The sequence below is a fragment of the Astatotilapia calliptera genome, chromosome 15 (genome assembly GCF_964374335.1).
Source record: "Astatotilapia calliptera chromosome 15, fAstCal68.1, whole genome shotgun sequence".
In the NCBI taxonomy this organism is placed as follows: Eukaryota; Metazoa; Chordata; class Actinopteri; order Cichliformes; family Cichlidae; genus Astatotilapia; species Astatotilapia calliptera.
The window spans coordinates 29,592,543-29,697,992 of NC_137436.1; the positions used below are offsets into that span (position 1 = coordinate 29,592,543).

The window sequence follows — 105,450 nt, forward strand, 5'->3', positions numbered from 1 at the left end:
ACATATCAGGTCCCCATAAGGAGAATCATGTGCTAATAGCTGTCTAAATGACTCGGATAAAGTTTGTAGCATTCGTGCTTGTTGTTTTTGTCTGCTTCCACTTGTCTTTGCACTAGGATAATGTCGGCGTAAATGTGCAGTCATATTCGTTGTGTTCCCACTGCTGCTGTCAGCGTTAATCTTGTTAAAATGACGTTAACACCATAACGTGGCAAATCTCCGTTAATGAGTTACCGTGGATCCCCCCGTGCGTGGGACTGGACAGCGTCAACACATTAACGAGCTAACTGCACTAATGCACTAGTTCCCACCAATGTAATTGAGCATTGCGTGGCACATCCGACATACTGTTTTACATTTGGCCATGACACGCTTACCATCAGGGTCATACTTCACATGAAAACCAAAATAGTTCCAAATGCCAGATCTGAATGAGGGTGGGGGAGGTTCAATTTCGGGTAGCGTTGAGGCAATTGCCATGTTGCAACGAGCTTAACTTCTGTCTCGCTAGCTTGCACTGCGCTCAGTGGATCTGCGCTTGACAGTGTAGCCTAGGCAGAGTAGTCGAACGCTGATCCACTGAGCTCTCAACACAGACAGCATCGTCAGAAGAAAAGTTGATGAAATAAATTTTGTATTGTTCGATACATATGCGTACCGAACCGAAAGCACTGTCTCGAACGGTTCAAAACCGATACATGTATTGTTGCACCCCTAATGCAACAATACATGTGTATATATATATATATATATATATATATATATATATATATATATATATAAACACCCAGGATCGCAAGTTCGATTCCTGCCTGGGGCGTCTGTATCCAGTAAGGGTCCTAAGGCCAGACCCCCTATGCTAAGCAAGCCTACCGCAGACATGAGCGAGATAGATAAATATGAAGGCATGCCGGCTCGGACGTCGCCCGGATCAACAAGGTCCGCGTCAGGTGTTGAGGAACCAGGGCACCCTGACGAAAAGTGGGCTACTGGAACAAGAAGGCATCGGTGGGCAAGAGACGAAAACAGGGCGTTGTTGGAATGCTACTACGCAAGTAACCCCGGCGGAAGGGGCTACATGAATAGGATATATATATATATATATATATATATATATATATACATATATATATATATATTTTAATTAAATAGAATAAACAATAAAATAAAATATACAGAGGTTGGCAATTGGACATGTGCAAAACAAGTGGCATTTATATACAGTATGGAGTGCATAATGTTGAAGTTCTGGTAAGTGAAGGTGAGGTGTCTATGAAGTGTTCAGCAGTCTGATGGTCTGATGGAAAAAGCTGTCTCTCAGGCTCTCAGTCTCAACGATCCTTGAGGGCCGCGTACTCAAAGACCGCTAAGGCCGGAAGTGCGAGGCTTGTGAAATGGGACGGTCTAGCCTCCGTTGCGCTGCCCAGGTTGCCTAGCAACCATGATACTAACAGCTAGAAACGTTTCATACAGCTTTGTTTGACAGAAATGAAGGAGAAAATCATTTGTTCATTTGTTTGTTTGTTTCTACATGAGCTTTGATCATTCTTTGTAAGATTAAGCTCAGCTATTGAACGGCGTATATTTTAAAGTAAAGGCTTTAAAACCAAGTTAGTACAAACGTCACTAATGTCACATAACTTTGCCGACAAGTGGCCAACAGTAATGTTTTAATGTTCTTCGTTATTAAACATTTGCACATAAATAAGTGACATAATTTTCAGTACTTACTTAAAGTTTACTCTTCGGGCGCCCCTCATCCGCTGTTATTTTTTGGCAAAATTATCCACACCCACCGCCACGTCCTTAAAATTCAGGGAAATGAAGGACGCATTTGAGGGCCGCATTTTGAGCAGCCTTTGAATTGGGACAGCCTTCGTCATGTCGATGTGACGTAATCGGCCTTAAGGCTGCAGACCCTGAATTGGGATACAGCCTCAGTCTGCTGGTTCGGGACCGGATACTGCAGAACCCCCTTCCTGATGGAAGTAGTCTGAACTAGCGGTGGGCGGATCGATCGGCCTGGTGATATCAATTCTTTACTTTGAGTTCTGCTCATTTACAACGCTGTGCTTTCGGCAAAAACGAAACAACCAGGTTGCTGGACTCACCGCTCCTGTGTCAGCTGAGAGCAGGCACACTTTGCTCCCTCTCACCCACTCTTATGTTTCGGTGTTGCACTGACACGTCACGTGACTTAGACACTTTGGGGGTCGTTAAGTTGTTTACATATTAATTATATTTTTTTGAGGTTTTTTTGTTGTTGAGAATTTTAATTGTAATTTTTGTATTAGTTCATCAACAGTATTTGTTTTAATTTGTTTACTGGTTTGCGTGCACTTAAGATTAAAAAAAAAAAGATCGCCACCACAGCAGACCCGATGGCATTTTCATGCTTCGCAGCATCATTTATTCTTACAATAATCACACGGTTGTTGTAACAGTACATTCAACGGCTTCAGCTCTCCTGCTGGCAGCCATACACATCACCACCACTGTTACGGCTGTGGCCATAAGAACACTGTGTGGGGTGTTTTGTTCTGTGTCTCTTTACTGTGCTTAGGACCTGTCACTACCCGATCCGTACCGGAAACCCGATCGGTACCCCGCATGCGCAAATCTTACGTCACTTCCTCTCTTTGCCAACATTGCGACATTCATTATATTTGAATGATACGGTTAGCGCCCAGTTAGCTCCTAGTATTTCTCAGCAGCTCTGCCTCCTTTTTGACTACCGGGACATTTAAACAATGAATAATCCGTATCCGCAACAAATTTTTGCTTTTCTCCTCAACAGAGAGCGTCCCCCGATTGAACAACAGTGCCGTAAAATAAGAAGAATGGTGCCTAATGACAGAGTTAATAATACAGACTTTATAATATGTCACGTGAAGATTCAGCAGCCAGATGAAGTGTTTACTGGCAATTGACAGTGATAGCGGACATCATCATCACTATTCCAACAATCCTCTCCACACAGACAAGCATAAACACACTCGATTATCACTAAATCAAATTTAACACACGTTTGTAATGACGCTAATTCAGTTTACAATAGGGTTCATTCGCTCAGTCAGCAGGTGGCGGTATCCTCGTACACTGTGGAGTACACTGCCATTAAATGAACAGAAGAAGATGAAAACCCCTGCACATGCGCGGTACGGATCGGGTAGACCCGATTTGTACAGTCCGACTTTGCACATGTGCAGTTAGGATCGGGAGTCCCGATCTTTCGCTATCTTTTTATTTTTTTTGTTTTTGTCTACATTATATTAAATGTTTCATTATCGGAAACATTTTAAGAGATACTTGTTATTCTTAACATCTTAACAGATACTCTGACCTGTAACTATCGTAAAATGCTTCGACCGGAAGTAGACACCTCTCGTGCATGCGGGGTACCGATCGGGTTTCCGGTACGGATCGGGTAGTGACAGGACTCTTTGCAGGTCCCTCCCCTAATGAAGAGTAGTGAGCAGCTGATTGGACCGTGGAACACGTGACCGTGTTCAAAAAGCCGCTCTGACAGCTCCCACCGGAGAGAGAGAGAGAGGAGCGAGTGAGCGAGCAGTTTGACAGCTGACTTAGTGCTTAGGCACCCTTAAGCTGAAGCGAAAGGGGCGAGCCGCCTTTTTCTTTGGAACAGTTTTCTCCTGTTTTCCGGGTTAGGGAGCGAGGGTTAGTACTGTCATTTGTTTGTTCTGTGTCTTTCTTAGGGTTTAGTTAGTTTTCTCTGGTGGGACTTAGTTGGTTTTGTTTATTATTTTCGCCTGGGTTCATCCTGGAGCTATGCCTCATTACCTTCAATAAAATCACCTTTTTTACTCAACAACTGGTTTTGGATGTTTGGCTTGGGAACCAGGGCGGGTATTTGTCTCTCTCTCCTCCAACCTTATGTGCGTCTCTACACGCCTAGACTCGAGGTGTAACATAAATGGGGGCTCGTCTCTTTTCGTTCGTGTGATTGGTTCGTTTCCTTTTTGCATTTGCGGTGGGGGGGAAACGTCGTGGAGGGTGTGGGAAGACAGAGAGTTTCATTCGTCTATGCGATAGGCGCGAGTTTTGCGGCTCTGGAGTGCGCGGATGCGGTTAGTTGTCTGCAGAGTTGTGTTTTTCTTTTTTGCTTTGCTCGTGATGTCGTTTGACATGGATGATTTTGCGCAACAGCCCCGGTTAGCTCCTTTTCGACTAATGTCCCGGTAGTCGAAAAGGAGGCAGAGCTGCACAAAAGCAGTGGTGCATAAAAGCAGATTTGTTAGTAGTGTCTAATTTATTCAATGTGGATGTTCCCTTGCATTCTAAGAAGGCGGAAATTAAGCAATGTTTGATAGAGAAACTAGTGGACAGGGGAGTGTTTGGCAGGCAGAAAACTTCGCCGAGTGGGTCTGGGAGTTTGGAGACGGCAGTGGGGGCGGAAGCTGCTGCGGCCGTCCCGAAACCATCCAAGGGGTGGATGACGTCGGGGGTGAAAGCTCCCGTTGCTGTTCAACCTCCTAAATTTGACCCGACTGGCCAGGTTGCGGCGGGTTTGGTGACGGAAGATCTCAAGCTTGCCCTTCACTTGAAGGAGGTGGAGCTGGAGGCTAAGGCTAAGGAAGTCGAGCTCATGCATCTCCGCATACGAGCTATGGAGCTGGATCCTTCTTGAGCGAAAGACGCTGTTCCCGTCCCTGTAAGTACACTCCCCGACACTTCCATCGTAGACCAGTTTAACGCTAGCAAGCAGATTGTTTTGGTACCTCCTTTTAGGGAGGGAGAGGTTGATTCTTATTTCACTGCTTTTGAGCGCATCGCAACCACTTTAAAACAGCCAAAGGATGTCTGGAGTCTGTTGTTGCACTGCAACTTAGTAAGAAGAGCGCAGGAGGTTTGTGCGAGTTTTTCCATTGCTGACAGTCTGGATTATGAGATTGTCAAATCCACTATTTTGCGGGCTTATGAATTAGACCCCGGGGCGTATCGGCAAAAGTTTCATGCCTGTAGCAAGTTTGACAGTCAACCTTATGTCCGTCTCTACACGCCTAGACTAGGGGCATAACAACCACCAAACCTGCAGCAGCATTGCAGAACATGCCTCCCTCGCCCGCTTCACCTCACCCCGAGAGCAGGCGAGGGAATCGGCCCGGACCATCGGCGCCCCATGCCCCCGCCAGAGTGGACGCCCGCACCTCCAGCGGAAGCCCCGGAGCTGGCCTGATGGCCACCCATATGGGAAACAGCGGGGCGCAGCAGGCGTGGAAGTGAGCTGGGGCTCACGGGCAACTGGGCAGACGGCCGGCACGCAGGACTATGCAGCCTGCGTGCGGAAGTGGACAGCACGCCGCCCTGTGGCAGAACCCCCGTGCACCTCGACCTCCGTCTCCAGCTTGGCAGGTCCTGCTGGCGCGCCAGCCTCCGGCTCACCCCGAGCTGCGCGCTGTCCACACGGTTGCTGTAACAGTAGCCTACATTCAATGGCTGCAGCCCTCCTGCTGCAACAACAACACCAAAAACAACAACAGCACAAGCAGCGCACAGTTTTAAGCCGGCGAGCCATCATTGTAGATGCAGTGAAGGTGAGTCCATCTCACCTGCAGCGGCATGGCAGACCACGAGATGCCACATTAATAAAACATTTTTTATTTAATTATAAATAAATTATTTCTCCTAATTATGTCCTGGGTTTTAACTAATTAATAATACCAAAGGAAACATCACAAAAAACACTTAAGGTTATGAAAATTAATTGCGATTTAGCAATTCAATTAGGCATCCGCCTTATTTATTGAAAAGTATCGGTATTGGTATCGGTGATACTGGCCCGAATTTACTTGGTATCAGATCGATACCAAAATATGCAATATCGCACACCACTAGTCTGAACAGTTTATGGCTGGGGTGACTGGATTCCTTGATCCTCCCCGCTTTCCTCAGGCACCACTTCCTGTAGATGTCCTGGAGGGAGGGAAGCTCATCTCCAATTATCCGTTCAGAACACTGCACTACTCTCTGGAGAGCTTTGCGTTTGTAAGCGGTGCTGTTGCCATACCAGGTGGTGATGCATCCCTTGAGGATGCTCTCAATGGCACAGCGATAGAAGGTCCTGAGGATGCGGGGGCTCATGCCGAATCTTTTCAGTCTCCTGAGAAAGAAGAGGTGCTGTTGCGACTTCTTCGCTGTCTTGTTTATGTGTCCTGACCACGTAAGATCCTCAGCCAGATGTACACTGAGTTTAATAAACTCAGCCGTCTGCTCTTTGCTATCTAAAATATAACAGGACACTGGCGTAAATTCTCAATCATCTCAGACTTCTGTTTAATCAGTTTTCCGTTTGATGTTTATTCAGCTGTACTCTCAGCCAAACCAATTTACTCAGGAACAAATAAAACACTGACAAAAGCCAAAAAAGAAAATTTTTAAGTTATCTAAGTGACTTATATATCATGTTTAACCTGAGTAGCGAAAAACCGCGGGGATCTGGAAACGATGTGCTGGGTGTCCAGTGTTCTCGCCGGCTCTAGTGAGCCTCGACCTCCTGGTCAGCTTCAAACTGGTGGGTAACAGACGTCTACGAAACACTTTTGCAAATATGTGATCTCTTGATAAACCGAGCAGATATTTGAAATTTACACATCTACAGTCTCGCCTGAAAATATCTGGTGACCCAGAAAGAGTAGTATGAGGAATATTAAACTAAGTAGCTGCCGCCATTGCTGGAAACTGGAATTGGCTGGGCTGCACTATGAATTCTGGGATAGGTTGGGCCACGAAGGATACACCCGACCCATCCTACAAATTGGGGGAGATGAAAGACACATTTGTCATGTGCCATGTTTCTTTATATTTTCTGGCTCCTCCCTTTAGAATGTTTGTGAGTGTGTGTAGCTCTTTCTCCTCACTTCAAAAACTCTTGTGTATGTGTTGGCTGTTGTGACCAGTGTTGCCAATTTAGCAACTTTGTTACTATATTTAGCAAGTTTTCAGACCCCCTTAGCGCCTTCTTTTCTAAAAAGCAACTAGTGACAAATCTGGCGACTTTTTCTGGTGTTGTTGGAGACTAATGATGACTTTTTGACATGAACACATGTATCGCTCTTACTCTATTTGTGACCCGTGGTAGGTACCTATTTAAAATAGGACAAAGCCGTAGGCGCACAGTCAGTTAAGAAGAGTTTAATCTTTAATACAAAATAAAAGTAACAGTGTAACAGCGGCACCTAAAAACAATTAAAAAGCTTTACCTTATTAAAAATGATAAAACTGTATGATTGCCCGTGAGACAGGACAAGCGCTGCGGGGAACCGTTTAAGAACAAATCGACATAGCACACAGGTTAAAAAGGGAGGGCAACTCACACATGACCCCAAATGGGCAAAACACTATAGAAAAAAAACCCCAAAATCTTCAGTGCCGTCTTCACTCAGGCCCACCGCTGTGCATGCAAAAGCGGCAAGACAAAAAAAGGATTTGTTTTCCCTGCAGCGCCTTCACCGTTCGCGACAATATATATATAAAAAAGGGGTTAAAATACTAAAAGAATCAATATCTGTGGTGCCTACTGATACAGAAAAAATTAAAACAAAAAAACAAAACAATCGACAGCTGCAGCAGTCAGTCTGTCGACTTACTTTTATTAATCCTTTATTTATCCAGGTAAAAATCTCATTGAGATTAAAAATCTCATTTACAAGAGAGACCTGGCATCATAGCAACAAAAGTCACATACCACATAGGTATATAACATTTAAAACAAATACAATATCCCATACAAACATGTGTAAAATATACAATAACAGGTCAATTTAAGAGTACATTAAAAACAATCACACTGAGTAAAAGAGCTGTTCTCTCGTTCCTTTAAGACAGACTAAAACTCTCCCAAGGTAACCAATTCTGATCATTTCAGTTCCTTCTGCAGATTATTCCAGGAAGCAGGGGCAGCGTATTTAAAAGCCCTTTTCCCCAATTCTGTTCTGATTTTTGGGACAATCAATTGAATGATTTTGTTCGAACGAAGGTTGTATTGGTTGTGGTTTTTACACATATAAATACCAGTTTAAAACAAATTAAAACACACTGATGTGTCGGGTCCTTTGCCCGCAGCCAGAAATCCACCTGGCAAAGCAGCAGCTCGGTACTCTGTGAATAAAAGGCAGGAGATCACTTAGCTGGACAGTAAAACACAGGAATATTCCTCAACTGAATTGGTTTTGTTACCTGTCCACAAGTTCGTGTCACACCCTAATAAATGTGGGTCAGTCGTGCCAAAGCGCTCACAGGCGGCAGGTAGTCCTCATGCAGCAGTCGCCCCCAGCTGATGTCTGAGCAGGAGATATTCACCCCTATGCATACAAACTGCAAATGAATCACGCATGAGCGAAGCCGCTGCTTTTACTGCTCTTTTACTATTACTTTTTATGGATCACAAGGTATAAAACTACGCACACACACACACACACACACACACACAAAACTCCACTAGAGTGCCTATTTCTGGTCACTTTTGCTGGTCGCAAGTCCGGATAAAGGAGGAGGGTTGGAATTGTGACATTACAAAAGCAATAATTGCTAAAAGAAATTTTATTTGTAGTTCTAAGTGTATTCTAAATGCTTTTAGGGTGTTTTTACTCACTTTATGTCTCTTCCATGATGTTATTTCTCTCTCCTACAGCATCTGTTACAATTACATAGGCATGACTAATTACGCAAATTAGGCGATGACGTCATTTAGCGACTTCTAGAGACTTTTAGGACAGCCAATAGTGATTTTCCTTACTGAGGAGTTGGCAACACTGATTGAGACAAGTGGGACTGCTGATTGGCTGGTTTGAAAAAGTTCCTGAATGTGGATTGATTGGTTGGATGGATAGCAGTCTTTTAGCCTCAAGACATCCACCTCGCCCTCTCCTTGCCTCGTCTTCAATTCAATTCAGTTTTATTTATATAGCACCAAATCACATCAACAGTCACCTTATATTTATTGTACGGTAAAGACCCTACAATAATAGAGAGAAAACCCCAACAATCAGATGACCCCCTATTAGAAAATACTTTGTGACAATGGGAAGGAAAAACTCAATTTTAACAGGAAGAACTCCTACCGCCATCTTTGGGGTAGGGAGAGGGAGACAGGCAACCCGTTCTCACTCCCAAAGCGTAACATTTTACGCTAGGTGACAAATCGTCACCATATTACGTTTTCGGCTACCCACCACGTTCCTAAATGAGAGCTTAGAAACACGCTATTTAACATCATTAAAGTCCTGGTTAAGGTCAGGAATAAGGTTATGGTCAGGGCTAGGGATAAGGTTAGGTTTAGGGCTGGAATACAGGGCTGGAACGCCTATTACCGCGGGAGCGTCATTGCACTGGATTCCAGCCATAACCCGCCACGTACCATAAGAACGCCGAAGGTCCTTTCACATTCCTCAGGAACGCCGCGGGACGTGACAAAACGTCGACATGTTACGCCTCGGGAGTGAGAACGCTCTGAGACAGGACAAAATACATGCAACACCCAACAAAGCAGCCAACACAGAGCCAGACATTTGTTAGTAGCATTCAGTGTTTGTGTGTAAAGCCTGAATAGAAGGGAATTTTGAAAGCTGAGTTGTACTCCAGATATATTTCTTATTACATGAAAGCATTTTGTAGATAGTCTTTGTAAATAGTGATCCGTAAATACCACTCTACATATGGAACACCTTGTAGCAGTTCGGTAGTAGTGAGAAGCCTTTTTTGTTTGTTGGTTAGAAGCCTAGTTTAAAGAACTGTCATTTCTTTGCCTTTTATTTTCTGTTAGGGAAAACAGGGATCATTAGAAATTGTTTTGTTCTTTTGGCATTGCTCCCCTTTGAAGCCAAAAAAAACTGCTGCTCAGTAGTTTTGTTCAGTGCTGCTGGGCTTTCCCTAGGAGTGGCTGGCGTGGAGGACTCGAACCTCATGTTATGTCTCAGTTACTGCTAGACAAGGTTATAAATGACTGTAGCTACTACTGCCTCTCATTTGTGCATTGGATGGCTGATGAAAAATATGGAACTTTTTTAACATGTACGTAAAGCGCTTTTGTATGATGTTTTTATGTAAAGGGAAAATCCCTGATTAATTTAATAAAGGTTTTTATCCACTTGACCTTTCTGCTTACTTTGATCATTGCTGCTTACTTTGTTTTTGAAATTTTTGGATGTTTGTTTGGAAAAGTTGGTTCAAGAACTTGGGAGAGCTTTACAAGGGCTTTAGTGACTAGTGTCAGTGCTTTAAGAGTGACTACCTACACACGAATGGTAAATGGCCTGTATTTATATAGCGCTTTACTAGTACCTAAGGACCCCAAAGCGCTTTACATATCCAGTCATCCACCCATTCACACACGCATTCACACACTGGTGATGGCAAGCTACATTGTAGCCACAGCCACCCTGGGGCGCACTGACAGAGGCGAGGCTGCCGGACACTGGCGCCACCGGGCCCTCTGACCACCACCAGTAGGCAACGGGTGAAGTGTCTTGCCCAAGGACACAACGACCGAGACTGTCCAAGCCGAAGCTCGAACCGGCAACCTTCCGATTACAAGGCGAACTCCCAACTCTTGAGCCACGATCGCCCGTAGATGATCTGATATCGTCGTGTTGGTGTTGTTACCAGATCATCATGAAAATGTTGTTCCAGGTTCAACATCGCAAGTGACCAATCACATTGTTGTGACGTTATTCTTTTGCGCGCCAAGCCATTCGTGCATTTATGAAATTCCAATGTTGCAAGGACAATATCAATTCTGCTTACCGTTTATTAAAGGGTTATGGTTAGGTTTAGGGTTAGGGTCCGTTGATCGGCAGACAGAAGCGGTTTCTCGCAGCTTAAACTTAGAGTCCCCCGAGAGCAGCCATTTGGCTTTTCTACCTTTAAAACCCGCCTTCCAACCAAATGGCTGGTAGGTGTTTAGCTAGGCTTTAGCTTCAGCCAAGTGGAAGCTAAATTGGCTAGTCATTCATATGTAAATTAGGTTGTTACCTGAGAATTCTGGAGGGGAGTGGGGGTGTGTGAATGAGGGGGTGGGGGAGCTGCTAAAAGCTGTGAACTTCCTTTTGTGTTTGTCTTGATGCATTCTCAATCATTCAGGGAAATAAATCTTCAAAAGTCACCAACTTGGAGTGTTTCAGTTTGCCATCTTAGGGAGAAATCAACACACATGGGTGTATTTCCTTTGTTGCTGAGATTTATTGCTAAAAACAGTACAAAAAACCAACCATTTGTACACATATTTACAAATAATAATAAAAAGTGAGTGAGTACATTTCAACATTTTCAGCAATCACTCACAATCCTGGCACTGCCATGGTATCTGTAGTCTGCATTTACCACATGTGTATCTGTAGCAGTGAACACATCGCACAGTGGCATGATTGTTCTTGCATTTGTGTTTGACCTGACACATGGCTCTTTTTCCAGGGCTAGGTGTGGAGGGTTGTGTCCGAAGCAACTGTTCTTTTCTTGCCTTCTTCCCAGCTTCCCAACACTACCAAAAGGAAGCCAAACACTGTCACCCTTTACAACAAAACAAAGTGTGGCGTGGATGTGATGGACCAGATGCTTCGGGAGTACACTGTCCGCAGAGGAACACGGCGCTGGCCAGTTGCCGTGTTTTACAACATGATTGACATGGCAGCACTGAATGCACATGTGCTGTATCAAGCATGCACCGGGACGAAGGAAAGACGGGTGGACTTCCTGGTGGAGCTTGCAAGAGAGTTGGCTCACTCTCATGTAGTTGAAATGTACTCACTCACTTTTTATTATTATTTGTAAATATGTGTACAAATGGTTGGTTTTTTGTACTGTTTTTATCAATAAATCTCAGCAACAAAGGAAATACACCCATGTGTGTTGATTTCTCCCTAAGATGGCAAACTGAAACACTCCAAGTTGGTGACTTTTGGAGATTTATTTCCCTGGATGATTGAGAATGCATCAAGACGAACACAAAAGGAAGTTCACAGCTTTTAGCAGCTCCCCCACCCGCTCATTCACACACCCCCACTCCCCTCCAGAATTCCCAGATAACAACCTAATTTACATATGAATGACTAGACAATTTAGCTTCCACTTGGCTGAATCTAAAGCCTAGCTAAAAGCCTACCAGCTATTTGGCTGGAAGGCGGGTTTTAAAGGTAGAAAGGTAGAAGGCAGGGCACTGCTGCTCTCGGGGGACTCTAAGTGTTAAGTACAGTCTTTGGTTTTACGGCGTTTTTTCCTGAAGTCGCAAAAGTATGACGTCACAACATTCTGATTGGTCACTTGCAATGTTGATCCTGGAACAACATTTAGTATGATGATCTGGGAACAACTCCAACACGACAATATCATATCATGCACCTACACACATCTTCAGGAAGTGGGGTAGAACTGTCACATTCCTGATATCAAACCACTCTGGAAGCATAGATAACGACAGAAGCATCTTACATAGGCTATGGAGAAAAAGGATTGGATTGTTGTACCGGGGTCCAAAGTCCTGGTTTCACATGAAAGTGAATTTTACATTTCTTTTGTAACTCGGCTCCTTTTGTCTGGAGGAAGAATGGAGAGGCTTTGAAGTTCAGTGTGAAGGTTCTGTAGTCTGTGATGACTATGATGATTATTTGTTGGCCCACAGTGTTTTATCAAGTCAGCATAGCATCAACCAGGACTTTTTTTAGAGGAAGATCAGAAACAACCTGGGCTTCAATAACAGCTCAGCAGTGCCAGAAGCTCATCATTTTAATACAATATAGATGCAGTTATTCACTGTAAAGGAGCCCTAACCAAATGCCGAATATGTAAATGAAGGTACTCTTCAGAAGAAAAGATTTTTTTTGCAATCTTGGAAATAGAAAAAAGAGAGATATAATCCCTGATGTGTCAATAGATTAATAAAACTCACTGTAACCCACTCTGCAACACATAACAAAGATTTACCAGTACCGATGCTCTCCCAAATAACCAGAGACTTTGTTTTTAAATGGTAATTGCTTGGCATCCAGTCACAGGCTAAATGGAATGTGGTCAATGTGTGGCCTTTAATTAAGCCCTTCCACAGGGGAGAATTTACTGCTTTGGAAGGAGAAAAGAATACGTACATGGTATTTTCCCCACCCACTTAGGCCAGTAAGTCATAAAGCATGTATGCTGTGGGTACACAAGGGAATTCCTGCTTTACTGATGCATACAACAGCATTAACATAATGCACTATATCTCCAATGGGATGACACAGAGTGGCTAAATTTGAAAAGACCTTGCCTCAAAGGGCAACACATATGATATGATACAAATATGTCTTGTGCCCCATTTCTTTCTGACTCAGCTATGAGCTCTTTTTGTGATTAGATGAAGGTCTTTTCTGAGGGCTACTATGGATGAGCTGATAGTGTGTCACAATAGGCTAGGTTGTTCTTCTCAAGTCCTCAACAATAGTTTCTACTATGAAAATATTTTTGAAATGCCCCAAAATTCTAAGGAGATATTTTTCTTCAAACGTTTGCAGAGATTCGTGCTGGTCTAACGGGCAGGGACCGCCGTGTATCATTTACAGTTTTTGCCCGTTGCTTGAACACCATGAACCCATGCCTAGACTAAAGTAACACAAGTTGAAGCTTTTGTTACCATACCTCAAACACATGTACCCCTACCTTAAACAAAAGCGCTGCTTTGCACCCCAGTTCCAATTATGCAACACACCTACTCCTTTATGCAACACACATGGTCCTGCATGCTACACTCCATTTCATACATAAGACACTTCGCTCACAAAATGAAATTTCAGGGTGCCATTCGGAAAACACATGTATCCAAAATACAAAACACATCGGGTAATTGCAACCACTCAAATACACACCTGAAGGCACTTACTTGCAAAACCGAACACCAATTAGCCAACTACAAAAAGCCCTCAGCATAGCCATTTCAAGAACTTTGCAAGCATGGATGGAGGGAGAGCAAGAGGAAGAGGAAGAGGAAGAGGTAGAGGAGGAGGAGGAAGAGGAGGAGGAGGCCGAAGAGGCCATGCACGGACCCATATTTCTGATGAAATAAGAGCAACTTTGGTGGACCATGTCATCAACCATGGCCTGACTATGAGGGAAGCTGGGCAGAGAGTCCACCCACATCTAAGCCGCTTCACAGTGGCATCTGTAATACGAACATTCCGACTAGAAAACAGGTATGTCTTCACCTCCATACCTTCTGCTCTACTCAGATGGTTTTATAGCACTGTTCTACAGTATATCACATTACCATATCAAGTGTACGGGGTGCTAATGCTCCTTTTGCAGCCAAAGTGGCTGATTCCTTATATTGAAGTACAGTGTTGTACAGTGGATGACACAGTACATACAGTAAAGTACTGTAAGAAAAATAAGCAAACCGATGACAATATGTCGTTGTATTTCTCCAGAATGACTCGAAGACCTTCTGGGGGAGGACGGCAACGCCTGTTCACACAACAGCAGGAACTTGCCGTTGTGGACCTAGTGAGGGCAGACAATGCCATCCGTCTCCACCAGCTACGACGGAAAATACTTGCAGACAGGCGAGTGTTCAGCAACATAGACCATGTGAGCATCACCACCATCAGACGCATCTTGGGTAAACACAGCATCACCATGAAGCAGCTCTACAGAGTCCCATTCGAGAGGAACAGTGACAGGGTCAAAGGACTTCGAGCTGAATATGTACGGGTACGTGTAACTGTCCCTTACATTTACAATAGAGTATTGGTGAAGTCCAGTAGCAGCTGAATATGTACCATATCAGTACCACTTGGATCTATTCTGAGAGCTACACAGGTACCTGTGTGATGGGGTGAGGGTGCTGTATGTGTAGCACTGTAGTACAGTGATATGTTCCCCTTTTTTTCAGAGAATCTTGGCCATGGATGGAGCTGCACAGCCTCATGAATACATTTTCATTGATGAAGCTGGATTCGACCTGAGCAAAACAAGACGACGGGGTCGTAATGTAATTGGCCAAAGGGCAATTGTGCACGTCCCAGGGCAGCGCGGGGGAAACATCACATTATATGCCGCCATATGCCTTCGAGGGCTTCTGCACCATCATGCAATACTAGGTCCATACAATAGCCAGCACATACTCACATTTCTAGATGCTCTCCATGATATAGTTGTACAGAACAGACCAGATCAGCCCAGGTTTGTGGTGATATGGGATAATGTCAGTTTCCATCGGGCTGCTCTGGTCCAGGCCTGGTTCTCCAACCACAATCAATTTGAAGTGGTATACTTGCCCCCTTACTCACCATTTTTAAACCCTATAGAGGAATTTTTTTCGGCTTGGAGATGGCGTGTATATGACCGCCAACTACATTTCTCCCACAAAACGCTACGTCCAGATGAACAGAATCAACTTTTGGAGATGTGTCTTGTCATGTTTTCCTGTTTATTTTGAAAGTCCAGTTTTCATGTCGTTGTGTTTTAGTTTACATTTCCTGTGCATCGTTATGTTCATCCTAGTCAGCTGTTTCCTCATGTGTCTCCACTTCCCCTGATCACCTCATGTGTGTATTTAAGTCCTTTGTCTCTTACTGTTCATTGTCAGGATGTCTGCGAATTTCCCTCATGTCATCTAGTCACAGTTATAGTTTTACCTTTTGTTATCATGGTCAGTCATAGGTTCGTCATAGTTTATCATAGTTATGCTTGGTGTTTCATAGTTTCATGTTTTCAGCCGAAATAAAGGCTCACCTTCAGTTTGCAAACCAGCTCCTTGCCTCCAGTGTCTGCTTTTGGGTCCGCTCCAACAAACACACCGATGCACCCCGCCGTGACAAAGATAATTATAGTTATTAATATTTTAGTAGAAGTAGTGGTATTTTTTTCCTAATTAGAGGAAGTGGTGTGAATTCCAGTCCATTTATAGATCTTTTGGGATGTTTTAGCATTATTTATACTCTTTGCTAGTGTTATTACATTCTGGAATTTATTATTTAAATTATGCTACTAGCAACCATTACTAGCCCCAATTTTGTATATCTGAGCTGAGTGTGTCAAAATAGGATAGGTTGTTTATCTCATATTGCTAAGATGTTATTGAAGCCCAGGTCACTTTTGATTTTTGGCTCAGATGTCCTTCCTCTGGACAATGCCCCACAGATTCTCTATGGGCTTCAGGTCATAGAGGCGGATTGGCTGGCCAGTCAAGCACTTGGTAGTAATTTTGACACATTTTTGTCTGTTTTATATTTGTCTATGTTTTACAGTTTTTGCCCGTTGCCTGAACACATTTTGCAAGACTTTGCTCATTGTGCCAAAACCCTAAACACAAGTAAACATGACACAACACTGGGAAATATACCATTCACATCTGCACCAAATTGAAACTCTACTCTCAAAACCTAAACTCTGCTATCAAAACCTAACATTCCTTTGTCAAAATGTAACTCTGTTGACAAAATGACACATACTTGCATCATATGCAAACACTTACAGAGCAGGAGGAACACACTAGTCTACTTTATATAAAGCACTGCAGTCTTTGATTTCCATTGTTCATTCAGAAGGCATATTTTCAGGAGACACATTTGCAAACAACCAAAAAAGCAAATAGACCTACTCAATATTGTACATTGCAGTACTATGAATTCAGATAAAGCAAAAAAAAACAAAAACAAAAAAAACCCCATAATACAGTAATAGAAAAAACACTATACTGTAAACAAAAAATCATGACAATTGTGCATACGTGGGCTCATGGATCCCGCCGTCTGTTGGGGTCTGGCCACAGGACCTCATCAACATCGCAAGCAATGTCTTCTCCCGCTAGGCACCGGGGAAAATATCCTCTTCCATGTCAAAACCATCCATGGATTGCTGTCACCTGAATGTCGCCGCAGGCCTGTTCCATTGCCTGCAGAAGAGGCATGCAGGCATGTAGTTGGCGGTCATATACACGCCATCTCCAAGCCGAAAAAAATTCCTCTATAGGGTTTAAAAATGGTGAGTAAGGGGGCAAGCATACCACTTCAAGTTGACTGTGGTTGGAGAACCAGGCCTGGACCAGAGCAGCCCGATGGAAACTGACATTATCCCATATCACCACAAACCTGGGCTGATCTGGTCTGTTCTGTACAACTATATCATGGAGAGCATCTAGAAATGTGAGTATGTGCTGGCTATTGTATGGACCTAGTATTGCATGATGGTGCAGAAGCCCTCGAAGGCATATGGCGGCACATAATGTGATGTTTCCCCCGCGCTGCCCTGGGACGTGCACAATTGCCCTTTGGCCAATTACATTACGACCCCGTCGTCTTGTTTTGCTCAGGTCGAATCCAGCTTCATCAATGAAAATGTATTCATGAGGCTGTGCAGCTCCATCCATGGCCAAGATTCTCTGAAAAAAAGGGGAACATATCACTGTACTACAGTGCTACACATACAGCACCCTCACCCCATCACACAGGTACCTGTGTAGCTCTCAGAATAGATCCAAGTGGTACTGATATGGTACATATTCAGCTGCTACTGGACTTCACCAATACTCTATTGTAAATGTAAGGGACAGTTACACGTACCCGTACATATTCAGCTCGAAGTCCTTTGACCCTGTCACTGTTCCTCTCGAATGGGACTCTGTAGAGCTGCTTCATGGTGATGCTGTGTTTACCCAAGATGCGTCTGATGGTGGTGATGCTCACATGGTCTATGTTGCTGAACACTCGCCTGTCTGCAAGTATTTTCCGTCGTAGCTGGTGGAGACGGATGGCATTGTCTGCCCTCACTAGGTCCACAACGGCAAGTTCCTGCCGTTGCGTGAACAGGCGTTGCCGTCCTCCCCCAGAAGGTCTTCGAGTCATTCTAGAGAAATACAACCACATATTGTCATCGGTTTGCTTATTTTTCTTACAGTACTTCACTGTATATACTGTATCATCCACTGTACAACACTGTACTTCAATATAAGTAATCATGGTATGTTTCACAGAAACTACCACTTTGGCTGCAAAAGGAGCATTAGCACCCTGCAATACCCTGTACACTTGATATGGTAACTGTAGAACAGTACTATGAAAACCATCTGAGTTGAGTAGAAGGCAGTGAGATGAAGACAGACCTGTTTTCTAGTCGGAATTTTCTTATTACAGATGCCACTGTGAAGCGGCTTAGATGTGGGTGGACTCTCTGCCCAGCTTCCCTCATAGTCAGGCCGTGGTTGATGACATGGTCCACCAAAGTTGCTCTTATATCATCAGAAATATGGGTCCGTGCATGGCCTCTTTGACCCCCTCCTCCTCTTCCTCTTGCTCTCCCTCCATCCATGCTTGCAAAGTTCTTGAAATGGCTAAACTGAGGGCTTTTTGTGGTTGGCTAATTGGTGTTCAGTTTTGCAAGTAAGTGCCTTCAGGTGTATATTTGAGTGGTTGCAATTACCCGATGTGTTTTGTATTTTGGATACATGTGTTTTCCAAATGGCACCCTGAAATTTCATTTTTGAACGAAGTGTCTTATGTATGAAATAGAGTGTAGTATGCAGGACCATGTGTGTTGCATAATTGCAACCAGAGTGCAAAGCAGCACTTTTGTTTAAGGTATGGGTACATGTGTTTGGGGTATGGTAACAAAAGCTTCAAGTTGTGTTACTTTAGTCTAAGCATGGGTTTATAGTGTTCAAGCAACGAGCAAAAACTGTAAAATCTATCAGTTGAGCCCTTGGATCCAGGATTTGCTGAATTACATTATTTTCTGCTTCCACGATTACAACCATATTCTTCAAATTTGTCCCCTTGTTTCATGATGGTCCATCAGCCATCAGTGAATAACGGAAACATTTAATTATCCCAAACTGATGATCAGCATGCCAGTAGCAGAGTAGCAATTACAGTTTTTTCTGAATGCTTAAACCCTAACTGTGATTCCTGTAGCACAATCTCGAAAACTATTCAGACTTATAGCAAAACCACTCACTGAGTTTGCAAAACTAAAAGCACAAAAACTGCTTTGCACTCAGTTTGCAATTTTGTAACACACACTTTGCAAAACTGTAGGCACAATTCACTGCACAACACTCAATTACCAAATTTCCAACACACTCCTAGCAAAAGTATACACATGTATGGCTATCATTAACACTAACTTGCCAACTGTCTGGCACACTTTCACATGTGAAAACTTTTCTAGATAATTAGTTCACTTTGCAATCAGCCTAAGCACTATAATACAGGTAAGCTGTGTGTGCGGAGTACAATGGAGGGAGCAGAAAGAGTGAGAAGTAGAGGAGGCCGAGGAAGAGGACGTGGAGGTGAAGAAGTAGGATGAAGAGGACGACAAGGACAAGGAGGAGCAAGAGGAAGACGAGGAGGGGGGAGAGGAAGATGAGGAGGGGGGAGAGGAAGGGTAGGAAGAGTAAGAAATAGAATTGCTGATGACATCAGAGCTACAATAGTGGACCATGTAATCAACCGTGGAATGACCCTGAGGGTAGCTGGCCAACGGGTCCAGCCTAACTCGAGCCGCTACACTGTAGCAAGTACCATAAGGACATCTTGAAATGAGAATCGGTTAGTACAGTCACTTCGCACAAAGATTTGTAGCACTGCCATATGCCAATGAGAAACACACCAATACCATTGATGTAAAAATACTGAAATTGTTACTTTACAGAATTGCTAGATGACCAGATGCTGGGGCAGAGGAAGCATGTTCACTGCAGACCAAGTAACCCATATAGTCATTATGGCGATTGCAAATAATCCTATTCTTGGAAATGAACACTTGTGTTTGTTTTGATGTGTTTGAATAAACACCAGTACTTGAAGTTTGGATCCCTCTATGCTTATGGATCTATGACAGAAGTATGAGCTCAAACTGACATAGCCTACCTTGTGCACAGAGAAAGCAAAAGCCAGATGTGTTTTGTATTCATACCATCAGTGTGCAGTTGGCGCATTGTGTGCTTAGTAGATGTTGGCTTGTGTGTACTGTTTGATACGGAAACACCATTTTTACGAAGGTGTGAAGAGTTAATCTAGCTGTGTTTGCTTTTGCAAGAGAACTACAATGTTTTGATTATTGGGTGACAGGTTTTCTTATTTGTGTGAAGAGTTTTGCAAAATTAGCAATAGTTACAATAAATGTGCTTAAGCAATCAGAAAAAACTGTAAGTGGAGAAATACTAGATAGACTCTATAGAAATGTATTTCTATACCTTTGTTTCAGGGGTTGTCTAGTGTGCTCAAAGTGCCTTAGTTCCATCGTTTCTCATTGAGATGAATCCAGGTGTGGCATAACTTCAATGAAAAAACATTTTAAGCATGGCACTAACAGCAGACACTAAAGTAGACTTTGGCTAGGATTTACTCAAATTGCAAAACAAAAGGAAAAAAAAATTGTCCAGTGTAATCCAGTGGGGTAAACTCTTCTGCAAAAACCTTAACACTTTTGATTCTACAGTTTTTGATTGATAATATAATTAAAAAATCACCTGAATTAAAAAGCTTGGCCAGTCTATGACATGGGAAATTGTCCATATCTACAGTGGGGATTAAAATATGAATGAAAAATAAAGGCGGAGTGTTGGAAAAATTGTTGGTTAAACGTATTACATTAGGACAATTTTTTAATAGATCCTAATCTGAAAAAAGCTTTGACCTGATCAACTTGCCTACTTAGATAGAATGGTCAGAGCTGCAATCATCTTTCTATTATTGTCACAGATTTTATTGCTAATGTATTATCTTATTTAATAACAACTTTTTCAGACTCCATTCTCTACATCACACATGTTGTACAAGCTGTTCACGAAGATGAAGCTCCTGTGTTACAGTGATAAATCGCTAAAGCTCTTTCACTTGCTAATGCTAGCTGTGTTTCCACACAAAGGGCATAACGTAACTGACCTCAGAGCAATGAAAGCTGAGCCAGCAGCAGCTTGTCTTGCAGACTGATCTCCCATCAATTAACCGTGAAAGATCAGAGGTTTATCCACAATGTACAAGTGCAATCACCAGAAAATGCTCCTGGACTCAGATTGTCCAGAATTGAGACAGCTGCAGTTTCCTATGAACACAAAACAAGTGCAGCTTTCAGCGCAATAGCCAACTGTGGCTACAAGATGGCAGTAATGTAAAGGATAGATGCAAACAGGCGAGACGTTTTATGACAACACTGTCCAAGATGAGGGAGCGATTGATTTGCTTTGGTACCTTTTATTAATATCTATTTTTAGATTTGTCAAGCCTTTCTTGTCCTGACAGAACACCACTAGCTAGTGCTGTTCCCACAAATGGACAGAAATTATCCAGCCTTCTCTGAAACAAACGTCCTGATTAGAACTGGATTACAAAGTACTCTCACAAACAGGTCTACACCTATTGTAGCATGTTACATATGCTGATCAGAAGTTCCTCTTTCTGCTATATTAATGGGTGTCTTAAAGCTTACTACTGTACATCTACATTAAGAGACTCCTTTACCAGCAAGTCAGACTCCACACAAAGTCACACTTGTCATTGAGTGGGGGGTATAGAACCCAATTTGGAATTGTTCCAGTGTGTCTATGGACATAAGCTTAAGTAAAAGGTGTTCTAAATTACCACAGATGTCATCTGCTCCACAGACATAGTGTTACTATTCTTCACACTGTCCATCAATCAGTTAATTAATCTTCTCCAATTCAGGAATACTAGGTGGGGGAGGGGGAAGTGGAGCCTACGCTACTACGCTATATGTGGAGATGTGGAGAACATGTGAATATCACACAGAAAAGCCCCAGTCAGATGCGGATTCAAACCCAGGACCTTCTTGAAATAAGGCAACTGCACTAACCACCACACCACCATGCACATGAACTCTATGCTATGGGTTTGCTGTTACAGAAGTAGACATCATATGCTAAGAGTCATAATCAACAGCCTCCTATTAGTATATATATTCTTTTGTTAATAAACAGCCTTTTGTGTGACTGTGTTTTATATGGAGAGAATAGCAACGATCACATCCACGATCACAACTCTACTCAGGTTCCTGTTACTAGATCTCAAAGATTCATGTTTGTTTGAATAAAAAAAAAACCACTTCATATTAATTTTCCCATTTTTGTAGTCTAAGTGCCAGTTGGTGCTGGTAAACTATATAATCCTTTTCTGGTTTGTGTACATTTTGTGGGGGGCAGGATATATTGAAAAATAACTAATGTCACTAAGATCTCTGGACAAGTACTAAGGGAAGGTTTGCAGTATATGCTGACTCATGAGTGCCCATATGCACTTGAAGACTTGAGAGTAGGACAGGCCCCATACATTTGGCAGGAATGAACCTCAGATTCTGTGAGTTTGCAGATTGGGATTGCGCCACTGAAGAGCAGGTGCATTCATTGAAATTTGCTGTGACGAGTTCTAATACTGCGCCAAAAAAAAATAATGCCATGGCACCTGCGTCTCATGATTATACACATGGTTTCCTTTGGCACAGATGTCTTGATGCACCAGCATCTACAATATTAAGTCCTTGAGAGATAACTGTCGCCCTAAGATCTGAGATGGCAGGAACTAGCGCAGGTTATTGGCTGGTTGGAAGGTTGGTGGTTTAATTCCTGGCTGTTGCTCCAGGATGCATGCCAAAGCATCCTTTGGCAAGATACTAAACCATCGATTGTAACTGTGTGTGAATGTTAAATATAAAGCACTTAGGCATAGAAAAAAGTGCTTTTGTGAATGAGGCATGTTGTTTAAAGAGTGCTTCAGTGGAGTAGAAAAGCCCTACACAGGAACCAATTAATTTACCAAGACAACCTGCCATTTGGTCTTGTTGGACCTTTGCTCCCTTTAGCATGTCTATACCAATTCTAAGAAAAGGATGAATCAAGGTCATTTCTGAGAACTGCAGTCCATGTTAGTGTCCATCCAAATATAAAGATATATCAAGAAATATCTTTATGCACTTCTCAAATGTCCATTTAAATTGTCGAGGATTTTGGCAATATGAATGTGAATAACTGGACAACTTACAAAGACATACTTTAAAAAAAAAAACATCAGGGAGGTCTGTGCTGAATGATCCATTTACACCACCATGCCTGGCCTGCACAAACCACTCAGCGTGAAGCACTGCACAAGTTGGGTTTTCCCCATTCATGAAGCTAACACTGACTCATTTCTCCAAGTGCTGCTGGTCATTCAGCCACCTGCGGGAGCATTTTACAACTATCATGTTGCCTCCCCGGTTCCCAAAAATAACCACGGGTCACCCCTCTCCTCCCTCCCTCCACATCCATCCTTCCTCTTCAACCCCGCCACATGGTTACAGTTAAGTACATAAATCAGGCGCCACCGCTGGTGTGAGAGCTGTAGAGGCAGACAGAAGGCATACACACACATACTCACACACACATGCACATCCCACTGCCGCGGCTCGTCGCTGCTACTGCAGCCGGTGCAGAGCAGGAGACTCGCAGCATTCTCTCCATCACACGCAGGCGGAATGGCTTGAGATCAGACATCGTGGACTCGTCTCGTTCGGCTCACGCACTATGATTTTGTGACTGTCTGAGTATGCGTGCGTGTATGTGCGTGCGTGTATGTGCGTGCGCGCGCGCGCGCGCGTTAGCCCGCCTTGCCGCGAATTGCTGCAGTGCTGTTTTCCAGGTGTGCGAGTGCGTGTGTGTGAGAGTGTGTAAGCGTGTGTGCATGTAAGAGTGTGTGCATGGTGTTGTAGCCTGGTGTAATTCTCTTACGAATTGTACTAAGCCGGGGAACGGAGTCTGATGTCACATGTGCTTCATCGGAGGAGACGGGGCATCTGCAAGCTGGATTTTGTGGAGGATGCTGCGGCAAGTGATACACAGAGGGCTCAAGGCTTCGTTCTACTGGCTGGGCTTATTCGTTAGCAGACATCCCGTTTTCTTCCTCACCGTCCCTGCGGTGCTCACCATCATTTTCGGATCTACAGTGCTGAGCCGATTCAAGCCGGAGACGGACCTGGAGGTACTGGTCGCCCCGACTCACAGCCTCGCCAAGATCGAGCGGAGTCTCGCTAACAGCTTGTTTCAAATCGACCAGTCAAAGCACAAGCTGTACTCGGATTTGCACACCCCGGGCAGATATGGCAGGCTGATCCTGCTCGCCAAGTCCGGGGGGAACATCCTGGAGCTGGCCGATCAGGTCCTGCAGGTCCACAAGCAGGTGTTGGATCTGCGCGTCAATTACAAGGGATTCAATTTCACGTTCGCGCACCTCTGCGTCTTGAGCCACAGGGACAAGCGCTGCCTACTGGATGATATCATCACCATCTTCGAAGACATCAGGCAGGCTGTGCTTTCCAACAGCACTTTCCACAAGGTGCCCATTAGTTATCCGAACACAACATTAAAGGTGAGGGTTTTTTTTTCTCTCTTTCTCCCTCTCAGCCAGGCCCTTCACGTGCGCATACACGCTCCCCAAACCCATCTCCATCAGAGCAGCAGCCCCAGCAGTCAGCATGTGAAGCTCTGAGGCTGGCCCTCGGAGCTTGCTATAATTTCTGAATGAACAGAAAACACTTGTATACCAGACTGTAATTTGGGGCTGCACAGTGCCTCATATATCAGCCAGCGAAGGGGAAGCCTCTCCATAACACACACACAGCCGGCTTTCCAGTTTTCACCCTCCCTTTTTGGTGCAGGTGAATTGATTGGCTGCATGCCGCTTGCCCTGATCTGCTCCTCCACCTTCACTCACTCACATCACACACACACACACACACACACACACACACACACACACACACACACACACACACACACACACACACACACACACACAGGGATATCCTGACTATATGACTTTTTTTTTTGATGCAGTGTCTCCCTCCTGGCTGCACAATCATTGGCCACAGTAGCTATGGCCTTACAGGTATCCCATCTTGGTTGCCTGTAGCTTCACCTGTACTGGATCTGCAGCTGTATTTATTACAGGCCACCCACCACAACATAAAAAAAGAATTCTAGATGCAACATGTAGACATTAAGGTATATTGGAGCTCAGAAGGCTCACATATATATGAGCTGTAAATCTGCTGCACTCTTGCATGATTTTCAATAAGGAATATTCATTTCCATTTGTTGTTGATAGAGATTAGCACACTTTGCAGTATTGTCACTCCACAAGGCAGGCAGTGGAGTGCATTGTGGGTTCAAAGTATAGACTGGATATAAAAAATGGACAGATCACTCTGACATCATCTATTAGTTAGCAAATGACTTGTTGTAAACATTCAAGCTGAGCGTTTTGGTTGTCAACATTAGTGACATCTTAGTGTTTTGAAACTGGTAATGTCAAGTCAGCATTAGTATTATGGCCACAACCATGCTAATCAGCTAATGCTAGCTTTGTTAGCAAGCCATATCAATAAACATAACTACCGCGATGCACAGACATAGAAAATGCTAATTAACACTAAATAATAGACTAATTCTGAAATTTCACTCATTAAAACTGCAGACTTTGGCTTTGAGTATTTGTCAGGTATTTCCAATAAAAATCTCTATAACAGCACAAACATGGTGGAGAGGTCTATCTCCCTAAATATTGGACTTCGAATAGATGTGCATATTGGATCTGTTGGTCCATGATCAATTCTGGACATCTATATGGCGTCCAAACTAGGTTCACAATTTGGACGTCCAACCATGGCCTATCTTGGACGTGAATAAGACGTTCAGCATTTGAACTTTACAACTGGGCAATTCTTTTGGAGGTCATGGGGATGTCTATGGCAGGTGCAAGAAATTTACATTGTTAGTAAATGTTATATTTTTTTATTTACAAATATCAGTATTGTGTTATCAACATGATATGCATGAATACAAATTATTTATAAACAAACACAATCTATTAATCTATTATGTGTTAGTCTATTGATTTATTCAGTACCTTTTTTTGTTATTTTACATATTCCTGTTTTTTTAACTGGTTTATCTGCTTCAATTAAACAATTTAATTGTTTGTAACCAGGTTAAATCTGTCATATCTGTGATTCCTGAGATTAGGGACAAAACAGGTTTTAATTTTCTAAAATATAATTTTTGATTTTTCAAAAACATATTTACATATAATTGTTACACAAAGTTTTGGCTGTCTCACCATGTTTTGGTACAATCTCCCAGGTGTAACATTTTTTAATAATTTATGTTTTTGCTGGAGAAGTGCAAGGTTTTTGTCAACACCGTCAGACACAAAGAAATGCAAAAATATATATTTTAAATTAAGTTGTTTCAGCTATTTTGACTATTAGCAGCTTCTCTGTTCTATTGTTTATGCACATATGTTTTCAAAGTAATTATACCACATTTAAAAGTAAGATTGTTTTGGCTTTTTATTATTAGAGTTACAGTCATACATATTTTCAGAAGCTTGTATTTAATCTGTATAAGAAACAATCATATTAAGCAACATGCAAATTACACATTTATTGAGAAAATTACGTATTTTTATTGGAAGATCATGAGGGAGGAAACTATATGGTTCTCCAAAAGAGAAAAATAAACAAAAACTCCATATTATGGAGTTGACAAGGTGCTGACGGTGGTGACACAAATCTGACGGTGGTGACACACTAGTAGAAAACAAGATATTATTTCTTTCAAAATGACAATTAAACCTTAACAACCTTTGTAATATCACAAGACACATCATAACAATTCTGTTTTTGCACATGTCAAGTTCTACATCTTAATAGTTCACCAGCTACCTACTACTCCTTGATTCCTAAAGTTCTCTGTGGTTGTGTGTTTAGACCTTGCTGGACTTTCTCTCCTTTAGACTCTCTGTGCTTGTTTCCAAAACCTTCTCTTCTGACTTTTTTCTCTTCCTTTCAGATCACTGGTGTTCTTTATTTTTCCCTCTTTCACTCTATTTCTCCATCTTTCCCTTTCCTTTATGAGAAACTCTTTCTTCAACTCAGGCTGGCTGTTATTTTTTTCTCTCTTTCTTTTTTGATCATCCCTGTTCCTTCTCTTTCGTTCCTCTGCTGACAGGTTCCCCTTTGCTATTCTAGCCTGAAATGTACCATTTTTTTAATTACTATAATTCTTCTGAACCTTGTGCTTTTTCACAGATTAAGGATGAATATTCACAACACAATTATGCATTAAGCAATAGAAATGCTATCCAGCCATTAAGTTTGATGTCATTAGCCATTTCCAGGTCCAAACTCTGCTGCAGATCCCAAAGCAAAGGAACTCTGCGGCATCACTGAGAGTCACAAACTGTCTAAATTCTTTCATCTTTAATAAAATGATCAGTGTGGCTGCACTAGCAGGTGTAACATCCAGGCATCCATGAAAACAGAATATATGAAATTTAAAGTTAAAGTTAGATTGCTTGTTTCCACCTGAACATGATATACCAGCTCTGCTACCACTTCCAACATAAATGGAGACAGAAAACTAAACAGCAGTGACTATTGTCAGGTTACTGAAGTTGGGCTAGCTGGTATATAGTGATGTGCTACGTGATCGCTAGCGACACAGCTGTGTTAGCATAACATAAACACAGTGAAGCTGGAGGATGAATGCTAACTTTTTTCCACTTGATAAAAGTTAATGTGAGGGTTTCCGATGGTTAGGCTGACAGTGATCACTGGCTGTTTTTAGGGGCTTGTTCAGATGTAATAGAACAAGATAAAAAGCCTTAAAACATTTTAACAGCACAACAGGCTTAACAAACACAGAGTAGTTTGGGCCTGGAAGCAGGATTCATACATCATCACTTAAAGAATAGCTCTCGGGGGACAGCTAGCTCAGTAGATGCCACATGATCGAAAGGTTGGGCGTTCAAATCCAACAAACAGAGGCTATCCTGGATTGGTAGCTGCCCACTGCATCACTGAGTGAATGAGTTAAATGCAGAGGACTAAGTATTTTCCTACAGGATTAATAATGTATACATACACAATGAGATTCAAGATAAGGCAAATTTGATAATATTTGACACATCCGTGAAGCAGAAATATCAGTAAAATACACAAGAAGTAATATGACTGAAATATTAGTAAAAAATAACTTAATATAAATGGTGAATAGCACACTTTTGTGACATTTGTCAACATCATTAGAAAAAGGGTCAACACCGTCAGACAAAAATCCTGATGGTGTTGACATCTGATGGTGTTGACAAAATACCCTACTTTCTCTAAAGATTAGATCAGCAGACATCTCCAAGATGTCTGCTGATCTCTGTACAGAAAACATGCCCTCCACCCTCTGGAAACATTAGACTGCAGATACTATAGAAGCAGTATAAAAATGATGTCTAAGTTGTTTGATATTAATAAGACATCCACAATGGCCACGTTTGGATTATAGGTAGCCTGTAACACAGAGGTCAGACAGACGGCAACATAACATTCATAAACAATTCCTTCAGTGGACCAAAATTGTACATCCAAAAACAATTTATAAAAGATGTCACTCCAAGTCACTTTGCGCAGTGGGCATAGACTGCTTTGACTACCTAACTTGAAGTGCTACGAGTATATACCAGAGTCTATGAGGATTGACTTCCTGTTGGAGCCAGCCAAGTAGCTAGTAGAAGAACTAGAGTTTCGTGTTTCGTGTCAGCTCCAAAGTTTGTTGCTTACAGTAGGTAAAGCATATGCTGCTTTACTGTCCTGCTGGACACTAATGTTATCCATAATTTACAAAATGTACTTACTATTGTGTTCAGCGTGGCTTGAAAAAGTGACTAGGCCTGAAATCTAACCAGAAGAGTATTTACAGAGGTAGGACAGCAAAGAAGTTGAGGATCAGTTTCCCATAGAACCACAGGTCTTTGTCAACTACCGTTAACCAGTGATGGGAATAACGGCGTTACAAGTAACGGCTTTACTAACGGCAAGTAATCTAACTAATTACTCTTTCTATCATTACAACGCCGTTACCATTACTAACAAGAAAATGTAGTGCGGTTGCGTTAATATTTTTCAACAAACAGACGGTTGAAGCTGTGTTCAGCTTACCACATCTTATATCAGTTGCACGGAAGTAGCTGTCTACATAAGTAATCTGGGCACTACAGCTTTAAGCAGCTGCGCACGCTCCAGCGGACGGGAATCACTTTCTGGCAGATGATCACTTTTTGGCACACAGAAATAGTCACTCTAATATCCATTTTATACACCACTAGTTAATTTCATTGTGATGTACAGGCCACTTTACACTTTCTCTATCTGCAGCAAATGTACAGTGGGCTCAGACTGACATGAACACAAATTCAGAGTATCACATGCTTGGATTCCAGGATGGTGGGTTGTAACTTCCTCCAAGAGCTGCCACAGCAGAGCCATCCGAGCAGCATCAGTGTCTGAGCACAGTGATGAGGCCATCCATCGCGCTGTTACAGACTGTTTGGCTCCTAATATTCAGTTAGATAGACAGACAGTGTATTCTTCTTTTGGATGTCAAGTTGTAGCCCAGCGTGGTTTTAGAATTTGTGTTTTCTCTTCATTGAGCCGTTTTATTCAGTGTCATGTCATTTCCCAAAAAGAATGATAAAGCACTCTTTTAGAAGGTGGAAAACCATGTACCTGCCGATGTGGTACTTTAAAAAAGACATCATTTTGGCATTGAAGATCATCATAATTTGATCTCATTGCTTTGCTGTATTAGAATTTGTGTTGTAGATTGACATAGGCAAGTGCTAAATATCACATAAAGCAACACGTCATATTAGCAATATGTCACCATAAACCTCATGCAGACACTGATTCCTGCTAACTATTGTTTTGTCATATACAAATAAAATAGTTGGAATTTCATTCACCAAAAACTGAAACACAGACTTCGTTGACAGGCTGTTACAACAAATAATAATACATGAAGCAATTCTTCAGATAACTGCATCCAAAATGATTCAAAAGGCACCAACAAGAGGCACACAGTCAAAAAGTCAAGGTTCACTTCAATTAGCAGGGGTGACACATAAGCAAACAGCTGCAGCCAGATGTTTCAGAACCCACCACAGATTCAAAGTAACCATGTTTCTAATAATCCATAATTCTTCAAGTCTTAATACGATTAATACAAGTTGTTTTAAGTCTAAAAAAATGGAAGAGAAAAACAAGCTATAACAAATTTTAGTATCAGGCTGTTTGTTTTCTGCTTTAAAGTTTTCCAATCCCCATGAACTTAAAATTTGGCAGTCTATGGGGGTTGACTGTCTTTTTCAGTTAGACTCAAGAGGACACTTTAGGAACTGCACTGGCTTCAGTTTTTAGCCCTGGAGGCTGATTTTTGGATGTTCAATCCCTCTACCCCATGTTTTTCCCTTTGCTGGCCTTCATCTTTTTCCTATTATAGTTCCTACAGCCACAAGAATCTGCTGTTGCACAAAAGTAAATAGAAAAAAAAGATCTTTTGAGGCTGTTTTCTGAATGACAGCTACTGCTCTACATAAATGATCAATGTAATGCTAAAAGAAAATAAATGGTAGTACTGAAGAGCCACTAAATTAGAATGAGTCATTTCACTGTCATTTGCCACTTCAGAGTGAGGTAGTTTATTACATTCTTTATTACATACATTTTTTTTCAGTGCCATTTCCTACCTTGCCATCGTGCTGTGCCACTTAATATAAACATGTGAACGTGTTAACGTGGGGTACAGCTTCAGTAAAACAGTAATTTAATGTTTTTGTACATTCCTATAGCTGCAAGTTTATACCTTATATGGACAAAAGTACTGGGGCACCTACACATTACACCTCAAGGAGATCCTCAGCCATTAAAGTCCCATGCTGTGAAGCTTCTGGCACACAGTTTTTGTGCTGCTGTTAATGACAGAAGAGGTTTGGAACTGTTAATAACTGAACTGAGCTCTGGCAACTTTTATACACTACCAATCTCAGCACTCTGCCACCCTACTGTTTGGTGTGTTGGAGTGTTGTGCTGTGATGGAGATACCACACTTCCTGGGGAGCTGAACAAGTTCTACACACGGTTTGATGCACTGAACAACACGCAAGTGAAGAAAGCCATGCCCCCCACCACTGACCAGACCATCTCTCTGCCTGCAGCCGACGTGAGGAGAATTTTCACCAAGGTCAACCCACGGAAAGCTGCTGGACCAGACAACATCCCAGGTCGTGTGCTGCGAGACTACGCTGATCAGCTGGTTGATGTCTTCACAGACATCTTCAAGTCTTCACTGAGCCAGATGATCGTCCCAGCGTGCTTCAAGTTCACCACCATCATCATGGTGCCAAAGAAATCCTCAGTACCCCAAAAACTGTTTGACAAACTCAGCAAGTTGGGACTCAGCACCTCTGTTTGAAACTGGATACTAGATTTCCTGTCAGAGAGGCCTCGGTCCGTCCGAATCTGCGACAACATCACCAGCACCATCAGGCTTAGCACAGGAGCTCCTCAGGGCTGTGTTCTCAGCCCACTTTTATTCACCCTCCTGACACACGACTGCACCACACTACACAGCTCTAACCACATCATCAAGTTCGCTGAAAACACAACTGTGGTTGGACTCATCAGCAGCAACGACAAGTCACCATACAGAGATGAGATTCAACAGCTGGCGTCCAGGTGCTGCAAGAACAACGTGTCACTGAATGTGGAGAAAAACCAAGGAGATGATCGTTGACTCGGTCCACCCACACACCACCACTCAGCATGCGCGGTTCCATGGTAGAGACCATTAACAGCATCAAGTTCCTGAGAGTTCACATCTCAGACGACCTCACCTGGACCACCAACACCTCCACCATCATCAAAAAGGCCCAGCAGCGCCTCCACTTCCTGAGACGCCTGAAACGGGCCAACCTCTCTCCTCCCATTCTCACCACATTCTACAGGGGCACCATAGAGAGCGTTCTGACCAGCTGCATCTCCGTGTGGTTCGGCAACTGCAATTTTGGCGATCTCAGCAAACTACAACGAATTGTTAAAGTAGCTGCCAAGATCATCGGAAATCTCTCCGTTTGCTAAAGGACATCTACCACAACCGCTGATATAATAATAAGGCCTCTGGCATCATGCTTGACCCCTCACACCCCTCACATGGACTCTTTTCTCTCCTTCCATCCAGCAGACGCTATTGCAGCATTGGGGCCCGATCCTCCAGACTGTGGAATATGTTTTTCCCACAAGCCATCAGACTCCTGAACTCACTACCAGACCTCCCCCCCACCACACACACCCACACAAACTGTTAACCAACTCTTTTGCACTTTACATACCACTGCCTCTGTAAGACATGCTGCTCTATGGACAATTTTGTTTTACTCCATTTTATAAGCTGCTACACTGGTCACTTTAAACCACCCCAAACTGTAAATTGTAAATTCTAATTGTAACTTCTCTTGATCCCCTAAGACTTAAGTGTATATTTATTTTCCTCTCTTTTTATATCTATTTATTAGCTTTTTTTTAAACTGATGTAACCGGAGACTTGTCGCCTCATCTCTCTGTATGCTGCAATGGATATAGCAGAGATGACATTAAAGTTTAGTTTGACTTTGACTTTGGTGGAATTACCGTGGCTCCTAAACATTTCTACTTTGCCTTAACATCACTTACAACCACTGAGTGTGGAATATCTTGGAGGGAAGAAATTTTACGAACTGAGATGGGTTGCAAAGCAGTTTGCAGAACAACAACTACACAACAACTTTGAGCAAGTTAAAACAGCTCAAATAGATAGTGTGCTCTATATGGCCAATTGGATCTGCAGAATGTTGGCTTACTCTACTATGTGGGCTGGGCACTGAGATAAGATAATCTGCTGGGATTGTGGTTGAACTTGACTTCATGCCCTCCTGAACTGTGCTGAATTTTTTCACTTTGTGCTAACACTAGAAAGTACACAGCATTTGAAAGATTTCAGCTTTCTTCAGTATCATAAAATACTTTCTTTAGAGAGCGTCTTCAACTATTTGACTTTTGATAGGAACAACAAAAAAAAACCAAATTCAGTGTCAATTATCAAATTTTCTCATCTTGAAAATTCACCATACCATCGTCCAGCCTTGTCTTCAGTCTTGTTTTTAGGTGAAAAGAATATGTAAATTACATACAAGTTTCCAAGTTTTCTTATAATTTCTTATAATATAATGAATTTAATGTAATATATTTTCAGTCTTACTCCCATCACTCTCTCGAACTAAAATATCGAACTACAATATTACCGTCTTGAAGGTTTATGTGACCTACAGCTCTCCTTGCACTGTGTCAGTCACTCTGCACTCTCCGTGTTCCTGAATCCTCCCCCTTGCTGTTTGCCAGTGTGACGAGCTGTCTGGGCTAATTAATTTTTCGGACTTCTAATGCCTTATCCTACTCTTTGATGTTACAACCAGGGTTATTTCTGTACATACTTGTATACAGAAATAACCTATGAAAAAACTTTTTGCCAAGTTTTATTCCCAGGAGAAAAAGCTTAAAATAGATGTTGCTATTTTAATCTGTCTGCTATATTTGAATTTTCTAAATAAAAACACAAAATATTATGAAAAAAATGTAGAAATGTAGCCACTGAAACAACAGGAGAAATGTTCATGATACTTAAGTTGTCTATAATAATGTCAGTAGAATTACACTCTCAGTACTTATTCTAATATTTAAAAAAATGATTTTCCCATGTAGTTAAACATAAACTGCTTGATTAGAAACTTGTACATAACATTCTACTAATTTAAAATGTTAAAATTCTATTTTGTTGACAGGACAGATTAAGATGTTGGGAAGGCTAGAAGGAACTAGGGATGGGAATTGAGAACGGGTTTTTGGAGAGAACCGAATCCTGGTAGTTCAGTTTGAATTGTTAATCTGCTTCAGAACAGCCGCACTAGATGCCATCTTTCATGTTTGCTGTGCTTGTGGGCATCATTCTTCTTTTTTAGCCTAAACTAGAACACCTGTCAGCATATTGTAGCCTTGGCATATATGCTTCCTATGTGCCTGTGGTAAAGAAAAAAAAAAGTTTGACAAGTATTGTAAGTATTAGTTCCAGTGACATCCCTTGAAATACATACTTTTCTATTTAACCCCTAACCTTAAGCAATACACCATTACCCAAATACTTGGGTGTACCTAAAACTAAATTTTGTCCAAGGTCATACAGATATTAACTGCTGCTCTCCAGCTCATTAGTAATTATAGGTTAACACTTGTTTATTGGATAAGAAGCATGGAGCAGTAATGACAGTAACAGATTTCACAACTCTTAGAGAAATTATCTTTTGCTCAAGGGTTTACATGGTTAATGTTTTTGAATTATGCACACAATAAAATCACTGCCTCAATAAATCAGTATTTTGTACTTGAAAAATGACCTTGGTATTTAATTATAAAACTGTCAATTCCCATACAATATTTCCCCAAATTCATTATCAAAATAAATAAATAATAGATAAGAAATAATAATAATGGCCTTTTCAATAATGGGCCATTATTGAAAAGGCCCATTATCTTTAATGGGCCTTTTCAATAATGCAATCTGTTGTTATAACAGCTTATGTATAAAATGAAGAATACATTTTATAAAATGAATATTAGCTTGTAATGTTTGAGCAAATACTGACTTCTTCCTAGCAGCACGGCGGTTAGCACTGTTGCCGCACAGCAAGAAGGTCCTGAGTTCAATTCCACCATCAGGCCGGGGTCTTTCTGTGTGGAGTTTGCATGTTCTCCGGCTTCCTTCCACTGTCCAAAGACATGCAACTTGTGGGGATAGGTTAATTGGATAACTAGGTGTGAATGGTTGTCTGTCCCTGTGTGTTGGCCCTGCGACAGACTGGCGACCTGTCCAGGGTGTACCCCGCCTCTCGCCCTATGACAGCTGGGATAGGCTCCAGCGCCCCCCGCGACCCTGAAAAGGATAAGCGGAAGTGAATGAATGAATGGATGGACCTTTTTAAAATTATGTGAAAAATAACTAACTTATGAAATCCTTATGATTTTTCATTATATCATAGGAACATGTAAAAAATAGTATAAATAAAGGTTCAAGGTTCAAGGTTCTTTATTTGTCACATGCATAGTTATACAAGTATAACACACAGTGAAATGTAGCCTGACACGCTCCTCGACATGTGCAAAAATTGGGGGGGGGGGGGGGGGGGTGTAGAGGAAGAACACTATATATATATATACATACATATAGTATATACACTGGGTGAATGTGCAGTAGTAGCAGCAAGCAGGTGAATTCTGTACATTAATATGAATAGACATCTGACTGTTTTACAGGATAGACAATATAAACATATTTAAAATTAAAGGAATTGAAATGTACATTGTGCCTTGGTTTAGAGTGTCTGGAAGAGAGTCCTGTCTCAGTCAATTATAGATGATGTGAGAGGGCGGGTGTGTGTGTTTAGGGCACGGATGGCTTGGGGATAGAAGCTCCTCTTGAGTCTCTCTGTCCTTGCCCGGAAGATGCGGAACCTTCTACCAGATTGCAGAAGTTGGAACAGTTTGTTGCCTGGATGGGACGGGTCCTTCAGTATCTGCGCTGCTCTAGTCCGGCATCTCCTGGTGTAGGTGTCCTGAAGCGGGGGGAGAGCAATCCTGAACCTTGAACCTTGAACCTTGAATGTATAAACCACTGCATTACATATACATATATCAGTATAGGGTTGCCTAGAAAACTGATACTAAGCTATTAATTAAGATTAAAATAATAATAATGGATTGCATTTATATAGCACTTTTCGGGGCCCTCAAAGCGCTTTACAATTCTACTATTCATTCACTCTCACATTCACACACTGGTGGAGGCAAGCTACAGTAGTAGCCACAGCTGCCCTGGGACAGACTGACAGAAGCGAGGCTGCCATATTGCGCCATCGGCCCCTCTGGCCATCACCAGTAGGCGGTAGGTCAAGTGTCTTGCCCAAGGACACAACGACTGAGACTGTCCGAGCCAGGGCTCGAACTGGCAACCTTCCGGTTACGAGACGAACACCCAACTCTTGAGCCATGAATAAATAATATTGATTTAGGCACTCATTTCAAAGAATATAATTACAGACAGGTCTGTTTTTGCCTCCTTGAGCTTATACACAACTTAACACAGCACTACTGTGGACAGACGGAAACACAGCTCCTCCTCTCACTGAAGTAGTTAATGTTCATAATGATTATTATGATGACGGTATCATATGAAGGTCAGCAGAGCTCCCATTTAAACCACAGTTATTATAATTTTTTATTTTCTAATTAGCTTTTAATTTGTCTTGACATTCTGTTTTTATGTCACTTTAGTTTCCACAGTAGATTTTTTTTATTTCAGATTATTATTTTTTATCATTTGAAAATGTTTAGTTTTAATTTAGTTTAAGTTTTTTTCAGTGTACATTTCTTTTTTAGTGACAGGCAAGATTTATGAAAATTAGTGCATGTGTTACAATAAAAACACAACTTTTTGGAAACAGTGGACTCGCAGTCTTATAAGCATTCAGACTCAAAAAAGTCTATCAGTGACTCACTAATAGAGAAGTTGTAATGTTTATTTATTTTTACATAGCTAACAGATACCAAAACTAGGGATACTTCCTCTACATTTGTATTTCATTTTGGTTAGTTTTAGAAGTGGACAAAATTGTTTCAGTTAGTTTCAAAAATATTGTAGAAGTATAGTTTTTATTTTAATTTGACTTAACCTCTAGTTCTAGTTTTGTTTTAGAAACTATACTAACCTAAGTTTGAGCAACATTTAAGTAATAAAAATATAATTAATGTTAACCTTTCAGCTTAGACATTTACCATTTAACTGTTAGTTTTCGTGATAGCCACATTACATTGGGTGACATTAACGTAGGAGCTAGCACATTACAGGCTGGGGATATAATATTAAGCTCAGTATTGTATAGTGATGAAATCTGAAAAGTCTTGTACATAATTATAAGCAGTCTGCTTTCCCTGATAGCCTTTTACCATATCTGCAAACATTCCTGTTTTGCTGTTTTCTACCAGAAAACTCTTGTAATTTATATGACTGTTAAATTTTATTATGAATAACTGTAGCATCCCTGAGTTTTAAGTGTTCATTTGCACCAATGGGAACCCCATTGGTGGTTGTGGGGGTTGAGCTGAATGGGGTTAAAAGTGTTTCAGCAGTCAACTTCTGTACAGAAATGAAGACTTTTGCCATCTTAGCTGTTCTTAGCTAAGAACAGCCATCTTAGCTGTTCTTAGCTAAAATGGCAAAAGTTTCTTTAACTCTTATTGCAAAGACACAGTAAAGAGCAAGAGTTAAAGAAACCCCAAACTAGCAAGATGAGCTTTTCAACAGACAAAAGCAAACCATGACAAGAAATATACCGTAGGACCTCCAAAACACAGGTTTAGGATCCAGGAATATGGTTTGGTTTGTTTATGGAACTACACGTCAGGTTGATGCAGTCTGCAACAACTTGAATGGCGTGGAAGGTTGTGGTGTAGGGTTAAGAAGGTTTTCTGGTTACATCGTAAGTTAGAATTCAGAGTTCCCACAGAAGTCTAAATCCAGTCGTATGTTTCACCTCAGAAGGTCACTATGAGTGAAAACATGTTTGGGTCAGGTTTTACTTTCTACTCCTCAGTAATTTTGACTTGGACATCTTTTTGCACGTCCAATCACTTTAATTTCAATAATGACTACTGTTAGGTTTATATTGTTGGATTGTGATGTATGTTTAGAAATATATACTCATATATGCTTATATGAGTATATATAATCGATTGCATATTGATAGGCTGTCTGATCCTTAGTAGTGTGCCTTCCAGAGGGTTCTGGCATGCACACACACCCTAAGGTCATGAGAGAGGTCGTACCTTCTCTTACTGATTTATGGTATAGGAGGACACCTACTCTGTATCTGTTTAATTATAAGAGCCCTTTGTTTAGGTGGACCGCTAGACTCCTGGCACCAGCTCTGGGGAGTCGTTCACAGGGTCACATCTTGACACACACACAAAAACACACACGCATACCTACACATACACACAGATGGTACTCTTTGTTCACGTGTATGCCTATGTAAGATGTCATATGTTAATGAACCTATGCATATTCATGTAACCACAACAAAGAGCAGTGCTACGGGGGAGCTAACTGAGAGTGACTGGGGTTCGAGCGTCAGGAGCAGCGCTCGTCACAGTTCTCTCCCTCGTGCACGAGATCACACAAAGAGCTCTGCCTGGTGTCCAGTGCTTTTTGCCATTGTAGTAGAATTGTCTCTAATAGCTAGGTTTCATTTGACGTAGACGTGACGTCGACGTAAAGCGCGAAATTTGACTGGCGGTCGGAAGTGAAAAAGATAAGCGCAAAATCACAGACAGACAGTACGCAAAATGCCTATGTCCTGTTGTGTTTACGGATGCTCCAGTAGGTCGACCAGAGAAACTGATAAACGGTATTTTAGGGTACCAAAAATAGCCCAACGAAGAGGAGAAAAATGGAAAATTCTAACCGAAAAACGTAGGAAAAATGGATTTTAAATTTACGTTTACAGTCGGGAGGAGCAGAGTCTGCCAATGCCCGTGTCTGCAGCGACCACTTCGTCAGAGGTAATGTTATGTTCGCAAACGAACTTATTAGCATTAGGTTGTCGTTAAATTCTCGTTTACTTAGTGCTTTTAAGTTAGTAGTCTAATATTGACTTGATTGGGACTATAGGCTGCCCAAGTGCTTTGGATGACGAAGAGTCGGAGGACTGGGCTCCGACGGTCAATCTCGGCTACGAACGAAAACCCAGATCGGAATCAGTTCTCAAACGAGAGAAAAGAATGAAGCTTAAGGCAGAACAGCATCGATGTGCAGAGGCGATTTTGGATATGCAACAGACGGCTGAGAATGGTTTACCTTGAAACAAACAACTGTCACTCTAATGAAGACCTAAGGATGTGGCATGTTTGTTGACGTTAAAGCCGCTACCGCTAACTGTTAGCGTGTTTAAGATAAAGCAATATAAGAACAAACACTCACCCTTGCAAACACCAAACTGTATCCATCACGGAGACGTTTTGTTCCAAGGTTGTGGACCCACCTGCTGACAAAAAAATTGTACGCCTCCAGACTCTTGAAAGCTTTCATTTGCTGCCTAGTGTAGTAAGAAGTCTGGAGGACCAAGTAGTTGGTGATATCCACAGCCTCGATAGTAGGCAAATCCTTTACTTCTGTGGTGTATTCGGACATTTTCAAAGAATACGGATCACGTCCGATATATTTTTTAACTATCTGTTTATATCTCTCCCGAGAAACGGGGTCTAAAGTTGCACAGTAGCTGCTCTCCTGACTCTCCACAGTGTCCTCCATGTTTACTTCCGCCCTCCACTCAAAAATCGCGCTGCCTCCGCACGTCATCAGAACCACGTGACCGCAACCCAAATATTGTTCCAGCGAGGGGTTTGTGCTAAACAAACCTATCAACTACCTGTCTTAGGTGTAGGATTTGGTTTAGGTTACTATCTTAAAATCCACCCGGTCAGTGCCAAACCAGCTACAATTAGGTTTGCCAACAAATATTCTGCATTTTATTCTGCAATCAAATATTTAAAACATTCGCTCGATCACAAAATTTGTGAGTGGGGTGTGGGGGTTATACCCTTGGCAGAACATAATGCAAAGCTGGATTTTCACAACAAACGTTGTTAGAGACTGTGCTGCTGGGGAGCTAACAGAGTACTAGCCACCTTTACTTTTAATACCAGAATAGGTGTGTGGTGTAGGACAAGGTGTAGCTCTCACTGCACCAGTAAGAGGGAAAAGCGAGAGAGTGGTGAGTGATTACTATATCACCTAACACATAAGCTGTGAGAGACATAAGCTATAAGCTGATGTAAGCAGAACAACTGAAGGTAGATGGTTTTCAGAAATCTCATCTGTCTGAGTCTTTTAGAATACAAGTCTTTAGTTCTATTAACTCCTTTAGGCTGTATTTATCATTTATGTAAAACTATCCCAACGTAACAGGTGGCTAATAACAAACCTGGGCTAGCATAATGGTTGTAGCATATGTTTGAAAATTCAAACCTTCCTGATTCTTACTGTAGGTCTTCTTACCCATTTTTTTTTTACCTTTTGCTTATTTAATAATGTGTTGGTTTGAACCTAATGTGGACTTATTGAACATAGTGAAAAATTAGGTATTTTAAAGAAAACTCAAATACTAGTAGGGGTTGGACCAGGAAAGCTCTTTCTCCACCTCTTCCACCATCACCACCTCCATCTCACCTCAGACAGCAGTGAGGTGTCACCTCCCTCTTTCACACATCACTCAGCACATTTATCACACACAGTTCCTTTTTTGTCTCTCTGTGCTCACCTGGCCTCACTCTCATACGCAAGTATATTTTGTCTTATAAGGACTGCCACAAAAAAGAATAGAGAACAAAGCTGACAATTCTGCAGGCACAGAAATTGTTGCCCCGATTATGTCTCATTACTCACTTTCTTTAAAGCTTCAAAGGCACGCATGTTTAAGACTGCACACACTCTGAGCATGTATTGGCTCAGTGCAGATATTTATACATAAGTGTGCTGTGACTGTTGAGATTCATTTGAAATGCTTTAGTGAAACCAAGAAGTGAGTGTGATAGAGTAATTTGAGCTTTGCGAAATTACACAAGTGAAATTGGAGCAAAAGCTTTTTGAGCTCCCTCAGCAATGTAATGTGATTACATTACATAAACATGTTCGTACACTGTCACGAAATGACAAATCTGAAGCACCGAGTTGGGATTGTTTTCGAAGAATGATAAAGCTCAAAAATAACATGCAGATCTCGCTCTTATAAATGGATCGATTTGAAGCAGACAGTAATAAAAGTCTCAGACTCTGACAGAAAACCTGATTTTTGAGTTATGGATGAGCTCAATCATGTGACTTCAAAATGCAGTGTCCACCACCAGTTTATTCTGCTGTTCACATAATCCCAGAGTGGAATAACTCCTTTCTCCTCACACTGAAGTAAATTGTTTACTGAAAATGAAGCAAACAATTGCAGGGATTTATTTATCTAGAAGCCTCAGATTTTTATCAAGCTCCCTGCTGTGAAACAGTACATTGCGACTATTTGATTGTGCTGGATTATTGTGTTTGTGACAAGATAAAGCACATCTACAATAAACTGCAAATTAAAACTGAAACTGTTCTGGTTGCGGAAACCAGGCAGGAGTTTCACAGTTTCACTAGTGCGTGTCTTGATTTAGTGATTAAATAGACCAATACAATATTTGCGCTGCAGCTTTAAATAATTGTATAATTACTTTTGAGGCATAAGCTTATAGCTATAATGTGTGCATTATTAGTTTAATGACTTTACCATACAGTCACAATAAATACACATATTTGGACACATTACCTAAAAATCTAAACCAGGCAAGGGAAATAAATGATGAACAACAAAAACTATACTATTTTTTTTATGTCTTTCATATATACTTTCAATGCAGGATCCTCATATAAAAAAGAAAGCCCACCCTCTTTTATGTATCAGGGTAAAATGAGAAATTATCTGGTTCTAAAACAATTTAAAGAGAACATCAGCTGAAGAATAACATGAAATATTTTACTATGTAATTGTTGTGTTGTTTTTCAAAAACTAAACCAAAATCCAGAAACAGGGTGGGCAGTATAGTCTCAAAATTGGAGGAAGATATTTCAAGAAAATCTGCAATAACAATATTTCTGATGATATAGAGAAAAAAATTGTGAACATTTCATGGACTCGAGTTTATAGCCTTTATAAGTGCAAGTAAATGAAGACTATTTTCGATCCATCTTTCCCAAACATCTACTGTCACTGAGGACAGATTTCCTCATTTGAATTTGAATTTCCATTGAAATAAGGTCCCATTGTAGTGCAATATTAGTCGCAATATTAGTTTTAAATAAAAAATGTAGATGGATAACATGAGTGTGTGTAAAACTTTGGTTTAATTATAACTAAAGTAAATACTGTATCTAGTAACTCTGAGCTGACAATATTATGACAGAATACAACTGAAAAATATTTTCTATTTTCTGCTTTTCCACCATTTAACTGCATTATTATTGTCCATCCAGCATTTTTTCTTCGTGTCATCTAGAGTGTCAGTAGCACGTGTAACCAGTGAGGCTGCTAGTTTTTTGTCTTTCACAGCCTGGTTCTATGCAGCAGTATGTTTTTGCCTCAAGTAATGAAACATGTTAGCTAAGTTGTGCTGCCGTGCTCTGTTTAAAGAAAGGACCTTTCAGACCCTTCCAAACAGACTCTACTTGTTCAGTCTTTTTCTAACTGTTCTTTAATCTCCTAGGACCTGGCGTCCACATATGTGGATATCACATTTTGGGTTGTCTAGACCAAAATAGTCAATTTTGCTCTACAAGCCCATATGGAAAAGAAATAGTAAAAACTTATAAAAGACTTGCATAAGATGTGGCCTACTTCATATAGTGAATCATACAAGGCTTATATGATTTACTCATGAAAGTGGCCACTTTCTCATTACTTTCATATATTGTTTTAGTAAGTATCCAAAACATACAAGTTTCATTTATATAATTTTTCAAGGGATCTTATATCTGTTTTCACTTTTGTATGCTTTTCATACAGGTTTCACACAAGACAGATACAAACTTTATAAGTTTTATATATATCTTTTCCATATGGGAGGGCCTGATATCCATTTACGAGGATGTTATACTGCCACTGTTCTGTCAAAATTTACAGTGAATGTCCTCTTATGTGGATCTCGTTTTTTCTCAAAAATAAAATCAGGTAAAAAAAATAAAATCACGCAATTCTTTGTTTTTACATTCATCAGGTCCCAATCAGCCCAAATAGCAAAGAGAAATTAAAAATGCATGCCATGAAAGAGTTTGGGTCTTAGGAGGTTAACAGTGAAGTTTAACATCTGAAAAGTAACTTTTGATTCATTTCCTTTATTCTATTTATTTTTGTGCTTTTTCTTTGATCATTGCACAATCTTACCTTGGGGTGAAAATGCCAGAACACCCTCTTCTGGGAAGATTAATAGCTGTGTTAAATGTTTTCCACTTATGAATAATTAAATAATTAAAATAATTAATCTTAATGTTCTATTAATGAATTTTGTTGTCATTGCCTTTTTTTTCAGAATTGCTTTTAATTTCGTTTTTAGTTTGCTTGACATCATCACTGGTGTGATAACTTTGACCTACCTCAGGATGCCTTCAGCAGCCATTCCTGAAAAGAAAAAAAGTTATAATGTACCAGTGGCATTATAACTTTTTTTTGATGTAGTCTGTGGCGCAGTAATGGCTAATATAACAGGAACAGGTTTAAGGTAATTGTGGAAACCCCATTACCCAGTGACACATCTTTTTATTTCTCATTTGGAACAGTTAAATTTTTCTCAACGAGTCACCTTTTACCTGGGTGAAGCCAAGAGATTGATGCATATTTTTCATGCTTCTGTTTGCATCAGACCCTTATAGCATGTAGCATTATTTGGTCATCCCTTGCCTTTGCTGGGCTGCACTGCTGTATCATTTGGCACCTTATACATCAGTAGTTCTGCCAATACTTTCAACTTAATAATGAATGGTTGTGTAACAACAACCAACAGGCTTCTATTATAATCTGACTTCTGTGTGATAGACTAATGCTTACTTACTTCTTGGACTTATCTCCATGCTCTTGTCACTGTGACGTCTTGTTTGTGCTGTACAATCTGATTAATGAAAAAATTAGTACAGAGCAGCATCAGTCCTGTCCGCAGCGGTGAGGTGGGTTCATATTAAAAAGTAAAGCAAATAGAACAAAAATGAAAGCTGGTATCAAAGAACGTATAGTGAGAAGCAGGACATTTGCTTTGAAGTTACTGGACTCCTGTGCCTTCCATGGTATGCTACTTTAATTGCAGCTAATATCTAATACCTCTGAATTCTGTGCAGGATGGCCGTGTGGCCTTCATCGGGCACCAGCTGGGCGGTGTGTCCTTCTCACCCAACAGCCGTGACCAGCAGGTCAAGTTTGCTCGTGCTGTCCAAATCACATACTACCTCCGAAATCATGGACCCGTGGTGCAGGATGCTATTGCAGAGCGCTGGGAGAATGAGTTCTGTGCCCTGGCCAGTCGACTGTCCACAGCCGAGGTCCCCCATGCAGCAGACCAGCTCCACATCCAGTCACTCACATCCTTCAGTCTGTGGCGGGACTTCCACCAGACGGGCCTGCTGGCCAAGGGTGAGGTGTTGGTCAGTCTGGTGCTGGTGCTCCTGGCCGCCACCATCTCCAGCTCTATGCGGGACTGCCTAAGGGGGAAACCTTTCCTGGGACTCCTGGGTGTGCTGACCATCTGCATTGCCAATGTGACGGCTGCAGGGATCTTCTTCATATCAGATGGGAAGTTCAACTCTACACTACTGGGGATACCATTCTTTGCAATGGGTGAGTGGCAATATGGGTCATAACAGAAAATGTGTGTTCATGTGTGTGTGTGTATACAGTTGTTTGGGTAAAAATGCTTATCTTAGGTTCACACTGATAGTGAGTTGATTGTGGTTTGCAAATTGTGATGGGCAACACTGCTGCAAAGTAATAAGCATGATATGTGTTTGTTTGGCTGATCTTTATCACCACAACCTTTCTCAAGGCAATCCTATCCTTACTGAACAGAATTTCAGGTTGAACTCCATCAAAATCCAAACCAGAATTTACCATGAAGTCACGTCCAATATAATTAAAATCTAAATTTGAATTCAAAGTTATGTTTAACTCATGGCACATTTCAGTCATTTGATAGTCTTGATTCACTGCAGGAACTCCTTTTTGTGTTTTTTAAAAAATTTTTGTCTGAATCATGAATGCCCAAGTCATCAAAATTCACGAGTTTCTACTGCAGTGATGTTGTGGGTTTTTATTTTTAAGTGAATGAGTTATTGTTTGCAAATGTATACATACCACCGTGTACAGTAAAAAAAAAAAAAAAAAAAGACATTTACTCTTTTCTCTGTAGAGATCACACTGAAGTCCCATCCAAACTAGAGGGCAAAGCAAGTTCACTGAAATACTGTGAAGGTGCATCCTTATCTGGTAGCACAAGACTAATTAACGCCTTAAAGCTTTTGTGTGATGAGACTCACTACCAATAAGTTATGCCCATGAGGTCCAAGTCATCCTTGGTGATGACTCTATCCTATGGGATTATGTCTTTATTTTAAAAATTGTGTTCCAGAGTCTTAGCAATGAGACAAAAAACATTCTAACATTCTAACTGAAAATCAAAAATGTATTTCCTTTTATTTTTATTTTTTTTTACAAAAAAACCCTACAAAAATCAAACAGTTTGCTAACATACTAGCTTGCTGTTCCTGTTAGCTAAGGCCATATACATCTTTCAAATAACAAACTATAGTATAGGATGCCAATGCAGTAAAATGTTAATGCAATGTAAATCTAAGATCTAATCTAAGAAAAACATTTACTCAGTATTTCATGGTATCGTAAGTTACATGTTGTAGAGGAGAATTTTCCCCTCCAGCAGGCTTGTTTTTGTTTTGTATTTTTTATTTGTTTGTTATTTTTTGTTTTTTAGAAAATTACAGAATATGCCTCGATTGCATAAAGTGTCATAAGATTTTTTTTCCCCCTGTTCAATCCTTTCAATTTTATTAGAAAAATAGAAAGCAGTACAATACAATATCAGTATTTTAATCCTTGACATTGACAACTAAAAATGCAGGTACTGAACATTGCAAATTAACATAAATATTACTTCAAAAAATGACCTGAATCACATTGTTTCTTAATAACCAGTTATCAGTATAAACCTTAAGCTACAGTCCCACACACCAACACAAATCCCTATCCTTATGAAGACACACATATGATCTTTGTTTTCAAACTTACCTATGAACACAAAGTCGACAACACCAAGCAAAGATGAAAACCAGCACAAAGAGACTTCAAAGCGATTGCCACACTGACTCTACTTTAGAAATATGAACAGGTAGAATTGGAGGCTGTGGCCTGACTTCTAATCAGTCTGTTACCTGTTGAAGTTCACTCTGGCTGCTGGCTGTTGGGTATACACTTAGCTTTATCATCACTCATTTTTGGCTAGCTTTGCGTTGGTGTGCAGATAACTAAAGAAACTTTGTAACATGATTAATGATAGAAATGTAAGTGTAATTTTAGTAATGAATTTAGTTCAGTAATGGGTTGCTGTGTTATTGAAAAATGTAGTGTGATTACAATAACTCAACAGTGTTTGCCAGTAGAAAACCTGCTGAATCAGCAACATGCTAGCAGTGAGATGTGCATTTTCAGGTATTCTTGATGCCAAATTGGTTATCAGTTTTGGATGATGTGGCAAAGAAGAAAGATTCTTTTTGGTTTGTAAAGGTAGGAGTAGGGCTGGGCAATATGGCCTAAAATCCATATCACTGTATAATTTGAAGCATGTATCAGGGTCATCAGCATACTTATGTATGAATTCTGACCTCGAACCGATTTTATGTAGTACAAGGCGCGCAGAAATCTGTCAAAAAATGTTTTAGTACAACTTTAGTAAGCTATGAAGGATCAGTGTTGCCAACTCCTCAGTAAGGAAAATCGCTATTGGTTGTCCTAAAAGTCGCTAGAATTCGCTAAATGACGTCATTGCCTAATTTGCATAATTGGTCATGCTAATGTAATTGCAACCTATGTTGTTGGAGAGAGAAATAAAATAGTGGAAGAGACAAGAAGTGAGTAAAAAACATTGTAAATGCATTTAGAATTTATTTAGAACTATAAATTTAATTTCTTTTCGCAATTATTGTTTTTTAATGTCACAATTCCAACCCTGCTCCTTTACCCGGGCTTGGACCGGCATAAGTGACCCAAAATAGACGCTCTGGTGGAGTTACTTTGTGTGTGTGTGTTTATAAGTAAATGGTAAATGGCCTGTATTTGTATAGCACTTTTCTAGTCCCTAAGGACCCCAAAGCGCTTTACACAACCTGTCATCCACCCATTCACACACACATTCACACACTGGTGATGGCAAGCTACAATGTAGCCACAGCCACCCTGGGGCGCACTGACAGAGGCGAGGCTGCCGGACACTGGCGCCACCGGGCCCTCTGACCACCACCAGTAGGCAACGGGTGAAGTGTCTTGCCCAAGGACACAACGACCGAGACTGTCCAAGCTGGGGCTCGAACCGGCAACCTTCCGATTACAAGGCGAACTCCCAACTCTTGAGCCACGATCACCCCAGTAGTTTTAAACATTGTGATCCACAAAACAGAATCACAGTAAAACAAAAACTGACTGCGTTACAGTCAGTGCGGAAGCAGCGGCTTCGCTTATACGCGATTCATTTGCAGTTTGGACGCATGGGTGTGAACGTCTCCTGCCCTCAAAAAGTTGTCATAAATAAGTCTCCAATAATACCAGAAAAAGTCGCCAGATTTGTCACTAGTCACTTTTTAGAAAAAAAGTCGCTAAGGGGTCTGAAAACTCGCTAAATATAGCGACAAAGTCGCTAAGTTGGCAACACTGTGAAGGATGGATTGCCAGAGCATTACGGCTGCCGTAGTCAGAAGCCTTGCAGAGTAATCTGGGTCCAAAACTCCGTCTGCTTCAGGCCCCAAAATCAAACGAACACTGCGGCATCACTGAGAGTTATAAACTGTCTAAATTCTTTCATCTCTATTAAAATAATAAGCATTGCTGCTTTACCAGGTGTAACAATTAAGTTTAACATCCAGGCATCCATGAAAACAGAATTTATTACAGGGAGTGCAGAATTATTAGGCAAATGAGTATTTTGTCCACATCATCCTCTTCATGCATGTTGTCTTACTCCAAGCTGCATAGGCTCGAAAGCCTACTACCAATTAAGCATATTAGGTGATGTGCATCTCTGTAATGAGAAGGGGTCTAATGACATCAACACCCTATATCAGGTGTGCATAATTATTAGGCAACGTCCTTTCCTTTGGCAAAATGGGTCAAAAGAAGGACTTGACAGGCTCAGAAAAGTCAAAAATAGTGAGATACCTTGCAGAGGGATGCAGCAGTCTCAAAATTGCAAAGCTTCTGAAGCGTGATCATCGAACAATCAAGCATTTCATTCAAAATACTCAACAGGGTCGCAAGAAGCGTGTGGAAAAACCAAGGCACAAAATAACTGCCCATGAACTGAGAAAAGTCAAGCGTGCAGCTGCCAAGATGCCACTTGCCACCAGTTTGGCCATATTTCAGAGCTGCAACATCACTGGAGTGCCCAAAAGCACAAGGTGTGCAATACTCAGAGACATGGCCAAGGCAAGAAAGGCTGAAAGACGACCACCACTGAACAAGACACACAAGCTGAAACGTCAAGACTGGGCCAAGAAATATCTCAAGACTGATTTTTCTAAGGTTTTATGGACTGATGAAATGAGAGTGAGTCTTGATGGGCCAGATGGATGGGCCCGTGGCTGGATTGGTAAAGGGCAGAGAGCTCCAGTCCGACTCAGACGCCAGCAAGGTGGAGGTGGAGTACTGGTTTGGGCTGGTATCATCAAAGATGAGCTTGTGGGGCCTTTTCGGGTTGAGGATGGAGTCAAGCTCAACTCCCAGTCCTACTGCCAGTTTCTGGAAGACACCTTCTTCAAGCAGTGGTACAGGAAGAAGTCTGCATCTGATAGGTTTGTAGCTTGAACCTATTCGCTGGAACGTTGAAGGCAATATAATTACACAGCAAGCAAGACACGAAGTAGGCAAAGTTCTTCTTGTTACTCATGCATGAGGGAGACCTGCCTGGAGCCAAGTGTTGTTCCACCACTTGACCTCCATCAGACTCTCAGCCAGGTTCCCCATAGCACTCCTTTTATTGTGGTTACATGAATATGCATAGGGTCATTAACATATAGCATCTTACATAGGTATACATGTGAACAAAGAATACTGTGTTTGTGTGTGTGTGTGTGTGTGTGTGTGTGTGGGGTACTGCTGATCAAAGGGTCATATAACATGAAAGCACAAAAGCAAACATCCTTGGTCAGGAAGAGGGTAGTCTCCCCCTCACCCTAGATTGTTCACCCTAGATAACATGGTGAGGAAGTCCAGCAGTTCATCTAAACAAAAAGTACTTAGACTAGAACAGACGTAGCTACGTTAATCCTACTGTAAAACAATAAGACAAGGTACGACCTCTCTCGTGCTCCCAGAGTGCTCTCTAATGCACACAAAGTTTGCAGACTATTAAGGATCAAACCTCTACCAATCTACAACTAATTATAAAACTCTAAGCATATATAAGTAGATATTTCTAAGCATAAATGACAATCAACAATACAAAACCTAACAGCATCCTTCAAGAAAAACACGATTTTCATGCAGAAACAATGCTCCATCACACGCGTCCAAGTACTCCACAGCGTGGCTGGCAAGAAAGGGTATAAAAGAAGAAAAACTAATGACATGCCCACCTTGTTCACCTGATCTGAACCCCATTGAGAACCTGTGGTCCATCAACAAATGTGAGATTTACAAGGAGGGAAAACAGTACACATTTAACACAGCCTCCCAGAACAGTGTCTGGGAGGCTGTGGTTGCTGCTGCATGCAATGTTGATGGTGAACAGATCCAAACACTGACAGAATCCATGGATGGCAGGCTTTTGAGTGTCCTTGCAAAGAAAGGTGGCTATATTGGTTGCTGATTTGTTTTTGTTTTGTTTGTGAATGTCAGAAATGTATATTTGTGAATGTGGAGATTAGGGGTGGGTTTTTATAATCGATTTATCGATTAAAATAGATTCTGGCTTGGATAACGTAAAATCGATTCATTAAAATCCTGAATCGATTTTTTAATATTAATTTATTTTGCCCGAAATGCCAGAATCTCAGGTGAAAGATCACAAAATTTCAACAACCACCAAACAGCTAACACAGTAAATGAGAGCAGGTACACGGCTTCTGCACAAAGACGTAAACACACAGCGCGGACCCGCGGATCAGAATCAGTGAGATGTCGCCTTTCTCAGCTGACGGTCGGGGCTGAAAGCCGACAGCTCGCTGATTCTGATCCGCGGGTCCGCGCTTTTTGTTTATGCCCTTTTTGCACTAATCATATGGCTGTTAGTTTTATCTCTCTCCAAACAATATTGACCGAACCAGCAGCAAAAGAAGATCCAAACTACGCTTCACATAAACATCGTCATGAATTCCCTCTGACTTTTGCTGACTTTTCAGGATAAAAAACAAAAAACAAATCACACTTCATGGACAGCTCTCTCTCTCTCTCTTTTCTGCATTATTCGCTTGCTTGTTACGCACAAGTCTACCGTTGTTTACAGCGCTGTCGGCCGACGTTTTTTTTTCCCTTTTACTTACTTCCGAAAAGTAAACCTAATTTCTGCCGTTCAATATTGAACAAATTTTAATTTTTTAAAATTAAGCAAAATGCAAAACGCTTAGCCGTGTCTCTAATAAAACCGCTGTAACTTCAGAGGTAATGTTCATGTGTTGATTAATGGTTTTCTTTCGTTTTTGATGTACTGCAGATTATTTTTATAAAATCCCAGGCCAGGAAAATCACCTTCATGTTTTTCTGTGTTTTATCTTCAGCTACTTTGACACAAAGGCCTCTGCTGCTCACACCTCTGATAAAGTCTTGCGTGTGTCAGCTTCCTTTTAATAGATACAAAAATATGTAAATGTACTGATCTGAATCATAATATTTCTGACTGTCAAAATTTCCCAGATTCAAATCGAATCGAATCGAATTAAATTGAATCGTGGATCGAATCGATTCGGGACCTTGTGAATCGGAATTGAATCCCAGCCCTAGTGGAGATGTTATATTGGTTTCACTGGTAAAAATAAATAATTGAAATGGGTATATATTTGTTTTTTGTTAAGTTGCCTAATAATTATGCACAGTAATAGTCACCTGCACACACAGATATCCCCCTAAAATAGCTAAAAGTAAAAACAAACTAAAAACTACTTCCAAAAACATTCAGCTTTGATATTAATGAGTTTTTTGGGTTCATTGAGAACATGGTTGTTGTTCAATAATAAGATTATTCCTCAAAAATACAACTTGCCTAATAATTCTGCACTCCCTGTAAATTCAACTTTGTTAGAAGTTAGCAGGAAGTTAGCTTGCTAGTTTCCACCTAAACATGATATGCCATGTTCTGACTGAGAGATTTCTGAAAAAATTAAACCATACAGCTCTGCTATCACTTCAAACATAAATGACGACAGAAAACTAAACAGCAGTGACTTTTGTAGGGTTACTGAAGTTGGACTAGCTGGTATGTAATGATGTCCTACGTGATCGCTAGAAAAACAGCTATGTTAGCATAACATTAGCGCATTGAAGCTGAAGGATGGACGCTAACTTTTTTCTACTCAATAAAAGTTAACGTGAGGGTTTCTGGTGGTTAGGGACAAATGCACTTGCATGGCAGGATGCTATAAATGGACCAAACTTCAGTTAGGAGAACAACTGAGATAATCCATCCACAATATGAGGTTAGTCGTTAATATGCTGCAACAACATGGGAATAAAGCAGCTGCAAGAGAATTCAGCATTAAAGAATCAATGGTACAGAAGTGGAGGAAGTGCAGTTTTTGGATTTCCCCATATTCCAAAAATGCTTTGTCTCTTTGCTATTACTGTCGCCCGGCATAATTTGCAGATGATGTTGTTTACATACGCTGCAATGCTTTCGACCAAAACAGGCGCAGCCTGATGATATGCGCTATCAACATGCACTATTGCGGTAGAACAATATAGTCAAAATCTCTACCGTTGGCCAAATTTATATAGTTTCTACCGTATACCGTTTATACCGCCCACCCCTAGGTGGGAGGTTAAAATGAAGGCTGGCAAAATAAGAACTGACTGAGAACTTATTTAAGGTAGTTTTCAGGATTACAAGCTTAATAACATGTGTCACATTCAAACATACATTAAATGTACATTTTCCACATTTTCCTCCATCATATCCTCTCTTTCCTTATCTGTCTCCCTTTCGTTCTTTAAATATACCTTGTCTATTTACTCTACAGTATATCTTTCTTCTCTATGTATTACTAAGGTCACCAGATCCCCAGAGCTTTGGTAGAGCTTGGCTGCATGCCAGCTGACATAACTTAAGTTTAAGTAAGACTCAGGAACAAGAGACTGGCTCAGCTCCCTCCTTATGACCTAGAGGCAGAGGAGAAGGAGAGGAGAGGAGATGAAGGGCTAGAGGTGTGAAAGAAGCTAAAAAAAATCAAAGAGAAAAAAAAAGACTGATTTATTGGAAAGAAAAAGCTCCCTTTTTTCTTTCCAATAAATCACATTCTATTTTTGTCTCTTTCCTTTTCCTCTTTTACTCTGCAGAAAGGTAGGACAGAGACTGAATTTTAGGAGGGAGGAGAGAGGGGAAGAGGAGAATGGAAGATGAAGAGGAAGAGGCAGGAGGTGGAGACAGAAGAAGGAGATGGAGAGGAGTTGATGAAGTCTGTAATTTCATGTGACAGGACCTCAGAGGTAGCAGATGTCCACCCTCCTTTTGGGAGGTTCTGACTGAGGCACACCCCTATCACTATATCAGTGCCACATCAGGACAGACACTGAGAACTGTAATAGAAACTGATACCAAATGTGTCATGCCAGTGTAGCACCCCCTGTGGACATATTTTAGTTAATTCAATTTTATTTATACAGCGTCAAATCAAAACAAGAGTATCTTATATTGTAAGGTAGACCCTACAATAATACATACAGAGAAAAACCCAACAATCAAGTGAGCCCTGTGTGTAAGCACTCTGGCGACAGTGGGAAGGAAAAACTCTGTTTTCACAGGAAAAAACCTCCAGTAGAACCAGGCTCATGGAGGGACAGCCATCTACACACTGCTCCCGTGGCGTCCAATGGCTGCCCACTGCTTCACAGAGTGAATAGGTTAAATGCAGAGAGGAATCAGTGTTGCCAACTCCTCAGTAAGGAAAATCGCTAGGCACATTAGGGGCTTAATATGAGGGCCCAACTGAAATCAAAATGAGATATCCCCTTTTGCAGTCAAAAACTTTTGAAGAACCAGAAAGCATATATGATTTACATACAGGATTTACACATGTGGTTACACATGCATCTACAGAGAAACAGTGTGTGGTCCATGTGGTAATAGAGCTCCCAGAAAACTCTCTAATTGTCTGCGAATGACCAAAACTTCTCTCTCTTTGTGCTGGTAGAGTGGCCAGATGAAAGCCATTCCTGCATAAAAGCCAAAAATCTCTTCGTCTGTCTGATGGGATGGAAATTGATCTCTGACCTACTATAAAGGCAGAATGCTATGCATGATGAGGCACCAATCTTCATTGTGAAACGTAGCAGTTACACATAGTAATGCAATTTGGAAACTTATCAGGGCTAGAAAACGCTAAGGTTTGAGAGAATGATGGTTAAGGTCAACTAAAAACTACATAAAGGAATTTAAGGTGACATAATTTGTAGTACAAGACGCGTGTAACAAGGGCAGCACTTTCTTTGGAAATGTAGTACTGTAACACTGGTAAAATAACATGGTATAAAATTAGCACAAAAGGCCCAATGATTATAACACAAGACTATGAAGACAACAGCTGAATTTCACATAAATGTAGCAGAGAACAAAGTAAATGATTTTTGAAATAGTTTCAAAAAAGTCCCATCCTATCCAAATAATACAAAAGAGATGTCGCTCCTCTCTAAAGTTGTATTGGCTTGTTAAGTGTAAAGCTGTGTCATGGTTTCTCTTTATCTGTTTCATCAAAGCCTCCCTTCACACTGTAGTAAAATTAATCCATTATTCTCTCTCAAATGTCTAACTAATGTCATCTGTGGCCTTTGAATCATGTAGTGGAAGCAGATTTGCACAGGGCAGGTACCGTCAGATGTCTTTGGACCTTTGTTTAATATGGAGCACCCTCTCCTCTTGTCTGTCTCCCTTGTGCCTACCTGCCGTGTCATATGCGAGCTGGCCAATTACTGCTGAGTTGAGCTTGTCACTTTCTTCTCTCTCTGGATATGTGATGGCTGTTAGAAGTGTAAAAACAGGCAGGAGGAGAGAAAAGAAAGCAGAACAGCACTCATGAAACATACATGCTGGGACGTTGCAGAGGTAGTGCTGGCACTTTTTTCCTTTCTCTTGCTGACAGGTTTATATAAATTCAGGATATCGACCATCCAGACCTGCATTTTATTTAGTTAATACAACAGGCTGCTATTGTTTGTTTCTCTGGTGCATGATGAAGCTCCACAATGCCAGTCTGTATTCATCAGCCTTGTATGAGTCATAATGGAAGTATGTTGGAAGAATGTGTTCCTTTTAGGTCAACCGAGAAATCTCAAAACCAGCGAGACCAGTCACAATACTAAACTCTAATACTAAAATCCAGATAGCAATGAGGTCTTACTCTGTATACTATGGAGACCAACTGTGAGGTTGGAGTCGGTACTAACTTCAGCTGTGAGATCTTTGTTTTTCCTCTCATGGACACAGTGTTTATGTGGGATCTACTTGTTTAACAGTTCCTGCGTAAGTTCAGTCAGCGTAAGAGGCAGAGGTGTGGACTCGAGTCACATGACTTGGACTCGAGTCAGACTCGAGTCATTAATTTTATGACTTTAGACTTGACTTGAAAAAATGTTCTAAGACTTGTGACTTGACTTGGACTTTTACACCAATGACTTGGGACTTGAATTGGACTTGAACCGGTTTACTTGAAAAGACTTGATATTTCACCCCAAATATAAAATTTAACATGCATATTATATAGAGATTGAAAATGTGACGTCATTCACGGGTAGAACCGCAAAGGATTCTGGGAACTCGTGGCAAGCGGTACTAGCGCACGCAGGCTTTCAATTAAAATCAGTCACACAGCGATAAAAAGAAACACAAAAATGTCAAGAAGCTGTTGTGTTATTAACTGCAATAGCCGGTCGCATGACAGCCACGGGAAGCCGACGGGGTTAGGGGTGGAAGAGAAATTGTTCGAGCCATGTTTCCGAAGTAACAAAGACGCGACGGATGGCCTGGATTGCAGCCATTCAAAGATCAAATATAACGTCCCAGAACCCTCCAGCTCACAGGTTAGTCTGCTCCAAGCATTTACACAAAGGTCAGTCTGCTGTTGTAGTTAATGCGTCATTTTTCTTAACATAATTGGTGATATAGGTTACAAGCAAGTCTGGCGCTGAACAGAAATTGTCGCGCTCTGCTCCTTTATTTATTGTGCATAAATAGTGAATTGTCCTGACACAATATTGCGTTTCGCTTCTGTTATTATGGTACACTGACAAAAACACATACTTTTATTCACAGGATAAAACAGGTTTTTTGTATCACTAATTGCCCAGTACGATTACAGCATACAATATTATTGTCACTGCTACATTTCTGTGATGCTACCAGAAATTATTTCCACTACTAATTAATTACCGTTGAGCTCAAAGGTTATATTAATAAACGGTTAACGAATGTGTATTTATGAAGACGATTTGTGAGACTGGTAAACTTATGATACGTACGATGGTCTTTCGTTCTACACGGTGCATTTCAAGGTCCTGCACCCATCCGTCGGTAAACTGTACCTGGGCTTGTTGCAGTGACCGGAAGTTACTAAACTTCATGAGTGTATGCACTCACTCCAAGAACCGTATAATTATAAATATGCATATAAATATGCTAAGATGAGATAGCTGACTTCATCTAACTAGCAAATGTTGTCCAGGCTACGTTGGTGATACAGTTTTTTTTAATGTGTATGATATTTTTGTCATGCGATTTTAAAGCTGGTCCTACAACCGCATCCAAGAATAACATGCAGCGTATCTCAGAACTGTCGGTGAAAATTATTCTTGGAGCTAGGTTTAATTGAGCTGCATTTTAAAGAGGTGCAATTTCACAATTTGTGTATATTTTCTAAGTTCACTATTTTGTATGTGTTGAGAAAAACACAGATTTTAAAATTACATGGTCTAATATTTACATTTAGCATAACTGCAACATTATTTTTTCGTTTGTTTTTTTTAAAGACTCGAAAGGACTTGAAATTCAAAGTTTCAGACTTGTGACTTGACTCGGACTTTTACACCAGTGACTTGAGACTCGACTCTGACTTGCCTGACATTACTTGAGACTTGACTTGAGACTTGAGGATAAAGACTTGAGACTTACTTGAGACTTGCAAAACAATGACTTGGTCCCACCTCTGGTAAGAGGCATCATAGAATGGAATAGAAAATAGTGGGAGTGAAAGGAGACCTTACATTTAGAATGTTAAACAAGCAAGTGGTTCTTTTGTAGGCACAACAACATAAGCCATGGCTGTCCAAGAAGGTAAGAGGAATATTACAACCGTGTACACACCACTACACACCACTCTCAGCCACGTGGACAAGAAACAGGGTAACTATGTGCGAATGCTGTTTGTTGATTACAGTTCAGCGTTTAACACAATAGTGCCCTGCAGACTGTTCACAAAGCTGAGGGATCTGGGACTTAACAGCCATCTGTGTGCATGGGTGTTGGACTTCCTCACTGGCAGAACTCAGGTGGTGAGGGTGGGTAGATGCGTCTTAAACAGCATCACCATCAACACAGGAGCACCTCAGGGATGTGTCCTCTCGCCCCTGCTCTACTCCCTCTACACTTCAGACTGTGTGGCCACCCATGGCTCCAACAACATTGTGAAGTTTGCTGACGACACAATGGTGTTGGGTGCCATCTCCAACAACGATGAGATGGCTTACATGGATGAAGTGAAGAATCTGGCATCATGGTGCCAGGACAACCACCTCCAGCTGAACGTCGGCAAGACCAAGGAGCTGGTGGTGGACTTCAGAAGGGGTCAGCACAGAGACTACAAGCCCATTATCATCAATGGAGCTCCAGTGGAGAGGGTGCAGTCCTTCAAGTATCTTGGTGTCCACATCTCCTCAGACCTGACATGGGCTGCCCACATTCAGGTCCAGACCAAAAAGGCTAGGCAGCGCCTGTATCACCTACAACAACTGAGGAAGTTCAGGGTCTCTCCAAAGATCCTCAGGATTTTCTATACAGGCGCTGTGGAGAGCATCCTCACACAGAACATGACATCGTGATTCGGGACCAGCTGTGTGAAAGACCAAAAAGCTCTCCAGAGAGTGATCCGTACAGCAGAACGCTGCTGCAGGATTGCTCTCCCCCCGCTTCAGGACACCTACACCACGAGATGCCGGACTAGAGCAGCGCAGATACTGAAGGACCCGTCCCATCCTGGCAACAAACTGTTCCAACTTCTGCAATCTGGTAGAAGGTTCCGCATCATCCAGGCAAGGACAGAGAGAGGAGCCTCTATCCCCAAGCCATCCGGGCCCTAAACACACACACCCGCCTGCTCACATCATCTATAATTGTCTGAGACAGGACTCTTCCAGACACTTTAAACCAAGGCACAATGTACATTCCAAATTCCTTTAATTTTAAATATGTTTATATTGTCTATCCTGTAAAATAGTCAGATGTCTATTCATATTAATGTACAGAATTCACCTGCTTGCTGCTACTACTGCACATTCACCCAATGTGTATATATATATATATATATATACACACACACACACATATATATATATATATATATATATATATATATATATATATATATATATATATATATATATATATATATATATACACACACACACACATATATATATATATATATATATATATATATATATATATATATATATATATATATATATATATATATATATATATATATATGTACATTACCGACACTAACAAGCTGATCTACAATACGGCAGCAGTGATCAGTGAGATGCTTGGCTACAAGTTGAACAGCCACAAGGGCAGTACCCTCCATGGAGAAGGAGGCTAGAGGGCAAGATCAAAGTAGCACGGAGAGAGGTTAGCCAACTAACGGAGTTGCAGAAAGGTGCGACGAATAAGGTGCCTAAGAAATACAGCAAGCTGTCCATACCTGAGGCCTTGGAAACTGCCAAGCAAAGACTCACAGCCTTGGCCAGCCGCTTGAGGAGGTACACCAGAGAGATAGAAGGCAGGAGAATAAACCAGCTGTTCTCCACAGAACCAGCAAAGGTGTACTCTCAGTGGCAAGGGAACAATAAGAGAACAGCACCACCAAGGCTGGAGACGGAGCAATACTGGAAGAGCATATGGGAGAAGGATGCAACCCATAACGGCAATGCTCAGTGGCTAGAGGATCTGAGGGCTGACCACAGCGACTTCCCTGAACAGGGTCCAGTAACCATCACAGTGGCAGATATCCAAGAAAGGGTCTCCAGTATGAAGAGTTGGACAGCACCAGGGCCCGACATGGTTCACGCCTACTGGCTGAAGAAGCTGACTGCACTCCACGAGCGTCTGGCAGCACAAATGAACCAGCTGCTAGTTAACGAGAGACACCCGGAATGGCTAACTGAAGGCCGGACGGTCCTGATCCCCAAGGACCCCAAGAAGGGACCGGTCCCCTCCAACTACCGACCAATAACCTGCCTCAGTACTACATGGAGGCTCCTGTCAGGCATCATATCGGCTAAGATGAACAGGCACATGGGTCAATACATGAGCGGGACACAGAAAGGAATTGGCAAGAATACCAGAGGCGCAAAACACCAGCTACTGGTAGACAGAACAATCAGCCGAGACTGCAAGACCAGACTGACCAACCTGTGCACTGCCTGGATTGATTACAAGAAGGCCTATGACTCAATGCCCCACAGCTGGATACTGGAATGCCTAGAATTGTACAAGATCAATGGGACCCTAAGAGCCTTCATCAGGAACTCAATGGGGATGTGGCGTACAACACTAGAGGCCAACTCCAAGCCCATAGCACAAGTCACCATCAAGTGCGGGATCTACCAAGGAGATGCTCTGTCCCCACTGCTGTTCTGCATAGGCCTGAACCCCCTCAGTGAGATCATTAACAAGACTGGCTACGGATACCGACTACGGAACGGAGCAGTTGTCAGCCACCTCCTGTACATGGATGACATCAAGCTGTATGCCAAGAGTGAACGAGACATCGATTCACTGATCCACACTACCAGGCTATACAGCAATGACATTGGAATGTCGTTCGGACTGGAGAAGTGTAGTCGGATGGTAACAAAGAGAGGGAAGGTAGTCAGAACTGAGGGGATTGAACTACCAGAAGGCAACATTGCAGACATAGAGGACAGTTACAAGTACTTGGGGATCCCGCAGGCGAATGGGAACCATGAAGAGGCCGCTAGAAAAGCTGCAACCACCAAGTACCTGCAGAGGGTCAGGCAAGTCCTGAGGAGTCAGCTGAATGGTAAGAACAAGATCCGGGCCATCAACACGTACGCCCTGCCCGTGATCAGGTACCCTGCTGGGGTAATAGGCTGGCCAAAGGAGGAGATAGAAGCCACTGACATAAAGACAAGAAAGCTCCTTACCATGCATGGAGGGTTTCACCCCAAGTCCAGCACCCTGAGGCTGTACGCTAAGCGGAAGGAAGGGGGCCGGGGACTGGTGAGTGTCAGCACCACAGTCCAGGATGAGACAACGAACATCCAAGAATACATTGGGAAGATGGCCCCAACTGACCGAGTGCTCAGTGAATACCTCAGGCAGCAGAAACCCAAGAAAGAGGAGGGAGACGAGGAACCATCATGGAAGGACAGAGCCCTGCACGGTATGTACCACCGGCAGATAGAGGAGGTGGCTGATATCCAGAAATCCTACCAGTAGCTGGACAAAGCTGGACTGAAAGACAGCACAGAGGCACTAATCATGGCAGCACAAGAACAAGCTCTGAGCACAAGATCCATAGAGGCTGGGGTCTATCACACCAGGCAAGACCCCAGGTGCAGGCTGTGTAAAGATGCCCCAGAGACAATCCAGCACATAACAGCAGGGTGCAAGATGCTAGCAGGCAAGGCATACATGGAACGCCATAACCAAGTGGCCGGCATAGTGTACAGGAACATCTGTGCGGAGTATAACCTGGAAGTCCCGAGGTCAAAATGGGAGATGCCCCCAAGGGTGGTGGAGAATGACCGAGCTAAGATCCTGTGGGACTTCCAGATACAGACGGACAAAATGGTGGTGGCTAACCAACCGGACATAGTGGTGGTAGACAAACAGAAGAAGACGGCCGTAGTGATCGATGTAGCGGTTCCGAATGACAGCAATATCAGGAAGAAGGAACACGAGAAGCTGGAGAAATACCAAGGGCTCAGAGAAGAGCTCGAGAGGATGTGGAGGGTGAAGGTAACGGTGGTCCCCGTGGTAATCGGAGCACTAGGTGCGGTGACTCCCAAGATAGGCGAGTGGCTCCAGCAGATCCCGGGAACAACATCGGAGATCTCTGTCCAGAAGAGCGCAGTCCTGGGAACAGCTAAGATACTGCGCAGGACCCTCAAGCTCCCAGGCCTCTGGTAGAGGACCCGAGCTTGAAGGATAAACCGCCCGCAGGGGCGTGCTGGGTGTTTTTTTATATATATAAAATGTTCCTCCCCCAATTTTTGCACATGTCGAGGAGCGTGTCAGGCTACATTTCACTGTGTGTTACACTTGTATAACTATACATGTGACAAATAAAGAACCTTGAACCTTGAGCCTTGAAGTGTAGCTTTTTTTTTTTAATATTTATGCTTTTAATTGTCTGTAGGGTGAGCGGTGCTACCTCTGCTACTGCTCAAACAACATAACTGGTTAATGGTGTTAGCATTTAAAATAACATAATGATACAGTTCCAGTTTAGGAATCATAAGGTGTTACTCAGTAATTATAGACTTTTAAACCTCTTCTGGCATTAACATCAGCACAAAAGCTGTGCTGGTAGCGTCCTGATTTCCTGAAGCTCGTGTAGATTCAGATTTTACACTCCAAACAGCTGAGATGACTCTTTAAAATTCAGCAATTAAAGATAGTTGCCTGAATTAAATGGAAAGTATTGATTGGTGAGCTTCAGTGCTAATGGGCTGGTGTTATTACCTTCAACAGAACAAGGTTGGCTGCTTGCCAGCTGTTTTCACCGTTGCTGTCTTGACTGAAGTTTTTGACTTAGAAACTGAGCGATAATTCATGTGCTCAAAAGCTATAGACTGATACTATAAAGTCTACCATGTTTTATCTACTTTTTTCCTCTAATTTGTACAAAATTTACAAATTTAACATCATGTTCTTTTCATTCTGACTTTAAAGTAGCAACTGATCTCATAATCCCAACAAGTGTTTACTAAGGTCATAGAGCAAAGAAGCTGAAGGGTCATGTTTTCCCTCGACCTTTATACAATCAGAGTAGTCTTCCCCTACTGGGCACAGAAATACAGATCTAAGGCAGTTCAGTAATGGCTTCACTACCTCGTATCTATTTCCAGTTTTGTTTATGGGTATAGTATTAGGATTACCTTGCTAATTACATTATTTTAACCTGATAAATAAGTTTTAAAAAGTGTCCACAAATCCATCAGATTATAATTTTAAAGTTTGCTGCTGAGGTTCTTATTTTGTGATCTTAAACTGACAATAAAGAAATTCTAGTTTCTGACCTATAAGGTCCCATGTAAGGAATATCAGTATATTCTGGCTTCGCCTATGGGGAACTGTCATGTCATGTCTAGCCTGTGGTCTTTCCATCTGCCAATATGTCAATCAAAGCTTTATTCGTCACATGCAGGTTGCCCTGCAGTGAAATGGGACCCCCCCCCCCCCACCTTACACATATAGCACAGGTCGGAGATTGGTAGAATCAGAGAAAAACATTGAAATGTACATTACAGTGGGGAAGTACAAGAGGAAAAAAGAGACCCCTACTCATGCTGTGCTTCCATGGTAGGACAGCATGAGAACAGGAAACAAAAACACTCCTTTGCACAAAAAAGCACATAAATGTCCACAGCACAACATTGTGAAGACATGACAAGCCACAGGGGTGGGTGGGGGGTGAGGAGTAATCCGAAGAAACACAGCAGCCACCCTGCACAGCGCTATCATTCCAGCGCGGCACACAGACCCGCCGTGTTCCCTCGCCGGAAACAAGCATCGAAGGCGTTGGAAAGGGAGGGGGGATGAGTGAGTGCCTATCAGTGTAAGTGTATGTGTGTGCGTGTCCATAGTTCAGCGGAGACAGTGTCCTTCGCTCTATCAGGCTAAGTAAACAGTCTGCCAGCCAACCCAGGTGGCCTTCATGGGACGGGAAGAATAGTCATCACACAGTCGTTATCAGGGAGTTGTTTTGGTGAGCTCCAGCCTTGGGCCTAGCAGCTGGAGCCGTGGTGTCCAAATGTTGAATATTGTTGATTGTCCATCTGCTTCCTCTCAGAATATGTATACAATAATGGATATAATGCGTTTACCTGAAAGTTATCTGGTTGCCAAACTGGTGAGCTGCTTTTGCAAGCTCGTCCAGAGCACATGAGTGGGTGAAGTTCAAGGTTCAAGGTTCAAGGTTCTTTATTTGTCACATGCATAGTTATACAAGTATAACACACAGTGAAATGTAGCCTGACACGCTCCACGACATGTGCAAAAATAGGGGGGGGGGGGGGGGGGGGTCTGTAGAGGAATATATATATATATATACAACTGTAGCTTGCCTCCACCAGTGTATGAATGTGAGAGTGAATGAATAGTGGCATTGTAAAGCGCTTTGGGTGCCTTGAAAAGCGCTATATAAATCCAATCCATTATCATTATTATCATTATATATATGTATATATATATATATATATATATATATATATATATATATATATATATATATATATATATATATATTACAGTGGGGCAAAAAAGTATTTAGTCAGCCACCGATTGTGCAAGTTCCCCCACTTAAAATGATGACAGAGGTCAGTAATTTGCACCAGAGGTACACTTCAACTGTGAGAGACAGAATGTGAAAAAAAAATCCATGAATTCACATGGTAGGATTTGTAAAGAATTTATTCGTAAATTAGGGTGGAAAATAAGTATTTGGTCACCTCAAACAAGGAAAATCTCTGGCTCTCACAGACCTGTAACGTCTTCTGTAAGAAGCTTTTCTGTCCCCCACTCGTTACCTGTATGAATGGCACCTGTTTGAACCCATCATCTGAATAAAAGACACCTGTCCACAGCCTCAAACAGTCAGACTCCAAACTCCGCCATGGCCAAGACCAAAGAGCTTTCGAAGGACACCAGGAAAAGTATTGTAGACCTGCACCAGACTGGGAAGAGTGAATCTACAATAGGCAAGCAGCTTGGTGTGAAAAAATCAACTGTGGGAGCAATCATCAGAAAATGGAAGACATACAAGACCACTGATAATCTCCCTCGATCTGGGGCTCCAAGCAAGATTTCATCCCGTGGGGTCAAAATGATCATGAGAATGGTGAGCAAAGATCCCAGAACCACACGGGGGGACCTGATGAATGACCTGCAGAGAGCTGGGACCAAAGTAACAAAGGTCACCATCAGTAACACACTACAACGGCAGGGAATCAAATCCCGCAGTGCCAGACGTGTCCCGCTGCTGAAGCCAGTGCATGTCCAGGCCCGTCTGACGTTTGCCAGAGAGCACATGGATGATACAGCAGAGGATTGGGAGAATGTCATGTGGTCAGATGAAACCAAAGTAGAACTTTTTGGTATAAACTCAACTCGTCATGTTTGGAGGAAGAAGAATACTGAGTTGCATCCCAAGAACACCATACCTACTGTGAAGCATGGGGGTGGAAACATCATGCTATGGGGCTGTTTTTCTGCCAAGGGGACAGGACGACTGATCCGTGTTAAGGACAGAATGAATGGGGCCATGTATCGTGAGATTTTGAGCCAAAACCTCCTTCCATCAGTGAGAACTTTGAAGATGAAACGAGGCTGGGTCTTCCAACATGACAATGATCCAAAACACACCGCCCGGGCAACAAAGGAGTGGCTCCGTAAGAAGCATTTGAAAGTCCTGGAGTGGCCTAGCCAGTCTCCAGACCTCAACCCCATAGAAAATCTGTGGCGGGAGTTGAAAGTCCGTGTTGCTCGGCGACAGCCCCAAAACATCACTGCTCTCGAGAAGATCTGCATGGAGGAATGGGCCAAAATACCAGCTACTGTGTGTGCAAACCTGGTAAAGACCTATAGTAAACGTTTGACCTCTGTTATTGCCAACAAAGGTTATGTTACAAAGTATTGAGTTGTTGTTGTTGTTGTTTTGTTATTGACCAAATACTTATTTTCCACCCTGATTTACGAATAAATTCTTTACAAATCCTACCATGTGAATTCATGGATTTTTTTTTCACATTCTGTCTCTCACAGTTGAAGTGTACCTCTGGTGCAAATTACTGACCTCTGTCATCATTTTAGGTGGGGGAACTTGCACAATCGGTGGCTGACTAAATACTTTTTTGCCCCACTGTATACATAGTATGTACATTGGGTGAATGTGCAGTAGTAGCTGCAAGCAGGTGAATTCTGTACATTAATAAGAATAGACATCTGACTATTTTACAGGAAATACAGAAATACTGGTTATTAAATTTTTTTCATGAAAAGTTCTTAACCATGCTCTCAATCCTCATCAATCCAGGCAGTGATGTTCCTGTCAGCGCCGCTGCATGATTTACAAGGTGGTTGGAGCTTTCTCTTTCTGGACCTTGATGCTTTTATGGACTGATATTTTCTTATCCTGTGAGGGCAAGATGGATAGTGACACTTAACATTCGCAGCCAGTCACGCGCTATGGCCGTCTCTGCTGATGGTGAAAAGCCTTCTAGGAATTCTTGCCTGTTTCTATAAGTAGGGCTGGATGACTGATGATCGATCTGTGGATGTTATTGCCATGAGTACCTCTGGAATGGTGGTAGCATGACAGCTTCAAGGTCGTTATTAAAGCCTGCACAAAGGAGTCATAAACCACTTCTGCACATCAATTAATACTCCTCCATGATGATATGACTTAATGGAAAAATACACTGTTTCTGGGAGAGCGAGCCATTTGGAGTGTATATAATATACTTCTTTATATGTTTCTAGCATAATTGGATCTTGCTTTGGGGAAAAGAAATTTCTACTTGGAGTTGTGTATATTCCTTGTCTTTTCCTTGGATTTATCTTTAATACTTATCTTTAGGTTTTCAACTGATTGCTTCCCGTTCTCATAACATCATCTCTCAGTATTCAGAACCACGAGCCTCTTGGTGTGCCTCTAATTGGCTGTGTGAAATTTTACACCTTACTGCATTTACAGTGTAAGAAGCCTCCATGTTTCCTGCAGCTAAAACTGACTGCAATGGTAGCAGTGAGTGTTAAGTTGAAGTAGACAGCAAAAAGAATATTACAGTTCGTGACTGCAGCGTTTCTCTCCCTCTATAGAATACATCATATCTACTCGGCTTCTTTGAAAAAATGCTTTGTATACACAAAACAGGCCAACTGTGAAATAGGTTATGGACAAGACACACGAAAAAAGAAAAAACTATATATCAAGCAGTTTTTCTTCTTAAATAAAATGACAAGTTCTTCAATATGTTGAATTTTGTAAATTCTGTCACTATGCAAAACAGCTTGAGATGTTTTCAGAGACATTTGTTGTAAGTAAGTTAAAATTCGGTTGGAACAGATTTCCAGGGGTCTGAATGACTAAAGGGAGCTGAATATGTGTAACAGCGTGTTTGTGCAGATTTAAAGAGAGATGTTATGGTGCAGCTGCTCCTTTTGACGTCAAATAGTATTGATCTTCACATCACTGTCAGGGTAATGTCGTTTAGGAAATAGCAGACCTAGAAACACACAAACAACACTTGTCATGTGAAGTGATATGTGCATGTGGAATATCCTTTTATAAACATGCGTGCTCTTCAAACAGATTGGATGCTGCTCATGCTAACGTGTTAGAATTCAGAATTGGGCATAAAAGATAGGTTTCATTTATTGATTTACCAGCGTGCAGCAAAATGTGATGAGGAATGTGAACTCCTACCTGGATCGGTGACATGGTCTGGGGTTGGTGACCTATGATTTTGAGTTTTGGTTCTGGACTTATTTTATTTTAGTGTAGGATGATGATTTCTGGTTCCTTAATATGTTATTTTCTGAGGTTTGGGGTTGAGCTTCAGTCTTCTGTTTATGTCCGTTATCCCTGGTTTCTCAGAGTATTACCATCTTTCTGTACATAGAAAGCTTTGTATAGTCCACCCGGTTGTGTTCCTGGTCTTGTTTGTGTGTCTTATATAGTATATATATAGCGTAGTGGTTAGACTACACGCCTTTGGAACAGAGGATCGCAAGTTCGATTCCTGCCTGGGGCGTCTGTATCCAGTAAGGGTCCTAAGGCTAGACCCCCTATGCTAAGCAAGCCTACCGCAGACATGAGCGAGACAGATAAATATGAAGGCATGCCAGCTCGGATGTCGCCCGGATCAACAAGGTCCGCGTCAGGTGTTGAGGAACCAGGGCACCCTGACGAAAAGTGGGCTACTGGAACAAGAAGGCATCGGTGGGCAAGAGACGAAAACAGGGCGTTGTTGGAATGCTACTACGCAAGTAACCCCGGCGGAAGGGGCTACATGAGGGACCTATGGATTCTTCGATACCCAACATCCACAATGACGGCGAAACAACTAGTAGCTCAGTGTTCAAACATTCGAAAGAAGGGACTGCTCTCACAGCTAGAGATTGACGAGGTACAACACAAATGCTACGGCAAGGAGGAGTCAGGACGCCAGGTCAGGGGGGCGATATCATCACCCCCACCCGAGATTGGGTACATAGCCCCAAGTGCGATAGGAGAAGGATCGTTGAGTGCGAGAGGAACTGACCTGAAAAATAGGATCATGGCCAAGCTTGAAACCTGGATCCCCCGTAGCCGGTTACCAAGATTACGTAAAGTACCCTCAGAAGGTCTGCTAGATGATGTTAATGCAGCACTACGGGCAATACCTACAACCACGATTACCCACACTAACAAGCTGATCTACAATACAGCTTGGATGATCAGTGAGATGCTTGGCTACAAGTTGAACAGCGACAAGGGGCAGTACCCTTCATGGAGAAGGAGGCTAGAGGGCAAGATCAAAGTAGCATGGAGGGAGGTTAGCCAACTAACGGAGTTGCAGAAAGGTGCGACAAATAAGGTGCCTAAGAAATACAGCAAAGGTGTACTCTCAGTGGCAAGGGAACAATAAGAGAACAGCACCACCAAGGCTGGAGACGGAGCAATACTGGAAGAGCATATGGGAGAAGGATGCAACCCATAACGGCAATGCTCAGTGGCTAGAGGATCTGAGGGCAGACCACAGCGACCTCCCTGAACAGGGTCCAGTAACCATCACAGTGGCAGATATCCAAGAAAGGGTCTCCAGTATGAAGAGTTGGACAGCACCAGGACCCGACATGGTTCACGCCTACTGGCTGAAGAAGCTGACTGCACTCCACGAGCGTCTGGCAGCACAAATAAACCAGCTGCTAGTTAACGAGAGACACCCGGAATGGCTAACCGAAGGCCGGACGGTCCTGATCCCCAAGGACCCCAAGAAGGGACCGGTCCCCTCCAACTACCGACCAATAACCTGCCTCAGTACTACATGGAAGCTCCTGTCAGGCATCATATCGGCTAAGATGAACAGGCACATGGGTCAATACATGAGCGGGACACAGAAAGGAATTGGCAAGAATACCAGAGGCGCAAAACACCAGCTACTGGTAGACAGAACAATCAGCCGAGACTGCAAGACCAGACTGACCAACCTGTGCACTGCCTGGATTGATTACAAGAAGGCCTATGAGTCAGTGCCCCACAGCTGGATACTGGAATGCCTAGAATTGTACAAGATCAATGGGACCCTAAGAGCCTTCATCAGGAACTCAATGGGGATGTGGCGTACAACACTAGAGGCCAACTCCAAGCCCATAGCACAAGTCACCATCAAGTGCGGGATCTACCAAGGAGATGCTCTGTCCCCACTGCTGTTCTGCATAGGCCTGAACCCCCTCAGTGAGATCATTAACAAGACTGGCTACGGATACCGACTACGGAACGGAGCAGTTGTCAGCCACCTCCTGTACATGGATGACATCAAGCTGTATGCCAAGAGTGAACGAGACATCGATTAACTGATCCACACTACCAGGCTATACAGCAATGACATTGGAATGTCGTTCGGACTGGAGAAGTGTAGCCGGATGGTAACAAAGAGAGGGAAGGTAGTCAGAACTGAGGGGATTGAACTACCAGAAGGCAACATTGCAGACATAGAGGACAGTTACAAGTACCTGGGGATCCCGCAGGCGAATGGGAACCATGAAGAGGCCGCTAGAAAAGCTGCAACCACCAAGTACCTGCAGAGGGTCAGGCAAGTCCTGAGGAGTCAGCTGAATGGTAAGAACAAGATCCGGGGCCATCAACACGTACGCCCTGCCCGTGATCAGGTACCCTGCTGGGGTAATAGGCTGGCCAAAGGAGGAGATAGAAGCCACTGACATAAAGACAAGAAAGCTCCTTACCATGCATGGAGGGTTTCACCCCAAGTCCAGCACCCTGAGGCTGTACGCTAAGCGGAAGGAAGGGGGCCGGGGACTGGTGAGTGTCAGCACCACAGTCCAGGATGAGACAACGAACATCCAAGAATACATTGGGAAGATGGCCCCAACTGACCGAGTGCTCAGTGAATACCTCAGGCAGCAGAAACCCAAGAAAGAGGAGGGAGACGAGGAACCATCATGGAAGGACAGGCCCCTGCACGGTATGTACCACCGGCAGATAGAGGAGGTGGCTGATATCCAGAAATCCTACCAGTGGCTGGACAAAGCTGGACTGAAAGACAGCACAGAGGCACTAATCATGGCAGCACAAGAACAAGCTCTGAGTACAAGATCCATAGAGGCTGGGGTCTATCACACCAGGCAAGACCCCAGGTGCAGGCTGTGTAAAGATGCCCCAGAGACAATCCAGCACATAACAGCAGGGTGCAAGATGCTAGCAGGCAAGGCATACATGGAACGCCATAACCAAGTGGCCGGCATAGTGTACAGGAACATCTGTGCGGAGTATAACCTGGAAGTCCCGAGGTCAAAATGGGAGATGCCCCCAAGGGTGGTGGAGAATGACCGAGCTAAGATCCTGTGGGACTTCCAGATACAAACGGACAAAATGGTGGTGGCTAACCAACCGGACATAGTGGTGGTAGACAAACAGAAGAAGACGGCCGTAGTGATCGATGTAGCGGTTCCGAATGACAGCAATATCAGGAAGAAGGAACACGAGAAGCTGGAGAAATACCAAGGGCTCAGAGAAGAGCTCGAGAGGATGTGGAGGGTGAAGGTAACGGTGGTCCCCGTGGTAATCGGAGCACTAGGTGCGGTGACTCCCAAGCTAGGCGAGTGGCTCCAGCAGATCCCGGGAACAACATCGGAGATCTCTGTCCAGAAGAGCGCAGTCCTGGGAACAGCTAAGATACTGCGCAGGACCCTCAAGCTCCCAGGCCTCTGGTAGAGGACCCGAGCTTGAAGGATAAACCGCCCGCAGGGGCGTGCTGGGTGTTTTTTATATATATATATATATATATATATATATATATATATATAGAGAGAGAGAGAGAGAGAGAGATGAAATGAGCTTCAGGTAAGAAGTTATGACCTGCAGTCTCTGGGTCAGATATAAACCAAGTTTAGGTGGAATTTATTTTCGTTGTGCTAATGTCACGACCGGGCGGCCAGACACAGGTAAGTGGACTCAAATGCAGACACCACATGGAGGTATAGTGCAAACTAGCAATTTATTTGGCACTCAAAAATGGCACAAGAAACCAAAATGTTAATCGTGAACTAAGTGCGAGAGGGAAAACAAACCTCTGAACATTGGCTACCTACTAACATAAAGTTTCTGATTATGGTACTAAGAAGCTATAAACACACTGTGATTAGCAAGGGCTAGCAGATAAGCTTTTACCAGGAATGCTGAGAAAGTAAACAAGTCTAGGCTAGACCATCTCCAAAATAATTGTTTAACCAAATAAACAGGAATCACACTGCGTGTGCAGCAGCAAAGCCAAAAGGAAATAGTCTCTTTATCGGGCTGGGCACGTTATTTGGGATTTTCCGGAGCAGGCATACAAGGTACAGGGTCACAGGGTTTCTCTGAGTCACTGTAATGAAAGGAGTGTAGAGTCAATGCGTGCCCCACGCAGCAGTGCAAGAATTGGTGGCAACAAAATACATAGTCTTACTTGTCTGGGTTGACGGCGAGGCTAGGAGGTGTTGTGAAATCTGTTTATGTTGTCCTAGTAAGGCTACCATGAGGGCAGCCACTAGAGGTCGCTAGGAGACCGGTGGTATATGTGTTTTTCCAGAAATTGATGTAGCGACGGACACTGCTGCTACAATTGAATAAAAAGTGGTTCGTGCTCGAGAACCCTGCGTCTTATTGCCTCCGAACATGACATGGTGTCAGAATTGAGGACTTCACGCCGAGTTACACAAAGAAATGGCTAAATTTGGACCTCCGGAGCCGTTCGACTTTACACAGCCGGCAGAGTGGCCGATATGGTGGCAGAGATTCTCCCGTTTTCGAGTGGCGTCCAAGCTAGGGATGGAGAGCGGCGAAGTGCAGGTGAACTCACTTCTTTACTCCATGGGGAGAGATGCCGAACCAATATATGGCTCGTTTGTGTTTCCTGCTGCTACGGAGGCCAGGCCAAGTCCGCAGTTTGAGTATGATCTGGTTATACAAAAGTTCGATGAGCACTTTGTCCCAAAGAGAAACGTTATCCACGACCGCACCTGTTTTCACAAACGGAGCCAGAGGGCCGGGGAGACGGTCGAGGCTTTCGTGCGGAGCCTGTACGAGCTCGCGCAGCACTGCGAGTTCGGCGGCAGTAAAGACGAGCAGATCCGGGATCGTATCGTCATTGGATTAATTGACAAAGATGTTTCACAAAAACTCCAGCTCGAGGCGGACTTAACTTTGGATAGAGCCATTCAACTAGCACGCCAGAGCGAACAAGTCAAACAGCAAAGTGCAGACCGAGTGGAAAACACGGTGAATGAGGTGAAACAGAGGCATTATAACAGCATGAGAAGGAGTTACTACCAACCTCATCAGGTACGTGAGCAACAACATGGTGAGAGTAAACCAAAATGCCAAAGATGCAACAGGGTGCATGACAAAAGAGAAAACTGCCCAGCCCGCAATAAAAGATGCAGAAAGTGCAATAAGTTGGGACACTTTGAAGTTGTATGCAAAACCAAAATGCTAAAAGAGGTCAGGGCTGAGGCTGTAGAGGACTCAGATGAGGATTCATTCTTCATAGGGGAGCTTTTCCTGGGAGCAGTAATTGAGCCAAAAACAACAGTCATTGAGGAGTCAGGCTCAGATGGCAACTGGGACATTGAGCTATTGGTAAATGGCAGTCCAGTTGATTTCAAAATTGATACAGGCGCAGACACCACTGTTATGACAGAAACGACCCTTAATAAGCTACAGCAGAGACCCAAACTTATCCAGTGTAAGCCAACTGTGTACAGCCCTGGTGGAAAAGTCAAGTGCATGGGTAAATTCCTTGCTACTACAGAGTACAAAGGCCAAAAGTACCAGTACTGGATTACAGTTATAAAAGGGCAATATGCAAGTAACCTACTGGGGAAGACAGTGGCAAAGCGCATGGGATTAGTCACTAGAGTTAACAAAATCAGTAGTGACTTAACAGAGGATGTGTTCGGAGAAATTGGCCTGCTGAACTGTGAACCTGTAAAAATCGAGCTGACCGAAGATGCAGTGCCGTACAGTGTAACCACCCCACGCCGGGTGCCTTTTCCTCTCCTCCCAAAAGTGGAAAAGGAAATAAAGCGCATGCTCAAACTTGGCATCATTGAGGAAGTCACCGAGCCAACAGACTGGTGTGCACCAATGGTGCCTGCTCCAAAGCGCAACAAGGATGAGGTCAGGGTGTGTGTGGACTTAAAACGTCTGAATAAGGGAGTAAAGCGTGAACGGTACATCTTGCCCACATTGGATGACATAACTCCTAAGTTAGCAAGGGCTAAAGTTTTCTCCACTTTGGATGCCTCCAGTGGGTTCTGGCAAATACCACTGGATCCCAGCTGCCAAAAACTAACCACGTTCATAACTCCCATGGGCAGGTTTTGCTTCAGACGCCTGCCATTTGGCATAACTTCAGCACCCGAGATCTTCCAGTGGCTCATGAGCACCTTGCTCAAGGGCCTAGAGGGGACTGTCGTCGTGATGGACGACATATTGGTTTTCGGGGCTAACAAAGAGGAACATGACCAACGCTTAGGTGCAGTATTACAGACAATCAAAGCATCAGGACTTAAGCTCAACAGGTCCAAGTGCCACTTTGGAAAGAATGAACTACAGTTCTTCGGTCACATCATCAGTGCGGATGGTGTGAAACCTGATGGTGGCAAGGTGGAGGCTATTGCCAGGATGCCCAGCCCCACCAATGTAGAACAACTCAGGCAGGTACTTGGATTAATAAACTATGTTGGAAAATTCCTGCCAGGCCTGTCCACAGTGCTGCACCCCCTCTCCAATCTACTCAAAAAAGAGACTGTATGGGTGTGGGGTGAGCCTCAGGAGCAAGCATTCAACAAAGCAAAAGCAATGCTCGTGGCTGCACCAGCACTTTGTTATTATGATGCAGGCCGACCAACAGTTGTCAGTGCGGATGCCAGCAGCTATGGCCTGGGTGCTGCACTGTTACAGGACAATGACGGGGAGTTACGGCCTGTTGCCTTTTGTTCTCGCACGCTCACAGACGCAGAGAAAAGATATTCGCAGATCGAAAAAGAGTGTTTAGCATCTGTCTGGGCCTGCGAACGTTTTACCCGCTACATCCAAGGCATGGGTCATGTACGTCTACAAACTGACCATAAGCCCTTGGTGCCTTTGATCAACTCATACGACCTTGATAAAACGCCACTGAGATGTCAGAGATTGCTGATGCGACTGATGCGATTCAATGTCACTGCTGAGCATGTTCCCGGTAAACAGTTAGTGGTGGCGGACGCACTCTCCAGACATCCACTGCACGGATGCTACCCGTCCGAGACAGACAGCCATGTCAAGGCATATGTGAGCAACGTAGTGACAAGCAAACCTATCAAGTCACATAAGTTGGAGGAAATTCGTAGAGCTACACAGAGGGACCCAGAGCTTCAAAAAGCAATCATCTTCATCAGACAAGGGTGGCCTCGGAGAATGGCAAAGAGCTCACCACTCCAAGGCTTTTATGCAGCCAGAAGCCACCTTTCAGAATCAGATGGTCTAGTGCTCTACCACGATCGCATCGTAATTCCCACGGCACTTAGACCCAGTGTCCTTGACCAATTACATGAAGGCCACCAAGGACTAACTAAATGTAGAGAGTGCGCAAGATCAACAGTGTGGTGGCCCAACATTGGACTTCAAATAACACATAAGGTGAGGTCATGCAACTTTTGCAGAAAGCACAAGCCTACACAGCGACGGGAACCTCTCGTGACTACTCCTCTGCCCAATGGCCCCTGGCAAAAGATTGCAGCTGATCTTTGCGAGCTTGAAGGTAAGAACTTTCTTGTCGTTGTTGACTATTTTTCAAGAGACATTGAGATTGCTTCCCTCACTACAACAACCAGCAGACAGGTCATTAACAAGCTTAAACACATGTTCGTTAGATGGGGCATCCCGTTAGAACTGGTCAGTGATAATGGGACGCAGTTCACATCATCAGAGTTCCAAGACTTCAAACTGAGTTATGGCTTCACCCACACTACGTCGAGCCCTCATTACCCCCAGTCAAATGGAGCTGCTGAAAGAGCCGTCCAAACGGCCAAGTACATTCTCAAACAGCCTGACCCCTGCTTAGCCTTAATGAGTTACCGCTCTACACCAATTGCAGCAACCGGTGCAAGCCCAGCTCAACTTATGACAGGACGTCAAATCCGCACCACCGTCCCAGTACTCGAAAAGACATTGCTGCCCAGTCCAGTCAATAGGGACACAGTGTGCCAAAGAGATGCTGCAGCTAAGGACTCTTACAGATTCTACAACCGCAGACATTCAGCTCGTCCACTTCCTGAGCTTCTCCCAGGCCAGGATGTTGTAGTGAAGCTTGACGGGGAAAAGGGGTGGACGACTCCAGCCAAGGTCATCAGTAAGTCTAAGGAGCCGAGATCCTACTTAGTGGAGATGGCGAATGGGAACGTGACTCGCCGCAACAGACGACACCTTCAGCCTGTCCCAGGCACCGCTGATCCTGAGGAGCAGCAGCAGAGCACTGTTCCAGCTACACCGACTACTCCAACTAAATGGTAAAAATGGTAAATGGCCTGTATTTGTATAGCGCTTTTCTAGTCCCTAAGGACCCCAAAGCGCTTTACACAACCTGTCATCCACCCATTCACACACACATTCACACACTGGTGGGTGTGCCGCCCCCACTAAAGGGGCGGCTGCTTCCCAAGAACCACCAGTAAGGCAGACGTCGCCAATCCCTGTCCCGGGGTCTCCTCTCCGCCCTACCATACCTGTGAGAGTGACTTCCAGGGGGCGGGAAATTAAAGTACCTCTCAGATTCAGAGACTGAGGACTATCTCCTTTCTATGTTCTAAGGGCAGAATAATCCCTTATCAGGACTGAGGGTAGTCTATCCCCGTGATGTCCTGCGTTCTGACAACACTGTTTTATGTTTAAAGTACCTTTGTTAAAAGGGGAGATGTTGTGAAATCTGTTTATGTTGTCCTAGTAAGGCTACCATGAGGGCAGCCACTAGAGGTCGCCAGGAGACCGGTGGTATATGTGTTTTTCCAGAAATTGATGTAGCGACGGACACTGCTGCTACAATTGAATAAAAAGTGGTTCGTGCTTGAGAACCCTGCGTCTTATTGCCTCCGAACATGACAGGAGGGGATTAATGGTCCGAGTGAGGCTAATAGTGATGGGTCGTTCGCGAACGAAATGGCTCTTAGAGCCGGGTCTTTGACGTGAACGACGCGAGCCGGCTCCTTATTGCGAGCTGTTGCGTGGGTTATATATTTTTTTCTCTTTCTCTCAGCCTCTCTCTCTCGCACTTTTTTCTGCTTCACTCAGCACGCAGCATTGTGCTTTACGCTGGGCAGAGGGGGGGGGGGAGTTACACTCAGTAGCACAGGAACAGAGCCAGAGGGAGAGAAAGAGAGCCAGGGACAACAACACAGTGTTGCCAATTTAGCGACTTAGTCGCTATATTTAGCGACTTTTTGTTTTAGAAAAAAGACATGAAAGCGCGTATCGCTTTTACTCTCAACAAGCAGCGGCTCTTTTTAGTGAGCTGAACCGAAAGAGCCAGATCTCTAAAAAGAGCCGGAAATCCCATCACTAGAGGCTAAAACCAGTTCGTGTACACTCACTGTGAAGTGTAGGGCAGGGAGGCAGGCAGGTGAATAGCGCCGAGAATAGTAGCAGGCCAGCGACGGGTTGAGCGAGTTGAGTGGTTACAGGCAGCAAGATCCAATCCACTGTGAAGCTGCAGAGGTAATTAGACAGGGTTAGCGAGACAAAAACAGCAAAACACAGTTTACCGAGCACAAATAAATACTTTTCTTTCTTATTCTCATTTAAAATTTCTAGCTTTTAACAAATAATTATCCGAATCTTACAACCAAAGTTTTCATCTGATGTCAAATTTATAGAAATCCATTATTGTACATAGTAAGTTTTTTTCAGGGTCCCAACATAATTTCTTCAGAAGAAAGTACTGTACATGATGCCAGTATTTTCCCACATTTTCTAGATACTGTACTAGTACTTTGTGTAAAATGCCATCAAAAAGTCAGTTAAGTTTTATTCTTTCTCACCCGTCTTTCTGTCTCCTTTCACTTTTAAAAGGTTGCCATGTTAGAAAAAATATTTTGCCCTGCCATGCTGTTTATTGATGTGGTAAATAAATAGTTTATGAAAATACCACTAAATCTGTCATTTATTATTTTTAATATTCAGTAATGATCATGTCTCACCTCTAGTCTTCTCTGTCTTAATTTCAGGTTTCCACCATATGTTGTAGATAGTTCAGGAAGTTAACTCAACCAAGCAGTCTTTGGGTTTCGGCTAAGTACTGTTTAGAATACCAGAATAGGGAGGATGGTGTAGGTTTAAGTTTATTAGATTGATACATATATACCAACAAGACAGTGTACATCACTGTCACAACGACATTTGTTTTCATTCAAAGGCTTTATGGTTTTTCCTATAATACCTGGTTGGCTGGTCTCTAGTCAAAATGCCCGGGCTGATTTTTTTGTCCCAGTCCAGCCCTGGTCCCTCCTGCGATGGACCAAAAAATCAGTCAGACTCTGCCATTAGGTAAAGCCAAGCCAATGTAAATTGACTTGTTCAAGTTTATGACATTACAAATATGGCAGAGACTTAATCCTTGAACATTGACAGGCCTTAATATGGAAATAATAAAATAAATAAAAAATATGAAGCTGTATTTTAAAAAATACCCAGCCCATTCTGAACTTAGGATGACACTGTCCCGTGTAATGAGAAAGTTTACACAGTTTCTCACCTCGTTTTCCTGTTATGTAGAACTGAGTGTTTAAATAGCTACGTTACTACAGTTCAGGACAATCAGTGTCCTGAAATCATAGTAGGAGTATGGCACTGCTTTAAACACATCCTCCTGAGCTGCCCTGAGGTGTGAAATGGCAAATTTGGTCTTTTGCATTTTCAAAGCCCTCTCCTTCTCAGTGTGTTCCTGCTGCTTGACTGCTGCAAAATGCATCTGTGCATGTATATTTTATATGTATATGTGTTTGACAGCATGTATTTGTTGAAGCCAATGAGAATAGGCACTTCACTGTGTGTGAGTGAGCTCCTTGCATCTATGTGCATGAATATCTGCATCTGACCATTTCTTTTATGTTGTGTTTGCATGAAAATAAATACAGTTGGGTAAAAAAACCTCTCATCCAGGGTTGGAAGTCGTTGTCATTTCAGTGTTACACCAGGTAAAAATTCTGTAAAGCTCTAACCCTAGATTGATCACCACTTACCTGATGTCAGCATGTTTTCCTAAGAAGACGACTGTGCTGTTGGATTGTTATTAGATTCTAAAAAATTTAATGAGATGACTGTATATCATTATAACCAGTCTGAGTGATGCAGTCACTGCTTGCAAGAAGAAATCCTTTGAATTTTGCTTCACGTTGACTCTTTCAGAAAGGTTTGTGATGTAATCACAGCAAGTGTATGTTTTTGTTGGTGTTGTGCTGAATTGTTAATCTGGCAAAGTGAAAATGAACTTTTGGGATTCATAAATTGAAGAAAGTGCTTTAATGTTTCTGAAAATGTCTGAAGTGATTATTTGTCAGAAACACCCATGTTTGAGTACCATTCCTAAAATAACACAAGAAAAAACAAATCCCATCACTCGTTCATCTTTGATGTGAAAAAATTAGACTTTTTTCCCTCTGTGCATTTTTAATAGATCAACAATCTTATGGCTCTTTGATGCTATATTTAGAACAGTTATGCGGGGTCCTTTCAAGACTCCACTTCCTGCTGAATATTGCAATTAAAAATTACCCCCTACCTTTAAACACACCTGCTTATTGACTTGTATCTTTAAACGTGGCTCTCAACCCCCAACCGTCCTCACTATTCACAGTCACACAAATGAGAGAGTTGAATAAAGATGGTAATGTTGTGTCCCAATTATACACTACAGGATTGGAAATATAGGTACAAATATAAGAAAAACCACATACAATATACCCTGCATCTCACCTTGATAAGTGCTGGGATATGTTATAGCACTGTTTGCCCAACTTTTGGAGCACCGATTTTCACATTTGAAAAATACCACCAAACAAAAATGTCACAAAAAAGCATATTGATAATTTCCCCCTGCGCACCAGGCATAGGTTGGTTCGGTTTGTCCCCAGTAGGGATGGGTATCGTTTAGGTTTTATCCGATACCGGTGCCAAATCGGTACTTTTGAAACGGTGCCGGTGCTCAAACGGTGCTCAAACCGGTGCTTAAAGAATGGAGAACACAAAATTGGTCCAACAACCTCTCATGTTCAGCTGTTTTTTTGTAAAAATATAACAATGTTAGCCTTTTCTGCAGCTATGGGGCATATATGGTATCACTCTTGGCTGGAAGCAGTGCTTAAACAATGGAAAAAACACAAACTTTGTCCAAAAACCTCTCATGTTCAGCTGTTTCCCTCTTTTTCTTTGGTCATTTTAGCCTTTTTGGCCAGGGTGAAGGGAGTATCTGCCATCAAACAAGAAGACAGCCGCATGTAACTATGATGATGTTTGCTAGTTGACCTTAGGGGATGTTGCTAACTCCGGGTCCGATAACAGGCACCACACCCGCAGCAGATGTGCTCGGTGTGAGGTCTCACAGCAAGCTATCAAATACGGCGCATTTTTCGGCTTTTTAAAAAAACGCTATGCGTCGCCAGGTGTTTCATCAGATTTGAGGTGTTACCTCCTTTGACAGTATCAGCTTAAAGCACTTGTTGCAGGCTGCTGAGTTTGCATCTTTTGCTGTGAAGTACAGCCAGACTTTTGACCGCTTCGCCATGGGCATTTTTAATCTGTAGCTCTGCTCTAAAAGAACGTACGTACCTGGACCCGCCTACTATCCTCGGAAACGTAAAATGATTGGCTAGAAGTGTATCACAGCTCAGGAAAAAAAAGCACCGAAATAAAGCACCGAAATGTGCGCTGCTTTTCGGTCTGGTTACTGCCGTTTATGTCAGAACTGGTGCCATGATGGCACCGGACACCGGTACCCATCCCTAGTCCCCAGTATACCTTTTTAGCTTTTTGCTCACCACTACTCATGCTAGGGCCTTTATCTGGGTTGGAATTTTCTCCAGGACGCAAATCACACTGACTGCTTGTTCTTTTCAGATATTTATCTATTGCTATTAAGTGCTGCCTCGTCTCACAGCATGACTATTATGTAAATTCTTCTTCGTCTTCTTCTGTTTTACTGCCAGTTGGCAACCCATTTAATTAGAGTGGGTAATTGTACTGCCCTCTAGTGGAAAAGAATGTAATTGTTCTTCTCATTACTCACGTTGATAGCTTAGAGCAGGGGTGCCCAATCCCAGTCCTCGAGATCTACTATCCTGCAGCTTTTAGATGCATCCCTACTCCAACACAGCTGAATCAAATGGTGTGATTACCTCTTCAGCATGCCATCAAGTTTGGCAAAGGCCTGATAACAAGCCATTCAGTTGATTCAGGTGTGTCAGAAGAAGGATGCGTCTAAAAGCTGCAGGACGGTAGCTCTGGTAGCTCTGACTGGTGTCCAGCCACCTCCCGTGCCTGTCCCAGCGCCCAGGCTGAGGGCAGCCAGAACCCAGCCAGAACTCCCTAGCGGCTTGGAAGAGCTAACCAGTTCACCTGCTACCTCACCACTTCATCCACCTCCTGACCCAGCCTTTCACGCCCTCGCACTATCCCTAGTTAGATTAGCTGAACTGTCCCCTGCCCAGGCACCAGCCTTACTAGCCCAAGCTGTAGCCTATCTCCATCACTAGCTCAGTCTGTAGCTCAACCATTAGCCACGCCAACCTCAGCTCCGTCGTCAGCCTCGCCTACCTCTGTTCATCCCTTAGCATCTCCACTCCAGTCAGTTCCCTCACCTGCTGTTCAGCTTCCACTCCAGTCCCCTGTAGTCCAGTCTCCTGCCCTTCAGTCCCCTGTAGTCCAGTCCGCTCCTGCCCTCCAGTCCCCTGTAGTCCAGTCCGCTCCTGTCCTCCAGTCCCCTGTAGTCCAGTCTGCTCCTGTCCTCCAGTCAGTAGTCCAGTCGCCTCCTGTCCTCCAGTCAGTAGTCCAGTCGCCCGTCCACCATCCTGTTCAGTTCCCGGACCTGCAGCCACAGCACCCAGAGCCAGCTGTGAGCTACCCTGCTTCTCAGCCAGGGGTTTCCGCACCCGCTGGCCCGGCCGCTCCTCAGCCAGGGGTTTCCGCACCCGCTGGCCCGGCCACTTCCCTGCCAGAGGTCCCCGCACCTGCTGGTTCTGTCCTGTGTGTGCCAGGGGCTCCAGTGCCCACTGGTTCTGAGATCGTTTTCGCTGGAGGGCCCGAGGAGCCCGTCCAGCCTCATGCCTCGTCAGCTGGAGGGCCCGAGGAGCCCGTCCAGCAACCTTCCTCGTCAGCTGGGTGTTCAGGAGAACCGCACCAGCCTCATGCCTCGTCAGCTGGAGGGCCCGAGGAGCCCGTTCAGCCTCCTGTCTCCGCTGGAGGGTCCGAGGGGCACGTTCAGCCTCCCGTCTCCGCTGGAGGGTCCGAGGGGCACGTTCAGCCTCCCGTCTCCGCTGGAGGGTCCGAGGGGCCCGTTCAGCCTCCCATCTCCGCTGGAGGGTCCGAGGGGCCCGCTCAGCCTCCCGCCACGTCAGCTGGAGGGTCCGAGGGGCCCGTCCAGCCTCCTACCACGTCAGCTGGAGGGCCCGAGGAGCCCGTCCAGCCACCACCTGCGGCTGCCTCGCTGTCACCTAGCTCTGCTTCTGCTTCGCCTGGTCCAGCTTCAGCCTGTGCCTCGCCTGGTCCAGCCTCTGCTTCTGCCTCGCCTGGTCCAGCCTCTGCTTCTGCTACGCCTGGTCCAGCCTCTGCTTCTGCTTCGCCTGGTCCGGCCTCAGACTCTGCCTCTGCTTCTGCTTCGCCTGGTCCAGCCTCAGACTCTGCCTCAGCCTCTGCTTCGCCTGGTCCGGCCTCAGACTCTGCCTCTGCTTCTGCTTCGCCTGGTCCGGCCTCAGACTCTGCCTCGGCCTCTGCTTCGCCTGGTCCGGCCTCAGATTCAGCTTCGGCTTCTGCTTTGCCTGGCCCTACAGCTGCTCCTCAGTCTCCGCCGGCTCCCGCGCCGCCTTCTGCAGCTGCTCCTTGGCCGCCTTCTCCTCGTCACCGGCGTGGTCGACCACCGCACCGGCTCAGTGGCCGCCGCCGTCTTCCTCGCTGCCGCCCACCGGATTGACTTCAGCGTCTCTGCCGGCCGCGTGGCCGCCCACCTGAACTGTATGGGCTCAGCCACTGGCCGCGTGGCCGCCCACCTGAACTGTATGGGCTCAGCCACTGGCCGCGTGGCCGCCCACCTGAACTGTATGGGCTCAGCCACTGGCCGCGTGGCCGCCCACCTGAACTGGCTCTGTGTGGACTCCGTCCCTCCGTCCTGGGCCCCCTCCGCCCGCCCTGTTCTGTTTTTTTTTCTTTTGGCCGTCGGGTGCCGGCCTTTGGAGGGGGGGGGGGGTACTGTCAGGGTTCCTGGGTCGTTGACCCAGTGTTTTCTGTTTTGTCATGTTCAGTTTATTTTCACATCTGTGTTTTCTGTGCCAGCATACCGCCTGCGTATTGTGTTCCAGTTATTTCCATGTATCATTAGTCAGACTAAGTTCAGCTGCGTACTCACCGGTTTCTAATCATTCATCACCCAGCGTGTATTTAAGTCCTCAGTTCCATCCGATCCTTGCCGTGTCATTGATGTACGTCTGATGTTAGTGTCGTCTGTATGTTCAGTTAGCCAGCCAGTCCTTTGTTCATTCATTCATTCATTCATTCAGCCAGCCAGCCAGCCATTTCCTCCCTCTGTACTGTTTGCTCACTCCTTCGGCAATAAACATCCACCTTCACCTACCTGCCTGTGAGTCCAGCGATTGGGTCCTCCTTCTCTCGTCCATGACACTACTCCTGACACCCGGCAGATGCAGTCCAGCATTCCCACATCATAACAGTTTACTGCGTGTACCTATCTCGAGTGTTTTTGTGTTTTTGGTTTTGTTGTTCTTAAAGCCCTAAGATGCCACCCAACAATAAGCATTTACAGGATTTTTATTTTTTTTTACCACATCAAAGATTTGCAGAACGCTCCAGGAATATTTTCACTTTTTTCATTTGAACACATCTAAGTAAAACACAGCATGGGCAACCAGTTGCAATTAGCCAAGCAGGTACTATAGAGGTTAAACTTGGGAGAAATTTACCTGTTGCTTGCAAAAAAAGCAAAGTGGTGTTTATTGCTATTGTCATCACCTAGATATTGATTTGGATGTGAAGATTGCCCCTGGGTTCCCCAGTGTTCGTCCTCACTTTCATTTCGCTCATCCGTTTTTATTGAGTTTGCGTCACTTTTCTTGTCTGAGACCTCCTCCTTGTGATATTGGCTCCTCTGTCATCTCCACCTGCGTGATAAGCCAGTACGTTTAACAGTCATCCTGATTGGGAGAATCCACGGTGGGCGGGAGCAGCTGGCATGCTCTCTCAGTATGTGATGGATGTGTTTTGGAAGTGTGTGTGCCCCAGAAGTTTTAGAGCAGTAATTTGGTGTAATTACTCGATAGCTTTTTGGTATGGGCCAGAGGAGGAGAGGGCAAATGCAGCCGAGACCTTCATTATAGGAGACCAATGGTCAGACTGTGGGACAATAGGACTGTTATTTTTTACCCTTACGCCTCCCTTTTCAGCAGAAAATAGCCTGCTGGACAGCTGGTGACAAACTGCCCTCTTACAATCCATTAAGGATTGTACCTGGAGCCTGGGAGAGGCTTGAGATACAACACCACTCACCTCTTCATCCTTTTATTCTGAGCTACAGCTTCTCATCTGTTGCCCTCTCTTTATCCCTCTCTGATTCCTGACTAACTGCTGTAGTGGTTGGCAGGCAGCACAGGCTGTACCACATTAGACAGAAAGGTAAAAGGTGAGTACATGCAAGTGTTCAGAGGGTGTATAGATGTGTCGAAGCTGCTGTCTCAGTGCAAAAGTTGATCACTGTTGTCAAAACAAATTATTAAAGATGATCACATCACAAATTAGTAATTGTGACCAGAAACCGGCCTGAACGAAACAGCCAGTGCTAGAGACAGGAAGGTCATGAGTGTAAGTACCAGCTTACAGCAGATAAAAGCTTGCCTGACCTCTTTTGGTTCTACAAAAAATAAGATTATGACCTGATTTTCGTGATTTGCCTTAGTTGAAACAAAAGAAGACTGCAATGCTTTAGTGATCTGAATGTCACACTAGTGCTCAGAATCAAAAATCTACAATATAACATGCTTCTCTTTTAAATAGACTAGACATTAGAAAATATTGCAGGTACTGCACACCAGTACATCTGTGCAATGACTGAGGACAAATACACACCCACCTTTAGTTATGCCGGCCAAGGGAATTATGTTTTTTGTAGGATTTGCGTTCGTGTATGCATGTCATGTTTTCTGTCTATGAACACAATGAATTATGATAACACTTTATAGGAGTGTGGACTGTAGTATTTTAATCATTCATTAAATTTTGGTTTATATCCACCAAGATCTTCAAGGTCAACTTAATTATTTTTTATAGAATCAACATAAAGCCTTATAACTTAGAAACTGTGATTCTTACAAGTTTGGTGTGTACTGTGATCATATAGAAAGTATTGTGTGAAGAATTAAAATATGATTTCACTCTTGACTTTCACTCTTCAAGGTCAACAGGTTCAGAATCAGAATCAGAATCAGAATACTTTATTGATCCCTGGGGGAAATTATTTTTTGTTACAGTGCTCCATTTTAAACCAACATTAAGACAAGACAGACAATACGCTAACTAAGAATAGTACAATATATACATATATATACATACATACATACATAAGTCACTTATAAATAAATATTTGGAAAAGAAACATGTGTAGTTGTAGCAGCAAACAGTGTGTTAAGTGGATGCGTTGTACAGGGAGATGGCCACAGGCAGGAATGATTTCCTGTGTCGTTCAGTGGTGCTTTTCGGTAATCTCAGTCTCTCACTGAACGAGCTCCTGTGACTGACCAACATGTCATGGAGTGGGTGGGAGGTGTTATCCAACATTGTCTTTATCTTGGACAGCATCCGCCTCTCCGACACCACCTTGAGGGAGTCCAGCTCCATCCCCACAACATTGCTGGCCTTACGGATCAGTTTATTAAGTCTGTTGGCATCTGCGACCCTCAGCCTGCTCCCCCAGCATGCAACAGCATAGAGGATCGCACTGGCCACAACAGACTCATAGAAAATCCTCAGCATTTTCTGGCAGATGTTGAAGGACCTCAGTCGCCTCAAAAAATAGAGACGACTCTGGCCCTTCCTGTAAAGTGCTGTGGTGTTTTTAGCCCAGTCCAGTTTATTGTCAATGTGTACTCCAAGGTATTTATAGTCCTCCACAATGTCAACACTGACCCCCTGGATTGAAACAGGGGTCAAGTGTTTCCTGGTCTTCCTGAAGTCCACGATCAGTTCCTTGGTCTTTGCCACGTTGAGCTGCAGATGATTCTGCTCACACCACGTGACAAAGGAGTCGACCACAGCCCGGTACTCTGTCTCATCATCCCTGCTGATGCATCCAACCACCGCAGAGTCATCAGAAAACTTCTGAAGATGGCAGGTCTCTGTGCAGTGGCTGAAGTCTGTGGTGTAGAGGGTGAAGAGGAAGGGGGAGAGGACAGTCCCCTGTGGTGCCCCTGTGTTGCTAATCACCTTGTCAGACACACACTGTGGGAGACGTACATATTGTGGTCTTCCTGTCAGGTAATCAACAATCCAGGACACCAGAGAAGCATCCACCTGCATCGCTGCTAACTTATCACCCAGGAGGGTCGGCCTGATGGTGTTGAAAGCACTGGAAAAGTCAAAAAACATGACCCTCACAGTGCTCGCCGGCTGGTCCAGATGGGTGTAGACACGATTGAGCAGGTAGATGATGGCGTCCTCTGTTCCAAGACGAGGCTGATAAGCGAACTGAAGGGGATCCAGATGTGGTCTTACTATGGGTCGCAGCTGGTCCAGGATGAGCCTTTCCAGGGTCTTCATGATGTGGGAGGTCAGTGCCACGGGCCTGTAATCCTGGGGGCCACTGGGACGAGGCGTCTTTGGTACAGGGACGAGGCATGATGTCTTCCACATCACCGGGACCCTCTGCAGACTCAGACTCAGCATAAACAGTTTATGAAAGACTCCACACAGCTGGGGGGCACAGGTCTTGAGGACAAGGGGACTCACTCCGTCTGGTCCAGCAGACTTGCCTGAGTGAAGTCTCCTCATTTGCATCTCAACCTGGTATTGAGTGAAGGTGATGGGTGGGGGAAGGGTGTCAGGAATCTCACAGGAGGCAACATGTGAAGAGAGAGGCTGGCACAGTGGTGTGGCTCTGGATTCCAGGCTGACTGCAGGTGAGGTTGTGGGGGTGGGAGCAGACACTGTGGTGTCGAATCTATTGAAAAACAGATTCAACTCGTCGGCTCTATTCTCACCTCCCTCAGCTCCCCTGCTGTTGGTTGGCCTGAATCCAGTGATGGTCTTCATGCCCCTCCACACCTCTCTCATGCTGTTCTGCTGGAGTTTCCACTCCAGCTTCCTCCTGTAATTGTCCTTAGCCTCTCTGATCTTGTCCTTTAGTAACACCTGGACCTTCCTCACCTCCTCTTTGTTGCCCCCTCTGAAAGCCCTCTTCTTGTTGTTGAGGAGGGCTTTGATGTCCTTAGTCACCCACGGCTTGTTATTTGGGTAACAATGAACAGTCTGAGCTGGAACAATGGAGTCGGTGCAGAAAGTTATGTAGTCTGTGATACACTCAGTAAGCCCATTGATGTCCTCGGCGTGAGGCTCACAGAGTGTTTCCCAGTCGGTCACCTCGAAACAGCCCTGTAGTTCCGCTATTGCCTCCTCTGACCACCTCCTAACAGTCCTGGTGGTCACAGGTTCCCTCCTCACAATTGGCACATAGCGGGGGGGTGAGGTGAATCAGGTTATGATCTGACCTACCAAGTGGGGGGAGGGAGGAGGAGCTGTATGCATCCTTGACGTTAGCATACAGTAAGTCTAAAGTTTTCTCTCCCCTGGTGGGACAGTCCACATATTGTTTGAATGTTGGTAGTGTATTGTCCAGTGATACATGGTTGAAGTCACCCGAGATCACAATAAAGGCACTCGGGTGCTGAGTCTGTAGCCGAGCTATGGCAGAGTGGATAGTGTCACATGCAGCTGTGGGGTTAGCAGAGGGGGGAACATAAACAGCCACCAAGATGACGTGAGAGAATTCCCTGGGTAAATAATACGGCCTGAGTCCAACAGCACACAGTTCAGTGTCCGGGCAACAAATCCTTTCTTTGATTGTTATGTTGGCAGGGTTACACCACCGGTTGTTAACTAAAACAGCAAGCCCACCTCCTTTACGCTTACCGCTAGCGATGCTGTCCCTGTCCGCCCGAACAGTGTGGAAGCCTTCCACGGAAGCATTCTCATCGGGAATGTCCTGGTGCATCCATGATTCGGTGAAACACATCAGGCTACACTCTCGGTATTCCCTCTGACTCCGTACCAGTGCTGAGAGCTCGTCGATTTTACTTGCCAACGATCGCACATTTCCCATCACGATAGACGGCAGACACGGTTTAAACCTCCTCCTCGCTTCGAGCCTCCGCTGTCTCACCGTCACCTTTTTTCTTCTCTTCTGTCCTTGACCTCTGCATCCCCGATGTGTTTTCCTCCAAATTTCAGCTGGTACTTCTGCGGGCACTTCTGCGGGCCTGGCCAGCGAGCCGGCCGGCATCAGGGCGATCAGCTGATCTCTGGAGTAAACAGTCCGTGCGTGTAGGAGATGTGCCGCGGTCCCGTTCCATGATAAAGTAACAGTTCCACGGCCACCAGAAGAACAAAAACTCTCTCAATCCACATGATTGAGTAAGAGATAGAAAACGGAGGAAAATACAAGTCAGAAAAAAAAAGAATACGTAAGAAAAAAGAGCTAAACTAAGAGAAAAGCAGGAGCGACTGTAACAGGCTGCACGCTGGTTGGCGCATGCGCACTTCATAGGTTGATCTGAAGGTCAAAGTGACAGTACTATATAGAGGAATTTTCAAACTTACTACCAGTGTTTGTATTGACATCATATAGACTAATAGGGAATGATAAATGTGGAATGGTTGTCCGTGTTAGCCCTGCGATGGACTGGTGATCTGTCCAGGATGTACCATGCCTTTCACCCTGTGGTAGCTTGGATAGGCTCTGGCCCTCCCACGACCCTGATAAGGTTAAGCGGAAGAGAATAGATAGATGGATGGACATTACTTTAAACTGCTGACCTTTTCTTTAAGGTCACATAAGGTCACATTTTCATAAAATGTGCTATTTTAAAAACTATGATTAAAATTCTGCTGCCATTTAGGTAATTATATTGGTATATGGAGGATTCTAAATATTAGATTATAGTTTGCGTCCACACATCATGTCATATTTGAAATCTAAGAAAACAAAATGAATATATACAAAACACAATACTATTCCTTTAAAACTGCCTGAGTGGGGTGCCTTTATGAGTACTTCTTGTTGCTGTCTGTTTCCCCATTAAAAAAAATTGCATCTAGGTAGATATAAACTAACAAGGGATCTAGGATTAACCTCATTGGTAACCCCACTATCCCAAAGGTCTAAGTTGTCATCAGTGACCATCCCTTCCTTTAATCTAACCCCAGGCAATCCAAATATTTAAATTTAGATTTTGATACACTGTTTTTCCAAGTCATTCCAATTAGGAACAGGAAAATAATCATGCTAACTCAGCGGTCCCCAACCCCCGGGCCTCGGACCGGTACCGGTCTGTGAATTGTTTGGGCCGCGAGAGTTGAGGCTCAGGTGTGAAATGTATGGTTTTCAGGGTTTTTATCGGTTTTCAGCGTTATTTTGTTATCGTTTTTATCGTTAACTCGGTTTTCCTGGGTCTTTTCACATGTGTTATGAATAAATCTTCTTTTTTTCGGTACCGGTACTAGTTTTATTCTGTTGTATTTATCCACGACACCTTAAAGGCCGGTCCGTGAAAATATTGTCGGGCATAAACCGGTCTGTGGCGCAAAAAAGGTTGGGGACTGCTGTGCTAACTGACTAAAAAAAAAATTCTAATTTTTTTCCAAAGACGTCCATTATGCTCTATTTCATAATATAGGGTTGTATAGGGAACAGTTGGGGTTAGGGTTACCACCTATAATCATTTAGAACTCCGAAAGTTAATTGCCTTTGCTGGTTGAAATTGGTTCTAAGAAGCTGTTATTCTCCACTTTCAGTCAGTATACTTAGCTGTTCAGATACTGCATAAGAACCAAGTACTGAAGTTCCTCACTGTAGTTACCAAATGTATGTTAAACCACCTGCAGACTCTGAGAAAAGAGGGAGATGAAAAAAGCCAGAGTCACTTTTTTTTGCCATTTCTATTTGGCGTGCTTGTTCTGTAGTTCTTCTGTGTGTAGGTGTGTTTGTGTGTGGGTGAAGATGGCGAGAGCAAACAGCAAATGAGAGTGTGGTCTTTTCTGCAGACTTGCAGTCATAGCTCTAAAAAGATGGGAGTCACAGTGTTATTGTGTAGAGCAGCGGTCCCCCACCCCCGGGACATGGACCAATACCGGTCCGTGAGTCGTTTGGTACCGGGCCGTCAGAGTTCCTCTGCTGATGTGTTACCTCTCACCAATCAGCCTTTGTCATCCATTTGTATTAGCAGGGATGCACACATTAAAATTTGGACATTCAATTTTGCATAATTCACCATCGAGACAGTGAGAGAATTGTCAGTTTCCTTCAAAGATGATTAGCATTGAGCGACAGTCATGCTTCCAGCCATGTGCTATTCTCCCTCCTGCTTCTACACTCATTGAATAAATTCCCCCCGCTGCCTGCTCATAGAAAATCTCTAACCACAAAAAAGAAAGTTTGGAGTTTGAAAACAGTGGCTGGCTGGGGAAGTTTTCTGAATGGCATCTTGGATTTTCTCTCACAGTCCGAAGACATGGGCTCGTTGTTCATGAAATTGGAATGAGTAATGACTAACCCAATCCTATAGCTATACCTCCAAACCCTAAACAAAAAGAGAGAGAAGCAAAAGGGAATGTAGTGATAGTGTGAATATTGCTTCATACAAATCAGTTAGATTAATTATTTTTTCCCCACTGATCCTCAAGACTTTTTTGCTTTTTTTTGTTTTTAACTCTCTGAGGTCTAAGTCTAAGTCATCAGTGGTGATGACCACTTAGGTCCAAACTCTAAACTGATGTTTTTGAGAAAGCAAATGGGAAAATTTTGGAATAGATAGAATTTATTGAGTGAATGGAGGCATAATATGGTTTGACATGGTGACAAGTCGTAGTTACAGAGGACTCACAATTAAAGAACCATTAAAAAACCATTAAAATACAGTTTCCCCCCCCCTTATTGTAGTTTTACTTTCAGAAACAAACCAAAAGAAGCAACAGGACACATGCATGCAAAAAAACAGATTTGAAATGTAACATCTTTTACTTTGTAAATGAGTCTTGCTAGCATGTGGCTTTAACAAAAAACAACTTTAACTCTAAATGCCTTTACACACTGAACACACGGCAGAAAAAATGACATGAAATTTTGAATTTTTCAAATGAAAACTTGTCGTTTAAAGTATATACACATCAGAAGTATTTTGCGAAAATATATTCCCAAAACATAAACTACGGGGGGGAAAGGGAGCTGTAGCTGCCTTTAGAGATATTGAAATATCTATAGCTCATTTTTTTTGTCAGTTGGGCAGTTTGAGCTCTTGTTGGCAGAGTTGGGACCACATCTGAAGAGGCAGAGAAAGGATTGACCCTGAGCAGCGTTTAGTGATGTGTCTGAGGTACAAACAGGATTATTTTATTGTTTCCCTATCATTGTATATTCAGTAAAGTATTGAGCTATGAGTGCACTTGTTGCCAAATGAAGGGTGTCTGATTGGTCACACCTGTTTATTTGCTTGCAAAATCAGGAAAATCGAGAAAATAATTGCTGCAAATTTGTCACGTGAAATTATGGTGTCTGTGTAAACGGCTGAAGAAAACGTGAGTCAGAAAAATACTTTTTTTCAAAGGCCTCAACCCAATACAAGTCTCTGCTAAGCCAGTAGCTGCTAGGAGTTTTACAAGTTCCTCAATAAATCCTGATCAATTTTCGTTGTGTTAAAAAAGCAGGTCTTCGGAGGTATTCATCAATGCAACTGTTTTATCACCTCTGAGATAAAGTCAGTGTAGAAAAAGAGTAGATAAAAAGGCTTGCATTCACCCAGATGTTCAAAGTCAAATGTCATGAGTTTGACATCATAGTTTTGTGCTGTGCAACTGTTATCAGAACATTTATGAGAAGAATTGATACGCTTGGAGACGTACGATTTCAATGGACTGGACAGTTTTCAGGTGAAACCAGTACATCCCTGTTCACGCCACATGAAGTGTCTGACTTGGTTTGACATGGCTGTGAACACCCATTACCTCAGCGAGCATGTCACTGTTTTTGATCTTTCCATGCACTCTGCTACATCATTTCTACCTTCTAATTGGGATTCTTCTCACATTGGAGCAGCACAAGCTTTCAAAGACAAAGGCATTTTCACAGAGACAGGTGTGAAGCCTCCCAAGTGTTTGTCAGTGATAAAATGAATTATACTCTTACTAGAAAGCAGCCTTGATCATAACACTGCCAAACTTACTTTCTTAATGCTTCTTAAATCTGAACTGTTTGAAGAGTCTTACCAGTGTGCACTACATCAGAACACCACATGCTTTTTAGTTATTTTAAGCAGACAGCTGCTGGTGTTTGACCATGTTGGTTTAGCATGAGATAAAATATGGGACTGAAACCAAGATTTTTGGTGTTGATGCTATTGTTGTTTACTCGTAAACTGTAGATGGATTTTGTCTTGTTGTGCTGATTTGGAAATAAAGGTTTAATCATATGTGTGTAATGTACATTGGAATTGACATTAGATTGAACAGATGATTCTAGATATACAGTGTGTTAAAAGGAAGGTCTGGGGCACCAGTTCAGCTCAGTGCGTTGAGCATGCGACCACATGCCATATGGCCGAGAGTGGCCGGCCTGGGTTCATAGTCCGACCTGCGGCCCTTTGCTGCATGTCTGCCCCTGCTTTCCTATCCTCTCTTCACTTTATCTGTCAAATAAAGCTGAAGATATGGATCCCTGATTTTAAATAAGAATAAATTTACTGTTAGGTACTTACAATGCGTTCTACATATTCTCTCTCTCTCTTACTCATATGACAGTTTTGTTCTCTGCTTTTTTTTCTGATAAAATAAAATGATCCACCAGCAAAGATTGTTCAAAACAAAAATGCAAATTTGTGCAGTCATGAAAATATCTTGGTTAGAAATGTTCTCTTTCAATGTTAGTACTGCTACTAACCAGGGACGCTTTACCAGATGGGCTCATTATTTTTATCCACTTCCACCTGCCAGCAATCAGTCACCGTAATGAATCCCAGAGCTTTTCCAATCACGTCTAGAAAATGACACAGTATTTAACATCCTATTTGGTAACTGGTGAGGGGTAACGTATGTGGACTCCCTCAGTTTAATGCTGTAAAAACCAAGGGAGTAAATTTGCTCTCTCTCTCCACCTCTAAACCAGCTGACACTAACTAATTGACTTGCTGTACGGCTTAATAATACTAAAAGCAGGAAGAGCCATCTAGCCAACTCATTACATAGGACTAATCCTTTATAGTTAATTAACTTTTATTTTTCCAGTGTGTCAAACACGGGAAAATGTATAATGCTGTCAAGGGTGGCAATTTTTCTTACTTCTATATCCACCTGCTACATGTGAGAGAGACATTTTAATGCCAATGTTGGCACAGAAATGTACGAATAGGCTAAATGCAGTATGCTGAGATATTTTCATGCTGGAAAAACACTAAGTTGATTCTCATGTTCAGAAATTCATAACACATTTGCTTGTAGCATTCCAGCTCCAGCATCTTACAAATAAATGAACAGCATGCGTGGGTGGGCGGGTGTTCCAGCGTGGGAGGTTTTGCACTGTGGCTTTTCTCATGCCTTTGAAGGTTGTGCATTCATGGCTGTATTTTTGACTGGTGAAAATCCCACAGATTTGACTCACATGAATGGGCCTGCTGCAGACATATGTGGATGCTGTTTAGTGATGTGTGGTAAAGAGGATGGTGTAAAACTCTATCTCATAAATGAAGAGAGATGGAAGAGCGATTACCATATTCAGATTTGAATTTGAACTTTTATTCTGGTTTGCCAAAATAAGAGTGTACTAATAATCATGGTCTCTCTCTCTCTCTTTCACGAGGCCGGCGTGGACACCCAAGTTTGTGTATGTAATCCTACGTCATTTCAGAATGAGGTGACGTAGAATTTTGAAATTGATACAATAGTACTACTAAAAATATCGAGTTTGAGGTTTTCGAAAAAGGGGGCAACACAGAGTTTTCAAATTGATACCATAGCTTCATCTATTCGAAGGCTGGCGCCTGTACATTATTTTAATACTGAGTTTAGGGATTATTGTCAATTGCTCTTATTTGGCTTTTTCAAACACTGACATTTTTAAGGAAGAAATACAGAAAAATGATGACAACTGCAGACGTCTGTCCAATGCATGTGTATATAACCAAGTTCCAAGTACCTCATTGCATATTTAAAGATTTTAAAGATTTAAAGTCCTTCCATCCTAGACCCCTGGTTTAGTGTCTGAAAATGTTTAAATAAAAGCTTTGTGAATATTCTGTCAAGTCATTACATCCAAAGCAGATGCATCCATATATAGCTTTTGTGTGTGCAAAAATTAACAATGATTGCGATAACTGTCTTTTGTTGTTTATCTTTTTATCTATGAAGTTGGATTTTGCATTGGTGGTTGTTGGGGAAAAAACACATACGTGAACATTCAACAAGTCCCATGCTAGAAGTACCAGTACATTGTGAGAATTTTCAAGGTCACCTTGATTGGATTGTTCTTTGGTTCACATCAAACAGAACTTGAATGAAAAATATTAATGCATACTTTCAAAAGCTCTTAATCTGTCACAAATCTTACTTGCTGTCAAGGTTTCACAGAAACACAGATAAATAAATAAACTGATGTAATCATTTCGGTGTATGTATTATTTCTGCAATATTTTTAGTTCTTCAAATTAAATTTTTGTTGTGGGTTTGTTGTTTTTCAATTCGGTCTAATCACACAAATTACACCATTAACCACATTGCTTAGAGGTAAAAAAAAAAAAAAAAAAGGTACTTTTAAAATCTTTATATAATGCAAGTAGAGTAGTCGTAGCCTGCTTTGGTAGCATGTACATATTAGAATTTACACATTTCTCTTTCTTGCTTCTAGGTCATGGAACCAAAGGGGTGTTTGAGCTCTTGGCGGGCTGGAGGAGAACCAGGGAAAACCTCCCCTTCAAGGAGCGAGTTGCAGACGCGTTTGCCGACGTGATGGTGTGCTACACTATGACCAGTTCACTCTACATCATAACGTTTGGCATGGGAGCTAGCCCTTTTACTAACATCGAGTCAGTGAAAATCTTCTGCCAGAGCATGTGTGTGGCCATCCTGGTCAACTACTTCTATGTTTTCTCTTTCTATGGCTCCTGCCTGGTGTTTGCTGGACAGCTTGAGCAGAACCGCTACCACAGTGTTTTCTGCTGTAAAATCCCCTCAGTGGAGTACCTGGACCGCCAGCCCACATGGTTTAAAACCATGATGAGTGATGGCCATGACCTGTCCACACACCATGACAGTGTACCATACCAGAATCACTTCATCCAACACTTTCTGCGAGAGCACTACACAGAATGGATTACCAACACCTATGTCAAACCATTTGTGGTCATTCTCTATCTTATTTATGCTTCTTTCTCATTCATGGGATGTTTACAAATCAGTGATGGATCAAATATTGTGAACCTGTTGGCGAGTAACTCTCCAAGTGTTTCGTACGCTCTAACTCAGCAGAAGTACTTTAGTAACTACAGTCCAGTGATTGGATTTTATATTTATGAACCCATTGAGTACTGGAACTCCACAGTGCAGGAGCACTTGAAGACTTTGAGTCACGGTTTCAACAAGATCTCCTGGATGGACAACTTTTTCCACTACTTGCGGGTAGTGAATGTGAGTGCATCAACTAAGAACGACTTCATCACCATCCTTAAAGGTTCCTTCTTGCGTAGCCCAGAGTACCAGCACTTCACAGAGGATATCATATTTTCCAAGAACAGCGAGACTGACGAGTATGACATCATTGCTTCAAGGATGTACTTGGTAGCACGAACCACTGAGAAGAAACGTGAGGAGGTGGTGGAGCTTTTGGAAAAGCTTCGGCCCTTGATGCTGATCAACAGCATCAAATTCATTGCCTTCAATCCAACGTTTGTGTTCATGGACCGGTATAGCTCCTCTGTCATCTCCCCCATTCTGACCTCAGGCTTCAGCGTACTCACCATCCTCATCCTCACTTTCTTCCTGGTCATCAACCCATTGGGAAACTTTTGGCTCATCCTCACAGTTACATCCGTGGAGCTGGGTGTCTTGGGTTTGATGACTCTCTGGAATGTCGGCATGGACAGCATCTCAATCCTGTGCCTTATTTATACCCTCAACTTCGCCATGGATCACTGTGCACCACACCTGTACACTTTTGTGCTGGCCACCGAGCACACTAGGACGCAGTGCATCAAGTTGGCACTGGAGGAGCACGGGGCTGCCATCCTGCAGAACACATCTTGCTTTGTGATTGGGATCATGCCCCTGGTGTTTGTGCCTTCCAATCTGACCTACACACTGTTCAAGTGCTCCCTCCTCACTGCGGGCTGCACTGTGCTGCACTGCTTTGTCATTTTGCCTGTCTTCCTGACCTTCTTCCCGCCGTCCAAAAAGAGGCACAAGAAAAAGAAACGGGCCAAGCGGAAAGAGCGGGAGAGGGAGCGGGAAAGAGAAAGGGAAAGGGAAAGGGAGGAGATAGAGTGCATTGAAGTCAGGGAGAATCCGGATCACGTGACAAACGTCTGAACAGTTTGTAAGGATAGCAGTCAATAGTAGTGCTGGATGCTGAGGTACCTCTTGAGGTGCAGGGGAATATGACATTACCCCTGAGGAGTGAGAGGTCATCACTCCTAGCCAATAGCAGCTAAGCTGGCCAGAATCGAGTACAGCCCTACTGGTCAGTTGTGTAGTCCTTCAGTCTGGACAGTGTATCTCATTTGCACAAACTGCAACACGGTCATGGTTCTAAGGCTCTTTTCCAACTCTTTGGTATATAGAAACAAGTTAGCTAGCAGAACACATGCTTGCTCAATCTGTAAGTAAATCTTGAACACACAGTATGTTATTCCATTTAAATATTAGTAATTATGTGTTTGTCTCCTGCAGCCCTCTTCTCAAAATGAGTGAGGATCATAGCAGTCTATTAAGCCAAGGACATTCAAACAAGTTGGCAAAAGCAGCAAGAGCGATAAAGAGTGTACAAATTAAAACTGTGCAAACAATGACTGTGCACACACATTACTCCTCACACCTTGATAAAGGTGAAAAGAAACAAAGCCAAATTGCGTGGAAAGAGAGAAACAGTGGGCTGAAAGCACACTGCATGCTTTTCTGTATCATTATAAATAACCGAACAGCTGAACTGGGCAGATGGCATACACTGTGTCCATTATGAAGAATTATCTTGCACATTGCAGTGTGTGATTAGAACTGTCAAGGTTTATATAAGCGGGAAGCAAATATTTCTGCTTTAATTCAGAGGTTGTATCAGGTCTTAGGCAACAGCAGAAGGAACTGCAGTGGGCTGCAGCATATGAAGAGGAAGTGATAAGTGACAGTCATGCAGGAGTCTTTGAGAAGGCAGTAAGCCTGATTCTTAGAGTATGACTTAACTAAATCCTAAACTGCTTTTGAACCCAAGCAGCAAAACCAAAAGTAAAGAGTGTTTCCGTGGCTTGAAACGTCGAACTTCCTACCAGAAAATGTTCCCAAAAAAAAGTGTGTGACTGTCCCCAAAAGCTTACTGTTACTGAAATTGGAAGGTCTGAATATGAGTCAGTACAGCAGTGGTGCCAAACAGTGTACAGAACAAAAGTATTGGCAAGATTGAACATTTACATGAAGTCACAAGTTATTTGAGCTTATTTAAAGGATTGCTGGTTGATGTTGCTCAGGTTGTGATGTGAATTATAGCACAGGCTGTAAAGTATAGTATCAGTGTGAAAAGAAGACAAAGGAATCTAGCTTTTGTTGCACAAGTAGGAAAACAGAAATCAGGAAAGCAAGAGTTATTCAGAGGTCAAGTTAAAGAAATCGTTAATGAGTTATTCCATCAAGGTTACAGAAAATAGTGGGCAACAGTTAGCATGGGAAGTGACAACAACACTGTAAAAGTGAGGGTGAAGACCATTACTGCCACCTGCAGGGTTAAAGCTGGTCTTGTCAATATAGTATCAGTGCATTTGGATCTAATCCTTCAAAATAAAATTCCATCAAAAACTTGAGTTGTCCTCTGCAAATACCCTTTTCAAAATTCACTTTTTGAAGTGCAAAAATGGCTCCCGTCTCCCCCAGAAGGTAAACAGAATTATCTACGTGTGCCAAGGCCCGATAAGGATCTCTGTTGCAGCCCCAAAACAAACACACCCAAGGTCAGCTGCCCTCAAAGATACCAATCACACTCTGACCTCTAGCAGGCAGGTCTTAGCTGGTGGCATGTGATAGAGAGACCCCATATGTGAGCAGATGTGGCTGATTAAAGGCCAATACCTTCTTAGGGGACGAGCTGCTTCTTACAGGGCTGTCATTGAGGGGACACTGCTGTTTCATCCCTTTGTGCTGCCATCAAGAAAGTGACTCACACAGGGAAAATAATCGGGCAGCTTGGGGGTGGGGAGGTAAGAATGTTCATTTGGACCAAATGTCAGTGTGAAATATGTGCATATGTTCGCAAAATGAGTGCATACATCTGTGTGATGAATGGCTCGTTCTCAAAAACACTATTAAAATGACTTAATGTGTAAATCAGTGAACGAATGATAGACAATTGTGGAAAGGAGACTTCAGCCTGTATTAATTTACCATGAATGGATTATTTAAAGTTTCTGCTATTTGAAAATTGGTGTAGTTTCACTTTCATCAACCAGGCCCTACTAAGAAATGATGAGTTTTATACAAGCTACTTGCTGCAGCAGCTGCAGTCTTATGTAAAAGCCATGGTGTGTATGTATAGCAAGAAGGCATGAAACGTTGACAGAAATGCAAATGAAATGGGAAAGAAATGCAAATCCTAAACAATTTACTTCCCAGACTGGACTGTGTTTGCATGGCACTGTATTGTATGTATGCATGTATTTAATTTCTCTCTATGAAGACTATGTATTTTTTTCTTTTTTCTATTATTTTGCTACACTGTAGTGACTTACGTTTGTTGTTTGGATGCATACTCTGTAACACCATGTGCTGCAAAAGAACAAAATGTGTCATACTTGTTTCAAAACAAAAGCCAGAGGATATTTGTGTAATATAGCTGTAAATTACTCTTTTCTATATTTTCTAAGAAAACAAATATACTATAGAAAGATTTTTAATGACAAATTTTCTTAAAACAAGCAAATAAAAAAATAAAAAAAAAGGGGGGGGGGGGGGGAATGTTGAACACAGTAGGCCAGTAATAAACAGTGGAATGTTACCAGTATACTAGATCGTGTTTCTTGCAAACTGCAGTGTCAATGTTGATGATTCACGTTTTTATATGGGAAACTGTGGCCACCATTTATTGTTTATGTGTCTTGACTCCATTATAATCTTTACTTGGTACTCACATTTAAGGAAATTGAACCTTAAACAGCCCTTTGTCAGTCTTCTGAACAATCTATCAAGCTTTGTAATGATTACTTTGAACAGAAAACCTAGATTAGAAATTTACAGAATATTGGGAATAATGTTGTGATGAACATCTATTATAGTTTGCTATATGACAAGTCAAGCTTAGCAGCAAAAATATAAATATCTAGCTTAACTCTTCTGGAACTTTGGTCCTAAATATTAGTGTCCTCTTACTGTATGGAACCTGCCATCACTGCCTGACGAGCTGTTGTTTGCATCATATCCACATTCAACGCTTTTTGGCTTTTTTGTAATGACTTTAATACCTAGTGCCATCTGTTTCAGCTAAAGTCTGCTCAAAAGGGATACTAAAACAAATAGAAATGAATCTTCTATGACAACATGTAGAGTCTTTCCAGTTGAATGCTGTATCTTAATAGTTTCGTTTTTGAAGAAGGAAACCTGAGAGGAGCCCTGCGTTATTTTGATAATGTAAAAAATCCTTTGAAAACACCAAAGCAACAGTCTCTGATGTTCTTACACTATCTGGGCACATTCTCATATATACAGCCCCATTTACGAATTGCAAAATAATGACCTGTAAATATTTAGGGCTGGGTTTGGGTTTTGCTTTAGCAAAATGCTGAATAGACAAAATTTTAAATATATATATATAAATTAAATATATGCTAGATGGAAAAAAAAAAGCCAACCCCAGCCCTAATCATAAATGGGTCACAGGCTGACCACTTGGGGTTAGGTTCCATTTTAGTTGATGTTACAGTTCAAATAAATTCCCTTATTCTGGTATGAGAGCTCTATATGCCCAAGATAGGGTCTTGAAATATTCCATTTAAGGGGTAGATGTGAACCTAGGTATAATCTTACTTGTAAACAGATTGTCAACAGCTTTGTGGATGTAGAAGGTCAGCATTCTGAAGTCTAAGCCATCATCAGTGATCACCCTAAATCTATACTATCAGAATGCCATTTTTGTTCTTTCAAAAAATTGTTCTCTCAAACTTGGCTATCAAAGGAACAACAAGAAACTAAAAACTGTCTGATTCAAATATTAGCTTGTTCCCTAACTCCCAGGCTTGGAGGACAAGTTGATGATGGCTTGAACCTCAAAGGGTTATTGTGTGGCTCATTCAAGTTGTTGATAGTTTCTGGACATTGGTGGCGCTCAGTGGCACAGAAGAAATAAATGAATTAGTGCTTGGATACAATATATGGATTGCTTTTTATAATTTTGGTTTGCATTGAGTTTGATTAGAAAAGATACAGAACTTTGCTAGTCTTGGTCTCTTATTAATAAACTCACACAGGATATGCTCTTAAAGATAGTGCACACTATGTGTTTATTCACTTTTTGATCTGAGCACATGTGCCTGCGTATATATAATTAATTTGTAATATTATTTAAAATGCAGGAGTGTTGTGTATTTTCTAATATTCGCATCAGTGCTTTTCTATAACCTTGTGCTATATGTGTGCTTTTGTCCATGTTGTCATTTACGTGATACTGTGACATTACAGGAAAATATTAATATGACAAATTAACCTCAAACACTTTATGTTAGAGGAGTATGATGCACAAAAGCAATTCAAAAAGAAAAAAGTATTTGACAAAAATCTTTGATTATTTTAAGAGTCAGTATTTAGGCAGGTAGATGAGTCTACTGTAAGTCTCATGGAATCCCTTGACCATGCACCAGCACATTTTCAGTTTCTATAACCAGGGACAGCACAATATTTCCACAATACAGGGCAATAAAATTATGCAATCACCACTTTGCTTGCTGAATAATCTACATGGCAAATCTGTTTCAACCACAGCCTCAGAGGAAAAAAATTCTAATTTTACTGCAAGTCATTGATCTTGTACGTCAAGTAACTAAGTCATAAGAATAGGGTGTTGTTGGCCCCGTTCATCAAACCTGGTAATTACAAGTTTCATATTTTATGTTAAACTTCAACATTTTGCAGGAAATCAAATGAAAGTGAGGTTATTTGGGTAAATTGGGGCCCCTTAAGTTTCTTTTTGTGAAGTATCTCTCTCTCCCTCTCTCTCTCTCTGTCTATCTATCTATCTATCAGAAAGCTATTTTTTGCTACTGTTTCTCTGTCCACATCCATACAGTGCTGTCAGCTGAGGGTGTATAACTTGCTTAAAATGTCTAGAACAAGGACCAATATTGAGTAGAATAATGCATACATTTGGCTGATTGTTAGAGTTAATATAAATGTGTAAGCAGAGGATTCTGGTTAGTTTTTACCAAAGTCTAAGACTACTGTGTCTTAAAAGTTGACACCACTTAGATTAAGAAGGCATATATTCTTTAGATTGATGTGGGCTATGCAGTCATGATGTTAGCAGAATCAGATCTTCTTAAAATCAAAGACTATTTTAGATTTTTTTGTGTGCAGCTAGATCTACATTAAACTACTGTGTAAGACTTGCAGTAACAAACTAACTGTTTAAACAAAACTCTGTGAGTTACAATAACAGAATAAATGTAAAAACTAAAAGCTAAAAGCTAAAAAAGTAGCTTATGAACAATTTTTCAAGTTATTAAACTGGTAACTTCAGCTATACAGAAAGCTTTGATCAGGAAACATTAGCTTGACTAATTTGTAAGAAGAAGAATGTGTTATTTGGCTTTAGAAATACGCATAGTATGTGAGGTAACATAACAATATCATGGTTTCCTTATCATCAGTGATGGCTTTCAATTTATGCTATCAGAGTATGATGTTTTTTCTTAAACTGGGTGGTGTTCTCTTTTAAGTGTTGTTAAGCGCCTGTTAGTGATGTAAATCTGTGCTTTTTACATAGGGGGTGTCATTGCCTTGCATATATTTTTCAATATTCAAGTGCAGATGTTGATATTGTTAATGTGGAGTATTTTTCTTAGATTGTGACTGCATTTCATACATCTTTAGAACCAGGTGTAGTAAAGATACACTGTGATGAGATGACAATGCTGTCAAGTAGATTTTAAAGTGCTTTTCGTTCTTATTGACCTTTCATACATCGGACATACAACAATAAAAGTAAGAGACAAAAATACACGTTTGTGCCCAAAAAGGCTGTAAGAATGGGCACAATCCCCTTGCCACCACCTGGAGTCACTGCTAAACATTTTCTATTTTATGTAAATGCTAACATCACCCAGATATTAGATCAGTGTACAGCTTTGCATGGCTTTACATTTTGGGTGCATTCCTTAAAAAAGACCAGGAAGTTACAAGCTCTAGCCTTATGTTGCTTGTTTTTCTTGTTGCCTTGCTAGGTGTTGGCAGAGCTTTAATTCTCTTTTGCTAATTTATGCCTCTTGCCAAGCAGCTGGAAGATTTAACTTCATTTGACTGCAGCAACAGAGAAAGAAATCAAGGGAGGAAAAGAGCAGAAGCAGGAATGAGGAAGATGTTTGAGGGAGGAAGAGGTAGAGAAAAAAAACGGATGCAGGCAAAACAGGAGGTAAGCTCTTATTTGAATTTGAGAAGATTTGTGCAGCAGGAATGATGGGAAGGTTTCCGGTGAAGGGAAATGTTATATGAATCCAGGGTGATTGCAGTGCTTTGAAAAATGTTCCCTTTGAGTGCTTTGCTGGTGTAATGAGACTTACCGGCTTAGTTTACTCACAGAGCTTCAAAAGTTCCTGCCTGCGGTGACAAATGCAGATTTTTCTTGCTTCAGAGGAAACTGATTCTATCTTGCGAACACAGATCTTTGTAAGTACTCTTTCCTGAAAAGAAAATGGTATTACAACAAGGCGTCAGAATAGTCACATAAATAGTGTTCCATTTCATCGAAAGGAGAAAAGGTATGCTGGGACAAAGCACTCAGGTGACTTAAATCTCTGAACTTGCAACCAAAAACTTTATGTTCACTCTCAGATGGCATGACACTAAATAATTTATTAATTTTATCTCAGAATTAGATTGGGGTTTTACTTCAGTGACATGGTGGTGAAGCAAGAAAGTTTAGGATTCAAACCCATTGGCCAACCTGGGATTTTTTTCATGTTCTCCGTGTTTTGTGCAGGCTCTCTGTTCCTTCGTACTTCCCACAATTTTTGTGTTTTAGATTAACTTTTCTATAATTGAATGGTTCTTCTCTGTATTGGCTGTACTCGGTCCCTTAATACAAAATTAAGGGTAGTTAAACTATCAAAGAGCTGCAAGGAATTATCTTTTCATTCAGTGATTTGAAGTACCACTTTGGGCCAAACAGAAATACCTTAGCTATCGAATAGATTACTAATGTTGTGTTGAAGCAGTCCAGTTCCATTAAGGATGTACCCTACTGACGTGAGTGGCTCTCTAGCACCATCAAAGGATCATGCCACCAGGTCTTCAGTCATAGGACTCATATCATTTCCAGTAAAACTATATTAATGACTTTAGGTGATCAACAAATGTTTCAGTACATATGTGTATTATCATCTATCAAACTCCACACTAGATGGTTAGATAGCTTTAGATAATCAGCCATTACCACTGTTCACGTGCTGTCACGCTCATATTAGCAAAACACCATTGTGTTGCTGCCTGATGAATCTAGTAGCAGAATTTTCTTGTTTATTTTGCTCTGTGGACCTAACCACCACTGGAGCCACTGAGGGTATAGGACCCCAGGAAACCTCAATTCATTAACATCTTTCAGTAGATTGAATAGTAATTTGTTAACACTGTGATGTCTAAGTTAGTCATCAGTGGTAACCCTAAGCCAGTCTTGGCAGTCAGAAGACAAAGAATGTAATAATTAGTTCATCAAAAGTTATTTATACTAAGTCATTAAGTATTACATTAAGTAAGACAGTTAGAGCTGTCATTGATGATGACTTAGACCTCACAGGTGGTTATTTCACAAATTCTACCAAAAATAGGTTGGATCTTTGCAAAGATATGTCAAAGGCAGCAGAATGCTACTTATTGACCTCGATATATCAAACTGCTGGAGTGCCCTTTTAAGGCTCATTAAATTACTTTTTTTTTTGCATTGGGACGTGAGGCTTCAGTTAGAGGGACAGTTTTTCTTCTAAATGTCTGTTATATACAGGCTGAAGAGAAAATCTAGGCCTTATGTCAATTGATACTGGGGTTTTTACTGTATACGGCAACATCACAGTAGCATTTTGTAATCCCCTCCCATTTTACTTCCTGAGCTGACAGAGGCTGGCAGTAGGAGTGGCTGCTGTCGTGTTGTGCTCCATTGCAGCGTTGTTGCGCCAAGCTGCCTTGGCTGGGGTTATTTTTGGCTCACACCTAGTTTTAATCCTGTCGTGATTCTCCTACGGATTATTCCTGCTTCCTCTCCCATCCACACCTTCTCCCGCTTCCACTTTCACCCCACCTCCTCTCTTTCTCACCTCCTCTTCTCCCTCTCTCTTTTGCACTTTCTCACCCTCTCCTCCTGTGTGTCTTCTTTTAACACCACCACCAGTCTTCCTCTGTATGTATCTGTGTCATCATTAATATAATATCTTCAGCCATGCTGCTGACCAGTCGTGTCAATGATTAATTCATTCATTAGGTTTTATACATGCTGTTGTCCCTATACACTCCAAATATACAAAGAAAAAACATTATCAGTAATCCTGTTAACACCACTGTTTGCTGTGTAGTGTGTCCCTTCACTCTCTCCTTTCTCCTATAGATGAATATATGTTTGACACAACAGAGACAGAAATTCTGCTGGAATAAGTGACTGCACTGTGAAATGAATTAGTGTTTTGGTGTGTTTGGGGTTGGCTGCAGTTTGTGACTATCACTGTGCAAAGTTGTTAACAACTGACAGACTGATAAAAGTGTTTCTCTTGTAGAAAAAGACTGTGAGGTTTTTGTGTTTTGTTTTTTTTTTAACATAAATGAATGCTCCTTGAAACGTCCTGTTATGTTACCCGAGCATTAGTGCCTATGGAACCTGGTCTGTGGCGCTGCTGACACACACCAACAGTGGAAGTCAAAGCTGTTTTAACCCTCCATGATGACTGCAATCCCAAAGAGTTTTGGGGGAAAAATTCTGGCCTTGGTTTTTACTCTTGAACTCTGCTAGAATAGATTTGCACAATTCACAGTTCAAAATAATTATGTATTTTATGCTTTAATCTGTCCTCAGTTCATCCTCTGTACAAGATAACTTAATTACTTACCTTAATCTGATTGGAGTTTTGAAACACATATATGTAGGGCTTCTGTCCTCATGCCTCAGATGACCATGTGAACAAATCATCTCTGTTTGACAGCATTTAGATTTAGAGTATTTAGATAAGTCTGGGTTTTTGGTTCAGGCTGGTATTCTCACACAGACCATGTCTTTAATGCGCACGTGACAGAAAAATAAAGATAAAGCATAATAGGGCCACTCTAAAAAAGCAGCACACATTATGAATCAGGTGCTATAGGCAAGGTGTTTGGATAAAATAACTGTGTTTCTGTTTAAAAACTTGTTTTGCTAGGTTACTCTTTAGCATGAAAGAGGGAATTACAAAGGAAATATCTGCTTTCAAAAATCTGGCTGACTTAGTTTTGATAGACCGGTTGTTGGAGTGGCTGGTAGGTAAATTTGGAGGTCTGCTATATACAGAGTTTCGAGCTGAACCAAATGAATCTAAAATTTTGCCTAGGACATTTAGAAAGGAGTCTCAGTGACCTTTGCACACATGTTTCGAGTCTCTGATAGAAGTAAATGTTCTTTGAACACGTTACCCAGTAAGCATTAAACTATGTACATTATATCAGCTTGCGTGTTTTCCGTGACTTGTGTGACTTAAATGCAGCTTACCTCTCAGATGTGAAATAACACAAACCTTCCCGGCAGCAGAAAAAGGAACAAGTAGTCTTCCATAAATGCAGACATATAGGTGTTCCGCTGTCGACAAAACTCTAGTTAGCCATGTCAGCTGTGACTAAAAATAGACAGACAAACTTTTAATTTTTTTTAGCTTTTTTGTGGTATGTCAAAATGATATTACCCGGGCCAAAATATTATCCTGAATCCTTTTCCAAAAGTCTTTCACACTAACTGATGGAGCGCACACACCACATTTGCAGCCCAGCTCTGGCACTGACAGCCGATTTTAAAATGCTCTGGACATGAACAGAAGGATTTTGGATAGACTTTGAGCCCAGGCTTGCATACTGTACACGTGTCTCTTGTAGCTGAGGAGCTGAACAACACTGATCAGACCAGCTAAAACTACAACCGTTAGTAAGAGGACAATGTACGGGAATGTCTCAGTTTCAATTTATTAGAAGACATATGCTTTTGAATGCTCTGAATATTTTAAATGTAAACTCCTTTTCTACTGCCTGCTGTTGACTCTATAAATAGTATGCATATGATGAACTTTTTTTACTTGACAAAAAAGATTTTCATTAAAAAAGCTTTTGTCTATGAGTAGCCTGCGTCTTTTTTGTTGTCTGCATTATTTTTAAAGTCAAGGTCAGAAAAAAATGTCATACTTTAGTGTTTTAGTTGTTTATTCTTATGATTAATTGTTAGAGAAGTCCAGTATTTTTATGTTTTTTCTTTTTTAATATGATACAAAATGGAGAACTCAGTTTGCTAATAATGTAAAAATACTTTTTTTAATTAGTTAGCCATAGCATTATAATTGTAGTCAGATTTTTCAGTCTTTGATGACACACTTAACTGCAACATCGGTCAATGAGTAAATGTTATAGATAATTAGATTAAAAATAGATAGTAATAGATGATTAATAAAAAAAAAAAACATGCTGCTTAAATGGGGAGGTTGGTATCTTCCTGTGTGTCACGGCAGTGGAACGGACTCAGGCGCAGACTGAGAAAGCAGGGTTCAAACAGTTCTTTATCAATCACACTGGTGCGCTATATACACGTGAAGGGGGGGAAACATCAGGGTCTCGGGGTTCAACAAGTT

At 42.5% G+C, this 105,450-nt stretch overlaps 1 protein-coding gene and 1 long non-coding RNA gene across 2 annotated transcripts; one reads left to right on the top strand and one right to left on the bottom strand.

Annotated features, from left to right (window-relative positions):
* Nucleotides 1–7,136: 7,136 nt before the first annotated feature.
* LOC145420533 (uncharacterized) lies at nucleotides 7,137–10,585 on the bottom strand. The gene is made up of 2 exons (XR_013901857.1): nucleotides 8,197–10,585; nucleotides 7,137–8,118 (listed from the first exon to the last, which is right to left on the bottom strand). It is a non-coding gene; the product is annotated as an uncharacterized LOC145420533 (long non-coding RNA).
* A 12,786-nt stretch (nucleotides 10,586–23,371) lies between these two features.
* ptchd4 (patched domain containing 4) lies at nucleotides 23,372–104,945 on the top strand. The gene is made up of 3 exons (XM_026194279.2): nucleotides 23,372–24,335; nucleotides 43,850–44,345; nucleotides 93,060–104,945. Exons 1-3 carry the CDS (start codon nucleotides 23,736–23,738, stop codon nucleotides 94,733–94,735), a joined length of 2,772 nt encoding a protein of 923 aa, XP_026050064.1. The 5' UTR covers nucleotides 23,372–23,735; the 3' UTR covers nucleotides 94,736–104,945.
* The last annotated feature ends 505 nt before the right edge of the window (nucleotides 104,946–105,450 follow it).

Bases quoted from the DNA above. Each gene is read 5' to 3' on its own strand.
- ptchd4 (XM_026194279.2), top strand. From the start codon at position 23,736: ATGTGCTTCATCGGAGGAGACGGGGCATCTGCAAGCTGGATTTTGTGG. The intron at 24,336-43,849 runs GTGAGGGTTTTT...AATTCTGTGCAG, and splicing joins ATCCGAACACAACATTAAAG to GATGGCCGTGTGGCCTTCAT. The intron at 44,346-93,059 runs GTGAGTGGCAAT...TCTTGCTTCTAG, and splicing joins GATACCATTCTTTGCAATGG to GTCATGGAACCAAAGGGGTG.